At 55.7% G+C, this 128,960-nt stretch overlaps 4 protein-coding genes and 1 long non-coding RNA gene across 18 annotated transcripts; 2 read left to right on the top strand and 3 right to left on the bottom strand.

Annotated features, from left to right (window-relative positions):
• Window positions 1-19,852: 19,852 nt before the first annotated feature.
• On the top strand, window positions 19,853-64,321 carry TMEM120B (transmembrane protein 120B). 3 transcript variants are annotated; one of them, XM_058281343.1, is made up of 13 exons: window positions 20,535-20,709; window positions 36,882-37,000; window positions 40,100-40,216; window positions 44,677-44,736; window positions 45,351-45,446; window positions 49,419-49,508; window positions 57,074-57,139; window positions 57,577-57,638; window positions 58,797-58,889; window positions 59,943-59,967; window positions 60,114-60,178; window positions 60,299-60,367; window positions 60,920-64,321. In XM_058281343.1, exons 1-12 carry the CDS (start codon window positions 20,641-20,643, stop codon window positions 60,331-60,333), a joined length of 897 nt encoding a protein of 298 aa, XP_058137326.1. In that variant the 5' UTR covers window positions 20,535-20,640; the 3' UTR covers window positions 60,334-60,367; window positions 60,920-64,321. The 3 variants fall into 3 exon arrangements, with proteins under 3 accessions (XP_058137325.1, XP_058137326.1, XP_058137324.1); XM_058281342.1 differs by lacking the exons at window positions 20,535-20,709; window positions 59,943-59,967 and adding an exon at window positions 19,853-19,949; XM_058281341.1 differs by lacking the exon at window positions 59,943-59,967.
• On the bottom strand, window positions 63,444-76,799 carry RHOF (ras homolog family member F, filopodia associated). The gene is made up of 5 exons (XM_058281344.2): window positions 75,905-76,799; window positions 75,501-75,588; window positions 65,073-65,182; window positions 64,864-64,998; window positions 63,444-63,976 (listed from the first exon to the last, which is right to left on the bottom strand). Exons 1-5 carry the CDS (start codon window positions 76,040-76,042, stop codon window positions 63,812-63,814), a joined length of 636 nt encoding a protein of 211 aa, XP_058137327.1. The 5' UTR covers window positions 76,043-76,799; the 3' UTR covers window positions 63,444-63,811.
• A 791-nt stretch (window positions 76,800-77,590) lies between these two features.
• On the bottom strand, window positions 77,591-85,239 carry LOC105745480 (uncharacterized). Of its 11 annotated transcripts, none has more exons than XR_009181810.2 (4): window positions 85,115-85,239; window positions 83,027-83,872; window positions 81,634-81,739; window positions 77,591-80,692 (listed from the first exon to the last, which is right to left on the bottom strand). It is a non-coding gene; the product is annotated as an uncharacterized lncRNA (long non-coding RNA). The 11 variants fall into 11 exon arrangements; XR_011646491.1 differs by having other exon boundaries at window positions 85,096-85,230; XR_011646489.1 differs by lacking the exon at window positions 85,115-85,239 and having other exon boundaries at window positions 77,591-78,412; window positions 78,755-80,692; window positions 83,027-85,089.
• Window positions 85,240-85,926: 687 nt separating this feature from the next.
• SETD1B (SET domain containing 1B, histone lysine methyltransferase) lies at window positions 85,927-107,936 on the top strand. Of its 2 annotated transcripts, none has more exons than XM_058281340.2 (17): window positions 85,927-85,994; window positions 86,719-86,906; window positions 87,132-87,230; window positions 87,873-88,143; window positions 90,274-90,386; window positions 91,207-92,451; window positions 95,197-96,018; window positions 97,240-97,501; window positions 97,587-97,924; window positions 98,058-98,163; window positions 98,668-99,123; window positions 100,212-101,459; window positions 102,124-102,290; window positions 103,852-103,983; window positions 104,068-104,187; window positions 104,258-104,395; window positions 105,433-107,936. In XM_058281340.2, the coding sequence occupies exons 2-17, from the start codon at window positions 86,733-86,735 to the stop codon at window positions 105,604-105,606; spliced, it is 5,865 nt and encodes a 1,954-aa protein (XP_058137323.1). In that variant the 5' UTR covers window positions 85,927-85,994; window positions 86,719-86,732; the 3' UTR covers window positions 105,607-107,936. The 2 variants fall into 2 exon arrangements, with proteins under 2 accessions (XP_058137323.1, XP_058137322.1); XM_058281339.2 differs by lacking the exon at window positions 85,927-85,994 and adding an exon at window positions 86,005-86,262.
• Window positions 107,937-111,167: 3,231 nt separating this feature from the next.
• HPD (4-hydroxyphenylpyruvate dioxygenase) lies at window positions 111,168-120,036 on the bottom strand. Its single transcript, XM_004451322.4, has 14 exons — window positions 119,912-120,036; window positions 119,786-119,812; window positions 119,295-119,357; window positions 118,834-118,938; window positions 118,371-118,413; window positions 118,149-118,231; window positions 117,271-117,360; window positions 115,827-115,930; window positions 115,319-115,396; window positions 114,608-114,770; window positions 114,404-114,475; window positions 112,857-112,979; window positions 111,555-111,671; window positions 111,168-111,468 (listed from the first exon to the last, which is right to left on the bottom strand). The coding sequence occupies exons 1-14, from the start codon at window positions 119,912-119,914 to the stop codon at window positions 111,358-111,360; spliced, it is 1,182 nt and encodes a 393-aa protein (XP_004451379.2). The 5' UTR covers window positions 119,915-120,036; the 3' UTR covers window positions 111,168-111,357.
• Between the last annotated feature and the right edge of the window lie 8,924 nt (window positions 120,037-128,960).

The raw sequence follows: 128,960 nt of genomic DNA, 5'->3' as shown, positions 1-128,960 counted from the left end.
CTTTCTTTCATGCTGGGCGGCTCTCCTTACGGGGCGCACTCCTTACGCGTGGGGCTCCCCTACGCAGGGACACTCCTGTGTGGCACAGCACTCCTTGAGTGCATCAGCACTGTGCGTGGGCCAGCTCCACACGGGTCAAGGAGGCCCGGGGTTTGAACCGCGGACCTCCCATGTGGTAGACGGACACCCTAACCACTGGGCCAAGTCCACTTCCCTGAGCATAATGTTTTTGAGGTGCACATTGTAATGTGTCAGAGTTTCATTCCTTCTTATGGCTGAATAACATTCCACTGAATTCACATTTTTTTGTGTATCCATTCATCACCTGGTAGACATTGGATTGTTTCCGCTTTTTGGCTATGATGAATAATGCTGCTGTGAACATTCATGCCTGAGTTGTTGGGTATATACCTAGGAGTGGAACTGCTGGATCAGATGGTAACTCTACGTTTAACCTTTCCAGGAACTACCAACTGTTTTCCAAGGTGGTTGCACCAAATACTTCCCCACTAGTAAGATATCTCACACATCCCTGTGAACATTTGTTATAGTCTCTTTAAAAAACAAATCAAATTTATTGGTACATATTAATAAAGCATACAATTCATCCAAAGTATACAGTCAGTGGTATTTTGTATAATCACACAGTTGGGCATTCATCACTTCAATTCAGCTTTTTTTTTAGGATTTATTTTATTTATTTCTCCCTACCCCCTCAGTGTTTGCACTTGCTGTGTCTGCTTATCTTCCTTGTTTCTTTAGGAGGCACCAGAAGCCAAACCCTGGACCTCTGATGTGGGAGGAAGGTGCCCAATAGCTTGAGCCACCTCTGCTCCCAGCTTTGTTGCGTCTCTCATTATGTTTTTCCTACTGCGTCTCTTGTTGCATCAGCTTGTTGTGTCAGCTCACCTTGCCTGCCTGTCGTGTCATATCTGCTTGCTGTCTTCTTTAGGAGGCACCAGGAACCTCTGTTCCCTGCTTTGTTGTCTCTCATTATGTTTTTTCATCTTGTGTCTCTTATGTCAGCTTGCAGAGCCTACCCATTGAGCCAGCTCGTTGTCTTCTTTAGGAGGCACCAGAATCTGACCCAGTGACCTCCCATGTGGTAGGTGGGAGCCCAGTCACCTGAGCCACATCCGCTTTCCTATTAGAGCATTTTTATTGTTTCAGTAATAAGAATGATATACAAAAAACAGACAAATAAGCAAGGAATTCTTCCCCTTTCAATCTGATTCCTTTTCTGTATGTCTGTCTTTTAAATTTTAACCATCCTAGTGGGTATGAAGTGGTATATATATATATATATATATATTTTTTTTTTTTAGGTACTGGGGACAGGAAGGATCGAACCCGGGACCTTGTATATGGGAAGTCGGTACTCAACCACTGAGCCACATCAACTCTCCTGAGTTGGTTTTTTCATTTGTTTGCTCGTTGCTTGCCATTTTGTTCTTAGGAGGCACTGGGAACCAAACCTGGGACCTCCCATGTGGGAAGCAGGTGCTCAACTGCTTAAGCCACATCCACTCCCTGGTAGCATTTTTTTCTCTCTCCCCTTCCCCCCATTGTCTGCTCTCTGTGTCCATTTGCTGTGTGTTCTTCTGCATCCACTTGCATTATCAGGTCGCACTGGGAATCTGCATCTCTTTTTTGTTGTGTCATCTTGCTGCATCAGCTCTCCATGTGTGCGATGCCACTTCCCAGGTGGGCTGTGCTTTTCTCATGTGGGGCGGCTCTCCTTGCAGGGCACACACCTTGTGGTGGCACCCCTACCACAAGGTAGTGCCCTTGTGGGGCACCCCTACATGGGGCATGGCACACCTTGCACCGGCAGCACTGTGCGTGGGCCAGCTCACCACTCAGGTCAGGAGGCCCTGGGGATCGAACCCTGGACCCTCCAAATAGTAGGCGGACGCTCTATCAGTTGAGCCATGTCCGCTCCCCTCCCTTGTAGTTTTGATTTACATTTTTCTAATAACTAATGATGTTGAATTTAATATATATTTGTTAAATGTATGAATAACTATGTAAGTTTTCAGATTAGCTACACCAAATTTACACATTATTAATTTTTAAAGTTAATACTTTAATTGTTTTTATTACGAAAGTAATACATGCTTAAATTGTTTTCATAAAGTCAGGGTGATGGTTACCTTAGAGAGTAGGGAAAAGGTTCTGATCAGGGAAGAGGCACATGGGGTCTTCTGGGGTCATGACAGTGTCTTATTCTTGACCTCAGTCATAATTAAACAGATTCCTTTTGTAATTATTATGTAAACTATATGTATACATTTATATGCTTTTCTGTATTCCTGTTACATACCACAATAAAAAGGCAATATATTTTCATTTTTGAAATTTTGGAAAGCAAATTTTTATCTTAAAGATGAAGAAAGTTGAAAAATTGCCACCATCAAGTATATTGGAGGGTTTTTCTGTGAATGGTACTGACCCACATGGAAAAAAAAAGAGTATTTGTTAATAAATCTTTGTTGTGCAAAACTTTTTCCCTTTTGTTGGAAGAAATAGAAGTTTCAAGAAATTGCCAGCAGATGGCGCGATGACGCAATTTAATCTTGCTCTTCAATTTACTTGTTAGATAATGGTCATTTAAGGTTGGGAGAAATTGTCATAATTGAAACTACAGGAGATATCCTTTTAATGTAAACATCAAGTCATAAAATGGGTCAGCCATTCTCATCATGCCTTTCATTAAGATATTTGTTCGGGGGAAAATGTATGTGGCTCAACCAATTGGGCTCCCGTCTACCGTATAGGAGGTCCAGGGTTTGATGCCCAGGGCCTCCTGGTGAGGGCAAGCTGGCCCACATGGCAAGCTGGCCCATGCAGAGTGCTGGCCCATGCGGGAATGTGGCCCTGTGCAGGAGTGCCACCCTGCTTAGGAATGCCACCCCACATGGGAAAGCCACCCCACATAGGCGTGCCAGCTGACACAGAGAGCTGGCGCAGCAAGAGGACACAACAAGAGACACAGAGGGAGAAAATAAGAAGCTGTAGAAGAACAGGGGAGCTGAGGTGGCGCAAGAGAGTAATCACTTCTCTCCCACGATTGGTCCCATAATCAGTTCCCAAAGCCACCTGATAAGAATACAAGCAGACACAGAAGAACACACAGCAAATGGACACAGAGAACAGACAACAGGGGGAATGGGGGGTGAGGAGAAGTAAATAAAATAAATCTTTAAAAAAAGAAAAAGATATTTGTTTGGGAGGGATTGTGGGGAGATGGCAGAGTAGGAAGCTCCAGAAATCAGTCCCTCCACTAAAACAATTATTAAACTGGCAGGAACTATCTGAATCAACTATTTTGATCTCTGGAGTCCAGAGGAACATTGTGCAGTGTCCAGGGAAGAAATGGAGAATTGTGGTAAATTGGTAAATTGTGGTAAGTACCAGTGAATTTCACACCTTATGCAGTGGCTACCATCCTTCATTCCCCAAAATGTATCAGGCAGCAGTGGGGATGGCAGATCAAGCTCCTGGTGTAGCTTGCTGGTGCCAAGGTGGGCTATTAGGACTTAGTCCTCCAAAATCAAGGTATGTATGTTTAGTATGGTCACTGACAACTAATTTTGATCAGTTACTTCATATCACCAGGGGCTTGCTCTGAGGGCAGTCATAGTTCCATTGTTTGAACAAAAGAATGAGATAGAAATTATAAAAAGGAACCATATAGAAATTTTGGAGTTGCAAAGTAGAGTAATCAAAATAAAAAACTCATTAGATGAATTCAACAGCAGATTTAAAGAGACAGAAGAAAAAAATCAGCGAACTTGAAGGCAAGACAATTGAAATTATTCAGTGTGAGGAGCAGAACAAAAAAATAATGAAAATTAAACAGAGCTAAGGGACCCACGGGATGGGACACCATCAAGCATACCAACACACACCTCACTGGAGTCCCCAAAGAACAAGATACAGAGAAAGAGGCAGAAAGAGTATTTGAAGAAATAATGGCCTGAAACTTCTCAAATCTGATGCAAGACGTGAACATATTGAGGAAACTCAACAAACTTCAAGTAGGATAGACTCTAAGAGATCCCACTAAGACATACTATAGAGAAATTGTCAAAATTCAACGCCAAAGAGGATTTTGAAAGCAGCAAGAGAGAAGCCACTTGTCACATACAAGGGATCCCCAATTAGATTAACAGTGAATTTCTCATCAGAAACCAGGGGGGCCGGAAGACAGTGGGATGGCATATTTAAATCCTTTAAAAAAACTGTTAGTCAAGAAGTCTATATCAGGCAAAACTATCTTTCAAAAATGAAGAAGAGGGAAGTGGACTTGGCCCAATGGATAAAGCGTCCGCCTACCACATGGGTGGTCCCTGGTTCAAACCCCGGGCCTCCTTGACCCGTGTAAAGCTGGCCCATGCGCAGTGCTGATGCGCGCAAGGAGTGCCGTGCCACGCAGGGTTGTCCCCGTGTAGGGGAGCCCCACGTGCAAGGAGTGTGCCCCATAAGGAGAGCTGCCCAGCATGAAAGAATGTTCAACCTGCCCAGGAGTGGTAGCTGCACACACGGAAAGTTGGCACAGCAAAATGACACAGTAAAAAGAGACACGGTTTCCCAGTGCTGCTGACAAGAATACAAGCAGACACAGAAGAACACACAGTGAATGGACATATAGAGCAGGCAACTGGGCAGGGGGGGAAGGAGAGAGAAATAAATAAAAATAAATCTTTAAAATAAGCAAACTCATAAGAGTCAAAATCTAGAATATAAATTCTCAGGGCATGGGGTTGGGTAGGGAATGGGAAGTTGATACTTAAATTGCACAGAGTTTCTATTTGGGTCGATTGTAAAGTTTGGGGAGTATATGGAGGTGATGATAGCACAACACTGTGAACATATGTAACATAATTATATATTTGAATGTGGTTAAAGGGGAAAATTTAGGTTATACATATGTTACTAAATTTTACAACAACAACATAGGACTATACAAACCAAACTGTGAACCTGATTGTAAACGCTGGACTGTAGTTAATAGGACAATTTATAAAATTGCTCTTTTGTGAATTGTAACAAATGTATCACACTGACGCAAGGTGCTTATAATGGGTGTTATATGGGAATTTCATGTTTTATGTATGGTTTTTCTGTACACCTACAACTTCTTTAATTAAAAAAGTGACAAAAATTCATTTGTATTCTACTTGGCACTTTATAAATATGAGATTGTTAAATAAATTACACGCCATACACATAAACATATAGCATTTATGTATGCATACATACACACGTGCATGCATATACATACACACACATAGATATAAATATATGTAAAACAACCCACAGAACGGGGGAAAATATTTGCAAGTCATATATATGATGAGGGACTTGTATTCAGAATATATATATAGATATTTCTCCGGAGATGTACAAATGAGCAATAAGCACATGAAAAGACATTCAACATCCTTAGTCATTAGGAAAATGCCAACCAAACCACAAGGAGAACTGCGCCTCTGGGCTCTATGAATCCATCTCTTCAACACTGCTCAGGACAGACTTGGGGACGATTCCCCTCTTCAAACACCCTCCAACCTCCCCTCCGGTCACCCTCTCCAGGACCATCTTCTCTGCCATCTCCTGCCCCTGGGACCCACTAACACCCTTTTTTTGTTAGTTCTTCATTGTCGACCACCTATGAGCTCACAGACCCTCAAAATTCTTCCCCTGGAGTGCAGGCCTCTGACGACCGCCTGGTCAACCTGCATCTGCGGCCACCCACGCCCACGTCTGCCTGGGCTTCCGCTTTGCCCACGACGATGCGGCCCTGAAGGACGCGGACCCCTTCTGAGAGTTGATGAGGGAGTGGCGGGGGGGTGCGGGCACCTCTTGACGATGCACAGCCCGCGTGGCAGCCTCTCCCAGGCCGTGCAGGAGGCGTCTCGAGATGAGCGGGGTGAGAGCCTGGGCGCCCGGGAGCCGCCGCGGCCCTGGAGGCGCCCCCGGACCAGGCCCTTTTGCCTCTGTGTGCCCGGGGTTCTGCCACGGACCCTCACCTCTGACTGCCTGGGGAGCCGGTCCCTAGAGGAGAGGGTGCAGCTCATCGAGGGGGGCCCTCCTGAATGCCTCCACAGGCTGGGCGAGCCCCTCTTCCAAAGGCTCAGCCTCGAGCAGGGCTGGGAGCCTCCAGGGCCTGGAGGGCTGTCAGCGCGGCGGGCATTTCCCTGGCATCTGGGCTCCAGCTAGAGGACATCTTTCTTAACTTTTTTAAACTTATTTATATATATATATATGTTTTTTTTATTAGAGCAATTGTAGGTTTACAGAAAAATCATGCAGAAAGTATAGAGTTCCATATACCCCCTACCCCCCCACACACACAGAATTTACCCTATATTAACATTTTGCACGTGTGTGGCAACTTTTTTACAATTGATAAAACAATATTTTTTCTTTTTTAAAAATGATCTATTATTTATTTATTTATTTATTTATTTATCTAACCCCCTTGTTTTGTGCTTGCTTTCTGTTCTCTGTGTCCATTGGTTGTGCATTTTGCCTGCTTATCTTCTTCTTTTTTTCTTCAAAGATTTAATTATTTATCCCACTCGGCCACTTGTACTTGTTCTCTCTGCTCTCTGTGTCCATTCACTGTGCGTTCTTCTGGGTCTGCTTGTCTTCTCTTTTCGTCTTTGCTTTAGGAGGAACTGGGAACCAATCCTGGGACCTTCTGAAGTAGGAGAGAGGCACTCAATCTCTTGAGCCACCTCAGCTACCTGGTTTGTTGTGTCACGCACTGTCTCTCTTGAGTGTTTCTTTTTTGTTGCATCATCTTGTTGCCAGCTCTCCGTGCAGGCCAGCTCTCTGCGTGGGCCAGCTCACTTTCACCAGGAGACTCCAGGAACTGAACCTAGGACCCTCCATATGGTAGACGGGAGCCCAATCACTTGAGCCACATCTGCTTCCCTTGTCTTCTCTTTAGGAGACACTGGGAACTGAACCTGGGACCTCCCATGGGGGAGAGAGGCACTCAATCACTTGAGGTACCTCAGGTCCCTGGTTTGTTGTCTCTTGTCGTCTTTTCTTCTTAGTGTCTCTTCCTTGCGTCAGCTCGCCATGCCTACCCATCATGCCAGCTTGCTGTCCTGTTCATCTTTTCCAGGAGACACATTGTGGGGGTGCAATCACTCGAGCCACATCTACTTTCCTGATGAAACAATATTATTAAACTTATAATATTAACTATAGTCCATAGTTTACATTAGGGTTACTGTGTTGTAGAGTCCTATGTTGTTGTTTTTTAAATTCTGGTAACATATATACAACCTAAAATTTCCCATTGTATCCACTATCAATTATTCAATTCAGTGGTGACAATTTCATTTATAGTGTTGTGCTACCATTACCACCATCCATTACCAAAACCTTTCTATCACCCCAAACAGAAGTTGTATACCAGCTAAGTATTAACTCCCTATTCCCTACCTCCAGCCCAGGTGCTCATAACCAGTGTTCTACTTTCTGGTTTTATGTATTTGTTTATTCTACTTATTTCAAATCAGTGGGATCATATCATATTTGTCCTTTTGTGACTGGCTTATTTCACTCAACATGATGTCTTCAAGGCTCAACCATGTCACATGTATTAGAACTTCATTCCTTTTTACTGCCAAATAATGTTCCACAGTATGGATATACCACCTTTTTATCCACTCATCTGTTGATGGACACTTGGGTTGCTCCTGCCGTATTGCTACTGTGAATAATGCCGCTGTGAACATTGGTGTGCAAAGGAGGTATATTTTTAACCAACCACCTTGCAGCCCTCTAATAAGTTGTGGACCGAGTGTCAACAATAAAGTACCTTTTATAGCAAAAATAAAAAAGAAACAAAAAAAGAAAGGAAAACATAATGACACTCACAAGGATGTCTAAAACTAAAAAAAACCCCACACAAGAGCAAGTATTGGCAAGGACGTGGATAAGTTAGTATACTCGTACATTGCTGGCAAGAATGTAAAATGGTAAGCCATTCTGGAAAACAGTTTGGCAGTTCCTCGAAATGTTAAACAGAGTTACTCTCTGACCGGGCAATTCAGCTTCTAGGTATAAACCCAAGAGAACTGAAAACATGTATCTACTTAAACATTTGTACGTGAATTTTCCTATCCCCATTATTCATAATAGCCAAAAAGTGGAAACAACCCAACGTTCACCAACTAGTGGATAGATAAAATGTGGTATATACATACATTGGGATATCAAGTCATAAAAAGGAATAAAGTTTTTTAAAATTTATTGAAGTATATCACTCATACATAAACATACATAAACAAAAAGTGTATAGTAATAGTTGTGAACTTACAAAACAAACATATATAACATCATACAGGGCTCTCATACCTCCCCCTACCACCCATACCTTGCATTGTTGTTAAACATTTTTAACTAATGATTATAGAACCTCCTCAAAATATTACTACTAACTGAAGGATTTTCCTCCAACTCACCCTATTATTATTATATCATTTATATATTAACATACATAAACAATAAGCGTATAGTAAAAGTCGTGAACTCACAAAGCAAACATGCATAACATCATACTGGGGTCCCATACATCACCCCGCCACCAACACCCTGCAGAACAAAGTTTTGACACGTGCTACAATGTGGGTGAACCTTGAAAATACTATTCTAAGTGACAGAAGCCAGGCAATTTTCAGAATAGACATAGAGACAATGCAGATTAGTGATTGCGAGTACTAGGGTAAGGGAAAACCAGGAGTGATGCTAATGGGTATGTGGTTTTGGTGGGTGCTTAAAATGTTCTAAAATTAGAAAGTGGTGATGGTTGTCCAACCTTGTGAATATATTAAAAACCACTGAATTGTACACTTTGAAAAAGGTGAATATTATAGTATTTAAATCATCTATTTAAAGCTGTATCATATCTATGTATCTATATATATACACACATACACATAAATATGCTTCAAAACTGTTGAGGTCATGAAAAACAAGGAAAGACAGAGGTACTATGAAGAAATTAAAGGAGACAATGCCTAAATGAGATGTGGGACCTAGTTTGAATCCTGGAATAAAAAAATGACATTGGGAAGTAGATATGGCTCCAGGGATTGAGCTCCCACCTACCACATGTGAGGTCCCAGGTTTGGTTTCTGGTGCCTCCTAAAGAGGATGAGCAAGATAAAGAGCTGATGAGATGGGCAGGCATGGTGAGCTGACACAACAAGATGATGCAACAAGAGACATGGAAAAGATAATGAGAGACACAACAAAGCAGGGAGTGGAGGTGGTGCAGTGATTAGGTACCTCCCTCCCACATCGAGAGTGTTGGGTTTGGTTTCTGGTGCCTCCTAAAAAGACTAGCACACAACAAACAGACACAGCAGATGCAAACAAAGAAGGGGTGGGGAGAAATATATAAAATAAATCTTAAAAAAAAAAAGGTCATTAATGGAAATAGTGATAAACTCTGAATAAAGTCTGGAGTTTAGTTTACAGTAATATATCAATGTTAATTTCCTGATATTTTTCAAAATTTATTTATTTTTATTGTGGAAACACATATTGATATATTTGTGTATTTGTATATAACATACTAACTTCTTAGTCTTGATAAATGTACCATAGGTATGTAAACTTAGGGGAAACTGGGTAAAAGGTATATGCAAACCCTCTGTTTTACCTTCATGACTTTTTTTTATTTTAATTTTTTCTTTATCTGGCTTTTATTTAAAAAAATTTTTTTATTTCCTTTTTTTATAGATTAAAAAAATTTTAAAGAATACATAGATCATACAAAATATTACATAAAAAAATATAAGAGGGAAGCAGACTTGGCTCAAGGGATAGAGTGTCTGCCTACCACATGGGAGGTCCGCAGTTCAAATCCCAGGACCCCTTGACCCATGTGGAGCTGGCCCACATGCAGTGCTGATGCACACAAGGAGTGCCCTGACACGCAGGGGTGTCCCCCGCGTAGGGGAGCCCCACACGCGAGGAGCACGCCCCATAAGGAGAGCTGGCCCGCCTGAAAAAAGTGCAGCCTGCCCAGGAGTGGGGCTGCACACATGGAGAGCTGTTGCAGCAAGATGATGCAACAAAAAAACAAAAAAAAGAGAGATTCCTAGGCTGCTGACAAGAATGCAAGTGGACACAGAAGAACACACACGAGAATGGATACAGAGAGCAGACAACTGGGGGGTGGAAGGGGAGAGAAATAAATAAAAAATAAATAAATCTTAAAAAAAAAAAATATATATATATATATATATATATATATATAAGAGGATCCCATATATCCCCATCCCCCCACTCCTCCCAGTCACCAAATTCTTTCATCAGTGTGGCACATCCATGGCATTTGATGAGTACATTTTGGAGCACAGCTGCCCAGCATGGATTATAGTTTACATTGTGGTTTATACTCTCCCCCAGTCCATTTAGTGGGTTATGGTAGGATATATGGTGTCCTGCATCTGTCACTGAAGTATCATTCAGGACAACTCCAAGTCCTGAAAATGCCCCCTTGATGACTTTTTTGTCCATCTAAAAGTACTCCATAATAAAATGCTTTATTCAGAATATATATATAAAGCCAGTGTTTCCTGGTGCTTACATCTTGTCAGGCACTCTACCTACATCATTGCATTTAATACTCACAACCATCCTGGGCAGGGAATCCCCATTTTACAGACAGAGAAGGTAAGTAAGATGCTCAGGCCAAACACCCAGCAGGCGGCAGGGCTGGGACATGAACTCAGGTGTGTCTGACTGGGTCACCCAAATCACACAGCCTGCCGCGAGCCTGGATTTTACAGACCCAGGTAGGTTCAGTAACTCAAATAACTCCATGAAGGGCATTGTGGAACCTGAAGAGTAAATATTAAACAAGCGAAATATAAGATAATACTTGCTATTTACATCACAAGCTGGTGAATGGCAAGATATGGGTTTAAAGTTTTCATTAAATACCCGAACAACTTTTCAGGAAAAAAAAATTCCACCTATTTAAGATGGATTATTTCTGTTATACTAAATTCATTCAGTCTTTATCAGGGCACATGCATTATGGTACATCTTTAATCAGTATGTACACAATATTTTGGGTTCTACTTTTTTACTTAACACAATTTAATCTACCTGTTTACAGGTATCCATTTTTTTTTAAAGATTTATTTATTTCTCTCCCCTTCCCCCCCGTTGTCTGCTCTCTGTGTCCATTCGCTGTGTGTTCTTCTGTGTCCACTTGCATTCTTGTCGTGCGGCACTTGGAGACTGTGTCGCTTTTTTTGTTGCATTATTTTGCTGCGTCAGCTCTCTGTGTGTGCGGTGCCACTCCTGGGAGGGCTGTGCTTTTTTTCTCATGGGGCGGCTCTCCTTGCGGGGCACACTCCTTGTGCATGGGGCATCCCTACGGGGGATACACCCTTGTGTGGCACGGCACTCCTTGTGAGCAGCAGCACTGCACGTGGGACAGCTCACCACATGGGTCAGGAGGTCCTGGGTATCGAACCCTGGACCCTCCATATGGTAGGTGGACGCTTTATCAGTTGACGTTTTATCAGTTGAACCACTTCCCTACAGTTATCCATTTAGTTACTATAATTATCACTTTAACAGACAGAGTATTACATGAAAGAGACAGACTGTAGCTTACTTAACCATTTCCCAATTGTAGGGCATTTGGGATATTTCCAGTTTGTAGCTGATATGAATAGTACTGCTACAAATGCCTTTGTTCAAAATGCTTTTGGGAAACGGACTTTGGCCCAGTGGTTGGGGCGTCCGTCTACCGTGTGGGAGGTCGGCGGTTCGGACCCCGGCCTCCTTGACCCGTGTGGAGCTGGCCATGCGCAGTGCTGATGCGCGCAGGGAGTGCCCTGCCACGCAGGGGTGTCCCCCGCGTGGGGGAGCCCCACGCGCAAGGAGTGCGCCCGTGGGGAGAGCCGCCCAGCGCGAAAAGAGAGAGCAGCCTGCCCAGGAATGGCGCCGCCCACACTTCCCGTGCCGCTGACGACAGCAGAGGCGGACAAAGAAACAAGACGCAGCAAACAGACACCAAGGGCAGACAAACGGGGGGGGGGGGGGGGGGGGGGGGAGGAATTAAATAAATAAATAAATCTTAAAAAAAAAATAAAAGTATGCATATTAAAATTAAAAAAAAAAACAAAATGCTTTTTACAAACCTTTGGACTATTTTGAGCAAGGGCGTTTGTGGGAAGTAGATGCAGGAAAAGTCCTTGAAATCTTAATTTCTCCTTGAACAGGTTTTTTTTTTTTTTTTTTTTTTAAGAATTGGCTCTGATGTCCTGCAAAGTATAAGAAACATCGCTACTAATAGCTGCATGCTCTTGGGGAAGTTATTTCACTTTTCTATGCCTTACAGCCTGGCTATTTAGTGTGGTCCTTGGACCACATCACCCTGGAGCTTGTAGAATTACAGAAATCTCTGTCTCTCCTAGAATTTACTGAATCAGAATCTGCCTTTTGACAAAAGCCCCAGGAGATGATTAAGTGAATCACTGAAAGTTGGAGAAACCATGCCTTAGAGTACTTATCTCTGAAATGGGGCTAAGAGTGCTAGCTGTTTGCCATTTTTATTACTCTTCCCAGGTGGTTGAGTACCTGCTCAGGCCAGCAAGGCTCTAACTAGAGTGCCTTAAAAGAGAACAAACAGGGAAGTGGATTTGGCTCAAAGGATAGAGCATCTACCTACCACATGGGAGGTCCAGAGTTCAAACCCAGGGCTTTCTGACCTGTGTAATGAGCTGGGCCACGTGCAGTGCTGAGGCACGCAAGGAGTATCATGCCACGCAGAGGTGTCCCCTGCGTAGGGGAGCCCCACGCACAAGGAGCACGCCCCATAAGGAAAGCTGCCCAGCATGAAAAAAGTGCAGCCTGCCCAGGAGTGGTGCCGCACACACGGAGAGCTGACACAGCAAGATGACATAACGAAAAGAGACACAGATTTCTGGTGCCACTGACAAGAATACAAGCAGACACAGAAGAACATGCAGTGAAAGGACACAGAGAGCAGACAACTGCGGGGGGGGGCGGGGGGAAGGGGAGAGAAATAAATTTTAAAAAAATAAATCTTTTAAAAATAAATAAAATAAAAGAGAACAAACAGGGAAGCGGCTTTGGTTCAACCAATAGAGCATCCACCTACCACATAGGAGGTCGAAGGTTCAGTCCCAGGACCTCCTGACCTCACTGGCCCACGTTCAGTGCTGATGTGTGCAAGGTGTGCTGTGCCATGCAGGAATGTCCCCCACGTAGGGGAGCCCCACACCCAAGGAGTGCGCCCCGCAACGAAAGCCGCTCAGCGCGAAAAAAGTGAAGCCTGCCCATGAGTGGCGCCGTACACACAGAGAGCTGACGCAGCAAGATGACGCAACAAAAAGAAACACAGATTCCCGGTGCTGCTGACAAGAATACAAGCGGACACAGAACACAGAAGAACACACAGCGAAAGGACACAGAGAGCAGACAACGGAGTGGCGGGGGGGGGGGGCGAGGGAGAGAAATTAAAATTAAATAAATAAATAAATCTTAAAAAAAAAAGAGAGAATGGGAGATTTCTCCATTGTGTGTGGCGAGGATCATCTCACAGCACATTTTCTGTCCAGCGTAGTGCCAAGTCCCTAAGAAGAGCCAGGTATAACCCCAGGGAACTGACAAGGGAATATGAAAGCACTTTGAGCAGGAACCAAGATAGGGCAATAATAGCCAGATAAGAACTGATGCTTTTGGCACCTGAGCAGCTAGTCTGACGTGGGCACCCAGCCTGTGCCATTTATAGGGCAGCTCATGAATCATGCACACGGAGTCCTAACCCCACGAGAGAACAGTCCCTCAGATTTGCAACCTGACTGGCTGGCCAGCCTGCAGGTAAGGCAGCACCTGCACAGATCTTCCTGGGGGGCAGGGCCAGCCTCTTCTGTCCAGGACCTCCTCAGGGCCAAAAGACCTGCTTGGACTGAGCAGCTGCAAGCAGAGTTGAAGGGGCATTTTCTTCCCAAATCCTCTGCCTGGTGACATTTTTTTCATCAAGTCCCCGTGTTTTCTTCTTGATTCTACTAACTCCAATTAAATAAATCATTTTCTGTTTTTCCACCTTTGATTTTGCCTGCTTTGACACAGACAAATTTGAGTTTGTCTCAAACTCAAGTATCTCCCAGGGCCAGCAAATAACATAGACACATGAAGTGGGCTAGGGGCAGTACAGCTGAGAATGGTGGGGACTGTGACACCTGGCAGGTTCTCTGTAAAGGGGACATCTGTTGCTTTGTTCCAGACAATTACCATGCAAGAACGCAAGCCCATTATGACTAGAGCTTTCAATTTTTCAAGAGAAAGTGAAAATCTGTTTATGTAAAATCTTTTTTCAAATTTAAAAAACTTTCATGTAAATGTTCTTAATGGCTTAATTCATAATTGACCAAAACTGGAAAGAGTGCAAATGTCCCTATGATACATCCATACAATGGAATATTACTCAAAAAAACAAAAAAATGGGAAACGGACTTGGCCCAGTGGTTAGGGCGTCCGTCTACCACATGGGAGGTCCGCGGTTCAAACCCCGGGCCTCCTTGACCCGTGTGGAGCTGGCCCATGCGCAGTGCTGATGCGCGCAAGGAGTGCCCTGCCACGCAGGGGTGTCCCCTGCGTAGGGGAGCCCCACGCGCAAGGAGTGCACCCGTAAGGAGAGCCGCCCAGCACGAAAGAAAGTACAGCCTGCCCAGGAATGGCGCCGCCCACACTTCCTTTGCCGCTGACTGACAACAGAAGCGGACAAAGAAACAAGATGCAGCAAATAGACACAGAGAACAGACAACCGGGGGAGGGAGGGAATTAAATAAATAAAATAAATCTTAAAAAATAATAATAATAATAATAAAAGGAAAAAAAACGAACCACTGATACATGCAAACGACACGGATGAATTGGAAATGCTGACTTCTGCTTCTGGCCAAGATTGGTAAGATTGATTAGAAGGGACCTGATTTACCTTTTCACCTAAAACAACCCCCCAAAATGGCACAAAATAGATATGGAACAATGCTTTTCAAGTCACTGGATATAAGGCAACAAAGGACAGTGACACCTATGAGACAGAAACACATGCGGTAAGCCCTGTGATTGCCCCAGTTTCCAAGCCATGGTGTAGAGAGGGGAACTCAGGTAGAACCTGACAGTCTCCCTGAGCTGAGACAGACCTGAGAGTCCAGGCAGAATAAGCTTGAGTTTACCGGACATTACCAGAGAGGATAGAGTTGCACAGAGAGAACTCCATAGGCCTGTAGGACTTTTCCTTTGAGTAGCCAAGTGTGACTGAGAACAACTACCTGAGGCTAGAAAGAGAATCATCAGAAATGATTAGAAGTAAGAGTGGCACTCACATTGGCCAGGAAGAGTACCTAATCCCACCAGCCATACTGGAAAACCTTATACTATGGAACAAGACTGAGGTCTTTCCTCAGTAGTGGGGAGAAATAACTCTAGATTGAACACTGCTTTGGTCCACCTAACAAAATTTGAAAGCAGAACTCAAAAAGATCAAACTGTTTCCAAGTAACCGAACTATATCCAGCATAAATTTCAAGAATGGTTTTAGGAATATAAGAATACAAAAAAGAAAAAGAAAAAGAAAAAAAAAGCAGCATCCAGCAAGGTAAAATTCACATCTTACAGCCGATAAGAAATTACAAAGAAGCAGGACAAAATGATCAATACTGAGTAAACTCAGTGAACTGAAACCAAAGACTGACATGGTTGCTAGAATTAGCAGATAAGAACATTAAAATAGTTATAAACTACTCATATGTTTAAAAGGTTAAGCAGAGACATGGAAGATATAAAAAAAAAGACCCAAATAAAACTTCTGGCAATGAAGTGAGATGAGAAATATACTGGATGGGATTATCCATTTCTGGTGATGTTTTTGTAAATAAAACAGGAATTGAATAATAATAATAATAGGGAAGCAAACGTGGCTGAACTGATAGAGCTTCTGTCTACCATATGGAAGGTCCAGGGTTTGATTGCCAGGGCCTCCTGACCCATGTGGTGAGCTGGCCCATGTGCAGTGCTGCTACATGCAAGGAGTGCTGTGACACATAGGGGTGTCACCGCATAGGGGTCCCCTCTGCACAAGGTGTGTGCCCTGCAAGGAGAGGCACCCACGTGAAAAAGGTGCAGCCTGACCAGGAGTGGTACTGCACACACAGAGAGCTGACACAGCAAGATGACACAACAAAAAAGAGATGCAGTTTCCCACTGCTGCTGGATAATGCAAGAGGATGCAGAAGAACACACACACAGCAAATGAACACAGAGAGCAGACAATGGGGGGAAAGGGGAGAGAAATAAATAAATCTTTTAAAAAAAAATAATAAAAGAACAGTTTATACATCACAGAAGAAAAAATAAGGGACCTTGAAGATTTGGCATTAGGAACCTTCCAAAATAAAATATACAGGGGGAAAAAAAAAGAGAAGAGAGCTTCAATCAGGTGTGGGACAACCCTATGTAACCTAATATGCATATAATTATAGCTATTGAAGGAGTGGAGAAAAAATATTTGAAGAAACAGCCAAAATTTTTTTCCCCAAAATTTGATGAAAACCATAAGCTCACAGACCTAGGATGCTCAGTGAACCAAAAGCACAAGAAACATGAAAAGACTACATGGCTCAACATAAGCAGATTACTCAAAACAAGTGATAAAGAGAACGTCTTAAAAGCAGTCAGATAAAAAAGAAACGTTAAGTACAGAAAAACAAAGATGATGATAACAGATTTCTCATTAGAAACAATGCAAGGGAGAAGACAGTAGGGCAACATCTATTAAGTACTGAAAGAAAACTGTCAATTTATAATTGTATTTTTCAGAAACAAAGACAAAATGAAGACTTTTTCAACACCAGCCAACCCATACTACAAGAAATGTTTAAGAAAGTATTTTAGGCAGAAGGAAAATGGTATCAGATAGAAACTTGCATCTCTACCAAGGAATGGAGAACCCTGGAAATGGTAACTACCTGGGTAGTAAAAGTATAAGTTCTTTTCATGTTATTCAGATGTCTTTATTTTATTTTATTTTTTTTTTTAATTTTTTTAAAAAATTTATTTAATTCCCCTCCCCTCCCCCGGTTGTCTGTCTTCTGTGTCTTTTTGCTGCGTCTTGTTTCTTTGTCCGCTTCTGTTGTCGTCAGCGGCTCGGGAGGTGTGGGCGGCGCCATTCCTCGGCAGGCTGCTCCCTCCTTCGAGCTGGGCGGCTCTCCTTATGGGTGCACTCCTTGCGCGTGGGGCTCCCCTACGCGGGGGACACCCCTGTGTGGCACGGCACTCCTTGCGCGCATCAGCGCTGCGCATGGGCCAGCTCCACACGGGTCAAGGAGGCCCGGGGTTTGAACCGCGGACCTCCCATGTGGTAGACGGACGCCCTAACCACTGGGCCAAAGTCCGTTTCCCCAGATGTCTTTAAAAGATGCTTTATAGCTCAAGGAAAAAGGCTTACAATGTAATGTAAGGTTTATAACATGTAACAGTGAAATGTGTGACAAAAATAATACAAAGTAGGAAAGAATACTTTAACAGGTTCTCATACTCTATGTGACATGGTTTAGTATTATTATTATTATTTTCTAAAGATTTATTTTATTTCTCTCCCTCCCCCCCACCCCACCCCAGTTGTCTGTTCTCTGTTTCTATTTGCTGCGTGTTCTTCTCTGTCCGCTTCTGTTGTTGTCTGCGGCGTGGAAATCTGTGTTTCTTTTTGTTGTGTCAGCTCTCCGTGTGTGCGGCACCATTCCTGGGCAGGCTGCACTTTCTTTAGCGCTGGGCGGCTCTCCTTGCGGGGTGCACTCCTTTAGTGTGGGGCTCCCCTATGCGGGGGACACCCCTGCGTGGCCTGGCACTCCTTGCGCGCATCAGCACTGTGCGTGGGCCAGCTGCACACGGGTCAAGGAGGCCCGGGGTTTGAACTGCACACCTCCCATGTGGTAGACGGACACCCTAACCACTGGGCCAAGTCTGCTTCCCGGTTTAGTATTATTTAAAGGCAGATTTTGGTAAGTTAAATCCTAAAGCAACCACTAAAAGAACCAAAGAGTTATAGATAATAAGCCAATAAAGGAGATAAAAAAGAAACAAAAACATTCCATCAGTTCAAATGCATCATGCTGAGTGAAAGAAGTCAGACTTCAAGATATACATACTTTATGATTGCATTTATATGACATTCTGGAAAAGGCAAAACTATAGGGAAAGAAAACATATCACTGGTTGCTAGGGGCATAGGCTGGGCACGGCTTGACAACAGAGAGCACAAGGCAACTATTGGGGATGATAGAACTGTTCTCTAGCTTGAGTGTCATGGCTGTTGCATGACTCTTTATTTAAAATTTTTAAAAATTTCTCTCCCCTTCCCCCAGTTGTCTGCTCTCTGTGTCCATTCGCTTGTGTGTTCCTCTGTGTCTGTCTGCATTCTTGTCAGTGGCACTCAGAATCTGCATCTCTTTGTTGCATCATCTTGCTGCGTCACCTCTGTGTGTGTGCAGTGGCACTCCTGGGCAGGCTGCACTCTTTTTCGCACTGGGCGGCTCTCCTTATGGGGTACAATCCCTGTGTGTGGGACTCCCCTATGTGGGGGACACCCCTGTATGGCACGGCACTCCTCGCGCGCATCAGCACTGTGCGTGGGCCAGCTCACCACATGTGTCAGGAGGCCCTGAGCCTGAACCCCGGACCTCCCACATGGTAGGCAGAGGCCCCATCTGTTGGGCCAAATCTGCTTCCCATGACTGTTTATTAAAACCCACAAAACTGTACACTAAAAACAATGAATTTTACTATTTGTAAATAATTCCCCAATAAACCTGACAGAAAGAAAGAAAAAAATCCTTTGGAATATGATATCTTGGCTTTACTTCAAAATAATACAATCAGCAGGGAAAATTGGTGGCACAAGATTGCTCATGATTTGATAAATTTGTTGAAACTGGGTGTTAGGTATACTGTCCTCCCTACTTATGAATATATTTTAACATTTTCCATAATTAAGAGTAAAAAAAAAATAGCATAGAGGGATTTATAAACCCAAGAGAATATAAGCTCCATGAGGGCAGGAGATTTTGTCTTGCTCTACTGATGTATCTCCACAGTGCTTAGAACAGGGCTTGACACATAGTAGATGCTCAATAAAATTTTTAAAAAATGGGTGAATGAATATTTTGGTCCTTATCAGTTTGCATATACAGCATTAGACCCTGGAAACAACATTCCTGAGAAGAGAATCAGCAACCCTCACAAATCTGTATTCCTTATGCCCAGGGCCAGGCCCTTAGCGGAAAGGCAGCAACCCATCTCTGGATTTGGTTGCTCCACAGTCCATCACTGCGGGTTGGAAACCCTGACTTATTAAGAGAACACCCGTTTAGGAGTCCGACGATAAATGTCATTCAAGGCCTCCCATGAACAATCTGGGAATCTTGGGTAAGTGACACCCTTCCTTCCGCCTCAGTTAAGATGGGGAAATAATTCTTTAGTGCTTATGTGCATTTTCCCTGTTCGGATTTCTCTGAAGGGTACATGAACCCCCAAAATCGAGAACCTCTGTAGATGATCTTTAAAGTTCCTGATTTCCATTAATTCAACCAACGCTTATTGAGGGCCTGCTATGCTCCAAGCTCTCAGACTCCAAGGAGGAGTTCGACAGAGACAAGGTTCCTGAGCTCTGAGAAGATCATATACCAGGGAAGGGAAATATGCTCTAAATACGGAAGCAAACAATGTCAGGAAAGGGTAGCTGCTCTGAAGGAAATTAAACTTGAGGAATGTCAGTGACTGGGAGGGGGCATTCAGAGAAGGCTTTCAGAGGTGTCCCTGGACCTGAGGCCTGAGTGATGAGAACAAGGCAGCCCTATGGAGACCGAGGGGTAAGAAAGAAAACCTAGTTAAGGATTACCGACCCAGGGGGATGGGGCAGCAGATGTGACAGAATGCTAGGCGGGGTCAGATCTCGTACTCTGCTTTGAGGCGACTGTCCCATCTGAGCGACAGGAACAGCCGTCAACAGTCACGCAGGGCCTTGGATGGCAGGCATCTAGCCCGTCCTCGTGGCAGTAAATGACCACGACAATGCGCGACGCCCGGGCCCCTGCGCCCTTCCCCGTCCTGCCCGGCGACCTTGCTGGACGGCCAGGGTCAGTCCCGGCGTTCCAGAGCTCCGGCCTCGGCCCCGGCCCGGCAGTGCCAGGCGGGCGGGCGAGCCTTCCCGGCGCGGCGAGATTCTGGGGGCGCAGAGGCGCTCCCGGGGCGGGCGGCGAGAGACCGCGCGCGGCCCCGCGGAGACCCAGACCGCGCGGGGACCCGCGGAGACCCGCCGCTCCCGGGCCGGGCGCGCGCCGCGCGGGGGCGGAGCCGGGCGGGCGCGTGCGCATGCGCGGGCCGGCCTGGCGGGCCAGGGGGCGGGGCGGGGGCCGTGACGTCAGGTGCGCGCGTGGCTCCGGCTGCGCAGGAACAGCTGGTGCCTCCGAGGGCGGCGGGCGCGGGCGCGGGCGCGGGGGAGCTCGTGGCCGGTGGGGCCACGCCGCGGGAGCCGCCGCCGCCGCCGCGCGTCGCTGCGCCATGTCCGGGCAGCTGGAGCGTTGCGAGCGCGAGTGGCACGAGCTGGAGGGAGAATTTCAAGAACTCCAGGTAGGGCCGGACCACCTGGCCTCGCGCCTCTGCTACCTGCGGTGCGGTGCTGGCTTCCCCTTCCTCTCCCAGCCCGCAGGGTGGGGGCGGCCAGGGCCCAGGGGCTGCCCCTGACTGGGCCCTGCGAGCTGGGGGTGCGCGGGGGGCCAGCCCCCTCCCATCTCCCCGCCTTCAGTTCTTCAGCCCCCCCCCCCCGGGCCACCCGGTGGAAGCCCCCCTTTCCCTGCCTTCGCCCGGGTTCTTTGCCCCGCGCACCTCCTTCGCTGCAGAAAGTTGGTCTGTGGCCTCTGGGGACGCCTGAGGGGGCAGGTAAGGCGCTGGGGTTCAGAGAGACCCTCCCTTCACCCTGCAGGGGTCCCGCCATCCCCACCCCCGGGGTCCGCTTTTAGCCAACTCCTCTCCGGCCCAGCGGGGCAGCGCGCTTTCTGCAGCTCCGTTTTGGGAGGCGTGCTGGGGAGACGTTCACCTTGAACTGGGCTCTGCTTGGGATCGAAGGACTCCTCTTCCCCGTCTTTGGGGGCCCTGGTACGCGTGCCCACCTCTCTGGCACTCCTGCAGGCTCAGTTTGGCGTTGGGGATGGCATCTGTCAGTTCTGACAGCAGGGTTGCCTCGCCCAGTGCTAGCGGCTGCTCCCAGCCCTCACCCTTCTGGCCCAGAGCCTTCCACGGGGCGGGGTGTGGCAGGGTGCTGGAGAGAGGGCCCTTGAGAGACGGGCATTGCAGCCCAGGGGCCTGCAGTGGTTGTTCCTGACAGGAGGCTCGGAGAGGCCTCTGGTGACAAGTGATGCCTCAGAGACCCTGGGGTGGCCCAGGAAGGGACCCTGGCACCATTTCTGGAGATGGGGCTGTTCCCTTACCAGCCAGGGGGACTGTATTTGCTTTCTCAGGGGGCAGGCTCTATTTGCCTGGAAGCACAGGGGACACCCCCACCCCCTCCTCTCGTCTTAGCTGGGGCCACGGCATTTCCCTGATGTGTAGCTCTTGTCTGTAGCTGCGTTGGCCGCGGACAGTGTCCAGAGGATGGAGGGGAGGTTGCCGGGGGTACCTGTGATGGGTCTTTCTGCACATGACGTGGTGTGTCCCAAAGAATAGGGAAAGGGATGCTGGAGAGACCAAGCAGAAGGTAAGGTCCCCAGAAGCATCATCCCTTTCCCGGGCCCCCAGCATGTGTGGCTTGGGTGCCCTCTCAGGCTGGCCTGGACTCCAGTGCCCTTCACGCCCCTTCCACCTCCATCTCAGGAGTCCCTTCTGGCTTCAGTCCCAACGCAGAGTTCAGCCGCTTCTTCACGCTCTGTCCCACCGGGCGCTGAGGCCGTGGAGGGAGTATTAGGGTGGAGAGTGGGAGAAGCAAAGAGGTGGGCTGCGTGGAACCTCTGTGATTCGTAGTTCCTTTCCCTGGTCCTTCCTTGGAATAGGAGGAGGAGGAGTCTTAACACTTCAGAGATGTGCAATTAATACAATTAACAGCAATTAGATAGCAGGTCTTGGCAGGCAGCGGCTCCAAAGGAGTCGTTTTATCTTGTTGTTATGTTCTTACTTGAAGTCTCTGATGCGCAGGTGTGTTCGGGGTACAGAGGAATTAGGGATTAAATCTGGATTTCATCCTCCAGTGCTCAAGGAATAGCCTAGAAGGGCTGCCTGAGAGGCCACGCTGATGTCCCCAGTTCAGGTCTCTAGAAATGGGGATCCTGCTCGCCTCGGGATCTGGGGCTCAGCTGCTTGGTCAGTGGCCAGTGGTGGGTGGAAAGCCACAGTGTTCTTGAGGGCCAAGGGGTAGATGGAGCAAAATGCCACGCACGTCTTCAGTTCTTAGATGAGAAAACTGAGGCTTGGACATGCAAATGGACGGAACTGGGACCACAAAGCTACTTAGTGGAAAAGTTGGAGCTAGAGCTTCGTGCTCTAAGTGTTTCGTCCAGAGGTCTACGGCTGTGGTGGGTGGCCCCTCGCCGTCTCCCTCCCCTTCCCTCTCCAAGTATATTGATATGTGGGACTCTGAACTCTTGAGATGAAATGCTCTGGAAATGTGCATATAATAAGTAGGGTTTACATGCGTATGTCGGGCAGAGTTACAGCTGTGAGGCGCTTGTTGGGGAGCAATGAGGTAACAGGAACTAGAAAGGTTCAAGTGGGATGGAAGTTTTTCACTAGAAAATCGTCTATCTTTTTTCCCCCCTTCTATCTTAACTTTCGTTAATTTGCCTCTGAGTCCAGGGTTTATGGGTTTCACATCTGTGTTGCTCTGATTCCATCCTTCTGGGGATGATCTATAATGTCTCTGTTTTTTACTTCCCTTGTAAGTGAAGGAAGGACAGAGGAAACCTTCTTCTCAGACTCTGTTTTGTGGTTGGGGAAAGTAGATTTGAAAGATCTTTGGAATCCTCCCTGCTCCCCACCCAAAAAACTCTCCGGGACTTTCTAGAGGAAGTGATTGGTTTTCTTTTGACTGTGGTTTGCATCTCCCAGGGGCTTACTCAACTTCAGGGCGCAGTTTAAGTCTCTGGGGGCTTTGTTTTAGGCCGGTCGGGTTTTCAGTGGTGCCTGTGCATCGAGCGTCAGCCTAAAACCAGCGCGTGTCTGGCCCTGTGGCCTGTGGTCTGACCACAGAAGGTCACTTAAACAGACACGGTGGCAGGTGATTTCATGAGTGATTCCTGCCTTGCATCCCTGGAAACCTGACCCTGTCTCTAGTCCCTACCCAGGAAGCAGGAGGCCCCAAACCGCCTTTCCCTAAACTTGACCCCAGAAGGATGTCAATTTTGTACAACTGTTTAGCCATTTCACTGCCCTGCCCAGAGAAGGTGCCAGGCCCCTTAGAAAGCCCAGCGTGTCCAGGGTGGTCAGGGAGGGCTCCACTGTGGAGTGACAATTGAGCAGAGACTTGAAGGGGATGCCAGGGTGGGCACCGCGTGGATGGCTGGGGGAGATGTCAGGGCAGCAGGGGCAGCCAGCGCGGAGGCCCTGAGGCGGGAGCTGCCTGCTGGGCCTGGCGCGGAGCGGGCATGAGGCCGAGGGAATGGAGAGGTCAGCAGGCGCCAGGTCCTCCAAGGCTCTGTAGGCCAGAGGAAAAGACTTTAACTTTCGCTCCTAACGAAACTGCATTCCTCCGGCTGCTCTGCGTAGAATAGGCATCAGGGAAGTGGGCAGCTCAGTACTTCATTAATCCCTTATGAAACAGGTCCCCGGGCTCCTGATAGCCTCTTCTTACGGAGGGTAAGCCAGCTGCTCAGGGGCTCAGGGCTTACAAGGGCCGGAGCCAGGATTTGAACCCAGGCTGTCAAGCACCAGAGTCTGTGCTCTTAACCACGACGTAAGGAGAGCTGAGCCAGGGCAGAGCTGAGCCCTGGGTGCTGCCCCCTCAAGGGCGAGTAACGAGTAACGTGACTGACGGACCCCGAGATAACCCCCACGCCTGCAATGATCCCTGCCTCCTGGTATTCATTTTCTTGTATAATCCCCTCTCTGCGAGTGTGGGTGGGACCTGTAACTTGCTTCTAACCAATAGAATACAGCAAAGGTCATGTGATGTCACTCCCGTGATCATGTTACCTTATATTGCAAAGAAGATACTTCACTCCTGTGATTATGTTATGTTATGTAAGACTCTGTTTCGCTTAAAAAAAAAAAAAAGGGCTATGTGTGTGTGAAAGAGCACTAGATGGGGAGTCAGGATTTCTGGTTCAGGTCCTAGGTCTGCCACTAGCTACAAAACAAGGGCCACAACAGTAATAAGAACAGCTAATTGTATGGAACCTGGATTATCCCATTCAGTCAGCCCTGATTTACAAATGAGGGGACTGAGACTAGGAGGTGTTAAGTAATTTGGGAGTGGCGGAGTCAGAATTTGAACCCAGGTCTGCTGTCTTCCTCACATATTATCGTGTCTAACACAGTGGGCATCAGACGGATCCTGAGACCCTTAGCTCTAGAAGAAAAACTTTTGGATTGGCTGGGTCTCTTTTCCTTTGTAAGGCACTTCCATGATGTTGTCTTTTTGCTAAGCTGTATACCTTAACATTGGTGAATTGGTATGTAAATTTATACCTCAGTAAAGCTGATTAAAAACAAAACGGCACATGGCCTGTTACATATACCTCATCTCCTAGCCCTTTCATGACTGAGGAAACTGAGGCAGAGAGATTACATAACCTGATGAAGGCTTCCTTGGCTAGTAAGTGGCAGAGTCTGGATCTGAGTTCAGACAGTCTGACTGCAGAACCTAATCACTTAACCATTGTATTTTCTGCCTTCCAAATGCCTGACATGCTGACACCCCCACTTACTGCTTCTGTACCAGACATCACTAATCAATTCTGGCTCATGACCCAGAATCTTTCCCAATGTAGACTCCATACATTTTAAGTTGTCAACTTGCCATACTTGGTAGCATTTAAGTGGTGGTGAGTCCTAGTTAAGTATAATCAAGATTCCATACTCTTTATTTGAAGGAGATTCCTTAGAAAGAGAACTATATAAAGCTATAATCTCTTGAACCTACCATCAGAGAGAGGCCCAGCTATAAAGCTCTATAGCAGGTCGGGGCCCTGGCTGTATTGGGCTCTGCCAAGTTGCCTCCCACTTCCAGTGCTCTGGGACCAGAGCCCTGTCTGTAAATGCTCTGAGATTTCTTCTGCTTGGCAATTTTTGCAACACGTGTTGACTCAGGAGTTCTGACTCCCCAGTTCTGGATCTTATGACTCAGCCAAGTTGTGTTAAGGAGGCGTCTCCAGATGTTTCACAGCCGTGCTGGGACCTGGAATCACTCACCTTCTCTTCCCACTGGGGCAGAGCATTGGGCCTCAGGGGACGGGAGAGGTGGCAGAGAGCTCTGAATCCTCCAGCGGAAACGCACTTGTTTGTGTCTTTTATCTGTGTGGAGGATGGTAATGAGACCTTCTAGGAGGAAAGAAGTTATGGCGCCTCCCAGCTCACAGAGCTGACACCGCACTTCTCTCTCTAAAACTTAAAATGGGAGACATGTACAACAATTTGTTACAGCTAAAAACGGGAAACCTAAATGTCCATCAGAATGTATAATTATATCGAATGTCCACAGAGCAGCTATGAATAGCAGAATGAATAAAGTAGAGCTACATGTATCTACATCGATAAATCTTTTTTAAAAAGGCAACATTGTGCAAAAAGTTGCAGAGGGGTATGTGCAATATGCCATTTATAATCAAGTTAACACTGTATTGCTTATTGATACATATATATGTAGTAGAAGGATAAAGAGTGGCAAGGGGGTGGCAAAGACCAAATTCATTCCAGTGGAGACTCAGGCAGGGCCCTGGCGTGAAGCACCTAACGCTCTCTAAAGGATTTCCCTGAACGGAATTTAAAGGAGGGCTATTTGCCGAGGTGTGGGCAGGTTTAAAGGGCTCACGGGATGCTGAGGCATGCTGGAGCTGGCCACGGTAGCGAGCCAGTCCCTGTCCCACGCCTAAAGAGACCGAGGGAGCTCACTGCTGGGGTAACAGAAGAGGAGACAGTGATATGGAAGGACGCAGCCCTGGGCAGTGCGCAGCAAAGCAGGGAGGAAGCCTCTCCTTCACCCTTCGGGAGATTCCCACTGGCCAGTCCCGAGCAGGAGGCAGAAGGCAGGGGAGCCTGGGGACGCAGTCCGCGGGGGTCGACCTTCCAGGGCGCGTGGTCGGGGTGGGGTGTGGAAAGTGTCCGCCCCCTATCTGGGACGGGGACCTGGGGGCTTTCGACTCCATGTGCAGTGTTATTTCTTTAATCAAGGGTGACACATTGGATGTGAATTGTATGATTTTCTACCTTTTTTGCTTGTGTGTGCCTGAAACAGGAGAACACCAAAAAAAAGAAAAAAAAATCCCAACATTAACAAAAGGAAAATTGCTTTTTAGGCTCAATTTCAGTTGTTTATGTGATCATGTCCCTGCAAAAATCATTTCCTGCAGAATCAAGTAGTATACTATGATGGCATTTTCTCTCGGAAAGATAAATCTGTCTTGGCATTTGATTCTTTACTGTCTTCTGGCAGTTTTTTCCTTGTAATTATCTTCTTTCTTTCCCCTAAAGCTCTGCCTCATTAGGTATTCTATCAAGGGTGCTGCTGTTTCTTTTTTTTAACTTATTTTTATTTGCTTTTAATTGGTCTTGAACAAGAAAGAGAGTCGGGGCATCATGGAAAGAAGCAGGGGGTTGCCTTTTGCCGCAGGAGTGGAGTCCGTCTCCCCCGCCGCATGCCGCTCTGCCGAGGTGCCCCCAGCACTCTGGGTTATTTTTAGAGGTAGTGCCTTGATGTGGGAGTCAGTCACGTTTAAAAGCTGGTGCTCCCTGCTCTGTGTGCTGAGAGCTGACTCCCAGTGGTTGGTGAGTGTCTCCCGTGTTCCAATCTACTCTGCTAGGCTTAGAAAGAAAAAGAATAGCTTGGTAGTTTGGCATCTTCTTGAAAAGTTAAATGTAAATTTGCCATATGACCCAGGAACTCCATTCCTAGATACTTTCCCAAGAGAAATGAAAATATATGTCCACCCAAAGATTAGACCATGTATATTCATAGCAGCATTATTCATAATAGCCAAAAAAAGTGGAAGCTATCCAAATGTCCAACAACTGGTGAATCGGTAAATAAAATAAAGTCTATCTATACTACGTTTTATTTATTTCTTTTCTTTTTTTTTTTTTAAGATTTATTTATTTTTATTTAATTCCCCCCCTCCCCCGGTTGTCTGTTCTCTGTGTCTTTTTGCTGCGTCTTGTTTCTTTGTCCGCTTCTGTTGTCGTCAGCGGCATGGGAAGTGAGGGCGGCGCCATTCCTGGGCAGGCTGCTCTTTCTTTCATGCTGGGCGGCTCTCCTTACGGGGCACACTCCTTGCGCGTGGGGCTCCCCTATGTGGGGGACACCCCTGCATGGCACGGCACTTCTTGCGCGCATCAGCACTGCGCATGGGCCAGCTCCACACGGGTCAGGGAGGCCCGGGGTTTGAACCGTGGACCTCCCATGTGGTAGACGGACGCCCTAACCACTGGGCCAAGTCCGTTTCCCTATACTACTTTTTAAATTGCTGAATGACAGTTTAAAAAAAAATGCTGATACATGACAACATAGATGAACCTCAAAACATTATACTAAGTGAATGATGCCAGACTCCTAAGCCACATAATATATGATTCCATTTCATTAAAGTGTCCAGAATAGGCAAATCTATAGAGATAGAAAGCCCCAGTTGCCTGGGGCTGGGGTTTGCTCACAGGCACAAGGGATCTTATCAGAGTAATGGAATGTTCTAAGACTGGATTGTAGTGATGGTTACACAACTTGGTGAATGTACCAAAAATTAACTGAATTATACACTTGAAATGAGTGGATTTTATAGTATGCAAATTATTTCTCAATAAAATTGTTAAAAAACAATGGCTTAGGTTCTTAGTCTGGCAGAAAAAGCCCCAGTATGGGTGTCCAGAGATCTGCATTTTCTGTGTGTGCGCCTATTTAGTTACTGACTTGTTGAAGCAATCATTGAGCCTGACTCCAGGTCCTTGGTTTTGACAACCTTAAGGCGAAATCGCCCTGGGCAAGATCAGGGTAATAAGGAGCCCAAGGTTGGTGGCATCTCCTCTTACCCGCTGTGGTTGATTTTGCCCAGAAGGAAGGCTCGGTTCTTTGGCACATCTGTCTTGACTCTGACACTCGTATCTGAAATGAAGACACTCAACTCAAACTGACCAAGCAGACCAAGCCAAGAACAGCACGGTTCATCAGCTCAGAGCTGGGAAGCCCGAGGTGTCCTGCCTCCAGGTGTACGGCTCCAGGGCTCAGACAGAATTTTGGGGCTCAACCTCATCTGCCGCTCCTCAGTTGGGTTCATTCTCAGGCAGGGCCCCCCAAGACTTTGGCAAGACAGCTCTGGGCTCACACCTTGCTAGCTTCAGAGCTAGTGGAAAAAGACTTTCTCATTTTTAGCGGTTGTGATAAAAGCCCCACAGCTGAGTTTCGTTAGTCCTGAGCACCCATCCGTCAATCAGCCAGATGGGTCAAGAGGCTGCTGCTCTGATTGGCCAGGCCTGGGCCATTTGTCCTCCCCTCGTTGGCTGAATGTGGGGGAGGATGGGTGTCCAGAGAAAATATGGGGACATTTACCAGGAGGGGGCTGGCTGCCTGATTGGCAAAAACAACAGAAGGCCTCCATCTGGCCGACTGGCTCCATTTGAGGCTCAGGGCCAAGGTCGAGGAGCAGATGATGGGGAGGATTGGATCGCCTCTGTGGCTCAGCTCTGTTCCCAGGCAAAGCATCTCGAAGCACAGGTCCACCTGAGGGTCCGTTGGCGACTTCATCATGTTCGGAGGTCAGCCGGGGCCTCTGAGGGAAGGTTTCCTCCACCTCCCAGAGCTGCCCCTTGGACAGCACATCAAGAGTCGGCTGTCCAGAGAAAGTGAGGGTCCAGGAAATGAATTCATAGCCTTTCCTACTGCTTGTGGGACTGCCGTGGGTGAGGGTTGAATCAGCAGAGAGACTGGGCATGAGCAAGGCATGCCCTGTCATACAATAAGATCCTTGTTTCCAGTTCTCCCCACCCTGTGTTGTCCTCCTCATGGTGGCAAATCCTCAGCCTGGAGCCGAGGTCGGAAGTGGACCAGGTTTGTGGACTCCGGGATTTGGTCTCCCCTGGGAAGTGGCTCTGGCCAGTGGCAGAGCGAGAACTGGGGGGGGGGGAGCAGGGATGAGCCCATATGCCAGGGACAGAATTATGGGAAAGCCCATGGACTTCCCATCCCAACAGTCTGATACTTTAGGGTCAAGCAGAAAATATCACCAGTGAGACATAGAAAAGTGCCTGGAAAAAAATTAAATGTGTTAATTTTGGGGGGAGGGGGAGTTCTGTTTTTCTTTTCATTTTTACCATTTTTTAAATGTTAACATTGAGTGTGGTTGAGGTGTGGAAGGCTGTAGATGGGAGTGTTTAAATTGGTCTAGGCACTCTGCAGGACAGTCTGCCAAGGTCTCTTAGAAGTACAGGGGAGCAGATGTGGTTCAAGCCCTTGGGTGCCCGCCTACCAAATGGGAAGTCCCAGGTTCAGTTCTTAGTGCCTCCTAAAGAAGATGAGCAAGACAGGGAGCTGATGCGATGGGCTGGTGTGGTAAACTGATGCAACAAGGTAATGCAGCAAGATGATGCAGCGAGATGACGCAACAAAGAGACACGGCGAGGAAACACAATGAGAGACACCATAAGCAGGGAGTAGAGGTGGTTCAAGTGATTGGGTGCCTCCCTCCCACATGGAAGGTCCTGGGTTTGGTTCCTGGTGCCTCCTAAACAGAAGACGAGCATAGAGCAGAGAGCAAGCACAAACAAATGAGGATAGTGGGTGGGTGGGGGGGAGAGAAATAAATAAAATAAAAAATTTAAAAAAGACAAACTACAAACATGCCTGTATTCCCTGACCCAGCAATTCCACTTCTCTTCTCCAAAGTGGACCTTCTACAAAGAGACCCTTGCCCATGTTCACAGGGGGTCAGTGCAAGAATAGTATTCAGTGGTGCCTGGTTGGTTAGGGTCAGAGACTGGAAACAACCTAAATGTCCAGCAATAGGGGAGTGGCTAAGTAAACTGCCATACTAAGTATGAAATGTGGTACAACACTCCAAAGAATGAAGCACATCTATACGTCCTTACTGGGTAGCTCTTCAAGACATATTGTTGGGGGAGAAAAGCAAGTTGTATAATCAGATGTGTATTCTGATACTGTTAAAGTATTTGAAAAAAATAAAAAGTTTGTGTTTTAGGGTATAAATGATGCTGCTATAATAGACCCCAAAATAAAATGGCTCAAATGAGGTAGCTTCTCTCTCTCTGACATGATAGCCCAGAGGAAGGTTGTGGTGGAGGATGAGTGGTGTTCCAGTTATTTATTACTGCATTAAACAAGTTGGATTATGCTCGTGGAATTTAGATGGCACAGTGGGGATGGATTGAATATGCTCTAGGATGCCTGATGCCTTAGGTGAGAAGGCTTGAATGGCTGCAGGTAACTCACATGGCTGGGAACTGAAATTATCTAGACGTCTCTCTCCTCCCCTTCCCATGATGGGGAAAAAAATCAACTGAAAATATATTTAATGAAAATTCAAAAGATTGTTTAATTTAAGAGGTGTATTTTTTGTTCAGCTTAATCTAAAAAATATATTTTTTGTTCATTTCCTAAAATGTTTTGTATTGTGGCAACATATATAGAAACAAAATTTCTCATTTTAACCATTTGTAGGTATATATACTGGAGGTTTCTTTGCTTGCTCGCCTGGCACCCAGGTTGGACTGACATGAGGTTTGCCTCAGGGGGGACTGTGGACTGGCACGCTCACCCATGGTTTCTGCCCGGCCTTCGGGCTTCCTTACAGCGTGGTGCCCTCAGGGCAGCTGGACTTTGGCTCCAAGAGCAGGTGTTCCAGCAGTCAAGGCAGAAGCAGCATGCCTGTTGTGACTTTGTCCCACAAGTCACATAGTGTCTCTTCTGCCAGTCACGAACCTGGTTTAAGGGGAGGGAACAGGATTTCCAACTCTCTATGTGAAGAGCAAGAGGGAAGGGCAAGCAGCTCCTTACAAAACATGGTCCAGAACACGCACACGTCACTTCTGTTTGCATCCTGTTGGCTAACCCTTAGTCACACCGTGACCCTAGCTGCAGGGAAGACTGGGAAAGGTGTCCAGCTACAAGGCAGTGGGGTCTTCTTACCAAAGGAAGAAAAGGAGAATAAGTCTTAGGGACAATAGTTTTTTTTAACAGTATGTAGTTCATGTATATCTATATCTATATCTATATCTCTCTCTCTATATATATATATGTTGCTATGACCCATGGGCCAAATCCAGCTTGCTACCTGTTTTTATGGACAGTAAGCTAAGTATAGTTTTTATGTTTTTTTTTTAATAATTGAAAAAATCAGAAGAAGAGTAACATTTTGTGAGGTTTGAAAATTATATGAAATTCAAATTCCAGTGTCCATAAATAAAGCTTTGCTGGGACACACCCTTATCCATTCATTTATCTATTGCCTCTGGCTGCTTTTGCATATATATATATATGTAAATACACAGAAAGAGGCCTAGAAGATTAAATTGGTAGCAGTGGTTATTTCTGGGGAAGAGAAGGGGGAGAAGACAGGATAGGGGTGTGTTCAAAGCAGGCTTTAGCCATAACTGTACGTTTAAATTTTGAACAAGGATAATGTCTTCCCATTTTACTTGCAAAATTAAATATTGGTTAAAACTGAAGAGGGCCTGGTAGTCCTCTGGCTGCTGATTTTGCAGTCTGGTCTTATCTCTTTGTGGTGGGACCCAACCCCACAGAGTGCCCAGGAGGCAGCCTGGCCCCTTATCTCCCAGGAGCGGCAGCCCAAAGGCCTCTCTGCTCTCCCCGTCCTGCGTGGAGGGCTGTTTTGGCATTGAAGGGGAAGGTGATAAAAACGCAGCCCCTGTCCCCACAGGCTGCTTAGTAATTACCACTAGAAAGGTGGTGCGAGCGCCCAGAACAGCTCCTTCCCTGGCAGATCAGCACAGCGGCCGCCCTATGGGACATGCCGAGAAGGATGCGGCATCCGTCAGCTGTCTTCCTGCCCCAAATACATAACCGAAACCTTGTCACGAGGACACAGGGGGCCAGTCCTGGTCGAGGGACATTCTTGCAAACAGCTGGACTGGACTCTAGAAAAATGCCAGTGTCTTGAAAGACAAGAGAAGGGCCGAAGGCTCGAGTCAAGGCGACTGCAGAGCCAGGAGCAATTCTGCGGAGGTGCGAGACTGAATTGCACCCAGGACTGGGGGGAAAACAGCCCCAAAAGGACTTTTTTTTTTTAAGACTTATTTTGTTTTATTTTTTTAAGATTCATTTTTTATTTATGTCTCTCCCCTTCCTGTCCCGCATTGTCTGCTCTTTGTGTCCATTTGCTGTGTGTTCTTCTGTGTCTGCTTGCATTATCTGGTGGTACTGGGAAACTGCGTCTCTTTTTTGTTGAGTCATCTTGCTGCGTCAGATCTGTGTGTGTGTGGCGCCACTCCTGGGTAGGCTGTGCTTTTTTCATGCGGGTCGGCTTTCCTTGCGGGGTGCACTCCTTGCACATGGGGCTCCCCTATGTGGGAACGCCCCTGCATGGCATGGCACTCCTGCGCACGGCAGCTTTGTGCATGGGCCAGCTCACCGCATGGGCCAGGAGGCCCTGGGGATCGAACCCTGGACCCTCCATATGGTAGGCGGATGCGCTATCAGTTGAGCCACATCCATTTCCCCCAAAAGGACATGATTGGTACCCCTGGCAAAATTTGAATTTGCCTGTTATATGAGATCACAGCGTTGTGTTGTGTCAAGGTTAGCTTTTCTGTGTTTGATAAAAGGCCAGACCGTGAATATTTTGGCCTTTTGGGCCAGACGGTCCTTGTCACAACTACTTTGCCATCGTGGTGCAAAAGCAGCCGCAGACGATGAGAAGATGAATGGGTGTGGCTGTGTGCCAGTGGAATTTGAATTTCATATAATTTTCCCATGTGATGAAATCGTTGTCTTTGACTTTTTTACAGCCATTTAAGAATGCAAAAAACCTTTCTAGCCTACTGGCTGTATTGGGTTGTATGAGTGTCCCCCCCAGATCTCCTGTTCCCCCAGAACCTCAGAATGTGACTTTATTTGGAAATAGGGTCTTTGCAGGTGGAATGAGTTAAGGTGAGGTTGTCCTGAAATGGGCGGGGGGCCCCAAGTCCACTCTGACTGGTGCCTTTAGAAGCCGGGGAGAGTTGGACAGAGACGCAGAGAGAGATGACCACGTGGAGTTGGAGTGGAGAGGGAGGTGATGCTGCCACAGGTCAGGGGACACCTGGGAAGGGGAAGAGGCAAGACAGGTCCCTCCCCTAGAACCTCCAGAGGGAGAGTGGTCCCTGCCGGCCTTGATTTCGGATTTCTGGCCTCCAGAACTGTGGGAGAATAAATGCTCTTTTTTTTTTTTTTAATTGACTTTGTAATAATATTACATTAAAAATATATATGTCAACTACCAACTGATGATGCAACTGGAAAATGACCTTATACGGAAGGTTCAATGCGGATCAGCAGAATATCCACGTCTACATAAAATACCATGACTTTAAAATGCTGTTTGACCTAAAGTAAGGGGGAAATGAAAAGGAGAAATGAGTTTATATGGCTACGAGTTTCTAAAAAAGAGTCTGGAGGCTGGCAGAAGGATTGCCCTCATGCACAACTGAGCAGAGTCAGAGAGACAGATAAAGCAGATACAACCCCCAGATATTGGTTCCTTTGAGGGCTAAAGAGACCCATGGGAGTTATGGTCATGGCCGATGGGGTTAACTACCAGGGCAGATGGCCCCTCTTTGGAAATGGTGTTTATGTGTGATGAATCTGGACTCAGATGGGATCTCCCTTCATAAGACTTTCATGCTAATGTGCTGGAGGTGCAGTTAATGTTGGGGTTTAAGATATATTTAGGGGATTTGAATCTCTGGACTGACAATGTGATAGCCAGGTCCTGAGCCTCAACAGACTCCAGCACCTACAATCTGATCTATTGGACTTACCACACTCAGCTAAGATGGAGTTGAAGAAGGACAACCACCACACCATGGAGCCTAGAGTGATTACAACTGAAAATGGGAGGATTGCATCCAGCATCCATGTGGAATCTGAGCCTCCTCTTGACATAGAGGTGCAATGGACACAACCAATCCAGTGTCCACATAGAAGAGGTGGCATTGGATTGGGAAAAGTGGACATGGTGGACGATGGGTATGGGGAAAGGCAGGAAGAGATGAGAGGTGGAGGCGTCTTTGGGACATGGAGCTGCCCTGGATGGTGCTTCAGAGGTAATCACCGGACATTGTAAATCCTCACAGGGCCCACTGGATGGAATGGAGGAGAGTATGGGCCATGATGTGAACCATTGTCTATGAGGTGCAGAGGTGCCCAAAGATGTACTTACCAAATCCAATGGATGTGTCATGATGATGGGAACGAGTGTTGTTGGGGGGGGGGAGAGGGGGGGTGGGGGGGTGGGGTTGAATGGGACCTCACATATATATTTTTAATGTAATATTATTACAAAGTCAATAAAAAAAAAATAAAAATATATATGTGAGGTCCCATTCAACCCCACCCCTCCACCCCCCCTCTCCCCCCCCCAACAACACTCGTTCCCATCATCATGACACATCCATTGGATTTGGTAAGTACATCTTTGGGTAAATGCTCTTTTAAGCCACCTGGTTTGGGATGCTTTGTTCTGGCAGCGCTGGGAAACTAAAAACTGCCCTGACAAAAACAGGCGTTGGGCCAGATTTGGCTGTGGGCCATAGTTTATTGACCCCCAGTTTAGAGAAAGAACAGACACACACCGGGTGTAAATAGGGTGCAGTGGGAGCAGGCGGGGAACCTGGGGAAAGGGTGTTCGTGAGTGCTCTTTGTACTGTTCTTGCAAGCGTGAAATTATTTCAAAATAAAAAGTTAAAAAGAGAGAGAGACGTGATTTGCTCCTCCGGGGGCCCCGCCAGTACAAAGGGACTGATCCGCGTGTCCCGCGAGGGGTGGGCACGCGTGGCCCCCGCGGCGTGCTGGAGTGGTGAGCCCGAGGGGTGTCCGCCTGCTTCGTGGCCTTCACTTCTTCCTTACGTTGCGTTGCGGCTTAGCCTTCGTCTGGAGGGACCGCTCTCCTCACGGCCTGCCCCGCTCCCTCTTCTCTCCCTCTGCGGAAGACATTTCTCCACCAGCTCCAAAAACAGCTGTTTTAAATACATCCCTCAGCTGGCTGTCTTGGATTTCATGGTCCCGTTTCCCTGTATGGGTTTCTTTGAATTGTGGGTGCTTGTCTTAGACGACCAGAGCTCTGGAAGGGGTTGCTTCCCTGCAGGTGGAGCTGTCTGTTGGGAGGCATGCCCCAGCGGCCTGCCGATGGGTTGCCGCTGTCCCTTTTCCAGGGCGGGCTGAGATCTCTAGCCTGACCCTCTGGTCCTGGAAAGGAGAGCTTGGGGGTAATTGGAGTGTGTGCCTGAGGTGGGAGGCTTAGCTCAAAGGGAGGAAGGAATATATGTGTTTCCTAGTGGACTTGCCAAAGACTCTTTTTTTAAAAGATTAAAAAAAAAATTTATTTCTCTCCCCTTCCCCCCCCCCTCAGTTGTTTGCTCTCTCTGTGTCCATTCGCTGTGTGTTCTTCTGTGACCGTTTCTATCCTTATCAGCGGCATGGGACTCTGTGTCTCTTTTTGTTGTGTCATCTTGTGTCAGTTCTCTGTGTGTGCAGTGCCGTTCCTGGGCAGGCTGCGCTTTCTTTCGCTCTGGGCGGCTCTCCTTACGGGGCACACTCATTGCGCGTGGGGCTCCCCTACGCGGGGGACACCCCTGCGTGGCACAGCACTCCTTGCGCTCATCAGCACTGCACATGGGCCAGCTCCACATGGGTCAAGGAGGCGGATGCCCTATCCATTGGGCCAAGTCCGCTTCCCTTGCCAAAGACTCTCGATTGCTAGGGTCAGAAGCCAACTCCAGTTGGTGGAAGGGAAAAGGAGTTTTTTAATCCAGATAACCAAGAGTGTTCATTCAGACTTGGCTAGATCCAGGGGCTGAAATACTACTTTCAGAATTGGCTCTCTTACCATTGCTCAATCTGTTTTCCTCTATTGGCTTCTTTCTCAGGCATGTTCTCCCCATTCAGCGGCCCCAGGTTTACCTTCTGCCGCATTTACAAACCCGGGAGAAAGAGCATCTCTAACCCAGTAGTTCCAGCCAGAGTCCCAGGGCAGCCTCTCAAGGCCCAGCCTGAGCCCTGTGTCCTCCTCAGAACCAATCATTTGCCAGGGGATTGGGGACTACTGATTGGCCAGGCCTGAGTCACATGACCACCCTTGGAGTGGGGACAGTCAACTCTACCCAAACAATCTGGATTAAGAATTGCCACAGGGTGGCCCCTGCTGTTACCTGAAGGGGAAACAGAAGCTGGGCAGGAAGGCACAGTAGCTACTTATTACACAAGTGCCGTGCCATGCTGCTTTCCCCAATTCCAAGCTGCGGCATCTGGACACATCCCTGATAGTTCTAGCTGTATCGTTTTAGTTGTCAAACTGTCACCGTGTAGTCACATCCCCTGACCACAAGCAAACCATAAAAAATGACCTGTTCTGAACCCCCGCCCCCCCGCCACTGTCCTTCAGGAAACTCACAAGATCTACAAGCAGAAGCTAGAGGAACTGACCGCACTCCAGACTTTGTGTAGTGGCTCCATTAATAAGCAGAAGAAGCGACTGAAGGACCTGAAGCACACGCTCCAGAGGTAAGCAGGCATGCAGCTCGAAGACTGATTGATTTATTAATTTCTCCACCCCCCTCATTGTTTGTGCTGGCTGTTTGCTCTCTGTGTCTGTCTGTTATGTGCACTCTGTGTCTGCTCATCTTCTTTTAGGAGATGCCAGGAACCAAACCTGGACCTCCCATGTGGGAGGGAGGTGCCCAATCACTTGAGCCACATCCGCACCCTGCTTGTTGTGTCTCTTGTTGTATCTCCTTGTTGCATCTCCTTGTTGCCTCATCTCATTGTGTCAGCTCACGGCGCCAGTTCTTTTCATCAGCTTGCTGTCTTGCTTGTCTTCTTTAGGAGGTACCAGGAACTGAACTCGGGCCCTCCCATGTGGGAGGTGGGCACCCAACAGCTTGAGCCACATCCGCTCTCCTCCCCTGATTTTAAGTGACAGAAACCCACTCAAAACTGGCTTAAGCAGAAAAATGGGGAAAAAAATCTTTTTTTTTTTTTTTAAAGATTTATTTATTTATTTAATTTCCCCCCCTCCCCTGGTTGTCTGTTCTTGGTGTCTATCCGCTGCGTCTTGTTTCTTTGTCCACTTCCGTTGTCGTCAGCGGCACGGGTAGTGTGGGCGGCGCCATTCCTGGGCAGGCTGTTCCCTCCTTTCACGCTGGGCGGCTTTCCTCACGGGCGCACTCCTTGCGTGTGGGGCTCCCCCACGGGGGGGACACCCCTGCGTGGCACGGCACTCCCTGCGCATCAGCACTGCGCATGGCCAGCTCCACACGGGCCAAGGAGGCCCGGGGCTTGAACCGCGGACCTCCCATGTGGTAGACGGACGCCCTAACCACTGGGCCAAAGTCCGCTTCCCGAAAAAAATCTTTTTAAAAGATTTTATTTCTCTCCCCCTTGTTGTTTGTGCTCACTGTTTGCTCTCTGTGTCTGTTCTTTGTGTGCTCATTTCTCTTTTTTTTAGGAGGCACTGAGTACCGAACTCAGGACCTCGTATGTGGGAGGGAAGCGCCCAATTACTTGAGCCACCTCTGGTCCTCGCTTGTTGTGTCTTCATTGTGTCTCTACGCTATGTCATCTCGTTGCATCAGCTCATCGTGCCAGCCTGTCTTGTCAGCTCACTGTCTTACTCATCTTCTTAGGAGACACTGAACCTGGGACCTCCAGTGTGGTAGGTGGACGCCCAACTGCTCAAGCCACATCTGCTTCCTAAAATGGAAAAATTTTAATGGAATAAAATCAAATAGCTTCAGTCATCACTGGATCCAAGATCAAAGGTTATGTTTAGGAATTTGGTCTTTCTCTTTAAATTCTGCCCTTCTCTGGTTTGGCTTCACTCCAGGATGGCTGACCCCTCGTGGTCTCTGAGATGGCCACCAGCAGGCCAGGCTCATCCTCCAGCTTCGCGTCCTACTTCTTGGCCACCCCAGCAGAATGAGTGCGTCTCTTTCCTGGTACTTCCAGCAGAAGTCCTGGGCATGATCCTCACTGGCTGGCATTGGTCAGGTTCCCATCCGGGACCCCATCACTGGGGATCTGGCTGGGCAAAGCAAGGTCATAAACCCACCTTGGATCTGGGGAGGGGGGTCCCACCTGAACCATGTGAGGGGAAGAGCGAGAGAGTGTTTCCGAAAGGAAAGTTGGGGTGCTGTTACAAGAAGCAGCCATGCCAAGTAGGTGAGCAGCGGATAGCCTTCCCGAGGGTACGGGGGGCTTTCTCCACCAGGGTCTTGGGCTGGGGGGTAATAGCTTGGCGTCTCTGGTGGGGACGAACTGGAGTTTGTGACTTAGTTCAGTTTCCTGAGGCCAGGGTAATACGCTCACTTCCTGGTCCTTTCTGTTTGGGGAAGAACTTTCTTCCCCAGTGGGTGAAGGGGTACAGGAGAGGCTGTGACATCCCTTAGGTGGGTGGAGAAACTGAGGCTCTCTTAGCTGCTCCTACAGTCCAGAGTTTGTGGCTCCTGGGCAGTTCCTCCCTTCCCTCGTGGACGATTTTTGGGAAGGGTACAGATTACTGCCCTCTCCTTGACTGACCATTTTGAAGTGGAGGCATAGGGTGACCCAGACTCGGGTGTGGACGTCACCACTCGGGGCATGGCACGTCTTGCTGGTGGCAGGGCTGGCCTCAGGAGCCTCCTGTCTGTCAATCTAGGTGCCCCCTCGGCACTCCCCACCTTTCGGGCTGGATTGCTGTCGTGGGGCCGTGCTGAGCGTTGTGGGTGTGGAGCGGCCTCCCCGGCCTCTCCTCACTAGATGCCAGGAGCCCCCCGCCCCAGGCGTGACAACGGAAGGCCTCCAGACACGGCCCGGTACCCTGGGGGGCGGAACGACCGGGTCGAGACCCCCTGCTCAGAAAGCTAACGGATGAGTGAGTTTCCTACACGTGAGGACCCCGACTGTTCCGACGGTGTGTCCGGACTTGCTTTTCTAGTCCTGGAGCTGGATTTTACTGAGGGATCCTAGACCTCGGTGGGTGGACGGTGTAGCCTCTGAAAACGCCTGCCCGTCTGTCCTGAGTCGGCTCCAGGCTTTCCTTTGCTGGAGCGAGGCGTTCACTGCCCATCGGGCTGCTTGACTGTGTTCCAAGTGTCCCCGTTCAGTCCTCGCAAAAGAACTGCCCTTGAGGTCGCCTGATAGTACCCCATTTCTCAGGTGTGGGAAATAAGGCACAATTGGGGGATAAATAAATAAATCTTTAAAAAAAGAGAGGTTCAAGGACCTTCCCAAGGTCACAGAGCTACCACTGAGGAAAGCAGGTATTGCTCAGGCATTGAGCACCTGCTTCCTACGCAGGAGGTCCCAGGTTCAGTCCCCAGTGCCTCTAAAAACAAAAAGCAAACAAGCGAAAAAATCAACCCAGGGGAGCCATTGTGGCTCAGTGGTTGGGTGCCAGCCTCCCATGTACAGGTCCAGGGTTTAATCCTTGGCCCTGGTACTTTAAAAAAAAAAAAAAGCCACCACTGAGCCAGAGGGCAAGCCCAGGGCGTCTAGGCGGGGAGTCAAGACTGAGAGGAGCGCTGGGCGGGGGAGGCGGTGGGAGGGCAGCGCTCAGGGCGTCCGGACTCGTTCCCCAGTCTGCTTCAGCCCCTGCTCCTCCTGTGCCCGCACCTCTGACCCCAGGTACAAGCGCCATGCCAGGCGGGAGGAGGCCGAGCTCGTCCAGCAGATGGACACCAATATCAAGGAGCGACAGAACGTCTTCTTCGACATGGAGGCCTACCTGCCCAAGAAGAACGGGTAGGCGCTGGGGACTCTCTCCCCCTGGGCTGCAGGCGGGCAGTCTGCACCACCCATCCCATGTCACTCCCACCTCCCCGTGGAGCTCGAGGTTGGGGGCAGAGGAGGCAAGCGAAGGGAAGGAAGGAAAAGGAGGCTTCCCCACGTGTTTGCCCGGAACCCAGGAGGGACCCTCAGCCTCCGCCGAGTGGCCGGTGGCCCTCCCAGCAGGGCTCTTGCAAGTATCCAGCCGGAGGGTCCGAGTCCAACCCTTGTCACGTGCCTGGTGCCACCTGGGGCCAGGAGGAAAGGTTGCTGACTCCCAAGAGCGCAAACATTAATTGAGCGCCAACTGCACACTGGGCACTGTGCTGGGAGCTCGCTTGACCTCAGTTCTTTTTTATCCTCAACAACCTAGTGAGTCAGGTCAAGGTGTCTCTCTCCAAGGGGGCCCCGCCCATGTGTGGTGGAGCCAGGCTGCGATCCCTGGGCCTTCCGAGTCCAGAGCCTGTGTTCTTTCCCTCGTGCCCCTTGCGGGAAGGCGCCATCCCCTCCCTCAGACCACCGCTACACCTTGTTCTCGGGAGGGGTCCTTACAGTGTTGGCGTCTCGTGCGCTGTTGTGGGCCTCCCGGCACGTCCCGTCACGTCACCCTGAACCTTCTCAGTCCCACCGGGCACTGAGCCAGCGTCTCCCACCAGGAGGAGGGCATCGCTTTTAGGCCGGAAGCGCAACGGCAGGTGACCTGCTAGCCGTTTAAGCCATTTCTCTTGACTTCACCTTTTTTGCTGTGTGAGTAAAACCTTCCCGTGTCATCTACGGAATGAACCAGTAGCCCGACACTCTTGACCCTTCTTTGCTGGGTGGCTCAGATCCTCCTTCCAACTTCCTTTCTTCCCAGTCCCTCCCTGCATCTTGTCAGGAAGCTTCGGATTACAGGTGACAGTAAAGCCAATTCACAGGTGCTTAGTTAAAAATTGGGGATTTCTTGGCTCATATAGAAAAGGCCAGGTGTAACTCCAGGTATGGCTGGATCCTGCTGCTCAAATAATACTATTAGGATCTGTCTCCTTGTTCTCTTTTTGCTCTTTTGCAGCATGTGGGTTTCATTCTTAGGCAGACTTTCTCTACAAGCTAGCCCTAGCAGCACTGGGCTTGCGTCCTACCCCTTAGAAATTCTAGGAGAGGAAACCTTTTCCTCAGTAGTTCTGGCAAAAGTCCCAGGGCTGATTCTCTCATTGGCCTTGATAATAGCCGAGGGCCATCCTTGGCTCAATCAGGAGGGTTCGCTGTTCTGATCGGCCAAGCCTGGGTCACGTGCTTTTCCGTAGGGTCTAGGGGGAAAAGTGATTCTCCAAAGGGGACTTCCATTGCTCTTTCAGGAGGAAGGGACTGAATGCCAGGCGAGGAAAACAAATGCCCCCCTTTTTTTTTTTTTACTTTATTTTATACATTTAATAATTTAAAATATAAACAAAAACTAAAAAGAAAACACAGTTGAATAAAAACATAACATATGCCCCCTTTATGCCTCTGCTCCAGTTACACCAAACTGCAAATGCCCCTAGAATCCACTGATCACTAGAAAAAGGGTTTTTCTCTTCTTTTCTTTCCTATCGAAGTGTTACTCATCCTTCAAAGCCCAGTTCAAATGTTGCTGCCTCCGTGAAGCCTTTCCAGACACTCTCCCTCTGTGGAATTAACCCTTCTCCCCCAAGCTCTCATAACCCTTTTTTAATCCCTTCATTAGTGTATTAGGGTATCAGCTATTACAGCAGAGGCCCAAAGAAACAATAGAGAGAGACACCTGACAGTCCAGAGGTGAGTGGGCAGAAGTCCTTCCAGCTTCTGCTCACTGTGTAACCCTCCCAGCAGAAATGAGTGCTTACGTCCTCAGAAGACACACACAAGAATGTACATGCCACAACAGACTTCATATGTTTGACTCCATTTATATTAAATGTCCAGAGGCAAATGCATTGTGGATTGCCAGGGGCTGCGGGGAGGGAGGGATGAGGAGTGACTGCTGATGGGTATGGGCTTTCTTTTTTGGGTGTTGAAAATGTTCTGGAATTAGATAGTGGTGATGGTTACACAATATTGTGAGTATATTAAAAACCATTAGATCATACTCTTGAAAATGGTGAATGCTATGGTATGTGAATTGTATTTTGATTTAAAAAAAGAACATCACAGCATTTTTATTTGTAATAACCGAACACTGAAAATAAGCCAAATGGTCATCAAGAATAGAATGAATAGGTGGCAGACTTGGCCCAGTGGTTAAGGCGTCCGCCTACCACATGGGAGGTCCGCGGTTCAAACCCCGGGGCCTCCTTGACCCATGTGGAACTGGCCCACGCGCAGTGCTGATGCGCGCAAGGAGTGCCCTGCCACGCAGGGGTGTCCCCCGCGTAGGGGAGCCCCACGCACAAGGAGTGCTCCCCGTAAGGAGAGCCGTCTAGCGTGAAAGAAAGTGCAGCCTGCCCAGGAATGGTGCCACACACACGGAGAGCTGACACAGCAAGATGACGCAACAAAAAGAAACACAGATTCCCGTGCCACTGACAACAGAAGTGGACAAAGAAGAACACACAGCAAATAGACACAGAGAACAAACAACTGGGGCGGGGCGGGAGGAGGGGAGAGAAATAAATAACTCTTTAAAAAAAAAAAGAATAGAATGAATAAATGTTATGGTCTGTCCATTCAATGGAATACTCAGGTGGTGAGAAAAGAAAGATGCACTGATACTCTTGCAACACGGATGAATTTCACAGACATAGTATTGAGGGAAAGTAGCCAGACATAAAGTAGAACATGGCACACGTTTTTGTGACGTTCATAACTAACCCATAGGGGATAGAAAACACAGTAGTGGCTTCCGTTGGGGAGAGGTTCTGAATGGGAGGGGTACCAGGGAGTCTTCTGGGGCTGAAAAGCCTTGATAAGAGTGTGCAAGTGTGTTAGTCAGCCAAAGGGGTGCTGATGCAAAATACCAGAAATCTGTTGGCTTTTACAAAGGGTATTTATTTGGGGTAGGAGCTTACAGTTACCAGGCCATGAAGCGTAAGTTACTTCACTCACCAAAGTCAGTTGCCACATGTTGGAGCAAGAGGGCTGCCGATGTCTGCCAGGGTTCAGGCTGCCTTTTCCTTTTAAGGCTCCGTGGCCCCAGCTTCTTCCAATATCAGCTGTAGGCTGGGATACGTCTCATCTCTCTCCCAGGGCTCTTTTCTCTCCACAGGCCAGCTGTCGACTATCAGGCTCTCTCTGTTCCTGGGGCCTCTGCCATGTCTACGGCGCCGTCTCTATTCCTCTGTGTTCTTTTCCTGTTGTTTACTTCCCAGGGCTCCGGCATAAAAACTCCAGCTAACTCCTCTGCCTGGTAGTTTTCTCTAAGGGGGCGGGGACTCCACATCCTACTGACGTGGCCCGATCAAAGCCTTAGTCATAATTTAATCAAGTAAACGTGACACCTCTGAACTTAATACAATCTACTATGCCCAGAGGAACAGACCAGTTTACAAACATAACCCAATATCTACTTTTGGGATTCATAAACAATCAAACTGCTACAGTGGGTAAATAAAACTCATTATGTGCATGTGAGATGTGTGCACTAAGTGAAATACACCTTAATTTTAAAGAGTCCTTTTTAAATTGACCCAGAGATTGTGCATATCTACCCCTTCACCTCATTGGCTGGAATGTAGTCACATGCTCACATCTAGCTGCAAAGGAGGCTGGGAAACAGGATTTTTTTTTTTATAATAAGGTGAGGGATTGGTCTTTTTTTTTTTTTTTTTTAAGATTTATTTATTTCTCTCCCTTTCCTCCCTCTGCCCCAGTTTCTGTTCTCTGTGTCTCTTTGCTGTGTGTTCTTCTTTGTCCGCTTCTGTTGTTGTCAGCAGCACAGGAATCTGTGTTTCTTTTTGTTGCGTCATTTTGTTGTGTCAGCTCTCCATGAAGGCAGTGCCATTCTTGGGCACGCTGCACTTTTTTTCACGCTGGGCGGCTCTCCTTATGGGGTGCACTCCTTGCGCATGGGGCTCCCCTACACGGGGGACACCCCTGCGTAGCAGGGCACTCCTTGTGCGCATCAGCACTGCGCGTGGGCCAGCTCCACACGGGTCAAGGAGGCCCGGGGTTTGAACTGCAGACCTCCCATGTGGTAGACAGACGCCCTAACCACTGGGCCAAGTCCGCTTCCTGGAAATAGGATTTTTAAGCCAACTAAAATGTGGGCGTGTCTGTGACAAGAGCAAAAATGGGGTGGGGGAGTGTGGATTAGCCTGATCGTCACATCCGTCCCAGTTGTCATGCGTCTCTCTTGCCAGGGGGCCCTTTGGCCACGGAGCTGAGCACCCTGCCTGTGCGTGGCTGCTCGGTGTGCTTGTTGAGGTCGCTTGAATCATGCCGGTCGGGGCCTGCTCCCAGGGCTGTGGGGGAACGAGGTCCTCACAGGTCTTTCCTTCTAGGCTCTACCTAAACCTGGTCCTGGGCAATGTGAACGTGACCCTTCTCAGCAACCAGGCCAAGTGAGTGTGCCCAGGCCCCCACCCGGCTCTGTCGGATTCGGGCATTTTGCTCTTTTAACTCAGGAAAGACAAGCCCAGCCTAGAATTTTTGCATAAATAAAAAAATGTCACTTCGGGGCTCTGGCTTTTGACTCCTTCTGATACTTTCCTCCTCAGCAGGGAGATCGTTTGGGGGTGGTTTTCCTTCCTTTCACAGAGTTGGCATGTTGGGGGGATGAGACCACCCATTTCTCATGAGAAATGTGTGTGAGAAGGCGTGGGATAGGGATGGGGCCGTTTCTCATGGGCAGTGGGCTATCTCGTCCACCCTAAATCTCTCACTTTCCAAGGGAAGTTGATCCTTGGTGTTTCCGAGGGAAGAGACCCTGGCTCTCCTCCCCTGGCCGTTCCCCATGAGCCCAGAGCCCTAGAGCAGGAGCCCAGTGAGTTGGGGGTGCTTTTGTGCAGTTGACCTTTTCCCCCTAAATTGAGCATCACCATTCAAGGCCAGGTTTCCCCTTGAAAGGGATCAGAAGGTCCTTGGGGGGTGTGGGACTAGGGGTAGGTCCAGGGTCTGATGGGGCTGAGGGTGGAACTCTAGTGACATGACTTTCTGTGGGGGTCTGTCGTGGCAGGTTTGCCTACAAGGACGAGTATGAGAAGTTCAAGCTCTACCTGACGATCATCCTCTTGCTCGGTGCTGTGGCCTGTCGATTTGTCCTTCACTACAGGTAACGGGGTGTGGCGGGGTGGGCATGGGCACGCAGGCGGTGAGGAGAGGGCCTGCGGGGAGGGGGGGCTGGGGTGGCAGTGCAGGGTCTCTGCTGCCTCTGCAGCATCTGGTGTGATAAGACGTGGGCTAGAGAAGGGGCCCTTTCTCATGGGAAATGAGTCCTGTCCACTCTGCAGCCAGCCAGTAAATATTTACCAAATGTATTGAATGGCTGCTGGAAAGGCCTTGTAATGTGCAGTTAAGAAAGAGCCCAAGTGTGGTCTAGCCATGCGGTGGAATATTATTCAACCCTTAAAAAGGAAGGAAGTACTGATTCAGGCTGTGATGTGGCTGAGCCTTGAAAACGTGATGCTGAGCGAAAGCAGCTAGTCACACGGCCACATACGTAGCGTTCCATTTCTATGAAGTGCCCAGAACAGGCAGAGCCTGAGGGACAGAGCTGGGGGAGGGGGCTGGAGGACTGACTGCCAATTTGTAGGGGGGTTTCTTTATGCGGTGAAGAAAATGTTCTGGAATTAGTGGTAATGGTTGCACAACCCTGACCTATACTAAAAACAAATGAATTGTGCACCTGAAAATGGTGAATGTTGTGGTATGTGAATTACATCTCAGGGAAAACAAAACAAGAAAGAACGCAGACTGTGTAGGTTTGAATCTTCATGCCTAGCAGGCTGTTACCACAGGCAGGTATCCTCTGGGAACCTCAGTCTCCTCATCTTTAAATCGAGACTGAAAGCAGTACCTACTTGCCAGGGTTATTGTGACAAATGTGTGTGCGGGGCTTAGAACAGTGGCTGGCACAGAGCGGTGCCTGCTGAGAGTCTTAGCTGCTATTGTTGAAGTAGGACGAGGCCATGCTCCTCTCGGGGGATGAGGCCAGTGGGGGATCCTGCATTGGCCCAGAGCCTTTCGTTTCTCCCTCGGGCCCTGGAATTTCTGCCCTGGGAGAGGCAGCCAAGTACAGCTTGGGCAGTTGGCCCATGTGTTAAGGGCTTACTTCCTGGCAGGCGCCTGGCTGGGAGTTGAGCTGCTGGCCTGGCCACTTGACTGCTCAAACAAAGGCTCTTTTAGGTGCTGGCCTGAGGCTGCCTGCTGCCTCAGACCTGACCCGTTGCCCTGGAGGGAAAAGGCTGCCCACGTGCCCCTGTGTGTGTGTGTGTATGTGTGCTGGGTCTCGATGTGCACCTGGGCTTCCTCGTGTGGAACCCCCAGGGACCTCAAAGAGGAAACCAGGCTAAGGAACTAAAAGGGGAGCCAGTGTAGCTCAGTGGTTGCACCCCGGCTTCCCATGCACGAGGGCCTGGGTTCAATCCCCAGTCCTGGTACCTCCAAAGAAAAGAAAAAGAAGAGCAAGCCCGGGTGTGTTGCCAAGCTCTGGGGCTTATCCGAGGGCCTGGGTGTCTCCCTTTCTCCCACCCTCTCTATCTTAGCTCCCTAAGGGTGGCTGAAAGCACTGGACATTCAGGGCCTTACAGTTCTGGGGCCAGACGTCTGGAATCAAGGTAGCAGCAGGCCCTGCTGCCTCGGAAGTTTCTCCAGGAGAACCTTCCTGGCCTCATTGGGCCCGGCGGCCCCAGACGCGCCTTGGCTTGTGGCTGTGTCACTGCAGACTCGCCGGTCTTCTCGTGGCGTCTTCTCCCTATGGGCCCCCTCCCCTGTCTGTTCTTCCTTTAAGGAAACCAGACCTGGCCTTTAGGGCGCCGCGAACCAGGGTGCTCTCCTCCTAACTACTTACATCTGCCACGACCCTATTTCCAAATGAGACCATAGTTGAAGGCTTTGGGGGGATGTGGATTTGGGGAGGGAACGCTCTTCAACACTGTTCACCTCGCATGGGTTAAAATGGGGCTGGGGGGTCTGACCATGTGCCCCGAGGGCCTTGCCTTGCCGTTTAACCTTGGGCAGATTTAAAGAGGAGGATACTCTCTCCCTGCCTCAGTTTCTTCACACTTACAGTGAGGACTACGGAGCTTGCGTGGCAGGACGGGTGTGAGGACGGATAAGCTCTTACTGGACGGCGCTTGGAGTAGTGCCTGGCTCATGCGTGCCGCCCGGGCCTTAGTGGCTGTTACTTGTACAGTTGTTCTGGCCACGACTGGGCACGCATGGAAAAGAGCACGGCTTAGCACGCCTGTGTCCGAGTGGCGGCTTCTCTTTCCTCACTCCTGCCCCTGGGCATCGTTTCCTTGCTGGGTGCTCCACCCAGAGGCCCCTCCGTGGCACTTCTGAGCCTGTGCTGGGTGTGGCTGACATCCTTCAGAGCCGTGGGGGCAGGTCCAGCTCTACCACTCAGGCTGTGTGACCCGGGGTAGAGCCCTTGACCTCTCTGCGCCTGCTTCTTCATCTTTCCCTGGAACCCAGGATGCCTGCTCTGCCGGTGTCAGCTGGTCTTTGGGAGGCTGCGGTGAGGCAGCTGGAAAGTGGGAAGCCCCTTCCTCCTCCTGCAGGTCCAGAGGCTCTGCCTGGATGGGACTGTGGGGTTTGGCCCTGGTGGGAGTTAAGCTTCAGGCCCAGATGGGCTTGGCTTTGGATCCCACTCCAGCACCCACCGGCTCTGTGATCCCAGACAACTCCCTCCCTTCTCTGGGCCTCAGTTTCCACTTCTGTAAAATGAAAAGCAGTCGTGTCTCAGCCGGGGTTCCCCCAGAAGAGACCCCAAGGCAAGCATGTGATTCTAAGAGGCTTGTTTGGGAGGCGATCCTAGGGAACGCTGGGAGGGGAAGGGGAGGTGAGCAAGGAAAGGTTAGCCGGGGCCGCGAGCGCCGGGCGAGGGCGCCAACTGCTGCCAGGCACCTCTGCCCCTCGCCCCAGCAGAGTGGGCCCTGGGGGCCTGAGGAAGCCTCCAGGTGCGCTAGGCATTGCAGGTTCTGGCAGGTGGGAGTCGGGCAGGAGAGCGTGGGTGTGGCAGGTGCCCCTGCTCCAAGGACCAGCCCCGGGGAGTTGTATTCACAGAGCTCGTCCCTGTGAAATGCCTGCTGTGTTGCAAGTCCCCAGTGATGAGCGCTGGCCTTGCCCCCAAAGATGCCCCCATCCTAATCCCCAGACCCTGCCAATCTATTAGGTGACATGGCAAAATGGACTCGGCCAGCCCGAGGAAGTCAGGATCTTGAGGCAGGGAGAAGCTCTGGTTAACCAGGACGGTGAGCCAGGGTGTGGCCCCCAGGGGCCTTGGGAGGGGGAGGCAGGGGTCAGCGTTGGAGAAGGAGCGGGCGCAGCAGTAGAAAGGTGGGAGGAACACGGAGCCAACACAGGCAGGAAAGGCAAGGAGAGGCCCTCCCCGGCACCTCCTGGAGGAACGCAGCCCCGCCCCGCCATTTGGCCCCCCCTGACTCAAGAACAAGAGGACTCGGGCACTGCCCACAGCCTCAGTGCTGCGGTTATTTGTTACAGCAGCCGCAGAGGCTGATACACCTCGGCGGAGCAGACAGAGGCCGGCATCGTACATCCCTGAAGCACTGCAGCCCCAACGCCTTGGTCTTGCTCTTCTTGTCACTGATGAGACAAAGAAGGGACCAGGAGAAAACATCCTGGTGACCAGGACTCACTGCCAGGCCTGCCTGTAGACGGGAGGCACGCCCGACAGCTGCCAGCTCCTGTGACCCCCTGGACTGGGAGACGGGAGACACCGAGTGGCAGACACTTTAAAAGGGAATTTTAGGTTTCCTGGCAAAGTCCTTTGGTCGCCATGCTTCCAGAAGTTTCACATCAGACGATAAGAACTTAGAGGTTGCCGTGGGCCGAGGGCTCGGGAGGAGGGGAAACCTCAGGATGGAAGGGCAGGTGGGTTTCAGGTAGGCAGATGAGGCCAAACTCCCCGCTGCCCTCCTGCGGTCTGACGTGGTGATTTCCAGAGGCAGCTCCTGCCTCGTGCAGGCTTTGGTCCTGGGTTGCGCGTTCGGCTCGGCGCTGGAGGGGGACGGTGTCCCGGGGTCTCATGCCTGCTCCCCTCGGGGCTCTTTCTCCACGACAGGGTGACAGATGAAGTCTTCAACTTCCTGCTGGTGTGGTATTACTGCACCCTGACCATTCGGGAGAGCATTCTTATCAGCAATGGCTCAAGGTAAGGGGGGGCCTGGTTTGGTGGGGAGTCGAGGGAGGGGTCAGCGGGAAGTCCGCCACAGAGGGCAGTCAGGTGGAGGGCCGTCACCCCCGCCTGCACTCCCTTCTTCCTTGAGGAGGTCAGGGGCTGTGCACCCCCAGGGAGGAGGAAAACCGTGTCCTGTGCAGTGTTGCAGCCTCACTCGCTCGTGGTCAGTCTCTTGACTGCAAGTAACATAAACCCTAACTCATACTTACTTAACATGATAGGAGACTTTACTTTTTTTCCTGAGAGGAACAGGTCCACTGAGACTGGCTTCAGGTAAGGCTTGACCCAGGTGCTTGGACAGGTTGTCAGGACCCGGCTTTTCTCTCTCTCTCACCTCCGCTTTCTACTGTGTTGTCTTCTCAGGCTCCAGGTAGTGGCACCCAGCAGCTCCAGGCTCCTGTCATTATCCCTAGCATTCTCAGAGAAATGGGCACGCTCTTCTCGTCCAGAAGTCTCAGTGGGTCCCATTGGTGCTACCCAGATCACATGCTCATCCCTGAACCAATCACTGTGGCCAGAGAAAGCACTGCTGTGATTGGCTGGGCTTGAGCCACGTGCCCACCCTTCTAGCTATCATTGGAGGTAGCTCTTCCCAAAACCACAGAAACTGCCCATTTGGGGAGGGGAGTGGCTCCCCAAAGCAGAGGCAAAGTGCGGTACTGCTGCTAGGAGAAGCATGAATGGATTCTGGGTGGTAAGAGTGGATGGGTCTCCACCGAGAGATGGGGAGGGAGGAGGGTGGACAGGGGTGAGGGGCGGGACCAAACCTGCCTTGTCAACGAACTGGTGCCAGGGAGGAAGGGGGCCAGGCTGGGAGGGGGCTCCTGGGTCCTAGCCCAGTGCTGTTGCTCACCAGCTGTGTGGCCCTGGGCATGCTTTGTTGTGCCTCTCATTATGTTTTTCTTCTTGTGTCTCTTGTTGTGTCATCATTGTGTCAGCTCGCTGTCTTGCGTGTCTTCTTTAGGAGGCACCAGGAACCAAACCTGGGACCTCCCAGTGGTAGGCGGGAGCTCAGTCGCTTGAGCCATATCTGCTTCTCCCCCTCCTGAGTCTTTTAAAGACCCAGAGGGCTTTTTAAAAAGACCCTTTCGTGGCAGGCACAGCTTGGGTGTTGTAGTAGAACTGTTCACAGGCCTATCTCCAAACACTGGCTTTGGGGGGCAGTCTGGGATGGGCTGAGAGAGCCCAAACAAGTGCCTTATCTTGGGATGACTGCAGGAGCTGATGCCAGTTTGTAGGGGAGGGGAAAAGGCAGGCAGGCTGAATCTGGGTAACTGAAATGTGACTCATCTTCAGCGTCCACAGGAGCTTTGGCCTGTGCTCTTCCCAGCTTCTCCTCAGAGCGGATTTCTTCTAGGCGTGGGCAAGGGAGATCAGTTTGAGGTTTCCCCTCCTGCTTGGCCCCTTACCAAGCAATAGCTAAGAAAGCAGCCCCAGTGAGCACCTGAAGAGAAGAGAAAGGTCCAGCTTGGGAGGGACGCCACCCTTCTCATCTCGCATGAAGCATCCCGGCCAGCTCAGGGCTGGTCTCCAGGAAGCATCACACAGTCTTTAATGCAACGAACTGAACCAAAGCATTGGAAGGATGGAAGGTTCTTGGGCCATACCAGGATTCTGGAGACAGTGGAGCTGAAAGGTAGAGCTTCCTGGGTGTTTGCTGCCCTGCTTTGGTCCGACTGAGCCTTGTCTGGTCCAGGTTGCATCTGAGGCCCCAGTTGGCACATGGGGTGTGGTCAGAGAAGCAGGCCTAAGGCAGGGTGGGCTGGAGCCACCCTTCCTTTGTAGTTGATGCCTCCAGTGTGAGACGTAGCTCAGTGCATTTAGCAAGACAGCTTCCCTTGCAAATTTTGCGAATGCCAAAACCCCGCCCTATGGGGTCTAATCAAGAAGGGGGATGGATGGCACACAAAGCCGCGATGTTTCACATTGGTGAAAAAGCGCTGGAAAAGCATTAAGCCCCCTCCTCCCTGCTCTGTCGTCTCTTGCTTTGGCCCCCAGCTCTTACCACAGCAGCAAAGACCCAGCCAGCTGGAATCTTCAGGCAGACTTCTGATTGGCTGGGCTCAGGGCACGTGCTCATCCCTGAGCCAATCACTGTGGCTGGAGGGATGCCAAGCTCTGATTGGCCAGGTCTGGTCGTGTGCCCAGGTATAGCCTTCAGTCCTACCCCGAACATCTAGATGGAGCGTGGGGTATGGGGATCTGGGGAGGGGGGTGGTGGTTTCCCCAAAAGAAAACTGAGGCCCAGAAGAGCAGAACAGCAGATGTCCACCGTAGTTAGTTCTGGGCCAGAACGAATCAGTCAGTGATCCTGCTGGCTTCCCCAGCCTGCCGGCTCACGGGTTCCTGGCTCTAGCAGGCTCTCACAGGGGCCTTAGGTACAGGGGTGCAGGGGGGCTGGCCTCAGAGGGCTTCGCCGAGGTCAGCCACTCCCCCAACTGTCCAGATAACCCCAAACACAAAGCCAGAAACGGCCGAGGTTGAGTAGTGGCCAGTGCACAGGTTCACCCACATACCTATGTGGCACGCTCCCCAGATGCCAACGCATGCTGTCCCCGAATTCTGGCCACTCGTGGACCCGCTTCTCCTGGGGCATCTGCTATCTGCTCATACAGCAAAACACACAAGTTCCTGCAAGCTTCATTTTTGTGGCAAAAGAGGCCCAGGGAGTGACAGCCAGTCGGTACAAGCTTCTTTTTGGGGTTCTAAAGTTCTAAAGTTGATTGTGGCAGTGGTTGTGCAACTCTAAATACACTGAAAACCACTGACTGGATGAGTTTTGTGACATCTGAATAAGATCACAATAAATAGTTATAGAGACACGTGCACAAAACCAGCCCAGCCCGCTGGGGTTGCAGATGGACAGTAGTGCTCGCGTGTGCTTTGCTGGGCAAGCAGCGATTTCCATCCTCCCCTGATGCCACTCAGCTCTGGTTATCGGTGACATCTGTCAGCACTGGGCCCTGGGCACAGTACTGGAGCTGTGGAATTAAAAGCTGCTGCTCAGTTGAGCTGGTTGCCCAGCATCTGTGTGTGGCTTCGGCCACTCCCAGAGAGGGAGTGGCCCTTTCTCAGGGGGGCTCTGGGGAGCAGGACAGAGGAGACGGGTTTGCCAGGGCCCGCGGGCTCACAGGTGGCTTTGCAGCGACCTGAGGGGGCTCCAGGGAGATCTCCTGCTTGCTCATCAAGCTGAGAGTCAGGATCGCGGCCAACGGCCTCTCCTGTCAGAAAACTGGAGCCAAGGGGTCCTCTTGGACGATGACAGGCAAGAGAGGGATGGGGGAGGGGCAGGGAGGCTGAGGGACAAAGCCGATGGGCGTCTTAGTCTGTGCCCGTGAGCTCACGTGGCACCTGCAAAGATCTCCCATCAGCTCTGTGCTGTGGCGTCCAGGCCAGCTGCTGCTTTCACCAGCTGTACCTCCTGGATGCCACTTCATTCATTTCAGCATTCATTGAGAGCCTATTGTTTACCTGTTGCTGTTAGTGTTAGGAATTCAGAGCTACATAAAACCTTGCCCCTCACTATAATCCTAAAGCTCAAGCTTGCACACATACTTTATGCCCAGAACTCTTGTTTGGGCCAGAGGGACAAGAGATGGGTATAATCCAGTCCCTGCTCATAGGACGTTTGTCTTTTGGTCAGAAGATTTTAAGACTGATCAAACCCACTTAACCTTAGGGAAATGCAAACTAATACCTCAGCATTGCACCATTTCTCACCTAGTAAGATTGGCGGAAATTGGAAAATTTGTCATCTGGTGTTGGGGAGGGTTTGGGAAACCAGATATATTCTCATACCTTGCTGGTGGGGTATGAGTGATTTATCTATTTTTATTTATTTTTAAAAGATTTATTTTATTTTTATTTCTCTCCCCCCGCCCTCAGTTGTCTGCTCTGTGTCCATTCACTGTGTGCTCTTCTGTGTCCCCTTCTATTCTTGTCAGTGGCCCAGGAATCTGTGTCTCTTTTTTTATTGCATCATCTTGCTGCATCAGCTCTTTCTGTGTGTGGCACCATTCCTGAGCAGACTGCACTTTTATTGCGCTGGGCAGCTCTCCCTATGGGGCACACTACTTGTGCGTGGGGCTCCCCAATGCTGGGGACACCCCTGCGTGGCATGGCACTCTGCGTGCATCAGCACTGTGCATGGGCCAGCTCCACAAGGGTCAAGGAGGTCCTGGGTTTGAACCGAAGACCTGCCATGTGGTAGGCAGACGCCCTATCTGTTGAGCCAAGTTCGCTTCCCTGATGTATCTATTTTAGAGGTGATTTGCACACACCCTCTGACCCAGCCATTACTTCTTGGGCATCACCTTGAGAAACAGTGTCATTGTACCAGGGGACTCCCACGAGGATGTCACAGCAGCATTGGAAGTGGTAGAGACAGTGGAGGAACAGCCAACAAGACAATGGCAGGGCCACAACCTGAATGTCATGTGGCATTTAAGAAGCCAAGACAGACCCATGGGCGCTGCCCTGGGAGATGAGACCAAAAGCAAGTTACAAAGAAAGCCTGATCTGGTGTCCCCTCTCCCAGACCAGCATGTCCTCCCAGTTCCTCCTCTGTGAGTGGCAGCTCTGGACCACATTGCCCCACCCCGGTCCTCTGCCAAGAGAGAATTCTGGAGGGAGGAAGGTTGGTTCTACTCCCAGGTGTGTCCCTCCAGCATCTGCAGCCCTGCTTCCCTGTGAGGAAGGAGCAGGTCTGCTTGCAGGGTGTGTTCGGCAAGCAGATTACTGCACATGGTGTTCAGATAACTGAGCTCCCAGGGGGGAGCTGGGGAGGCCATGAGGGGCCAAAGGCAGTCCCTGGGGCTTTGGGGGGCAGAGGCTTGAGGATCCAACTCCTCTCCTGGGCTGCCCCTGGCACGGAGGAGGGCCAAGAACCAGGCTCTCCTCTGCTGTGGGGTGAGAGCCCCGAGTGCGAGTGTCGAGTTCTGAGAACAGCATCCCCGCGGGTTCTGGACAGGGTCAGTGAAACCCGGGGTGAGGGCCTGCTGTCAACGATGGGAGCAGGCCAGCTGGAGGGCGCGTGGCTCCCAGGAGAAGCGGCCAGTGCGGGTCTGTCCAATCTCCATGTGGATGAGCATTTGTAGCCCCAGCCTTGTGTAGCGGGGGGTGTGCATGTGCGTTTATTCAACACGTTTGTTGAGCACCCGTTCTGTGCATCAAAGAACAAGACAGTCAAGAGCCCTACACTTGTGGAGTTTGCGTGTGCATGGGGAAGGGGCTCAGATAAATGAGGAAAAAGATAAGTCGTTTCAGATTAGAGCTAATGGGAAGCGGATTTGGCCCAATGGATGGGGCGTCCGCCTACCACATGGGAGGTCCGGGGTTTGGGCCTGGGGCCTCCTGACCCGTGTGGAGCTGGCCTATGCGCAGTGCTGATGCGTGCAAGGAGTGCCCTGCCACGCAGGGGTGTCCCCTGTGTAGGGGAGCCCCACGCACAAGGAGTACGCCCTGTGGGGAGAGCTGGCCAGCACAAAAAGCACACGTGGAGAGCTGATGCAGCGGGATGATGCGGCAGGGCGAGACACAGATTCCGGGTGCTCCTGACAGGAATACAAGCAGACACAAGAACACACAGCAGGTGGACATAGAGCAGACAACTGGGTGTGGGGTGGGGAAGGGGAGTGAAATTAATTTGAAAAAAAGAACTTAAAAAAAAAAAGATTAGGGAAGTGGACTTGGCCCAATGGATAGGGCATCCACCTACCATATGGGAGGTCCGTGGTTCAAACCCCGGGCCTCCTTGACCCGTGTGGAGCTGGCCCATGCGCAGTGCTGATGCGCGCAAGGAGTGCCGTGCCACGCAGGGGTGTCCCCCGTGTAGGGGAGCCCCTATGCACAAAGAGTGCGCCCCATAAGGAGAGCCGCCCAGCGCAAAAGAAAGTGCAGCCTGCCTAGGAATGGCGCCGCACACACGGAGCTGACATAACAAGATGACGCAACAAAAAGAAACACAGATTCCCGGTTCTGCTGATAAGGATAGAAGTGGTCACAGAAGAACACACAGCGAATGGACACAGAGAGCAGACAACTGGGGGGTGGGGGAAGGGAAGAGAAATAAATAGAAAATAAATCTTAAAAAAAAGACTAGACAGAGAGACAGATAAAGCAGATACAACCCCCAGATATTGGTTCCTTTGAGGGCTAAAGAGACCCATGGGAGTTATGGTCATGGCCGATGGGGTTAACTACCAGGGCAGATGGCCCCTCTTTGGAAATGGTGTTTATGTGTGATGAATCTGGACTCAGATGGGATCTCCCTTCATAAGACTTTCATGCTAATGTGCTGGAGGTGCAGTTAATGTTGGGGTTTAAGATATATTTAGGGGATTTGAATCTCTGGACTGACAATGTGATAGCCAGATCCTGAGCCTCAACAGACTCCAGCACCTACAATCTGATTTATTGGACTTACCACACTCAGCTAAGATGGAGGTGAAGAAGGACAACCACCACACCATGGAGCCTAGAGTGATTACAACTGAAAATGGGAGGATTGCATCCAGCATCCAGGTGGAATCTGAGCCTCCTCTTGACATAAAGGTGCAATGGACACAACCAATCCAGTGTCCACATAGAAGAGGTGGCATTGGATTGGGAAAAGTGGACATAATGGACAAAGGGTAGGGGGAAAGGCAGGAAGAGATGAGAGGTGGAGGCGTCTTCGGGACATGGAGCTGCCCTGGATGGTGCTTCAGAGGTAATCACCGGACATTGTAAATCCTCACAGGGCCTACATGATGGAATAGAGGAGAGTATGGGCCATGATGTGAACCAATGTATATGAGGTGCAGAGGTGCCCAAAGATGTACTTACCAAATCCAATGGATGTGTCATGATGATGGGAACGAGTGTTGTTGGGGGGGGGGAGAGGGGGGGTGGGGGGGTGGGGTTGAATGGGACCTCACATATATATTTTTAATGTAATATTATTACAAAGTCAATAAAAAATAAAAAAATTAATAAAAAAAAAAAAAAAAAAAAAAGACTAGAGCTAAGCATTGGGAAGAAAACAAAACCAGGTGATGCGGTGCAAAGGAGCAGTTGGGAAGGCCCCTTTGAGGAGGTGACATTTTGTCAGCAGCTAGAATTTCGACCAGGAGTCAGTCAGGCAAAGATGTTGGAGTGGAGAGGACAGCAAGTGCAAAGGCCCTGAGGTGGCAGCGGGTTCAAGGAATGCAAAATCCTCGAGCCTGCAAGTTTTAGGGTGCCTGGAGCCTTAGCAACGGGGTGAGGGTCTGGGAGGCCGTGGGGCCCCGAGACTGGGACGGAGTTAGGGCTGTGTTCCTGGGGCAGGAAGCCATTCCCAAGCTGGACGCCGTCCGGGTTCAACTGCAGGGCTTGTGCGTGACTGAGTGTCCACACAGGCCAGCGAGGAGGGCAAGGCCCTCGCCTGGGCCCATTTCTTGCTCTCAGACGCTGTTCCTTGGCTGTCCTCTGAGCAGCGCCTGAACGCACCGGCTGGGTGCCAGGGAGCCTCCTGCCTTCTCCCACCCTGAGCTCCCTTTCCTTCTCTCTCTCTTTCCTAGAATTAAAGGCTGGTGGGTGTCTCACCACTATGTGTCCACGTTCCTGTCGGGCGTGATGCTGACCTGGTGAGTGCGCCCTCCCCGGGGCCTGGGAGCAGCACAGGCTGTGGATGGGCTGGGCGCGGAGGCCATATTCCCGGGGGGGGGCTTCCCGGGCGGGGGCCTGAGCTGAGGCTTTTGGTAGGGAGGGAAGATGTGAATTTGCAGGGCCCCTGTCATGCGGGACAGAGGCTGGAGAAGCAGCAGGAGGGGACGTGGGCTGGGGACTCTGACTTCTAGATTCCCCCCCCCACTCCCCGGTTCTAGAAAGGACAGAAAGCAGTGATAGAAACAACCTGCTTCTCTGTGGGGACACTGGTGATAAAGAAGGGTAGAAACCAGGGACCTCTGTTTAAGTTTTAAATCTTCCCTCTTGGTTGGGATAGAGATGGGGCAGGGATACATTTCTAAATTTCCAATTTTGCAGCTGCATCACACTTTGTTTTTTTCCCTTCTCCCTCCAGGCCTAATGGACTAATTTATCAGAAGTTTCGTGATCAGTTTTTAGCATTTTCAATTTTTCAGAGTGAGTGTCTCTTGGCCGGGTTTGGGGAAGGGGAGGTTTCCCTTTAGCTTTCACGGAGGGGGCCTCCGTGGCCCCTGGGGTCGTGTCCCCAGGTGACATCAGGATATGTCTGTGTGAAGAGGAGACGAGGCTGGCTGAGGGCCAGCCTGGCTGGGCAGGGTCCGGGGAAGTCTGAGAAGAGTTCTTTTCTCCACCGCCCCGTCCCCTACTCACACCGCCCGCTGGGAGCTCCAGTCGCTGCCTTTTCCTTCCGCAGTCCCAGGAATGAACGGCCCAGCTGTGGCCTTCGGGAGCTGAGAGTGTTGGGGTCCTAGCCTTGTTTTCCAGTTTTACGTAAATCCTCAAAATGGAAATAGAAGTTATTTTTCTCATTTAAGAATAGCTCTGGATTTATAGCCAGTCAGCTGACCCCGTGCTTGTCTCTGGGGAGGGAGATGTGGAGAGTTGGGGACAGGGAGAGATTTACTTTCCACCAAGGTACCCTTTTGTTCCTTCTGAATTGTATTCTGTGCACATATTACCTGTTCAAAATGTACAATTTAATTTGTAGATGAAACCCTGCTTACAAACAAGGATAAACATACAGAGCTGAGAATGGACCTTGTTTGTGTGCCACGCTTAGGGGTGGTGGCCGTTAATAGAGCTGTGCCCTTCAGATGTTTTTATTCACAGACAGACATATAGACATGTGCTGTGTTATGTGCTTGTTACAGTGTGGGATTCTGTGCATGTAGCTTTGTTAAGAAGTTGTTTCCTGTTAATTGATCCTGGATATGTTTCCACGTCAATGCAGAGAATACTACCTCCTCACTTTGAGCAGCTGTGAAGTATTCCGTTGTATGGACGATCTCTTGCCATGTTTTGGCATAACATGGGCACATCATGAATTCCAGCAAGCATCTCTTGATCACCTACTGCATGCCTAGGAAAGCTCCAGAAGTTTCTGATCTTGTTGGGGCTCAGATGGGTCCTCAGATAGCTGAGCTCTCTGTGTATCCCAGTCAAGGGATAAAGCACGTTCAGCCCCGAGTGTGCGCGCGCACGTCGGGGGAATGGGAGAGGGTTCTAACCAGAGCCGCCTCCCTGCCTCCTGCGGGGGAAGGCCCACCCGCCTGTGGTTGGCTCCCGACCTGACGCGGCGCCGCGCTCCCCCTGCAGGCTGTGTGCAGTTCCTGCAGTACTACTACCAGCGGGGCTGCCTCTACCGGCTGCGGGCGCTGGGGGAGAGGAACCACCTGGACCTCACCGTGGGTGCGTAGCCGGGCCTGGGGGCGCGGCGGGGGACTCGCACCCTCCCAGCCCCCACAGCCTTCAGCCCCCACTCCCCACAGTAGCACTTTCTAGTAAGACCTACCATGCCCGCAAAGCCGGGCCTGCCATCCTTGCAGTTGTTTCTCATAATTCACCATGGATTCCCTTTCAGCTGACAAGTGCAAGGGCACGCGGGGGCCAGCCGCGGGCCAGGCCTCTGTGCTGGGCCTCGAGCGCGTCCTCTTTTTTTAGTTAAAAAAATTTTTTTTTAATTTAAAATTTTTTATTATTATTTTTAATTTAGGAGGTACTGGGGACTGAACCCAGGACCTCATTCATGGGAAGCAGGCACTCAACATTTGAGCTACGTCTGCTCCCCAAGCTCATTCCTTTTTAAATGTCAATTTTTTGCCTTTTATGATATTCAAAATGGTAACCTATTTTGCATATAATGTATGTGTATGTCTACATATAAATATGTATAAATATATAATTGGGGATGCATGCTTAACTTTTTAACCAATAGGGACGCCCAGTCAGAAAAGTTTGGAGACCTCTTGTCTAAACTTTCAGGGAAAACTTTTTTTTAACCAAACTGCTACCTTTAGAGATGGTCATTTCCATCAGATTATTGTGCGAAGTAGGCCTGACTTTGTCAAGACTTGATGGAAATGGAGGATGCAAAAGTCCATTATAAAATGCAAAGTCCTGTGCAAATTAAAATTATTAAAAATATAGGAGAGCGGATGTAGCTCAAGTGGTTGAGCATCTGTTCCCATGTATGAGGTCCCTGGTTCAATCCTGAGTACCTCCTAAAAAGAACAAGCAAACAAAAAAACCCAACTCTCACTGGGGAGCAGATGTGGCTCAGTGGTTGAGCACCTGCTTCCCCTTACTAGGTCCTGGGTTCAATCCCTGGTACCTCCTAAAAATAGGCATAAGTAGAGCGCCTGCACGGGTGTGCCGCGGGCCCCTTAGCTTTTGGTGATGTGATGGGGCTGAGCCGCCGGCCTGGCCACAGGGCTTTGCATGCTCTCCTGTTTGTTTTCACAGTGAGAACACTCACCTACCTGAAAAGGTGAGGGTGGCCCCCCAGGTGTGCGTGTACTCGCCCGGCTGGTCCTCGGGCGGGCTGGCATGGCTGGGCAGGGGGTGCCCGCTGGGGCCCTGGGGGCAGCTGGGTCCCTCACAAGGCGCCCTCGGCCCCCTCCCTGCCCTCCACAGAAGGATTCCAGTCCTGGATGTGGCGAGGCCTCACCTTCCTCTTGCCTTTCCTGTTCTGTGGCCACGTGAGTCCCCCTGGAACTTGTCCACCCCCATCCCTGGGCTGGGCCCCCTGGGAGCCAGGGGTTTCCTTTGGGTGGCTGCCAGTGCCTCCCTGGCCAGCAGTTGCTGTCGCCCCTCTCCAGTTTTGGCAGCTCTACAATGCCGTCACGCTGTTTGAGCTTTCCAGCCATGAGGAGTGCAAAGAATGGCAGGTAGGGGGTGCAAGGGGGCTCCCGTCCCCGCCTTTCCCGCCCCCTCCAAGGGCCCTTGCTACAGGGCTCTCTGCTGCAGGGGGGCCTTGCTGCCAGGGCTCTCTGCTGCAGGGGCGCCTTGCTGCCACGGCTCTCTGCTGCAGGGGCGCCTTGCTGCCAGGGCTCTCTGCTGCAGGGGCGCCTTGCTGCCACGGCTCTCTGCTGCAGGGGGGCCTTGCTCCCACGGCTCTCTGCTGCAGGGGGGCCTTGCTACAGGGCTCTCTGCTGCAGGGGCCTGGGAGGTGGTGGGAGGACGGGGGAGGCTGTAAATCACAAGGAGGTCCCCACAACCAAATGCGGGGTGTGGGGGGCAGAGGGAGGGACCTGCCTGGCCCTGAGAACCCCCAGCTGTCCCCCTGCTGCCAGCAGTACCTTGCATTGTGCGGGCAGGCTCCGGGTGGGGTGGGGTGGGGTGGGGGCTCCGAGGCCTCCAGCGTGGGCCTCCGGCCAGGGGAAGCTGCCGCATCTGCTCACGCTCGCTCCGCGCCCCTCCCCGCTGTGCCCCCGCCCCAGGTGTTTGTCCTGGCCCTCACCTTCCTGGTCCTCTTCCTGGGCAATTTCCTGACCACACTCAAAGTCGTGCACGCCAAGCTCCAGAAGAACAGGAACAAGATCAAGTAGCACGACCGCGGGATTCCTGCGCCCTCGGGCCCCCGGACTTGGAGGCTGGGGTGGGGGGACCCCGCTGCCCGTCTCCCGCCCCGCGGCAGCGGGCTGTGAGCCCGAGCCCGGCCTGGCCGCCGCTTCCGCCTGTTCCTATTTATGAGCCTGTTCCACGCCGGGCCCTCCCCGCGCCCTCGGCGCCGCCGAGACCAGGCCAGTCTTCCTGGGGGGGCCCGGAGCCTCAGGGAGCCCCTCGACCTGCCGCCCGCTCGGCCCGGCGCGGGGTGCGGGGTGCGGGGTGCGGGGCGCGGGGTGCCCGCCGGGTCGGGCCTGTGCTCACCTGCGGCGGCAGCCCCGGCGTGGGGCGGGGCCAGCCCCTCGGCCGCGGGGAGCCCCCTGCCGGGCCGCGCGCTTCCGCCGGGAGTCCCCGCGGGTGGCCCGCGCGCCCTCCGCCTGGGGGCGGGAGGGGTATTTAAGTTGTCAGAACCACCCGCCCTCGCTGCCTCGTGTGTTTTGTGTCCCCGCCGGCTGGTGGCTTGGAGAGGGGCCCTGCCTGCCGGAGGCGTGCGCGGGAGGGGCCGTTTCCGAGGGTCGCCGCTAGGGGGCGCGGCCGCCCCCGGGTCGGGGTGACAGGGCGGTTCTGACGGGCCTGGGGGAGTGCTCGCGACGGGCTCCTCAGCCCGCCTCCCCAATCCCCGCGCTGAGCACCCGACCCTCCCCCGGCAGGGACTGCGGCCTCCTGGAGGGCACCTGCCCGCCACCGCTCCTCGCCTCGGGGGCTCTGGCATGCGGGGGGCCGGGGGCCGCTCCAGGCAGGCTCACCCCCAGAGCGCGGCCCGGGCAGAGCTGGTCACCCGGCCCGGGGGGCCCGCATTTGTGGAGCAGCAGCCCCCCTCCCCACACAGCCTCACCGCCGAGCTTCCCCCACAAATCCCCTGATCCCCGAGTTCGCGGCTGGCGTCCACAGGCGTGTGCTGTTTGGCCCTCAGGCTTGGTGCTTCATTAGCGTCATTTTTGAAGTATGAGCGCCCCCTGCCCCAGTGCAGTTCCACACGAGAACCCAGGTTTCTGCTTTCCCTGGAAAGATGGAGAGACCTGGCAGCATTCCCAGGGGGCAGCACTTGTCTGGGGCCGAGCCTGGTTTCTGGGATGGATGTTTGCTTTCTAGTAGCACACCCCTACTCCCTTCTCCACCTCCTGCTTCACTCTGGCTCTCCCAGCCGGCCCTCCAGGTGTGCGCTAGGCCAGGATAAGCCAACTTTCCTGTGAGGGGCCAGGTGGTAAACGTTCAGCCTCCGTGAGCCATAGGAGGGTCTCTGTCCCAGTTAGTCAGTTCTGCCGTCTTAGGTGCAGGCAGCCAGAGCACACAACGTGAATGGGCATGGCTGCGTGCCAGTGAAACTTTATTGACAGAAACAGGCAGCGGTCAGATTTGGCCCACAGGCCATAATTGCTGACCACTGCCCTTGACCGTCGTTTGTCCACAAGTCCTTGGATTCTGCTATTAATAGAATAAGAGGTCTCTGGTCTGAACCAGGGTTCGGGGAACCGGGGTGGGGTGGGCTGGCTTTCCGAAGTCTCCTTCCCTGTCCACCTGGCTTCGGAGAGGCTCGGGCTGAGCGGGCAAGGCGGGGCTGGTGGCAGCAGAGGCCTCGGAAGGCAGAAGCAACCTGCAGGCAGTACTGCTTCCTGGTAGCCAGAGTCGTGACCCTCACCTGAGAACCAAGCGTTAGAATCCCTGGGACGCTGGTTTAGAAAGCCATGAACACCCCCACCCCCGAACTTCCAGAAGGTGGTCCGGGCCCCGGGAATAAGTGCCCTCCTGCTGCTGCCGGCAAAGACGGTTCAAGCTCCGAGAAACTCACATGAGGGTGGGGGGCCCCTCACGGCTTCTCACAGGAGGCCAGGGTGGGTGGGTGTGGGCTCCTGAACTGACCTTGTGGTAGAAGTGGAGGCTGTCGGGCCAGAGGGCAGCCATCAGGCCGCTTCCCTGGGCCCATCCTGTCCTCGGCAGTCCACAGGAAGAAACGCCCGGCCCCGGTCACACGGAGCTGCCCGGGCTTGCGTCCTGGGTTTCCGACTGTGGGGTTTAGGGGTGAGGAGACTGGGCAGGGGCCAGATGGGCGCTCTGGGGGCGCTTGTTTCGCCTTTTTAAAAGCCAGTTCCTCTCCCCCTTGTGCACGCAGTCCTGGGGGCCATGCTGAAGGCTCAGCTTGAGGTCGCCCATGGGGGCGGGAGGGGAGGGTGGGCAGGGTGGGCGCTGGCCCCGTGCCCGGGGCTGTGGTCTGTGATGCCCGATAGGCCCCAGCCCCCTGTGGCCCCCGGGTTCCTGGGGGAAGGAAGGGAGAAGCTGGAGGATGTGTCCGAGCCTATCTCGGGGGCCCAGGGAGGCAGGATGCTGGGGCCGGCGCGCGCGAACACCGCCAAGTCCACATTTCCCCACGAGAACGACAGTTTTTAATTTCAAACATACATTGGATGTGCAAAATGGAGAGGCCACCGTGTGGCACTCGAGTGCCCACGCCCTGCAGGACGTGCTGTGTCCTGGGCACCGAGGGATGCGAGCCCAGCAGCACCTCGTTCGGCACCGGGGCCGCGGCTCCAGTGTGCGCCTGGCGGTCAGTTCATGGTCAGGAGTCCCGGCCAGGAGAGGAGAGAGTTCCAGAACCATCTAAGGAGTCCAGCCACGGGCCCGACACCGGGCACCGAGACGCCAGGCTCCAGTGGCTGGGGAGCTGGGGAGGAGGCTCCCGGAGCCCGGGCGCTTGGGTCCCGCGGTGAGGGCCGCCTGCGCCCGGGGGGTCACAGCAGCAAGCAGAGCCGGCGCTGCTTCTGCCGCTGGGACTTCTTCAGCGCCCTGAGGGCGACCCTGGCGGCCTCCCGGAAGACCTCCTCCACGTTCTCCCGGAACTTGGCCGAGCACTCCAGGTAGAGGGCCGCGCGGATCTGTTCGCAGGCCATCTGGCCCTGCGGGAGGCGGGGGCGAGCGTTAGATGAGGGGCCTGCGGACGCCTCTCGCAGAGGGCTGGCTTTGGGGGTCTCGGTTCAGGGCCCCTCTATGACCCACCCCCAGGCCAGCCCTCACCAGGCGGACGGGCAGAGGTGCGGCCCCATCGGGGCTGCTCAGGGCCCACCCCATACCCCCACCCCTCCTGGGACCGGGGAGGGGTGTCAGGCCTGAGGCCTGTGGCAAGGGGCGAAGCCTCGAGACCAGAAAGGCCCCTTCCCACGCCTCTCCCTTTACTGTTCTGAAACCACAATTTAGGCCACTGAACTTGCTTTTTGAGTACAATAAAATCTTTATTTTTTAAATGAGTGTATCTTTATTAGCGCTCATGTCCTTCTTATTAAAATTCCCTTATTACTATCCCTTTATGTTCCTTTTTTCCCATTTATTCTCCAGTGCCCCACCCCAAAAACTGCAGGATTTGGTTATGCCCGGGACTGTCGCAGGTATGGGCACCCTGCTTAGTCCCTGAGGTAGATGGGAGGATGGTGGCAGGAGCACAGGCTCAGAGCCTGGAGCCAGATCCAGGTTCCACTAGCAAGAGAGCTGTGTGGCCCTGGGCAAGCTGCTTGACCTCTCTGGGCCACAATTTCCTTTCTGCAAAATGGGGCTAGTAACAGTATCAGCCTCAGGGTTGTGGGGATTAAAGAGGTAAGTACGGCAAAGCACTCAGGTCAGTGGGTGATCTGTATTAATATTTAAAATGATGATGTGAGAACCCTGCTTGTCCCCTCCAGCCACTAAGGCACCCTGGTGCAGAGGCCCAAGGCCTGGGAGGCTGCTGGGTGGCTGTGCCCACCGGCCTGGGGGTGGGGGCCTGGGGGACGGGCCTCCTGGGGGTCCCAACCTGCGTGTAGGTGATGGGCTCCTGCTGGGCGGCCCGGAGCTTCCGCAGCTGCTCCTTGTCCTTGCGCAGGTCTGTCTTGCAGCCGATGAGCACCATGGGGGTCCCGCGGCAGAAGTGGGTGACCTCAGGGAACCACTGCGGGGGGGGCATGGTGTTAGGGCAGGGGCGGGGCCGGGGTCCCACCGCGGGGGGCTGTCGGGCGGCCTCACCTTGATCAGCACGTTGTCGTAGCTGGTGGGGTTCATGACGTCGTAGCAGATGAGCACGAGCTGGGTGTTCTGGTAGGACAGGGGCCGCAGCCGGTCGTAGTCTTCCTGCCCTGAAGCCAAAGGGCAGGTGGGGTCAGGGGCGCCCGCCCCTGCATAACTCAAGCCCCCTCTCTGGGCTCAGGTGGGCCGGGGGGTTGTCCCTGCGCAAGTGCCTCAGTGCTTCTAGGACCCCGCTTCCCCATCTATAAAAGAGGGGCGTCAAAGATTACACGCGGGAACCCTGTGCAGGCTGGGGCTGGTTACAGGGCACGCGCTGGAAACACTGCGAGCAATTACGCTGATTCCAGCAGGCCCCGGGGCACAGGGTGAAAGTGCAGACTCGGGAGCCTCTGCGCCCCAGGTTCAAATCCTTCCCCTGCCTCACAGTCAGACTTTGAGGCGATGGAGGAGGCAAAGGACACTGAAAGTAACCACATGCCATGTTATTCCAAGGTATGAGGTTTTATGGCCCCCGGCTTTGCTTGGGTAAATAACAGGAAGCGACCTCCCAGCCCAGATTCCCCTGCCCCAGCTCTCCCTCCTGCCCCGGCTCTCCCGCCTGCCCCAGCTCTCCCGCCTGCCCCAGCTCTCCCACCTGCCCCAGCTCTCCCACCTGCCTGGCTCTGCACCTGCCCCGGCTCTCCCACCTGCCCCGGCTCTCCCACCTGCCCTGGCTCCCCACCTGCCCTGGCTCTCCACCTGCCCTGGCTCTCCCACCTGTCGGCTCTGCACCTGCCCTGGCTCTCTCACCTGCCCTGGCTCTCTCACCTGCCTGGCTCTGCACCTGCCCCGGCTCTCCCACCTGCCTGGCTCCACACCTGCCCCGGCTCTCCCACCTGCCCCGGCTCTCCCACCTGCCCCGGCTCTCCCACCTGCCCTGGCTCCCCACCTGCCTTGGCTCTCCCACCTGCCCCGGCTCTGCATCTGCCCCGGCTCTCCCACCTGCCCGGCTCTGCACTTGCCCCGGCTCTCCCACCTGCCCTGGCTCTGCACCTGCCCCGGCTCTCCCACCTGCCGGGTCTGCATCTGCCCCGGCTCTCCCACCTGCCCGGCTCTGCACTTGCCCCGGCTCTCCCACCTGCCCTGGCTCTGCACCTGCCCCGGCTCTCCCACCTGCCGGGTCTGCATCTGCCCCGGCTCTCCCACCTGCCCGGCTCTGCACTTGCCCCGGCTCTCCCACCTGCCTGGCTCTGCACCTGCCCTGGCTCTGCACCTGCCCCGGCTCTCCCACCTGCCCGGCTCTGCATCTGCCCTGGCTCTGCACCTGCCCTGGCTCTCCCACCTGCCGGCTCTGCACCTGCCCCGGCTCTCCCACCTGCCCCGGCTCTCCCACCTGCCCGGCTCTGCACCTGCCCCGGCTCTCCCACCTGCCTGGCTGTGCACCTGCCCGGCTCTCCCACCTGCCTGGCTCTGTGCCCTGGCTGCACACTTGACAGCATCACCTGGGGATATTTAAAGTATCCTCATGGATGCCTTTCCCCAACATCAACTGAATCAACCTGGAGACTGGCTACAGCTTGGGGTTTTGACTGGGAATTTTCTGGCAACTGTTACACTGACAATTTCAAACTTCACAGAAAAATTGCAGGAAGAGTACAGAGCACTCCCCTGCTGGGACTCACCAGGCGTTCAGGGCTGCCTGCTCGCTTTATCTACAGGTAAACACTTGGTCTCTGACTCATAGTTTAGGGCACATTTCCTCAGAACCAAGAGGGGAGAACTCAGGAAACCAGCGGAGGCACTGCTCTGACCCAGTGCCTAGGCCATCTTCGGATTCCGCCCATTTCCCCAATAATGTCCTTTAATGATTTCCTTCCTGGTCCAGGAGCTGGTCCAGGCTCATACCTTGGCAGCAGGCCCTGGTATTTTTCAAAACTCGCACAAAAAGAACTGGGTACCATTGAGGCCCAAGGCAGCCCCCGCCACCTCTGCAGAAAGGCCCAGCAACTGTTCCTTCCAGGCGAGTGACAGGAGCTGGAGGCCCAGGGCCCTGTCGCAGCCCCCGCGCCTCCCCCAGCGCTCTGGGTGCTGGGCGGCATCAGTGCCCTCTGCTCCCCTTTCCCTCCCGGTCAAAGACTGCTCAGGACAAGTGGCCGCTCCACCACTGCCAGGCTGCGGCCGCTCTGGGCCCCACCCGGCGACAGGGCACAGCCGCTTCCTCCCTTCACACCAGCTTCCTTTCACCTCTGGGGACCCCCCGTGGCCTGCAGCCAGCCCCCCCAACACACAGCACCTGCTTAAGGTCACGGGTTCGAATCCCAGCTCCGCAGCTTACAGCTGTGTCTGTGCCTAAGACACGACTCTGGGAGTCTCAGGCTCCTCGCCGGGAAGCTACCACGCGGGGCCCCCGGAGCCAGTGCACCCCATGCATCAGGACGTGAGCGCGCGCGAGGAACGGAGCCACAACTACGCCTCGGGCCCAGCAGGTCGGTCCAGGTCGCCGTCAGTCCCGGGTCCCACCTCCACGCTGCAGGAGCGGCGAGGGGTGTTGAGACCCAGAGCCAGCGGGCTAGACCTCCAGCCCCCTAAGCTGGGAGCCCCTCACAAGGCGCGGGAAACGGGCCCAACAGGCTTCTCCAGCATGTCCCGCCCTACTTGATTCGGCCATCCTTACCTGCCCTGGCAATTCTGTCTCCCACTTCTCCTTTTCAGAAGTGTCCCACCTCCCCACCTTTGTCCATGCCTTTCTAGACCTGCGTGGTCCAACAGGGTAGCCACTAGCCACCCGTGGCTATTTATTTTCATTTTTAAAAAACTGATTGAAGTATACATAAACATCAACAAGTATGTAGTAATAGTTGTGAACTTATAAAACAAACATACATGACATCATACAGGGTTCTCACACCTCGCCGCACCCTACCGCCAATACCTTGCATTGTTGTGAAACATTTTAAACTAATGATTAAAGAGCATCCTCAAAATATTAGTACTGGGAAGCAACGTGGCTCGATTGATAGTGTCCGCCTACCATATGGGGGGTTCAGGGTTCGATCCCCAGGGCCTCCTGACCCGTGTGGAGCCGGCCCATGCGCAGTGCTGATGCACGCAAGGAGTGCTGTGCCACGCAGGGGTGTCCCCCACGCAGGGGAGCCCCACGCACAAGGAGTGCACCCCACAAAGATAGCCGCCCCGTGTGAAAAAAGTGCAACCCACCCAGGAGTGGTGCCGCACACACAGAGAGCTGACGCAGCACGATGATGCAACAAAAAAGACGCAGTTTCCTAGCACCGCCGGATAATCAAGTGGATGCAGAAGAACACACAGCGAATGGACATAGAGAGCAAACAAATGGCGGGGCGGGGGGAAGGGGAGAAAGTAAATAAATAATACATCTTAAAAAAAAAAGTATCCTACATTTGGTGTATTTTTCCCTAACACAGCCTATTATTATTATTATTATTATTATTATTACTATTATATCATTTATGCATGAACAAACAATAAGAGTACAGTAAAAGTTGTGAACTTACAAAGCAAACATGCATAACATCATACAGGGGTCCCATATATCAGTCCTCTACCAACACCTCATGTTGTGAGGTATTTGTTACAATTATGAAATATTATCAAAATCTTACTACTAACTATAGTCTTTATCTTATGCTTGGTATATTTTCCCCCAGCCCACCCTGTTGTTATTTTTAAAATATATTTTTATGACAGAAGTTGTAAACTTACACAACAATCATGCACATGTGCAGGATTCCCATAAAACACCATCTACGCACTACACTGTGGTAAAACATTTGTTAGATTGTGAGATAATATGACCAGACTATTACCAGGTCCATAGCATACATTTGGCACACTTTTTTCACACTCCCCCATTATCAACACAGTCCATCTTTGGCATAGATGCATGACTGTGACATTATCACTGTTAAACCACAGTCCATAGGTCACTCCAGTTGTATTTTTCTCATGCTTCTGCATATTCCCACCACCCTGCAATAGTGATGTACATCTGCTCTAGCTCACAAAGGACACTCTAGCATCTGTACCATCAACCACAATTCTCATCCACCTCTAGGTTTACTGTGTAGTCAGTTCCTAGATTATTCTCTAGCTTTCTTTCTGTTGGCATTTACATCCCCAGACTACTACTCTTTTTGGCCACATGCCCATTTATAAGCCAGCTGTTACTCACTATAATGTATTACCATCAACTCTATAACATCTGTGGTTATTGAAATTGAAATCAACTTTAAACATTCAGATCCTCAGTTGCACCAGCAATATTTCAAGTGCTTAACTGTCCCACGTGGCTAGTAGTTACCACAATGGCCAGTACAAAGAGAGCATTTCCGTCATTGCAGAAAGTTCTGTTGGACAGCGGGGCTTTGCCTACTTCCCACCATCTCGGTTGGCACCATTGGTCTCTCATGCCCTTCCTCCCTGGTCCCCTGCTGCCCCTCAACAAATCCACTCTCCACTCAGCAGCAAGAGGCCTCTTAAAGCACAAATTGGATCCTGCCCCTCGCCCCCAGCTCAAACACCTTCAGTGGCTCCATAGTGCCCTTCGTATAAAATCCAAACCTCTCTCTGTAGTCACATGTCCTTGTGCCCACTCACCTCTTCTATGCCCCCTTGCTCACTGCACGTCAGCCCTGCAGCCTCCTTGCTGTTTCTCCAACCCACCAACCCCTCTGGGGCCTCAGAACTCTTGTACTTGCTGTTTCTCCACCTGGAATGCTCCCCCATTTCTTGCCTGGCTGACTTCTCATGGGGCTAAACGACACCTTCTCAGAGACGCCTCCCCTTCCCGCTCTCGAAGGCCATCCCCACCCTGGCTGTCTCTGAAACCACACCACACGGTTTCCGTTGTAATACCTGCCACAACTGTACTTGTATCTCTACTTGTTTACCGTCTGTCCCCTCCCCATTCGGTAAATGCTGGCTGAACGCTGCTTAGAAGTTGTTCAGCTCTTGTCAAACGCAGCAGACGGGCTGAGATGTGCCCATCAGATTTGGCAATCACGGCCCGCGATGCTGTGCATTGAACGATTTCAGCCGAGTTGGCTGAGTTGGTTGAGGGCAGCAGTCAGGCTGCGTGGGTTGAAGGAGGAAGTCAGACCATGGAGGCTAGGAGCAAACCCACCAGCCTGCCCCCACCCGCCCTGGCTGCTCCCTTTTCTAGAACCTTCTCCCCAGCTAGCTGCCGGCTCCCTTCAGATCTCCGCAGCCAGGTTGCCTCTCCTGACGGCTGTGAAACATCAGCCTCCTGCACAGTCTGCCCCACGACCGCAGTTTAATCTTCCTTCGTGGCGCACGCACTACCTGACATGACACCGTTTTTCTGTCTTCTTGTTTTTTCTGTCTCCCCATGAGCATGTCAGCGCCCCAGCCAGGTGCTGGGTCTGAAGCGCTCAGTGCCATAGCCCCTGCCTCTAGCACAGGGCTTGGACTGCAGCGAGCTCAAAAATGGCTGGTGGAGACACGAAAGGCCAAACACTGGATGACTGCATTAGTATGAAACAAATCTGCGTAACATAGTGTACGATTCAAAAATAAAATTTGTAGGTATTTAATTGAGATATGTATGTTTTTATTCAACTATGTTTTCTTTTTAGTTTTTGTTTATATTTTCAGTGATTAAATGTACAAAATAAAGTTAAAAAAAAACCTGGTAGATGAGTAGGTGAATCAAGAGTGAGAATAGCCTCTGGTGGCTCCAGTGCTGTGACTTGCACTTGGAAGACCATTTTGCTGACCTGTGTCAATGCAGGCAGCCACCCCAGGGGTAAGCAGGGCAGGAAAACTTCTTTCCGCCAGGAGCCCAAGAAAGTAGAGGCTGACGGAGGTCTCTGCCAGGGTCACGGTCAGAGCCAGGCACCCCATCAGCCCCCAACTCCAGGGTCGGCTGCCTGCCAGGGTGCCCTGGTGCCGATTCTCCATGGAGCCTGCCGCAGCCTTCCCAACTAGTAATTGACCTCTGGGCCCCAGTTTCCTCATCTGTGAAATGGGGATGGGAAATGCGGGGAAGTCTCGATGGCAATAAAAATGGTAAAAAAAGGTTAAGATGACAATATTTATTGATGAGTGCTCACTCCTTTGCTCTTTGCCAGGCCCTGTTCGAAGGCCTTTACCTGCATTAGTTAATTCCTCACCACGACACTGCAAGGAAGGCGCTATTATTATTCCCATTTTACAGATGTAGAGATGGAAGCACAGAGAGGCAAAGCGACTCACCCAAGGTCACACAGTAAGGAAAGCTTTGTAGATGACAGAGGTTGCTGGTAGGAGGAGACTGGGGTTGGTAGCTGTCCTCCCCCACAGTGGCTGCCAACAGCTCTACATACAGGAAGAGAGCGACCCTGGGAGGGCACGGTCAGCCAGCTGGGACCCCAGCTCCTCTTCGGGGATGCCTTTCCCACTTGACCTTGCCTGGCTCAGCGTTCCCAAGGTTCGGCGAGGGCCTGCGGACGCCGCCCTTCCCTGTGCGGTGACCCCCACGGCTCCTCGGGAGGGGTTGAGTGTGCAGTACGCCCACTTCCGGAGGAGTCGGGAGAGCCAGGTGACCTTGGCGCCTTCCCTCTGGGCCTCAGTTTCCTTATCTGAGAAAGCGGGTGATAACCCTGCCCCAGATATTGGAGGCGAAAGGGCAGGGTAGGCTGAGAAACGCCGGGCAAAGGTGACCGACAGCCGCTGGGGTTCTACCAAAGTCGACACTTCCCAGGGGCCAGGGGATCGGGGGGGAGGGTCCCCACCTGGGGATCTCTGGCCCCACAAACATTAGGGGGGTCTCTCCATTTTACCCACAAGGATGCCAAGGCTTAACGGGGCCAAGTCCTCTGGCCCCCGACACACGGGGGCCTGAGCCTGGCTTCTGCAGATGAGCTCCCCAAGGTCAAAAAAGCCCTGGGATGGGAGTGGATGTGGCTCAAGCAGTTGGGCACCTGCCCCCCACAAGGGAGGTCTGGGGTTCGGTTCCCAGTGCCTCCTAGAAAAAAACAGAAACCACCAACGAGCAAAACCAAAAAAAACCAGCTCAGGGAGGCCAATGTGGCTCAGGGGTTGAGTGCCGGCTTCCCGCAAACAAGGTCCCAGGTTCAACCCGTGGCCCCCAGTACCTCCAAAAGAAAAAAAAAAAAAAAAAGGACGTGTGCAGAAACATGTACTTGTTTCTGGAGAAGTCTCTGGGCCAAGGCTCCCCTGGAAGCTGCAGTCGGGGTGGGGCGGAAGTGAGGCGCTCTCCCCGCAGGGGGGCATTTCCTCTGTGGGGTGGGGCTCTCCTGCGGCAGCCGCCTTTCTGGGGGCAGGGGTCTCTCAGGCCTGGAGCTGGGCGGAGGAGAGAGAGGCTGTGGTCGGGCCGGAGTCGCCCCAGATCTGCTGGAGGGCGCGCAGAGCGGGCGAACGGTTCCCCGCTCCGGCTGGGGTGCTGCTCAGGAGAGAGGGGCAGGTAGTGTGAGAAGGGGAAGCTTCCAGAAGAGGAACCCACTTTTACCAGCTCTGCTGGGTGCCACCCACCTGCGTTTCCTCCCCAGAGACGGCAGGAGTGGCAGCAGGGGCCGGGCGGGTGGAGCTGAGGCTCCCCCACGCCGCCAGCGCCCGCCACTGCTGTGGCTCCCGACAGCCCTTGTCTTGCCTTGGCAGCTCTTCTGCCCCTTCCTTTTCTCTCCGCCACAGCTCCTCACCTCCGTGGGGCAACCCCCAGGGAAGCCCGGCCCTGCACCCCTGGACCCCGCCCACCCCAGGGCCCAGATGCGGTCAGCCTCTAGTGGGTGCTTCGTGCCCCACCTCGCCCCCCGCCTCCTCTCTGCCTGGGAAACTTCAGACTTCACCACAGCTTCCTGCCGGAGGGTTTCAGGGCCCAGCGTGAGGCCGCCAGGCCGCGCCCGCCCCTTTCCCCTGAGCCCTGCCTGCCCCTCCACCCCCCCCCTCCACTGCGTCCCGTAGCTGCTTCCACAGAACGGAGACCAGGGGCCAGACTGGCTCCCCTGTGGGCCCCCGTGGGTGAAGCCCTGACTCCACTCAGGGCAGTTACTTGGTCCTGAGGAGGGACAAATTTAGTCTCCCAGACCCTATGCCACAGCTCTGGTCACTGCTGGGTGGGAAGGTGGCCCCTGTGGGTGCAACCCATCAAGTTCTAGAACCTTCTGCAACAGCCTCTTCTGGCCACATCTCTAGCTCGGCCACTCCCTCACCCCCTAAAGCTCTGCCTTTGTCTAGCTGGTCACCTGCCACAGTCTCCTCCTAATCTCTGTCCACCCCAAAGAGGTCATCCTTATCGCCTTCAGATTTCTTATTCGCTCCTTCGGCAACCATTCCTGGAGCCTCTCTCCAGGACAAGCACAGAGGAACCACCCCGTTCCTCCCTCGCGTTGCTCGCTGGCCAGCCGGGGCTTCCACTGCACGGAGGACCGTGAGGGGCACTTCACTCCCCCCTCCCCCAGCGCCCCCCGCCCCGCTCCGCAGCACTGGCCCATGGAGCTCTGCTCTGCCGCTTGGGAGAGTCCTTTCTCAGCTGGGTGTCGGCACCCAGCTCTGCAGAACGCGATTCAAAATAAGGGGCTCCAGCTAGGGCCGGTTCTGAACTGCCCGGGGGTGGGGGTGAAAGAGCCCAAGGATAGACAACACTCACCCAGCCCTTCCCAAGATCCCACCCCTGTGCGCAGCACATGAATCCTATTCAATCCTCACCGTTTTAGCCCCGATTTCAGATGAGGAACCCGGGGCCGGACGTCCCCTACGATACACAGCTGGCGGGGGCGGCATTCAAGCCTCCCTCTGACTCCAAATCAGGGGGCTAACGCCGGCAGGGGTCCCTGCAGCAGGGTCATCGTTCCACCCCCTTCTGGCTACGAGCTCCCTCTCAGCACAAACTCTCCCTTAAGGAAGCGCAAGGTTCCAGAACCTCGGCTCACTGGTCCACGCTGACACGTCCTTGGAGCATCTCCCTCTGAGCGGGGCCACGAAGACCAGCAGTGGTCCCTACTCTCAGTCTGACGGCAGCGGCTGAACCTTAAACCACGGGATCTGATGGGGGAAGCCCTGAGTGCAAGGGAGAGAGAACGCCCTCCTGACTCTGCCAGGGCCCTTGGGGAGAGCTGTGCCACCTCTTGGACCTCCAAGCACTGCACCCGCTCTGGCTGCTGGGAAGGGCACAAGTGAAAGGAAAAGCGTCCCAGGCACATCCTGACTTTTACTGCCCTCCTGGCCACAACCTGGGGAATTCCGGGAGCGCTTTCCTAGCACCCCTCCCCGCTTTTCCCGGCTGGGGGCATGGCTCTGCTCTGGGGGCAACCCTGCAGGGAGGGTCCTCAGGGGCTAATGTAGGGAAGGGGCACCACGTAGCCAAGTGTGCCAAAGTTAGGGGTGGAAGGAACATGCTCCCCGCCATCCACCAGGGTTAGGGGGTCCTGGGTGTTTGCTCATCCCAGTGCTAGCTGGAGACATCACTTCCCACATGCAGGGGAAGGGACACCTGCACCCACGCCACTGAACACTGAGTCACGGAGGCTGGAGGAGGCCCCACCTGGCAGCCTGACCTTTGCTCCCCAAGGTTGACTCAGCCCAGAGGGGAGCCAGGCAGGAGGGGGGGATCCCGGGGGGCAGGGTCCAGGTGGGTGAATCAAGTTCTCCCAAGGCTGTGCTCTGCACCCCCCATCACCCCCTCCAAAAAAGCACCCCCCCACCACTCTCCGACGGCGAGCAGAAACCTGCACGTGTCAGGAGCTGCAGGTGGCACGCTGATCCTTCCTTCTGACCCACGTCCCTCGAGCTCCATTCCCTCCTCAGTTCATCTTCTAAAGTTGCCTGGTTTCTTCCCAGTGAACAGGGAGAACACAGAATGGGGGCTATAGGACCCCAGAAGCAGACTCCAAACTGTAACTGCAGAATCCCAGAACCATGAACTGATACCATAGAACCTCAGAAGCATGGAACTCGGACTAGTGACCACAGGACCTTGGCATCTCTGAACACAGAAACATAGGCCCCCAGCAGCCGGGACCCCCCCAGAAGCCGATCTGTAGGTGTCAGCGTATCCTACAACCAGAGGCCCTGGAAGTGCAGCCCACGGAATCCCAGAACCACAGGCATCAAATCTGCAGCCCACAGGATCTGAAGCTGCCACAGCATGTGGCACACACAGCGCAGGAGCCCGGGGAAACCAGCGCAGCCCACCGTTTTCTAGAACCACAGGACAGCAACGTCAGCCCTGGGAGGGGGGGCCCTGGAGCTCCCCTCCTCCCAACACCCTCCTTTTACAGAGTGGGAGACTGAAGACCAGGCCTCCCAGCAGTGCCCAGCTCGGCCTCCAGGAGCGATGAAGCTGTGCAGGGCCCCACAGAGGCCGGTGGCTGGGGACGCCCAGGCAGGGAAAATCCCTGCGGCCCCACACTCCCGGCCCCCCCGCCTGGTCCCCCGGCGCACAGGCTCACTCACCCGCTGTGTCGTAGAGGTTCAGGGTCACCTCCTTGCTGCCCACGGTCACGCTGGCCGTGTACTTCTCAAACACTGATGGGGCATAGTGCTGTGGGACAAGGGGTCGGCAGGTCACCAAATGGAGGGGGGGCGGGGCAAGGGGGGGCGGCTAGGTGCCGGCTGTACACGCCCCCCCCCAACTACCTTCATTCCACCAGGGGCTCAGCCCCCCTCACCCCTCCGGGCTCTGAAATTCCCGAGGGGGTGACCGGGGTGGGGGCCACTTCTCCATGCTCAATGCACCGGGCCCCTGAATCCAGGCTCGGGGGCGGGCCGGGCCGGGGCTGTCGGGCGTCCCTTGCCCCCCGAGGCTCCAGCTGGCCCACCTCCAGCCCCCTCCCCTCCGGTCCAGCCCCGGGCCTCACCTCCGGGAAGGCGCCCTGGCTGTACACCATGAGCAGAGAGGTCTTGCCGCAGCCGCCGTCGCCCACGATCACGATCTTCAGCTCCCTTCTGCCCGGGCCCGCGGCGGGGGCCGGGCCCGGGGCCCGGGGGGCGTCCATCGCCCGCGGCCGGCAGCCCTGGTCGCTGCGCTCACAGCCGCGGCTGCCCCGGGCGCGATCGGGGTGGGGCGGGGCCGGCCCGGGAAGCTCCGCCCCTTTGGAGCCGGCACCGCCGCCGCCAGGCAGCCACCCCGGCCGGCCTCCGGGCCTCAGTTTCTTTCCTACTAGGGTCTAGCCCCGAGGGGCTCAGCCCTCAGCCCCGCGGAGAGGGAGGCAGCTGAGAAGTGGGGTGCTCGGCGCTGCCAGCGCAGCCCTCACCCCTGCACGTCACAGCGCGCCCCCCTCCGGCGGGACCCGACTGTTTCCGCCGCCGCACGCGCACGCGGGGAGCCCCTGATTGGCAGGCGCCTCCTTCTGGCAGGGACTCTGATTGGTCAGCTCGGCCTCCCCCATCGAACAGGGACCCACTGATTGGCCGACTGTGCCTCCACTATCGGGTCCGAGGAGCCCCGGTCTCAAGCCCGGCTGGAAGCCCCCCAGCTTTGCTTCGCCCGGCGTGTGGCGTGGGGCCAGCCTGCCTCGGCCGCGCTTTCCCCGCAGCGGGGGGGCGGCGGTGGTGACGAGGAAGATGCTGGCGGGGGTTCGTATCTGCCCACCGGGTCTGGCTTTCGGGGGCGCCGGGCGCGCTGGGGTGGGGGTGGGGACCAGGGCTTCCCCTTACCTGGGTCCTCCCTCCCCAGGGGTGGGCTTCTGGCGCCCTCTGCCGGGCGCCTGCCTTGGCGCAGGCTGCTTAGGGCGCAGGTGGACGGCTCAGAACACGCGGTGTTCCGGGTTGGCCCCAAGCCACGCGTGTGACCCGCACCAACAGCGTCGCGGAGGGCAGGTAGTTCTGGTAGGGATCAGCTGGGCCCCGCCTCCGTGTACTTTGGAGAGACTGATCCCCCGCCAAGCGGGCAAAGTTCTCTCTCCCAGGAGCCACGTGGCCTTCGTCCCAGAAATTCTCCCCAATTATCCCACTCTGCTCAAAACGGCCCATATTTGAGCACTTCCAACAGCGTGCAAGTACCATCAGGGTGGCTAAGATGACCCCTGCGGCCCTGGGCCGTCTCCTACACAAGCCGCGTCGGTGCCCAGAGCTAGTCAGAGGGGCCCTGGAGCGGGTCGGAGGCAGGTGGGCACCGGGCATGGCCAGAAGAGCGTGGGATCCAACCATTCCTAACTCACTCCTACCAGCAGCACGGCTGGGGGTAACCTCACAGTTTCACCAGAGGGGAGGGCCTGGCCCCGCCAAACCCAGGAGCCCAGTTTTCAAATTCTCAGCAAAGATCGGGTTTTAACCGTACTCCGCGGAGGAAACTGCCAGCCTGGCAGTTCCATAAATGCCAGGTCAAGGCTTTCAGCGGGTGCGAGGCGAGGCTTAACCACCAGAGGGCAGCAGCGGCCGCCCATGGAAGGCCCAAAGAAAAAGGCCGGCGCTGGAAAGGGGCGGTCAGACCAGGCCCCGCCCCACACTGCGGGGTGGGAGCCGCGCCTGTGCTCTGGGTCACCCGACCAGAGGGACATCTGGTGAGTCAACCAAACCCTGACAAAATCACAGCAGCTCATCCATTCCTTTTCTGCAACACATATTTATTGAGAAGCAATTGTGTTCCTGCCCTCGAGGAGCTCACAGTCTCTCAGTCCAAGGGAGTTGGGAAGTAGAGCCCATACGGGGCTCCAGGAAGGCTGGGAGATGGCAGCACATGAACTAGGTGAACTAAACTTGGCAATGCTGGGGAGGGCAGGCAAGTGGAAGGACAGGCACACTGCCTGGGCAAGTGCATGGAGGCCAAGTTCAGCAGTGGCTGGGGAGGGAGGAGGAAGGCCAGACCCAGTTGTCAAGGTAACCAGGGTGATCCTGGAGGATACAGTCTGCCAGGCAGCTCCCGAAAGAGAGGAGCCCAGCCAAAGCCACGGCCAGGGCCAGGCTGCAGGGGCAGAGCTGAGCCAGCTTTCCACGGAGGCAGGCTGAGTGGGCAGGAGGGTAGGGGACAAGCTCACAGACAGGTCAAAAGTGAGGCCCCAAGGACCTGGTGAATGACCACAGGGCTTTCAGAGGGGGGAGACGTCAGAGGCCAAGCCCGGACACAGTGACAATCACTCAGGGGAGGCCCTGGGGATGAGTGAGGACCATTTGCCTTTGCAGCCAGCTCCAGGATCAGGGACCCTGAAGCTGTAGGGGGGTGGGGGCAGGCGTTGTTAAGAGAGGGCGGGAGCCTGCACCACCTGGCAGGGGCCACCCACTCTACACAGAGAGTGTCACCCAAAACCAGGCTGACCACAAGAGCCTGTGGGGGTGTCCTGCCTTTCCTCAAAACCTCAGATCTCAGGTCTCCCCTTTCTCCATCTGAGAAGACAAGGCTCCAATCTCTGCTGCCAACAGAACAAAGGCTTGGACCAAACCAAGGGGAGGCAATGAGAAAGAGGGAGCCTTCCCAGGCCTGCCTGCACTCAGGCAGGACAGCTGACATGGGCCATTGCCTGTCCACCCCTGCCTGGCCAGGCGGCTGGCAGAGCCCCAGCCCTCACCCCACCCAGAGTGTTTTTGACTTCGACCCAGCTCTCATGGTGGGGAGGGAGCTGAAGCTATAAATACCCAGGAGCCAGGCCAGCTGCCCAGAGTCTCCGAGGAGGCCGGGCGAGGGCAGCTGAGAGCCACGCGTGTCCGCCCAGCAGCCCCACTCCCAACCTGCCAGATGCTCCCACCACCCACATGATTCTCCTTCTACTCACCAGGACTTCCTGCAGAGGTTTGGGAGGGCAAGCAGGATATTTAAGCCGGTTCTTGTCGCAAGATCTGTGGGGACCCAGAAGTCTAGGGACAGCGTCCGGCAGCGTTTGTGGGACGAGGTCGTTTGTGTTCACCTGGAGGCGTGGGAGCAGCCTGGGCAGTGGTGCGGCCAATAGGTAGCAGGAGAGGAGCAGGAGAGGAGCAGGCAGAGGAGCAGGCAGAGGAGCAGGCAGAGGAGCAGGCGGCCGCTCCACCGCTGGTTGGGTCAAGGCCAGCAGCCAGGCTGGGCCTCCTTCACAACACCCTGAGGGGTCACACCACTCACCCCACGTGACCCGACAGAAAGACCTGAGCCACAATTCAGTAACGCCACTCCAAGGTCCCAGAGATAGGCGTGTGCCGAGGACAGCCTGGGGGGCACCCAGGCGTGGTGTCTGCTGGGGCCTAGATGCTTCCATCACAAAGCCAGACTGGGACAATCAGCTCAGAAGGTTATCTTCCAAATTCCTCCTCCTGGTCCACGTGGAAGCCTGAGCTCAGAGGGGGGCAGGGACCTGCCCTGAGGCCAGAGACAGCACCTGGCTCAGGCGCCCAGCGAGCCAGTCCCTGCAAAGGCTCCGGGCAGGGTCCAAAGGGTCACATTCCAGCCAGCTCTTGGTGGCAGGCCGGAGGAGGCGGGCCTGGTGCCTGCTGCTGGCGTGGGTGGCCTCCCCGCAGCCGGCCCCACGGGCAGGGCAGCCCCACCCCCACCCGCTGGGCCCAGGAGGAGGTGCCACAAAGAGAAAGAGGGACAGACGCAAAAGGGAGGGAAAGTGGGGAGAAGGGTGGTCCTCCAGGTCCCATCCCATCCATCCCGTCCCAGAACTCACACCCAGACCACAGCTGAGCACCCAACTGCTCCCCGGGCAAGGGGGGAGGAACTGGCTAAAAGCCTCCGGGTGCTGCTGGAAGGGGAGGGTTTAAATCCATCATTTTCCCATCAAACACCTGTGGGTGCTTCTGGAGCCCCAAGGGCTCTGGCAAGGATCCAGAAGGTGGAAGGAGTCGTGGAGGAGTTCGGGGCGGAGACCAAGGCGAGCCTCAGGTGGGGGGAGTGTGGGAGGCGAGAAAGGAGGCTCAAGGCAGGTAACATGTTTCACCTCAGCAGCCCCTCGGTAGGCCTTTCACCCTCTCACCTTCAAGGGGAGGGGGCGGGGGTCTGGAGGGGGAATGGCGGGAGGAGCGGGGCCCACTGCTCTCTTGTAGCCAGAGGGCTTGCTGGGACTCCCAGGCAGTGCTGTCCGCAGACAGCTGGCACAGGGTGGGAGCCCAAAATAACCCAGACAGCTGGGGTGAGGGGGTGCCAGGGGCACAGGCCCTGGGCTGCAAGTCAAGACACCTGGAAGCCTGTCCTGGCTCTGCCAGGGGTGGCCCTGTGACCTTGGGCAAGTCACTTCTCTCTGGACATTGGGTTCATGTCCCCAAGTCACACCCAAACACACACACACACACACACACACACCGGCCACATAACAGCCCATGAAGCTGATTCCACTTCCTAAGGAAAGTCACCTTCCTCTTTGCCCGCAGGCTTCCCACGTGCTGCTGGGAGACGCACAGGGCAGGGGAGCCCTGGTCCCCCGCCGCACTTCATCTCCCACCCCCCTCCCTTTCCAGCCTGTATCAAGACCACTTCACGCAAGAGAGACTCGCCCAAGGTCAGCTGGCCCTGGAAATTTGGATCTGTGGTGCCTCCCAACAAACGTCCAGCCCCCCAAACCTCAGTCTAACCCTCACACCTGGGGAGGGTCAGTCCCGGAAGCCGAGGCCTGATTAGGGGAGGCAGCGTGATCGGTCGCTCCGGAACCCAAATGGCTCATCAAAGCAGTGACAAACCAGAGGTCCTGCGGGGGCGGGGCAGCTCCGGGGCCAGGTCTCCAGCTGTGGAGCTTCCTGGAGCCCTAGAGGAAGAGGAACCGTCCCAGCTCCTCCGTGAAGAGGACGCCGGGAACTGCCTAATTAAGCCAATTACTATGAGCCGAGTGCCGCGCTCAGGGCTTCAGGTCGGTGAGTTTCCAGCTATCTCACCTTCACCCCAGGTGCTCAAAAGCCCAGTGCTCCAACTGTGTCCTGACCCACACCGCATCACCAGAGAGCTTGTCAGAAAGTAAATTCTCAGGCCCCACCTACTCAATCAGAAACCCAGGATGGGGCCCCGGGGTCGGTCAGAAGGAGCCCCCTACGTGACCCTGATGCCTGCTCCAGTTTGAGAACCGCTGACCTAACCCCATATTTGCAGCTGGGGAAAAGGGGGCTTGAAGATGATGCAGCTTGGGCAAAGTCACAAGTGGTAAATGGCTAGCCAGGCTTCAACTCCAAGTTTGTCTGATTCTAGAAGTGGGGTTACACACTCCTCGCTTTGGGGCTGGAGAGGAGTCAGGGAAACCTTTCTTAAAAGTAGGCCCAGATCTCAGGTCCTTCTGCTTTGCACGTCCTTAGCAGCCAGATGTGGCCGGCTTACGCTGTCACCCCACAACCCCCACGGGGACTGGAAGGCAACCGCCTGGCATGAGAACGTTCGGAGGGCGCCTTTCACAAGCAGCAGGGACCAGAACCCTCCCCCAACCACACCACACACAAATGGGAAACACTTTGCAAAGTGCAGCTTCTAGTATGGTGCTAAAGACAGCAAAGAATTTGCACGCCCCAAACTCCTGACAACAGAAGCTGACAGGCAAGGATGGATGGCCCAGCGGGCGGCCCATCGCACACTCACACGCAAGGGGGGGAGGGGCTGCAGAACCGGCCCGGCAGGTTTGGGGTTCCCGCCCTCCCGGGCTCCAGGCCAGTGCCACCCCCAACCCCAAAGTCCCTCCAAGACTGAGAAGGGGCTCACACCTACCTTGGCGGGAGGACTGTCACAGTCAAACTAGGCCTGCTCCTGCTGTCCAAAGAGGGAGGTCTGCTCTGGGGGTACCGTACACGTCGCCCCTTCTGCAGTCAAGGGCCTGGGGGCGGGAGTAAAAGTCGGAGGACGCATTAGGGCGGCACCCGGCTTGTGGGTCTGGCCAGATGCAAACGCGGCCGGGGTCTCTTTGAGGGCAGGGGAACCTTACAAACAGACATGGCCCCCCACCCCACCTTCCCAGCTGCCAAGGCGGTCCTCACTCGGGAATGGATGGGAGGGGGGTGGCTGAGTCACCAAGGTTCAGCCCGGGCGACACGCAGCAGGCGGCGACTCATCTGCATTTCCAAAGGCCCGCCCCGTTCGCATCCCCTCCCCCAGGAAGGGCCGGAGATCTAAGGGTTTACCCCAGAGCCGTGGCCCGGGGGGGATCCCGGGGAAGGCCCGCTCTGTGTTCCCAGGCCCCAGCCCCCACCTCGAAAGCTAGAGGGCCGGGACGGAGGGCTGGGCCCCGGGCGGCTAAATCGGGGCTGCCACCGCAAGGGCCTCACGCTCCAAGTGGGGACAAAGGGGGAGACCTGCCCCACCGGCCCGGCTCTCCAAGGCGCCTGGGCGCCGAGGCCCGGCTGGGCCGCGGGGGAAGGCGTGGGGCCAGGGCCGGGCCGCGGGGGAGGCTCCCGCTGCCTCCGGAGGAGCCGGTTGGGGTCAGGGGGCGGCCGCGAGGCCCCGACCGGCCCCGTGGCCCTTTGCTACTGGCTCCCGCGCCGGGGCGGGGAGGAGAAAAGCCGCCGCGGCCTAGCCCGGGAGGGAAGCCTCCTCGTGCCCGCGTGGGCCTCGGAAGCCGGGTGGGGGCCGGCCAGGCAGCCGGGGGCCGCGTGGTCGAGGCCGGTCCCCCCCTCGGCCCGGACGCGGGGCTCTGCGGGCTCCCCCCGGCCCGGGGCGTCCCCGCAGGCGGCCGCGCGCCCGGCCTCCCCTCCCCCCCGCGGCCGCCGCCGCCTCCCCCCGCCTGGCGCGCAGCGGCCGCCACCGCCCGAGCCGCGGGCGGCGCGCGAAATGGCGCCCGCCTGGCCGCCTCGCCCGCAGAGGCGAGCGCCAGAGCCGCCCCGCGACGCCCCCGAGGCCCGCGACCCGCCGACGCGGCCTCCGCGGCGCTGCCCGGCCCGGGGGACACCGGGCTCTGCGGGCTCTCGGCACCCGGCCGGGCTCAGGCCGCCCCTCCGGTCCCGGGGCTCCCCATGCCAAGCGGGGAAGGGGAGAGGAAGGAAGAGGGGAGGCGGCCGCCATGAGCCGCCCGCAGCCGGCCGGGCCCGCCCGCCCGCCGGCCCCGGCCCCGGCCCCGCCCGCCCGCCGGCCCCGGCCCCGGCCCCGGCCCCGCGGCTCTGCTCGAAACCTGAAAATAAAACTGGGGTTGGGGAGGGAGGAGCGAGCGCGGCCGGGAGAGCAGGCAGCGCCCGGGCTGCAGGCGGGAGAGATGCTGCGTCATGGTGCCAACATGGACGCCGGCCTTTTGTCCTTCGCTGATGAGGAAGCGCAGGCGCGCCCCGGAGCCCCGAACAGCCGGCTGCGGAGTGCGAGACGCCCTCAACGATAAGGAAGAGGCCGCTAGGCCGGGCGGGGAAGCTGCCTCGACTTTTCAGTCCCCCCCATCTCAAAGAACTTGGATTTCTTTCCCCCCACCATGGCTCAAATCTGGAAAAGCGAGGTGGACGGGCGCAGGAGGATCCGGGGGTGCCCGAGCGTCGCTGGGGAGCCCCTCTCCTCGCCTCCGGGGCAAAAGGGGAAAAGGGGTCTGAAGAGCCCCCCTCACAACACTTCCCTCCCCCCACACATACCCCGGCTGCCAAACTTAAAGCTTCAAAAACCTCCTTCTCCCCTCAGCTTCCAAACACTGGCAGCCCGTGGCCTGTTCGAAAAAGGATTTCCTCGAAGGGGCAAAAGGCACTTTTTTTTTCCTTTTTTTTTTTTTTTTACTTACCCGCTCAGCCCGGTGCCATGGAGTCTAGAAGATCAAGCTGGGCGGTGGTTTTGGAGGTGTTATTGTAAAAAAAATACATATCTGGTTGTTGTTTTTTTCTGGATTGTTTAGTTGGGAAAATTGGGGGGGGGATGGTGGTGTCTTTTTTGTTGTTACCTTTTTGTAAGTTACACTCTCATGCATTTTCTGCTTCGTCCACTTCTGCAAACTTTCCAGGGTTAGGTTGGTAAAAGGCGGCTTCGCTGAGGACTGTTTACTGCTCTGGATATAGCAATGGTGTGATCGTCATTAAGAGACAAAAGGCGAAAATACACAGTCAAATAAAACAAAAGGCAAAAAGACACACCAGCCATCCCAACCACCATAGAAAATACCCCGAGTTAACGTTGGTGTTTGGCTCGAACCAGCTAGGACTTGTTTTCCAGTTTTAATCTAGTTTCCTGTGACGGCTTTAGTCTCTCCACACAAAGAAAAGGTCTTCCTTTCCCTCACCACCACCCCCTCCCCCAAAGACGAGAAAAGCAGATGTTTTTCTTCAAATAGATCGATTTTCAAAGAAAGTGTACATGTTAATGGGAAGAAAGCTGACTAGCATTTATTGTTGTAAACATTTTCAAAAGCTTAAAGCTAAAACCTTAGCTTCATAAAAGCAAAATCGTCTAAAAGCATTTCAACTGGCTTATATTAGACAAGAGACAAAGACAAACATGCAGATGAAGTTTCCGAAATTCAGGACATCTCAGCAACATTAACATGAAAACTGCACTGCGTAAGGACAGAATGGACTGGGTACTTACAATGTAAAAGGTTTTTAAAAACTTACAAAGATTAACAACTGCTCACAATTTTTTGTTGCTGCCATTTCGCTAATCCTACAGCTATACATTTAAAACATTACCTTGTTAAAAAAAAAAGAGTTAATAAGATGGCCAGTTTTAAGTGTTTAATAGAGGAAACTACGTATTTAAAAATTTATTGTTCAGTCAAGAGAATACAGATTAAGACAGTTCCGAGCTCCCCCCGCCCAAGAAAAAAAAAAAGGAAAAAAATTAAATATGTCGTTTACTCAGGTTTTTTGGAATTCAAAATTGTTAACTGCTGACAGTAATGGTGTGCTATGACCTAGTTATACAAGACAAAGATGGATTCCAAGTCATAAGGAAAAATCCAGATCTTTTAAAAGAGTCTTCTTCATTCTTCCAACTGTGAGTCCTTTAGCTTGTTGACAAATGTTAAACACCACATTGAGGCGTCCTGAACTGGATGGTGGAGTCAAAGGAAAAGCATTCCCCACTCGCAACAAAGGAAAAACCCACTTGGCCATTTAATTCCATTGCAGAAAAATGGCTCCCTCATCTTGTTGGCCTCTCCTTGGTGTCTGATGAAGGATGTTTTGAGATCAGCGTCTAATAACTCAAGCCCTATAGAAGCCGCGCGCTGATTGGCTGCCGCGCCCTGCCGCCCTGCTCCAGCCAATTACCTACCCACGGCCAAATTACAAACCCCGAAAAGAGCCCCAATATGAAAGACACCACGGCGGAGCCCCGGCGAGGCGGCTCCTTCCCCTCGGCCGCCCGAGAGGAGCGGCCGAGGGGGCCCGCCGGCGCGTCCTCGCCCAGCCCGGGGAGCCTTGGAGTTGAACTCACAAAATGGAAGCCGCGCGCTGATTGGCCGCCGCCTCTCCGGGCCCTTTAATAAAGAAAGGGGAAGGAAACGCGAAATGCAGAAAAGGGGGACTCTCCTCCGCTGCGGGCCGGCGGCAGCGGGGGGGGGCCGAGCACGCGTTCGGGGACAATCGCGGGGCGCCACCCTCCCCAAATAAGACCCGGAGCGCTGCGGGCGCCCGGGCCCGGCGGAGGCGGGCCCCTGCGCGGGATGTGAACTCGGGTCGGCCGCGCCGGCCCGCTCTCCCCGCTCGGCGCGGCGGAGGGGGCGCGGGCCCGCCAGGCCGCCGGCGCGGGGATCCTCGATGGCAAGTCGCCTCGGGTCGCCGCCCGCCTCCCCCCCCACCCCCCGCGGCCCCGGGCGCGCACACTCTCGCCCTCGGCCGGCCCCGCGCCCGCGCGCCCCCCGTCGGCCCCGGCAGTTTGGAAGCGGCGCCCGAGGCCCCGGGGCGCACGCCGGGCTCCGAGGGGCGCGCCGGGCCCGGGGGGACCCCCCACCCCCCCCGCCCGCCGAGCCCCCCACCCAAGTCCCAGCAGAATAAATAAATTAAAAAGGCCTTTCCCCCCGGGGAGGGGGCGGCAGGGTGGGAGCGCGGGCGCGGGGCGGGGGGCCGCCGGGCCCGGGGCTGTGGCGGCGCAGCTGCCGCCGCCGGGAGAGTGCCTGGGGAAGCGGCGCGGCGGGCGCGGGGAGGAGGAGGAGGAGGAGGAAGAGGAGGAGGGTGAGCGCCGGGCCGGGCTCCTCGGCGGTGTATTGTGGGATGCGCGGCTGCTGGGAGCCGAGCCTCCGCCGCCAGCCGCCTCCCGGGCAGCAGCAGCAGCGGCGGCAGCGGCAGCGGCAGCGGCGGCGGCGGCAGCTCCGGCCCCGGCAGCCGCGGCGGCGGCGCCCCCCCCCCTCCCGGCCCCGCGTCCGGCCGCCCCGGCCTCGGCTCCCGCGGGGGACACCATGTACTGGCTGGCGGCGCAGGGAGGCCGGCGCCCGGCGGGGATGTAAGCGCGGCCCGGGCACGGGGAGGCCGCGGCCGGCAGCCCGGCGGCCCGAGCCCCCCAGCCCCGGGCCGGGCCGGGCGGGCGGCGGCGCCGAGGCCTGCGGCCAGCCCCGCGCCGGAGCCGGGCCCGGGCGGCGGGCGAGCGCCACGCCGGGCGGCCGGCCGGGCACCGCGGGCCGGAGCCCGCGTCCTCCGGGCCGCGCCGGCCCCGCACGGGGGGCCCCCGGGACCCCCGCGCTGCCGCCCCGAACCGGGGGCCGAGCGGGCGGGCGCGGAATGCTCCCGGAAGGCTGATTTCTGGCTCTTCTTTTCTGATTTTTGGGGGGCGCAAGCGAGACAGCCCCTTTTGGGGCGCGCGGGGACGGCGGGAGGGGGTGGGGGCTCGGTGGGAGTCTTCGGCGTGTGTGCGGAGAGGCGGCCGCCACGGCGGAGACGACAACAACTTGCTGGTTTTCAGGTTGGGTTAACGGCATGGAGAACAGCCACCCCCCCCACCACCACCACCAGCAGCCCCCGCCGCAGCCCGGCCCTTCGGGCGAGAGAAGGAACCACCATTGGAGAAGTTACAAGTTGATGATCGACCCGGCTCTCAAGAAGGGCCACCACAAACTGTACCGCTACGATGGGCAGCATTTCAGCCTGGCGGTGAGTGGCCGCCGCGCCTCCCCGGTCCCCGCGCCCCCCAGCCCGCAGCCCGGCCCGGGGAGCCCCCCTCCCGCCCACGGGGCCAACTGTCAGCCGGCCCCCCCCCCCCCCCGGGGCCCGGAGTCTGACAAGTGCCCGGAGAAGGGGACCTGCCCCCCCTCGGCCCCCGGGGAGGAGGGTACCAGCCCTCCCATCGCCCCCCCCCCCCCGCCGCCCTCCCCGCAGATGTCCAGCAACCGCCCGGTGGAAATTGTTGAAGATCCCCGGGTCGTCGGGATCTGGACCAAAAACAAGGAGCTGGAGTTGTCGGTGCCCAAATTCAAGGTAGGACCCCTCCCCCTGGCCCCCACCGCCCCTCTTCCCCCCCCCCCCCCCATCCCCCGAGTTCGAAAATAACGCCAGTCCTGCCCCAGCCCGGCCGGATTCCGAGTTCCCGCCGGCCGGGGACCGGGGGGTGTGGGCGGGGAAGGGGAGATGGCTGCCGCCAGGGGGGTCCCCTCCGGGCCGCTGTAAACAGAATAACACTCGGGGAAACTGTAGCCAGGGCGCTGCTACAGTGTCCCGGCCGCCGGCTGGGGGGCTCTGGGTGCCCCCCCAGCTCCCGCCCGCGCGGGGACTCGGCCCCGGGACCCGCCCCCTTCCCCGGCGCCCAGACCTTCGGAGGTCCACTTCCTAGCCCAGGGGGGCGCCCTGACCCCAAGAGGGGCGATGAGGCCAGAATGTGGGTTGGAGGAGAGAGAAACTGTTTCTTTTTCCCCTTTCCTTCCGAACCCGGAGGACTTCCACGTTCCAAACGATTTAATCCTCCGCTTCCCGGGCCCGCCCGCGTGCGTTTTTTTTTTTTGGGGGGGGGGGAGAATAATTTTTTACCTTCATTGTTTGCAGCGGGCGGGCCAGTGGGGAATGTGGTGTTTTCCCTTCGGTTTCACTGTTCTCCAAACTCCCCTCCCCCTCGTCCCCTGCCAGATCGATGAGTTCTATGTGGGCCCGGTGCCTCCGAAGCAGGTGACATTTGCCAAGCTGAACGATAACATCCGCGAAAACTTCCTGAGGGACATGTGCAAGAAGTATGGGGAGGTGGAGGAGGTGGAGATTTTGTACAACCCCAAGACCAAGAAGCACTTGGGCATTGCCAAGGTGGTCTTTGCCACGGTCAGGGGCGCCAAGGAGGCCGTCCAGCACCTGCACAGCACTTCTGTCATGGGCAACATCATCCACGTGGAGCTGGACACGAAGGGTGAGCCGGGCCAGCCGGGCCTGCCCACGGGGAGGAGCCACGGGGAGGCCTGTCCACGGGCTCCGGTCCCCCTGCCTGCGGTGTCCCCCCACCGGAGCCTCATTTATTTTTTGTCCCCCCCCCCCCTTGAGGGTAGAGTCACGTGGACCTAAATGTGTTTTCTGTTGCTAGGAGACGGGCTATAATTTACCAAATGTGCCGGTCCTTGGCCGCTGGGCCCCCAGGGGCCATCTGAAGGCTTCCCCACTGCTGACACCCCGGCGGGCCCCTCTTGGAGCCCTGGTGGCCTCGGTTTAGACAGTCCCCAGTGTTGCCGCCCGCGTTAGGGGAGGAGGCAGAGTTTGTTTATTTGTGGCGGAACCAAAGGGGGCCACTCGGATGCCTTTGGAGGAACAGAAGAGCCCTCAGCTAACGAGGGAGTCCTCGGAGGAGCCAGGGTGCCCCTCCCCCCAGCCCAGGCTGCCCCTTCCCCCGGCAGTGGGAGCCAATCTGGGCCCGGAGTGTCTTTTCATTGATAATGTTCCCGACTGCGCTGGGCGGGCTGCTCCGGGTGCTCAGTGGCTGACACTGTGTCTTGCCTCCTCTCTCTTAAAGAGACAGCAGCACCTCCCCTGCTCCGGAATCCCGCTCTGCTCTCCTTCCTGGCCGGGGCCAGCCGCCTGGAAAGCCAGGCTGGGGAGGCCACACCTCCCACCCCCAGGGGCCTTGCAGGCTTTTCCTGGGTGCCAGCGGCGGGGGGGGGGGGGGCTTGCAGGACTCCAGAGCATCCCCTAAAGTTTTGCCTGTGGGTCCTCCAGGGAAGGTCCTGGAGATGGAGATTAGAGAGACTTCCAGCTGGAACCTGCCAGGGGGCGGGCTGCCTTGAGCAGCAGACGGGACACACTTGGGTCCCCAGTCCCTTGGGACGCCCTGCGAAGCCCTGCTGGGAGGGTTTAGGTGCGTTGCTTCCAGGAGCTTCAAGCACCTGGCTGTAGGGGAAACCCAGGCACACCAAACTCAAGAAGGAAAACCGAAAGCTCCCTTTATTCTTTTCCATAATGAAGGCAGACTGACTGGGTCTTCCAGGCCAGGCCAGTTGTTGCCAAGGTCTCCTAAACAGTTGCTGAGCCTGTGCCTAGATCTCAGTCTCCTCAGGACATGCCCACGGTCCCCAAGTACCCACAGCTCTCCCGCCTCCTTTGCTAGCTTCTCAGTCCCGGGGAGGGGGTACTGACCGTTTGAACCCTCTGCACCCCCCAGTAGCTGCAGTCTGCTTTGTCCCTGAGAATCAAATGTGGAGGCCCTGCCTCCACGACATCCCCACATCTTAAAGAGCAACCAGCTCTTATCAAAATTTCATTTCTGCAAAAAAAAAAAAAAAAAGGAAGAAGTTAAAAAAGGTTCTCAGAGATTGCCAACAAAGTTTGTATTTCAAGAAAGAGCCCAGTAAAGTGTAACTCCAGGAATGCATCTCCTTTGCATATGTAAACAGCTGCTTCTGAGGGCTCTATAAATATCAATAATCTGGGGCCCCTGGTCTATAAAGGCCTCTCCCAGCTGGGGGAGGGCGGGGAGGGGGGTTACAGCTCAGGGCTGTGCGTGACAATGCCCCAGGCAGGGGCTGTGACGGAGGCCTGTGGGATACACTCCTGGATGGGACTGGAGTGAGCTTTGCAAACTCTGCTGGGCATCTGGCCCCAGATAGGTTGGCAGATAGTCACCTCACCTCTGGGTCCCCGCGTTCCCCCTCCTCCTGCTCGAGGGGAGCCTCTCCCTGTTGGGTGGAAAGGCGAAAGGGTGGGGGAGGCCTGCCTCTCTCCTTAGGCGCCCTGGCCCGGGCCACAAGGAGGGGGCCACGTGTGGCTTAGCACTTGGCTTTGGGGGTGGCATTTCCAGGCTGGAGGGCGTCACAGCCCCCCCGGGCATTAACCTGAATCTCGGGATGGGGAGAACTCTGCAGCTGAGTAGCTTTGTGAGCCGGGCAGGAAGACTGAGGGGCAGGAGGGGTGGGATGTACCCAAGGCCACGCCACTTCCCCGGCCTGGGGTCCCTGGCCTGAGGGACCCACAAGGATGCTCGACACTGGGTTCCTGTGGGTGCTGGGCCAGCCCAGAGCCTCTGAGTCCGCTTTCCTGCGCCCCCATCCCGCAGGGGAAACGCGCATGAGGTTCTACGAGCTGCTGGTCACAGGCCGCTACACACCCCAGACCCTCCCCGTGGGCGAACTGGACGCCGTGTCTCCCCTCGGGGGTGAGGCCCTGCAGGTGGGTGCTGCGGTGGCCGTGCTCGCTTGGCTCTGGCTGGGAGGGGGTGTCTCAAAGCCCCACTTTCCCAAATCCCCTGCAGCGCGGCTCCGGCTGGAACTGGCCCTGTCCCCCAGCCTTCCAGCGCAGGCCCCCTCCCTCCAGCCACCATCCCCTCCCACGGCTGGGTTCTCCTGTGGTGCTGCCAAAATGCTGCTGTACCCAGGGTCCCGGAGCCTGCCGTCCTGTGCTTTCTGGGCCCCTGCCTTCAGAAAGCAGAGTTCAGGCCCCCACCCTTCCAGAACAAAACTGATGCCTTCCTGACTTCCTGCCTTCCGGGGCACACACCTGCGTCAGCCAGTCAGCCTCGGGAGCAGTCCTTCCACAGTGAAGCCCTGGCTTGCTTGTGGGTCGTGCGTTAGACGCTTTTACCTTGCAGCTCTATCTAAATCCTAAAACATTACGCGGTGCCGTTAGAAATCCTCCTCGACAAGTAGGGAAACCAAGACTGTCCCCTCTCTCCCAGAATGATAGTTCTTTCCGCTTGGAAAGTTCGGACAGCATGAGACCAGGAGGAAATCCCAGCTCAAACCAAGAAGCCAGGGTCTTCTCTTTTCTTGGTCTCTGGAATCATGAAAAAAAGATTCCTTGAGGATAATCAGCTATCCCCAAGATTAGAGAAAGGTCAGGACCATCCCAGTACCCCTTGTCCTCTTCCCGTGCTGCGGGTCTAGAGCAGCCAGCTGGGCTCTGAGCTCCCCAGCAGCTGCGGTGAGGAGGGACAGCGGCCCCGTTCCGCCGCCCGTTCCCCCAGGCCTCTCACATGCCTCTCTGCCTCTAGCTGTCAGATGCCCTGAAACGGCTCAAGGATGGCAGCCTGTCTGCGGGCTGTGGTTCCGGCTCATCGTCTGTCACCCCCAATAGCGGCGGGACACCCTTCTCCCAGGACACGGCTTACTCCAGCTGCCGTCTGGACACACCCAACTCCTACGGGCAGGGCACGCCCCTCACGCCCCGCCTGGGCACCCCCTTCTCACAGGATTCCAGCTACTCCAGCCGCCAGCCCACGCCCTCCTACCTCTTCAGCCAAGACCCCACCGCGACGTTCAAGGCCCGGCGCCACGAGAGCAAGTTCACGGACGCCTACAACCGCCGCCACGAGCACCACTATGTCCACAACTCCTCCAGCATCCCGGCCGCACCCGGGGCCGCGGCTGCCTTCCGGGGCTCCTCGGACCTGCCGTTCGGGACCGTCGGCGGCAGCGGGGGCAGCGGTGGCCCTCCCTACAAGGGCCAGCCCCCGGAGCCGGCCGCCTTCGCCCACACCCCACCGCCCGCCCAGGCAACACCCGCTCCCGCCCCAGGAGTCACGTTCAAGTCAGCGTTCTCTCCGTACCAGACCCCTGCGCCCCCCTTCCCCCCGCCCCCCGAAGAGCCCGCCGCCACTGCGGCCTTTGGGGCCCGTGACAGCGGGGAGTTCCGGAGGGCACCTGTGCCCCCGCCCCTGCCGCCCACCGAGCCTCTGGCCAAGGAGAAGCCGGGCACCCCGCCGGGCCCGCCACCCCCCGACACCAACAGCATGGAGCTGGGGGGCCGGGCCACCTTCGGCTGGAGCCCGGAGCCCTGCGACAGCCCCGGCACGCCCACGCTGGAGTCGTCGCCGGCAGGGCCCGAGAAGCCCCACGACAGCCTGGACTCGCGCATCGAGATGCTGCTGAAGGAGCAGCGCACCAAGCTGCCCTTCCTGCGGGAGCAGGACTCGGACCCCGAGCTGCAGCTGGAGGGCAGCCCCATCTCCTCCTCCTCCTCCCAGCTCTCCCCGCTGGCCGCCTTCGGCACCGGCTCCCAGCTGAGCTTCCGGGGTGCCACGCCGCCCTCCTCGCGCCCCTCCAGCACTGGCCTGGAGGACATCAGCCCCACACCGCTGCCCGACTCAGACGAGGACGACGAGCTCGACCTGGGCCTGGGGCCCCGGCCGCCTCCTGAGCCAGGCCCCCCAGATCCTTCCGGTCTTCTGGGCCCGTCAGCCAGTGTGGCCTTGGAGCTGGCTGGAGACAGGACCCCGACCTCGGAGAAGATGGATGAGGTACCACCGTGTCTGTCTGTCTGTCTCTGTCTGGGAGTGATTTTGTCTGTCTTGGGCTCTTTCCTTCTCTCTTGAAACATTTAGGTTAACTAGCTAAGGTACAGAGGCAAGAGGGCTAGAAAAGCCCAAAGAACGGATTGACTATAGGGAATAAAAGAGGATGTTAACAACGCCAGGGACAGTGATTGAACAGCTGGTGGGACACTGAGCTCCCTGGCAGCCATGGAGAGAAGAGCAACATGGGCTAGTTCTGTTGCTCTCCTTGTTAGGTAAGGAGAATCACTGTGTTTCCTAGGGAAAGCTGTGACTTGAGCTTCTTTGGTAGGAGTTTGCTGAGACCAACGAGAGTTATGGGCTGTGGGGATGGCTCTGGGCCCGCTTCTCTGCTGGGTGGCTTGGTGGCGATCAGGCCTGATTCTGCCACACAGGCTGATTAGGAGTTGGCTTGGCCAGTGCACTGTGCTGCTTTAGACCACGTGGAGCCCTCGAGCCCGGTGGCAGGGAAGGACCTTCAAGGCCCCTTCTCCCTCTCCCACTGGCTCCAAGGGCTGAAGGCCGGCTCCCTGAAGCAGGGGGGCTACACCCTCATCTGGGGGCTCATTAGCCCAAACCTCCAGCTCAGGAAGTCCGAACCAAGGGTTGGGGGGTGCCTTATCCACACACCCTTGGGGTGCCCTAGGTCCCCCCTGGCCGGGCCCTCGCTGGAGGACCGGGGTTGGGGCCCACCTGGGCCCGGCGGGCACGCGCAGCCAGGGGCTGGGACAGAGCCCTGAGCCCTGTGGGTGGCAGCGAGGAGGGTGCCCCTTTCCCGAGCCTTTGATTAGCCCGGCTTGGCTGCCTCAGGGAGGAACAGAGAGGAACTTGGCCTGCCGCAGGGGCCGCAGGTGGCCAGGGCGCCGGGGGCCTCCGGGCGGTCCTGGGGGAGCGCGTTCTGGTGTGCAGGGGCCCAGCAGCGGGAGGGTGCAGGTGTTCCTGGGTAGCCCTCCCTCTGCCCTCCCCTCCCCGGGGTGGGGGTGGAATGGCATTTTCCGCCAATGACCAGCCGGTGCAGGGCTGGGAGCCAGAGTAACTGGAGGGGATGGGCTCCCACCAGTCTGCGGGCAAAGGGAGACTGAGGCCCAGACAGCTAGTCTGGGAAGCCCCAAGACACGAGTACCTAGCGTCTCCAGGCTGGCCTGCGGGAGCCCCCTGCTGGCGGCCGGGAGAGCAGCACCTGCACTCCCGAAGAAGCCCAGGCCTGGGGGAGCCCCGCGAGTGGGAGGGGGAGGGGGGGGGGAGGGGGGGGCCTGAAACGTCTTGGGAGCAGGCACTTTCCCTCTCTGTGTCTCAGTTTCATAACCTGTCAAATGGGACAGTGAGAGCAACTGCCTGGCACTGCTGGCTCAGCCCAAGAGCAGCTGCTCCAGTGGCCCAGCATGCCGGCGGGCTAGTGGCAGCCAGTGGGCTAGTGGGTGACAGCAGGCAGGCTAGTGGCGAGCAAGAGGGCTAGTGGCGAGCAAGAGGGCTAGTGGCGGCAGGCGACCTAGTGGCAGCAGGCGACCTAGTGGCAGCCGGTGGGCTAGTGGCAGCCGGTGGGCTGGTGGCAGCAGGCGGGCTAGTGGCAGCCAGTGGGCTAGTGGTGAGCAGGAGGGCTAGTGGCAGCCGGTGGGCTAGTGGTGAGCAGGAGGGCTAGTGGCAGCCGGTGGGCTAGTGGTGAGCAGGAGGGCTGGTGGCAGCAGGCGGGCTAGTGGCAGCCGGTGGGCTAGTGGGTGGCAGTAGGTGGGCTAGTGGCAGTAGGCAGGGTAGTGGCAGCCGGTGGGCTAGTGGGTGGCAGCAGGTGGGCTAATGGGCCGGGAGCACTGGGAGCACTGGGCCCAGTTCTCACCAGTGGGGGCGGGGAGGGGCCCCGGGCTCCTGGGATTGGCTGGCTCTGGGCGGCTGGGCTTAACCCTTTGTGTTCTGTGTGCTCTCGGGGCTCCTGGAGTTCTCTCTGGGATGTGTCTTCTCAGCCTTGCCTGGGACAGGGTTGGGGGGAAGAGAGAATGTGTGTGTGTGTGTGTAAGGACCTGGCCAGAGCTCAGGTGGCTTGTTGCGGTGGACTGGCACCCCCTCCTCTTCCCCCACTTCCCTCTGGAGCCGCCTCCTCCTGTAGGCCTGCCCTCTGCCCTCGCTGCCCGCTCAAGCCCTGCCGCCTCAGCCCTCCCAGGCCCCTCCTGTCTCAGCTGAGGGCGCAGCCTCTAGTCAGGGGGCATCCTGGCTCCATCTCTTTTTGTCTGTGTGGCCTTGGACAAGTCACTTAGGCTCCCTGGTTCCCTGTCCTCGCCTGTAAATGCGGAGACCCTCGCAGAGGAACCCGGTTACGCCCCGGAAGTGCCTGGAGCATTGCCTGGGACTGCCGGGGGCTGGCCTGCTGTCCCTGCAGCACTTCCCGCCCACCCCACCCCACCCGGTCCCCGCCCGTGCACCCTGTGTAGACTGCACGTTCACTCCGCTCACCCTCTGCGTCCTGCCTCTGGGGTCACAGGTGTTCCATGGGGACAGTGTTTTTGCCTGTCTTGGGCGCTGTGCCTGGCACCCAGCAGGTGGCAGGTTGAGTGAATGAATCCTCAGGATAACTCCACAAGGCAGGGACAAGGCAAATGGGGAAACAGGCTTAGAGAGGGTAAGCGGCAATGGAACCAGGATCCGAACTGCAGAGTCCACGTGGCTCATCCCTGCTGGCAGCGGCCCCCCAGCCTCCGCTCATCCCCTCTCCTCTCCCCACAGAGCCAGCAGTCCTCAGGAGAGGACATGGAGATCTCAGACGATGAGATGCCCTCGGCTCCCATCACCAGCGCCGACTGCCCCAAGCCCATGGTGGTGACGCCCGGGGCGGCGGCTGTGGCGGCCCCCTCCGTCCTGGCCCCGACCCTGCCGCTGCCCCCGCCACCCGGCTTCCCACCACTGCCCCCACCCCCACCGCCACCCCCACCACAGCCCGGCTTCCCCATGCCCCCACCTCTTCCACCACCGCCCCCACCACCCCCAGCCCACCCGGCCGTGACGGTGCCCCCCCCACCCTTGCCCGCACCACCCGGCGTCCCGCCCCCGCCCATCCTGCCACCACTGCCCCCCTTCCCGCCAGGGCTGTTCCCCGTGATGCAAGTGGACATGAGCCACGTGCTGGGCGGCCAGTGGGGCGGCATGCCCATGTCCTTCCAGATGCAAACTCAGATGCTGAGCCGGCTGATGACGGGCCAGGGCGCTTGCCCCTATCCCCCCTTTGTGGCCGCCGCGGCCGCGGCCGCCACCGCAGGGCTGCAGTTCGTCAACCTGCCGCCCTACCGGGGTCCCTTCTCCCTGAGTGGCACCGGCCCCAGCCGCGGCCAACCCTGGCCACCCCTGCCCAAGTTCGACCCTTCGGTGCCACCCCCAGGCTACGTGCCGCGTCAGGAGGACCCGCACAAGGCCACTGTGGACGGCGTGCTGCTGGTCGTGCTCAAGGAGCTCAAGGCCATCATGAAGCGCGACTTAAACCGCAAGATGGTGGAGGTGGTGGCCTTCCGGGCCTTCGACGAGTGGTGGGACAAGAAGGAGCGCATGGCCAAGGTGAGTGGGCAGCCGGCGGCGGGAGCTGCCCCTGCACCGCCGAGGGCTCTGGTGACTGCTCGCTCGGTAGTCACCAGCCACACGGCACCAGTGAAATCTAAGTTGAAACGGGATGGAATGAAAAATCCGGTGCCTTGGGCACAGTAGCCACATCTCAAGTGCTCCGTTGCCCCGCGTGGCTGGTGGCACCCGGACCGGGCAGTGCAGAGAGGGTGTTTCCGTCGCTGTGGAAGGTTCTCTCGGGCGGCACCGTGACGCTCCACACTCAGACACCCCTTGACCTTGGTTTGGCTCAGAATCTCTCGTACCTTCTTTTTCACACAGAGTCCTGTGTTAACAGGCCTGTCTTTCAAACTATCTCTTTTACTCTTTCCTTTTCCTAATCTTATAAATAACGTAAAGCCGCCTATCACAGTTTGTTCTGTGTATAAAAGAAAGCCTTTCCTGTAATATTCTGGAACACTCTCAGTTTCCACCCTCACTCCCAGTCACTTCTGCTCCCCTGCCTACTAAAAGTGGCCAGTTGGCAGTTTGTGCACCCCGTTACCTGCCTGGGGAGATGCTTGGAGGTGTCTGACAGCTGTCTGCCTTCGGGGGGGGGCAGCGCCCGGGCACCCCGGCTTCCCAGCTGTGTGGCAGGGTAGGCACCGTTCTGCAAAGCCAGTGATGACCCAACCGAGTTGTGCTGACCCCTCCGTTGGCAACAGTCACGGTTATTCTGCTAACGGTGCCCTTCATGACGTAACTAAGCCCCGGCTGCTTGAGGCTCAGAGCACGTGGCAGGGGCAACTCCTGCGTGCCTAGTGAGATAAACTTAGTAGGTCTCGTTTCTCTAACGCATTCAAACCAAGTAAGGTAGGCATAGAAGAGTCAAGCAGCGATGTTTTGTGGCTCTTTTGTTTCAATGACGTAGCCGTGTGTTTGCAGTGTATTGTTTTTTTGGATTCCAATCTGCAAGGCGTGAAAGCAGCTGTTCTCAGGAAGGTAGCTGGAGTAGCCCCATTTTGCAGGTGGGGAAGCTGAGGGTCAGGGAGACGAAGTAGGGTGCTGGGGGCAGACGGAGTAACAGGCATGCAGCGCTGCCGGGCGCGTGGAACGCAAGCCCTGCTCCTCGCTGCGGCTCTTCCCCTTGAGAGGGAGGCCGGTTGCTCAGGGAGGGCCTCCCGAAGGGGCCGGCGGCCGCTCCAGGAACCGTGGTGACTGTCCCTTCCCGCACCCCAGGCCTCGCTGACCCCCGTGAAGTCGGGCGAGCACAAGGACGAAGACAGGCCGAAGCCCAAGGACCGCATCGCCTCGTGCCTGCTGGAGTCGTGGGGCAAGGGCGAGGGCCTGGGCTACGAGGGCCTGGGCCTGGGCATCGGGCTGCGCGGGGCCATTCGCTTGCCCTCCTTCAAGGTCAAGAGGAAGGAGCCTCCCGACACGACCTCGTCTGGCGACCAGAAGCGGCTGCGGCCCTCCACCTCGGTGGACGAGGAGGACGAAGGTCCGCGCCCCCGCGCCTGCCCGCCCGCCCCTCGCTGAGCACGAGACCCCGGCCACCCCGGCCCTGACGCCCTTCCTCCCCGCAGAGTCCGAGCGGGAGCGGGAGCGCGACGTGGCGGAGGCCCCCTGCGAGACGGCCAAGCGGGACGCCAAGGGCGTGGGCGTGCGGCGGCGGCCGGCGCGGCCCCTGGAGCTGGACAGCGGCGGTGAGGAGGACGAGAAGGAGTCCTCGTCGGTGTCCTCGTCCTCGTCGGCGTCGTCGAGCTCCGGCTCCTCCACAACCTCACCCTCGTCCTCGGCCTCTGGCAAGGAGGAGGAGCAGGAGAGCACGGAGGAGGAGGGCGAGGAGGAGGAGGACGACGAGGCTGAGGAGGAGGGGCCCCGGAGCCAGGTCTCCTCCTCCACCTCCTCGGCCTCGGATAAGGTGTGGTAGGCTCAGGGAGGCCGGGGGCGGGCGGAGGCCCGGGAGGCAGGGGCCTGGGGGCACACGGGCTGGGGGGCAGGGGCCAGGCGGCCAGGGCCCCAGGCCAACCCGTCCCACCGTCCCCACCGCGCAGGACGATGACGGCCAAGACAGCGACGACCGGGAGGGGTCCGAGAATGACGACGAGGACACAGCCCGGTCGGAGGCGAGTGAGAAGGAAGAGCTGGACTCGGATGGAGGTGAGTGGGCGCCTGGCGGAAGCGCAGAGGGGCCGGGCGCCGCCGGGAATGCCGTTCTGTGGGAAGTATTTTGACTTTGAAATGTTAGTTCACAAAAACACAAATGGTGCGTCGTGGGATTCCTCTGATAGGAAATGTCCAAAGCCGGCAAATCCGTAGGGACGCAGAGCAGCCGGGGGGCTGGCAGGGCTGGTGGGGGGCTGCTGACTGGTACAGTGTCCTTCTGGGGTGATGAGAATGTTCTGGAACCAGGCAGAGCTGGTGCATGCACAATGTGTTGAATGTCCTAAATGTCGCTGAATTGCTGACTCTAAAAGAGCTAACTGGATGTAATGTGACTTTTCCTTCAATTAAAAACATAGCCAGTGAACACACACACGTGTGCACACACCTCGGAAGGCCACCTGGGACCTGGGGTAAAGTGCCCGGCAGGGCCTGGGGAGCAGGAGGCACGAGACGACCCCTCTCCCGTGCGTGTGTGCATGTGCGTGTGTCCCCGTGCAGAGGACACGGCCAGCGTCGCCACCTCCAAGGCTGAGATGGAGTCCTCCAGCGAGAGCGCGGAGTCGTCTGGGTTCGAGTCGAGCTCCGAGTCCTCGTCCGAGTCCTCGGAGGACGAAGAGGAGGCCACCGCGGGCAAGGAGGAGGAGGAGGAGGAGGCGGAGGGCGAGGAGGCCGCGGCCCCTGCCGCCCCAGGGGACTTCGAGGAGGACCTGGAAGCCGCGCCGGCCACCAAGGGGCCGCCTGCAGGGACGTCCATGGGCACGGAAGAGGAGGTGGATGTCGAGGTGGAGGACGAAGCCCCCGAGGAGCACCCCCCTGCGCGGGAGGAGCCCCCCTTGCCTGTGGGCACCAAGGAGCCCCCCGAGGAGCGGGGCCTGAGCCAGGAAGGGGCCACGTTGCTATCTCCAGAGCCCCCCGCCCAGGAGCTGGAGCCGCGGCCCCCCGAGCACACTCCAGGTAACCCCTCCGGCCGCTGGGGGGCTGCGGGGACCAGACGTCCTCTCCATCGCAAGCCTAGGCTCCCCTGGGTGACCCTGCTAACCATCCGGGGCCCCGGTTTCCTGATCTTTAAGATGGGACCCCTGCACAGCGCCCCCTGGTGGCGCCGGGACGCGGCCCCTGTGCCGCCTGAGCACAGCGGTGGGGCCACATTGGCACCCGTCCCCAGGGCCCCGGTGCTGGGGTGCCCCAGGGGTGGGGTGGTCACAGCCACACTGTCTGGGTGGAGCAGAGCAGGGGCCCTAGCAGTGCCGTCCAGTAGAACTTGCCCCGGCGATGGACGGGCCACAGGCCTGGGCCGTCCAGTGCAGGGGCTGCCGGCCACGTGTGGCTGCTGAGCACCGAGACGTGGCCGTGCCCCCAGGGACCGAGCGAGCAGTGTAGCGTGATCTGAATGAACCTGGTTGGTTGGTGTTTAGCCACACGGGGCTGGTGTGTACTTCTGATAAGTCCTTCAGGAAAGCGCCCCTTGTATTTTGCTTAATTCTATGTTAATTGGCTGTGGAACCGCAGGACATTGAATATTAAGCCCATTTCATGTAGTTGCCAGAAAAACACCAGAGGACCAAACGGGCAAACGTGTCTGCACTCACTGGACTTGTGTCCTGGGGCAGCATGAGGGTAATAAATAAATTAGAAGACCCACGAAGGTGCCGGCAAGTGCTAGAAGAGAAACTTTAAGCCTGGCAGGTCCCACAGAAAAGAGACTTAGGGGATTTTACTTGCCTACAAAACCCATTTTTCTTGGACCACCTCTCCCTGCCCCTAGGAATGGGCTTTGAGGAGCACAGTTTCCAAGGCTGGCACATCTGTCCCCTTCGGCTTTGATTTATCCACCGTCATCTATCAGGCTCCGCTGCGTCCCTGACACCCGCTGGCCGCCGAGCGGTCCCTGAGTAGTTTAGCCTGAGAGGGCTGGTCCCCTGCAGCCAGGGAAGCGCAGGGACCTCTGAGGGCCAGGGGTCCTTCGGTGCAGGCTCGACGTCGGGCAGAGCCAGATGCTCGACTGAGAGAAGCCCCAGTCCGCCTTTCTCCCATCTCTGCAGAGGGTGCCCTGGCAGCGGAGCCCGAGCCCCCTGCCGTGCCGTCCTTGCCTGCGCAGCCGCCTTTGCCGCCTCCCCGGCCGCCCAGCCCACCCCCGGAGCCCGCCCCCCCGGAGCCCCCGCATCCTGCCGTCCCTGCGGAGCCCCCCTCCGAGGAGCAGCCCCCGCGCACTCCCAGCCTCGGTGGCAGCCTGGCCAAGTCGCAGAGCACAGAGACGGTGCCGGCCACGCCGAGCGGGGAGCCCCTGCTGTCCGGGGGCGGTGGTGGCCTGTCCCTGAGCCCCTCCCACGTGCCCAGCAGCCCCTTCTCCTACCCCTCCCAGTCCCCCAGCCTGAGCAGCGGGGGCCTCCCGCGGACGCCTGGCCGGGACTTCAGCTTCACGCCCACCTTCCCCGAGCCCGGCGGGCCCCTGCTCCTGCCCGTGTGCCCCCTCGCGGCCGGGCGGCGTGACGAGCGCGCCGGCCCCCTGGCCTCCCCAGTGCTCCTGGAGGCGGGCCTGCCGCTCCCCCTGCCCCTGCCCCTGCCCCTGCCCCTGGCACTGCCCGTCCCCGTCCTGCGGGCCCAGGCACGGGCCCCCGCCCAGCTGCCGCCCCTGCTGCCAGCCCCTCTGGCCCCCTGCCCACCCCCCATTAAGAGGAAGCCGGGCCGGCCCCGGCGGTCCCCACCGGCCGTGCTCTCCCTGGACGGGCCGTTGGGCCGGCCGCCAGGCGCTGCCCTGGGCAGAGACTCTCTCCTCCTCCTGCCAGGCCAGCCGCAGACCCCCATCTTCCCCAGCACCCACGACCCTCGGGCCGTGACCCTGGACTTCCGGAACACGGGGCTCCCGGCCCCCCCACCACCCCTGCCCCCCCAGCCGCCCCCGCCCCCACCCCCACCCCCTGTCGAGCCCACCAAGCTGCCATTCAAGGAGCTAGAGAACCAGTGGCCCTCTGAGGCCATCCCGCCAGGCTCCCGTGGGCGTGACGAGGCCACCGAGGAGGACATGGAGCTGGCCAAGGTGCGGGGGCCGTGGCGCCGGCCGCCCAAGAAGCGCCACGAGGACCTGGTGGCGGCCTCGCCTGAGCGCTCCCCCCCGCCGCCCCTCTTCCGGCCGCGCTCAGAGTTTGAGGAGATGACCATCCTGTACGACATCTGGAACGGCGGCATCGACGAGGAGGACATCCGCTTCCTGTGTGTCACCTACGAGCGGCTGCTGCAGCAGGACAACGGCATGGACTGGCTCAACGACACGCTCTGGGTCTACCATCCCTATATCCTGCCAGGCGGGTGCGGCGGGGGGCGGAGGCCGCTAGCTTGCACCCCCGGGGCCTCCCCCGAGCCACAGGCCTGGCGCCGGCACCCCTCGGGCGCTTCTGTGGGCCAGGTCTTGCCTCCGGATGCTCGCGCTCTGCGGCCCAGTGCGAGGGCAGGGTCGTTCGTGTAGCCGCTGCGCTTCCCGTTTCACACACGTGAACGCTGAGGCCCGGCAAGGTGGTGGGGCTTGTCTAAGCCACACAGCTCCCAAGTGGCAGAACCGGGGTTTGAACCGGGGCAGACCTGGCCCTGGAACCGGGGCTCTTAACCACGGCGCCCTCCTGACGCTCGGTGGTCACCACAGCCCTGTGGTTGAAGTACCGTCATCCCCACTTCACCAAACCGATGGAGCACTCGCTCGGTGCCCGGAGCCCTGCTCAGCACCCCAAGCATAGTTAGTCATTCAGGTGGGGGTCACGAGCACCCCCAGTTTACAAACAGGGGAACCGAGGCAAGAAGTGGGTAAGAAATGTAGAAAGTCCTATCCGCTCCGATGGCGGGGGACGTGGGCCCCGCAGCCAGGCATCCTTGGCCCCCTAGGATGGCGGGGAGGGAGGGGCGGGGCTGCCGAGGGCCCTGGAGGGACTCCATGTGTCCGTGTGGCCCTTGACTGACACCCACCCACCAGCCTCTCTTCAGCCAAGAAGAAGAAGCGGGAGGACGGGATCCGCGAGCACGTGACAGGCTGTGCGCGCAGCGAGGGCTTCTACATCATCGACAAGAAAGACAAGCTCAGATACCTCAACAGCAGCCGGGCCAGCACCGACGAGCCCCCCGCCGACACCCAGGTACCGGCCATGGGCGCCGCAGGCACTCGGAGGGGGCAGCAGGTAGCACGAGGGGTCAGGACATGGCGGGCGCGACTTGTCTGGGTGCCCCGGGCTGAGGGGGAGGTGAGCCGGGCCCCCGAGAGCAGCGCGGAGCCACGAGCCACGGGAGGGCTTAAGCTGGGGACGTGAGCAGAGCTGCATTTCCAGAAGGCCCAGTCGTTCCCTTTTTAAGTTCAGCAAGTATTTGCTGGGCACCCGGTGTGTTCCAGGCACTGTTCCAGAGCAGCGGACAAGAGGAAACCCTTGTCCTCCTGGAGCTTACGTTGTAGTGGAGAATAGGAAAGAATCCAGTGGACAGTTGGGCATGATTCCCAGGGAGGGCAATGCTATGGGGAGAGACACAAAAACCAAGCAGGAGAGAAGGCGAGAGGTGGAGTCAGACGCGCCAGGGCGTTCTGCGCAGCAGGGGCCCAGGGAGGTCACATTGAGCCAGGCCGGAAGAAAGGTGCAGCGAGCCCCATGCGTGGCTGCGGGGGTCCCCAAGCCCAGGAGGGCCCACGGAGAGGGAGCACGGGCAGGGGCCCCGGGGCACGGAGAGGAGCCCAAGCGGGCAGGCCGGGTGTGGGGGCCGGGGGGGGCGGGCAGCGGCGAAGGGGTCGGGTGCCCTCTGCCTCGGGCGGCCAGCCCTGGGAGGTTTTGCCTGAGGGTGGGGTGAGTCACGCAGTTGAGGCTGTGGTTTTCGAGCTCGCTCCTATGGCTGCACACTTGACTGCAGGGGTCCAGAGGGGAGACTGAGGCAGTGGCCACTGTTGGGGCCAGATGTGGGGCGGGTTGGACTAGGAACGGGCAGAAGTCAGGGCAAGGACTGGTGTGGCGCTCCTGGCTTCTGGCTTGGGGACCCAGTGGCAGGCCGCCTTGGGGGGGGGAGGTGGTGCGCTCCCTTGGGGACAGCATGAGTTTCGGGGTTTGTGAGCATCAGAGCTGGCAGCGAGGTACGTAGGTCCACAGTGTGGGGTGGAGGCCTGGCCTGGGGACCCCAGTGTAAGCATCACCCGGGAGGAGGTGGTCACTGAAGGCCATGGTCAGGGACAGCGTGTCGGGCAAGGAGAAAAGCCGACCTGGAGCGCCGATGTTTGATGGGGGAGGGGATGCCGGTGGCGAGGGAGAGCAGGAGGAGGCAGGGGCGCGAGGGGCGCGAGGCAGGACCCAAAGCCGAGTGCCGTGGGGGCCGGGCCAGGTGGACACGCCTCCTCCCGGCCGAGAAGTGGAGGCTTCTGTGACTTGTAGCCGAGGAGGGGAAAAGACAGGACTAGTCAGGGGAGAGCGGAGCTGTTCTCGGTGGTCCGGGGGGAGCTTCCGAGCCTGCTGAGACCTGCTGGCCGGCAGCGGGCAGGGAAGGGGGGGTGACGCCGGAGGACAGGGCGGCTTCAGAGCACTGAGGCCAGGGAGTGGGAAGCAGGGGTGACGGACCCAGAGCTTGGGGTGGGGCGGGTTGCCCGGGGTGCGATGGGGCCCAGGTCTCCCAGGAGCCCCGGGCCGGGGGGCCGGCCCTCCCTGAGCAGCCGCGCCTGCCCCGCAGGGCATGAGCATCCCGGCCCAGCCGCACGCCTCCACGCGGGCAGGCTCCGAGCGGCGTTCCGAGCAGCGCCGCCTCTTGTCCTCCTTCACCGGCAGCTGTGACAGCGACCTGCTCAAGTTCAACCAGCTCAAGGTGAGGCCGGGCTCCCTGGGGGGCCGGGCCTGGGGGGCGGGGACCGGGCTGGGGCTTACCCCTCCCCCCCCCCGCCTCCCCCAGTTCCGGAAGAAGAAGCTCAAGTTCTGCAAGAGCCACATCCACGACTGGGGCCTGTTCGCCATGGAGCCCATCGCGGCCGACGAGATGGTCATCGAGTACGTGGGCCAGAACATCCGCCAGGTAGGCGCGGGTGTGCGAGGGCCGGCGGGGCAGCGCCCACCCGCCGAGGCTGACGCCCGCTCCCCGCCAGGTGATCGCGGACATGCGGGAGAAGCGCTACGAGGACGAGGGCATCGGCAGCAGCTACATGTTCCGGGTGGACCACGACACCATCATCGACGCCACCAAGTGCGGCAACTTCGCGCGCTTCATCAACCACAGCTGCAACGTGAGTGCCGCGGCCCGCGGGCCCTGTGCCGCGGGCGCGTGAGGCTTCTGTGGCCGAGTCCAGGGCCGAAGGCGCCCAAGAAGGGTTTCCTTCCTGGAGCTGGTGCTTAGGGTGTTCCTTGCCCATTGCGGGCTCAGCCCTCGGGGCGCTTACAGGCCAGGGCAGCGCAGTCCAGTGGAACTTTCCAGAGCGACGGAAACGCTCCAGTCTGCCGTCGGTAGACGTAGCCGCCAGTCCTGTGAGGCTGTGAGGTCTCCAGACCATGGAATTTTAATGAAGCTCCAGCAGCCCCACGTGGGTGCAGGTCTAGGGGTGGGCGTGGCTCACAGGGACGATGGGGCTCACACAGCGCGCGGTGGACGGCGAGCAGGCTGGTTCCTGGGCCGATATGGCAGCTCTGGGTTTGAGTCTTGGTGTTGATTTAGAGAATGACCGTAGGTGTGTTCTCTAATGTCCCTGTGCCTCGGTTTCCTCATCTGCAGAGTGGATGAAGACAGGCCCACCTTGTGTTTGTGTGCGGGCCCCGGGAGCATGCTGACAGGTAGCACAGGTCAGGGACGCGAGGACCGCGTTGGTGGGCGGGGGCTGGCTGCTTACCTTTAGGGCCCACCAAGGAGCTGGAAGGCTGCACGGGTGGCTTGCCTCGGAAGGTTTTGAGCTAGGGCACGACAGAATTGACGGTCCTCTGGGAGAGATTTTCCTGCCACTGGTTCGGGAGTCGGTTTTTATCGGGCAAGAGTTGGCTGCCCCTCGGTGTGGAGTCCAGAAGCAGAGCCTGGGCTGCAGGTAGCAACTTCGGGGTCCTCTGCTAGAAATGGAAGCCCTGGGAGAAGCTTATCATTGTCGTCACTGCCGTCGGTTGTTAATAATCAGGATCCTTGTCCTGCAGATGGGGAAACTGAGGCCTGAGCCAGTGACCAGTGGGCTTGGGGGCCACTTGGCAAGTAGGCCAGGCCTCAGGCACCCCCAGGAGGGTTTGAGGGTGGCAGGGGCCCGGGGTCCTCGGCTCACCCGTCCTCCACCCACTCTGCCCGCAGCCCAACTGCTACGCCAAGGTGATCACGGTGGAGTCGCAGAAGAAGATCGTCATCTACTCGAAGCAGCACATCAGCGTCAATGAGGAGATCACCTACGACTACAAGTTCCCCATCGAGGACGTCAAGATCCCCTGCCTCTGTGGCTCTGAGAACTGCCGGGGGACCCTCAACTAGGCTCCGGCCCGCGGTGCCAAACGCGAGGACATGAGCCGCCGCCCGGAACCCCAGGGGACCCCCGGGCCCGGCCCCTCCTGCCCCCGTTCAGGTGCTGTCCCCCCTCCCAGCAGCCGCGCCGGGCCTGGCGCCCCAACACTACCCCAGCACCCACGCCGCTCCTGCCCCCCAGCGGGAAAGGGCTTTTCTGTCTTTCCGTCCACATCTCTCTCTCTTTAAAGAGTTCCTTCCGGGTTTCTGTTCAACGCCAACACGAACTCCTCTGCCTGGTGGCGCTCTCTGTCTGTCTGTCTGTCTCTTCTTGGGCCTGTCTTTCTCTGTCCTCTTGGTGTCTCTCTCTCTGTTTCTTCCCGTCTCTTATCCTCAGCCTCTTCCCACGAATGCTGCTACACTGTCTGGTCTTCTCCTTCATCATAAGAAAAGACATTTTAACCGTTGAAATGTGAAGGCAGAATCACCGAGAGGGGACCCCGTGGGGGCGTGCCGAGGCCTCGGTCTGACCAAGTGTTGCCTGCTTGCCGGAACCCCCCAGGCTGGGAGCCGGGGGCGGGGAGGGCTCGAGCTGGTGGCCTGGACCTCCGAACACTGCGTGCCTGGAAGGCCCCGTCTGCCCTGGGAGCTGGGAGGGGGCACCCCTCACCTCCTGGAGCCCCCTCTGAGCAGGAATTTCCTTTCTGGGCTCTCCCCGCCTCCCCCAAAATCTTGGGTTCAATGTTTACTTTCTCATTCGGATGCCAGCAATGAGGGAGCCTCCCGGAGGCCCTGGCAGGGGTGGGGGGCACGGGGAAGGGCTGCCCTCGCCCTCTCCTGCCCTAACCTTCACCTTGCGTTTCCCGAGAGGCTTCCGGGGCCGCCGGTCCCCAGCCCCGCCACTACGGGTTGTCTGACCTTGTGCGTGCGGCATGTCTCCTGTTTTATAAGCCTCACCCGCTCCCGCCAGCCCACACCCCGTCTCACCCTCCTGGCAGCCCCCACACCCCAAGAGGGCCAGAGGATATTTATTTTCGGAGTGAGCAGGTTATTTCTCCCAGAGAAAGGAAAATCTGGAAAAGATTTAAAAACTCAGATCTAAGTCTTCGATGGTTTTCTTTTTCTTTTATATTTTATCCTACCCCTCATCCTCTTTGGACTTTCTTTCCATGGATTTTTTTTTCTTGTGTGTGTATAAAATCAAAAAGAAGGGAAAAAAAAATAGGTTTTTGAAGTTCAGAACCAACTTCTGTATATAGGCTGCCGCAAAGGACTTTTTCTCGGGAACATTGTTTCTTGTAGAAACATGTGGGAAAACTTTTTGCTTATTTCTTTGTACTTCCAAAACCACACACACGCGCGCGCGCACACACACACACAAGGCCCCCGCACCCCCAAAAGCAGAGCAGGCGTGTACATAATTTATGGAAGTAGTGACCGGAGTTGCCCTCCCCAAGACGAGAGCTCCCCTGGGAGCCGCCCCTGCCCTGGCAGCAGCGGCCCAGCTCTGGTATCTCAGCTTGTGTCAAGCTTGTTATCATGTAAATTCTGTACAAAGAATTGTTATTTTTCTCTTTTTTGTCGGTAGTTTTGGTGTGTGTGTGCGCGCGCGCGCGTGTTTTGATTTCTTCACCCCACACCCTCTGTTTTGAGGTGGTGCCCGCCAGTTTCAAAGTTGGTGAAATTGGTGGCATTGGGACACAGAGCAGGTACCTGGGCACAGCGGCGACCTTCTCTTCCGTTTGAGGTTTTCTGCCTAATTGTGCAACAGAGGAAATAATTTATTTTTCACACGTGGAAATGTGTAGTTTGTGGAGACGGCTGATTTACGTTGCCGGAGCAGCCCCCAGGGGGCTGTCGCCTTCTCTCCCCACCACCCCCGGCCCCCACAGAAAGAATCGGTGGTTAGGGTGTGGGGAGACCGGGGCCCCCCTGCCGCGCTCGGCCCTGGCCTCGCCTCCTTGCCCAACCTTCCGGCTCTCTGGGGACCTTAGCCGGACTTGACTGAAGGTCAGGAACTCCCCCCCGCCCCGAAATGGTTTGCAATAATTCAGAATTGCGTTCGCTCATTTTTCTTTCAATTCTTTCGTTCTCATTGGACACTCTGCTTTGGAAGAGTTGGGGTTTCTGCATTTGTTTTCTCCCCCTGTCCCCGCAAAGAAGAGAAACGAGAAGTTCCAGGGATGTTTGTGCATAGAGACTGTCATCCGTCTGTAACTTGTTTTGAGGAGAAGTGTTTCCGTTTGTGGGTGTGTCTTGCTGTAAATATTTGTTCATATTTTTGTGAATTCAATACTATGTACCATTGTATTATAGTAACTTTTATAAAGCAAACCATAAATATACTGACTTTTCTTACAGAGACGCCGTCTCTCTTGCTCTCCTCCCCTGCCCTCTCTTTCGTCCTGCGGGGGGAGCCCCCTGTCCCCAGGAGGGAGGGGTGGCCCGGCCCCAGGAGGCCCCCTCGGACCAGTCTGTGGGCTGACTGTGGGAATTGGGGCCCAGTCACGCCCAGTTAGACCTTCCACAGCTCCCATCTTCCTTCCAGCATCTTAAAGCTGCAGGTATCTAAGAACCTTACTCTTGGTCTGCAGTTAAGAAAACGAGGTGAAGTATCCGGAAGAACTTGGAAAGGTGGTTTTTCCATAGTGTTTAATAATAATCAGAGACAACCCTCTTGTCTGCGTTTAAGGAGGGAGCGGGGCTGGGAAAATAACCACAAAATGAGAAGAATGAGGTATACTCAGAGTTTGTGACATCCGAGAGGTGGTGTGTGCCCGGGTGTCAACTCTGGCCTGGTGGGGGGGAGGCGAGGGGCCCTGGGGGGCTTCACTGGGCAGTGTCCACGTTAGCCCTGAGAAGGACAGACGAAACCCCGCAAAGAGCAGCAGCCCTTCCCGCTAAAGAGGCGCCCGGCGCGGTGGAGGACAGCAGCGCCAGTGAGCCCGGCGGGCGGCGGGGCCGGGGTGCTGCTCGGGCCGTGAGCGGGCGTGAGACTGCGCAGCCGGCTGGGAGGAAGCAGGCATCGCCAACCAGGCCTTTAAAAGCACGGGGACTCTCGCTCCACGCGCCCCACCGTGGGAACCTGGAGGACAACGGAATGTGCAGGGGTGTCCTCGGCAGCCCGCGGCGGGAGGTGAAGGCGGTGGCGCTCTGATAGCGACAGGCTGGCTTCAGGCGTCCATCCCGGCAGCTAATCGCCTCTGTGGTCTGGTTGTGAGAAAAAAAGAATCGAGATCGAGACTGTGCTGGGGGTTGGGGGGGAGCTCCGGCTACTCCTTCCGTCGTCCTCTCTTCCCTAATGTCCTGGGTGCCAGGCAGCCCCCGAGGCCCCGGGGAGCCCGATGAAGGAAGCACTGCTTGTCCTCATGGAGCTTAGGTGCTGGCGAGCGAGTCAGACAATAACCACAGGAATAAATGCCATAGGAAGGAGGAAGACAGCGAAGAGAAGGGGGCAGGGGTGGCGGTCGGTGGCTGCGAAGACGTCGCCGAGTGGACACTGGAGCAGAGCCCCGAGGAGGTAAGAGGTCAGCCGGGTGGCTTTCAGGGGGAAGGGTACCCGGGCAGAAGGAACGGTGAGTGCAAATTCCCTCCTCGCTGGTGTGGCTGCAGCTGAGCAAGCATGGTGGGGGGAGGAAGTGAGGTCCGAGAGGGGGCAGGGAGGGGGGAGGGCAGGTGACGGGGTCCAGTCCAAGGCGCGCAGAGGAAACCCCCAGGTGCGCCCTCTGGAAGCTGCTCCTCCGGCCCTCGCTTCCAGCTCCGTCAAGGGCACCTGTGCGCCCACCGCCTGCACGGGCTTCTCCCTCGCCTCACCTCCACTCCTGCCGAGGGCGGGGGCCCAGCTTCCTCAGATCCATCCGCCCCTCCCCCGGCCGCACAGGGCAGGTCCCTTATCAGTTCTGCTGTGGGGGTCAAAAGAGGAGGCCCCAGTCGAGACACCTGCGTGTAGGGGCAGACGGGGGTGCCAGGCCCGGAGCGGAGGTGGCCAAGAGCCCGCAGCAGACCCCTCTGAGACAGGGGCACACGTTCGGGCAGCACTGTCTCCGAGCCAGTAGTGTCCCCAATGGCCAAGAGGCAGGGCCCCCGATCCGTCAGAGGAGGAAACCGAGGTACTGGGAGACCAGGCACCGGCCCGTGGCCCCCAGTGGCCCGCGCAGGTCCAGGGTGGGAACCAGGCGGTCTGGCTCCGCCCAGGCCTCAGCCCAGCTGATGGTCGCCGGCCCAGAGTGGCCAGGTGGTTCCAAGAAAAACCAGAATCCGAGAATTTGCATGTGAGATATCCCACTTTTCAGAAACGTTGACTCAAATTTGTTTAAACCAAGCAGACAAAATGAAATATGTCTGTCAGCCAGGTTCGGCCTGGGGGTGGGCAGTCTGTAGTCTCTGGGATTCCGGAACTTCCCTAGAGAGAGGGTGGGTGGGGCCTGCTCTCACCGCTCAGCTACCTCGGATGCTCTTTTCCTTCCTGAAATCCCAGCACACCAGAAGCCCTGACTCCTAGAAGCTGAACAATTTCCCCAATCACCCCGTTCCAACCCAGATCTTTTCCTTCCTCAGAGGTCTGCCTGCTCCTAGTTCTGCGTTGACACACAAGCATCAGCAGCCACACCTCCTCTTCCCTGGTTTTAAAGAATAGTTTTCTTTCTAAAGTTTGAGGACCTTCCCTCCCAACTGTTTCATTCTTTTCTTTGTTTGTTTTTAGGTACCGGGGGCTGGGGATTGAACCTGGGACCTCATATGTGGGAAGCCGGTGCTCAACCACTGAGCCACATTGGTTTCCCTGAATTGGTTTTTTCATTTGTTTTGCTCGTTGTTCATTTTTGTTTTTTTCAGGCGGCACCGGGAACCAAACCGGGACCTCCCATGTGAGAGGCGGGAGCTCACTGTTTGAGCCACATCCGTTCCCCTGCTTTATTCTTTTGCAAGAGTCACTCACACTAGAGTATGAAATAGTCCCTTTCCAAAAGGAGTCTTCACTGGAAGGGGAGGTAGCTGCAGCTTCGCTGGGATGGGGCATTAGTGACTGACTAGCGCAGAGGGCGCGCAGAAGCTGAGCGGCTCCCACCCCCCGACCTGCTCTCAGTCTCTCTCAGACCAGGAACCAGCTGAAGGGTTCCAGGGGTCCCATGAAGCAAGGCTGTTGCACCCAAAGTCCCTTGGCTAACGCTCCTCTCATTGTCCAAAGGTTGAGGATCTGTGTAGCAAAGCTGGGGACAGCTCATCTTTAGAGCTCATTCTGCTTTCAGACAGGTGGGTACCACCCAGGGCCTTCAGCTCTTCCTGGAATGTTCTCCCCAGTTTTCCCATGACTGGCTCTCCAATGCCACCTCTCCGGAGGGGCCACACCTCTGGACACACCATCATCTCATCACCCTGCTGTATTTCCTTAATGGCATTTGCCACCTGTCTTCTAGAACAGAAGCCCTCCGTGCCCCCTGGTTCCAGAGCGCCCCCTACCGGTGCGGTCCCACCTGGCAGGGCGATCCCTGCCGCTCGCCCCGCTGCCTTCCGGACCCCGCAGGTCGGGGCGGCCCTGACTGCCCCCTAGTGGCGAAAGGGCGTCACTGCTCCACGGAGGCACAAACACCAGGCACTGGGACCCCGCGGCTTTATTAGACGGGGGACAGGGCGCTGGCCGCCGTGGGGGCGGGGCTAGCGGGAGCAGCTGGTCCGGGGTCTGTCGCTGGGGCTTGGGTGGAGGGCGTGTTCCGAGACCCCGGGCGCCGTCCGGCAGCGGCAGGTGGGCGCGGCCCGGGTGGGTCCGCTGGGGGGGGCCCTGGCCTACATGCCCGGCAGGACACCGTTGGCCCCCAGGTCGGTGAGGTTTCCTCGCAGCTTCTGTTCCTCCTCAAAGGCCTTGAACAGCGAGTTGAAGTTGCCGGCCCCGAAACCCTGGACGGGGGAGAAGAGGTGAGCTGTGCGCCCAGAGAGCCCGCCGCGCCGCCCACACGCCCAGCACCCTGCGGGGCAGGTGGGACCTGGTGGTTGTGGCGCTGGATGACTTCCAGGAAGAGCGTGGGCCGGTCCTGGACGGGCTTGGTGAAGATCTGCAGGAGGTAGCCTTTCTCGTCGAAGTCCACCAGGATCTTCAGCTCCTGGGGGAGGCGGGGGGCAGGGGGCTCATCTAGAGGCTGGCGGGCCGGGCCGACCTGACCGGTGGGCTCCGCGGCAGATCCACAGGGGTCCCCCTGCACCCCAAAGCCTAGGAAACATCCCCTTTCTCCAGCAGCTCCAGACACCTCCATTATATCCCCGGTTCGCCCCGCTGCCGCCCCTGCCACCTTGCCTGTCTGTATTGGGTTGAACTGTGTCTCCCAAAAGTCAGGTTCAAGTCCTAACCCCCATCCTGTGAATGGGGCTTATCTGGAAGGAGAGTCTTTGAAGCTGTGATGAGTTAAGATGGGACCCAGCTGGAGGAGGGTGAGCCCTGATCCCACGTGACGGTGTCCTTAGAAGAAGGGAGAACTGGACAGACAGGCGGGGGAGAAGGCCACGTGACCTGAGCCTGGGCGAAGCTACCCCAGGCCAAGGTGTGCCAGGGCTGCCAGGGTTGCCAGCAACTCTGGAAGCGAGGAATTGACAAGGACCGATTCCCATTGCAGGTTTCAAAGGAAGTGTGACCCTGCCAGCCTGGTTTCAGGCTTCTGGTCTCCAGAACTGTGAGGCACTAAGTCCCGGCTGTTTGAGCCACTTTGTCACAGCCATCCCTGGAGTGCCACAGTGCTTCCTCACGGGCCTCCCTGCTTTCCCCCTCGCCTCCCTGCACTCCACCCTCCCCACAGAAGGCAGAGGGAGAGTTCAAAATCAGATCACATCATGCCCCTGTTTAAAACCGAACTCCTGTATGTCGCCGGTGGAACCTAAAACGGCGCAGCCTCTCTGGAAAAGTCTGGCAATTCCTTAAAATGTTAAACACGGAGTCAGCAGAGGACCCAGCAGTGCCACTCCTGGGTGGAGTCCCAAGAGAAATGAAAACAGGTCCACAAAAATGTGGACACGGACGTCCGGCCAGGTCCACGCTTCCCCAGACCATCCCGTGGCCAGCTCCTTTTCATCATCAGAGAACACCACCCCCCCGGGACGTGCCCCCCCCCCGCGGTGGTCTTGTTGTTTACTTGTTGGTCTTCACGTGCGAGTCCCAGGGCAGAAGGGGCCTTGCCTACTTCTCCTGCTGTGTCCCCAGGTTTGAGGCGGGGTAGGGGCAAGGACGGTCTTTGCTAGGCGAGCTGGAACTCAAGGCTCGTGCCCCCACCTGGGCGCTCCCCGGGGCTGGGCCTCACCTCTAGGATGTCGATGCTCTCCTTCACCTTGATCTTGGCCGTCTTGAGCTTCTCGCGCAGTTGTCTGTAGTACGTGGATGGCACAGCCAGGAACTCCAAGCCTCTCTCTTTCAAGTGGCGAATCTGTCCCAGAGCAGGGTGAAGGTGAGCCTCACCCCGCCTCCATGCTCACCACCTCCAGCCCCCCGGCCGAGCCGGGAGCGGCAGGGAGCCAGCCCCGTTCCCCACAACCACCCCGCAGCGGGATGTCCCCGGCTCTGGTACCCCATTAGGAGGACAGGAATCAGGGCCATTTATGGAACGCTCGCCACGTGCCTGCTTCAAGCCCTTTCTAGGTTTCACCTCGTTATGTCCACACAGGAGTGTGCTGAGGCATCGAGACTATTAGTATCTCCATTTTATGCTGGAAAACTGAGGCATGCTGAGATGAAGGATTCATTCCCAACACAGCAACCAGAGCGACTTGTGAAAATATAAGTCAGATCTTTTCCCTCCTCTGCTTACCCCGCAGTGGTTTCACATCTCAGAGTAAACTTCACAGTTCTCACGCCCACCCTCACCATCTGCCCGGCCCCCGCCTCCAGACTTCTCTCTAGCTCATTCTGTTCCAGGTTCTGATCACCTTGCTGTTCCCTGAGCACATACTCGTCCCAGGGCCTTGAAGCTGTCTGTTCCTGCTGGCTTCCTCAGATTTCCACATGCTTCTCTCCTTCCCCTTCCTCAGCCATAAAAGACCGCCCTTCACTCTCTCCAAGATCCCTTTCTCATGGAGGCCGTCCTGACACCCTGTTTAAACTTGCAGTGCCTTTCGCACTTGCTATCCTACCTACCTCCCAGCTCTGTTTGCCTTTGGGGCAGTCACTGCCACCTAATGTATGGCACATCCTACTCGTTTGGCTTTTCATTTCTGTAAGGACAGAAACACCTGTCTTGTCTGCTGATGTATCCCAAGTGCCTAAAAAAACAGTGTCTGGCGCCTAGTAGGTGCTCAAAGAACATCTATTGAATGAATGAATGAAGTCGCCTAGGTCATGCGGTGAATTCTGGGTAAAGCCAACATTTTAATAATAAGCCCAGGTTGTTGTCCACCTGCCACCCTGGTGTGTAGGGGATAGATGGGACCTGGCCTCCCCGAAGGCTGGGGCCACAGACGCGGGACATTTGATTTGGCTGAAAGGACCACATAGATCTTATGGTCTAATATCCTCATTTTCAAGGGGGGCAACTGAAGTCCAGAGAGGGGGCGTGAATCCTCTCCAAGATACACAGCAAGTCACTGGCAGAACTGGGTCAGGAATCCAGGTTTCTGCATTTCCTGGCACCTGCTTCCTCACAAGCAAAGAGTGTTCTGCAGAGGGACTGAGCCTCCCAGGCGGGGAAGGGTGGACTGTGCCTGAGTTTCAGGGGCTCATAAGGGAGCCTTTTCAACCTTCTGGGTCAGAGAGAGGGGCCCCCGAGTGCCCCTGCCCTCGTCCCCCTCCCTCTCCCTTTTGCAAAGCCTTTCCTCAGAGCTGAATGAGGCTTAGGACCAGGAGAGGGGTTCTAACCGCAGTGATGATGTCCTGGGTCTTGAGAGCGATGTGCTGCACCCCAGCGCCCCCATTATAGTCCACATACTCCTGGGGGAGGGAAACAAGGAAACCACTGTTTGCCCTCAGCACCCACGCCCCTGCCCCTGCAAGAAGCCCCCAGACCGCTTCCCTGCTTTCTGGTTGTCCAACCAGGTCCCCAGGGCCCAGGGCAGGCCCCACCTGGATCTGGGACTTCTTCTTGCCCTGTGCTGGCTCGTTAATGGGCATCTTGATGGTCTCCTCGTAATTGGCCACCACGATGGAACGCAGAGAGCTGTACTCGGTGTGCACCTGTGTGTCGTCCACAGACCAGAAACGGTGGAACTGGAGGTTCTTCACGTACCTGAAGGGTGACCAGAAGGATGCATCTGCTCTGAGCGCCAGCCCGGGCCTGTCTCCTCACCCCTCTTTCCGTCCTCCAGAATCCACCCCTGAGCAGCTTCCAAAAAGGAAACGCTGTGCACATCGCCCATATCACAGATTTGTACCTTTAGTATGACGATTTCCATCAAGTGAAGTAAAGCGTCTCGTTATAACCAAATGTGTTACATGGAAATTCTCCAACAGATGCAAGTAAAGTGCCTCGAGAAAAGGGCACTTGTTTCTAATTTGCACAAGGTGTGGTCTGGGTTGTGACAGTCTTCCTCCAAGCCCCCGTGGACTGGGACACCCTGCTGTCCCGTTTGCCCAGGTTCCCCTGAGAGAGGACCAAGTGATCGCTTTGGGCCTTACAGCCTCTGGTCTTCGTGGTGACGTTTTGAAATGAATAGAATAGTCAGTGACCTCAGGCTAGCCCCTATACCATCCTGTCCTCTATTTTCCACTTTGGCGTGGCCCGGTCCCCAGCGAGGGCCTGACCCTTTGGGGAGGAGAGGGTGGGCCAGGGCTCACCATTCGGAGGCAGACACCATCTCTTGGTCAGGCTGGTTGCCCACGATGTGATCGATAATCTCGAGACGGCAGCTGGGACTGGGGCAGGGGGGAAGGGTTGGAGGTGTGAGAAGTCTCCTCCCAGCATCCATGATTATTGTCACTAATAATCAAACAGCCCACCTACGCAGCGCTTCCAATGGACTCACTTAATCCTCACCACAGTCTTAGGAGGGATGGACTACATTACCCCCATTCTACGGAGGCAGAAGCAGAGGCAGAGAGAAATGGGCTCCTTGCCCCGAGGTTAATGGCTGAGCAGTGACCCTGCTGGATGGGAATCCCAGGCAGCCTGGTTCCAGGGTCCGTGCCCTTAGCCTCTTGTGCCACCTCTCCCAGCCACACTCGGGACTCTCCAGGGGTCCCCAGATGCCCCATCAGACTAGCCCAGCCGGCTTCAGGGACAGGGGGCGTTGCTCTCCATCCCATCAGGGCCAGCACCCCCAGCCCTGCCCTGAGCGTCACTCACAGCTTGGCAAGTAGAGGGTCTGTGATCGCCGGAGCCTCAAATCCAGGCAGGAAGCGGCCCGTGTAGTTCATCTTCTCCACCAGCGTGTGTGTGGTGTCCCCGTACTGTGGTGGGAACAGAGCCCGGCTCGGCCCCTGGGCCCCCATCCACCGAGGCCAGGCCCCGTGTCCCCGAAGCCAACCCGGTCTGGCCCTCCTCGGGGGGTGATCATGGCCTGGCCATCTGTCATTTGTGGGGGGTTCCTTTGACAATCCACCCCCTCAAACCAGACCAGCAGCTCCTGGAGGGCCGGGCTCCCCCTTGTCCTGGCTCCCCTGGCACCTGGCACGGAGCAGGTGCTCAGTAAAGTGCCTGGACTACATGAAGAATAAGCGAGGGCCCCGGCTGCAATTATATAGCACAGCTCTTTCAACCGTTCCAATGAACTTGACACGGTACTTGCTCTTCAGGACCTGCTTTTGTCTCTATGACGGTAATACGGCTACTGAAAAGAATCAGCGTTTGCTGAGCATCTGCAGCAGCATCAGGTGCAACACTTGTTCCAAGTAGGGTCCATGGCTTTCCTCGTCTACCCCTTACGACCCCCGTGAGGGGTGATGAAGAAACCGAGGCACAGAAAGGTGAAGCAGCAAGTCCCAGCTCACACAGGCAGGAGACCTTGCTTATTAAAACGGAGTCATAGGGAAGTGGATTTGGCTAAACAGATAGAGCATATACCTACCACATGGGAGGTCCAGGGTTCAAACCCCGGGCCTCTTGACCCGTGTGGAGCTGCCCATGCGCAGTGCTGATGCACGCAAGGAGTGCTGTGCCACGCAGGGGTGCCCCCTGTGTAGGGAAGCCCCATGCACAAGTAGTGCGCCCCCGTAAGGAGAGCCGCCCAGTGCCGAAAGAAAGTGCAGCTGCCCAGGAATGGCGCTGCACACATGGAGAGCTGACACAAGATGACGCAACAAAAAGAGACAGATTCCCAGTGCTGCTGATAAGGGTAGAAGCAGTCACAGAAGAACACACAGTGAATGGACGCAGAGAGCAGACAACTGGGGGTGGGGGTGGGAGGGAGGGAAGGAGGGGAGAGAAATAAAAAATAAATCTTTAAAAAAATAACATAAAATACAATGGAGTCACAGAGAGGTGAAGTGATTTCTCCCAAGCCACACAGCTGTGAGGGCTGTGGTTTCCCCAGACCCCATCCGTCTGCATGATCTTTTTTCAAAGCCCCTGCCCAAAGCCTACACCCCATGCTAATACCCCCCCACGCACCTGGGGAGGAATGGCAGGCCAGGACGGGCCACTGGCAAAGCATTACGGGGGCAGCTTTGGGAGAATGCCCCTGTGTTGAGGCGCAGGGGTGGGATCAAGCACTGGAGTGGATCAGGGGAGGGGCGGCCCTGACACCTCAGGGGGTGCTGACAGCAGGAGTGGGGGCCCGAAGTCAACTCACCGTCTGCAGCACAGCAAACTTCACCTTCCCAAACTTATCTTCCTCCACCCAGGGCTCCCGCACGATTTTTGCACCCCGCTCCCGGGCTTTCTGCAGAGGAGATGGAACCAGGGGCGGCGGTGTGGGCTGGACCCTCCCAGGCAGCCCCTGGTTTTCCCAGCCCCAGCAGCTTTAGCTCTTACCTCCCGACACCCATGCCTTGTGCCCATTTGACAGATAGGGAGACTGAGGCCCAAGCTCAGAGCTGGGGCTGGGGGAGACAAACCAGGCAGGCTACATGGGTGTGTCTAGTCTGTCTCTGCTAACTCACTCTGTGGCTCTTCCCTCTTTCCAGTCCTCAGTTTCCCCATCTGTGAAAAGGGCGTTTGGATACTAACAATACAAGCTGACAGTTACTGTGTGTCAGACCCTTTGCTAAGTGCTCTCCATGTATCATTTAGGTATTTATTTTGTAAAACCTTACTTCCTCCCTGAGAGACACTCTCCAGGATGCCAACCTCTTTAATCCTCCGCGACCTTGTGTGGAAGGCAGTATTATCACCATTTTATAGACGTGGACATTGAGGCACAGAGTGGAGCCACTCCTCCCAAGTCACACGGCTGAGAAGATTCTGGTCTGCGCACCTGGCTCGGGATTTCAGGCCCTGAACTTCCATTCCCAGGTACGGCGCTTGGTTCTCAGCTGGGCCCAATCATCTCCCTTTATAACAACTTGGTGAGATGGGTGTTGTGGTTACACCCATTTTACGGATGTGGAAACTGAGGCCCAGAGAAAGAACCCACCGCTGGCGAGTGCCACAGAAGCGCCCCCGGAGCCCTGACTGCCACTTTGCCCCCAAACAGAGGGCCCTGCCTGCTCCCCCTCCCAAGGGGCCCACCTGCACGATGGAGGCGCAATCTTCCACCTCGAACGCGATGTCCTTCACGCCGTCCCCGTGCTTCACCAGGTGGTCACCCATCTCTGTGGCCGGCAAGGGGGGGCAGGCACTGGACCCCAGGCCCCGCGCCCGCACCCCTAGCCCTCCGGGTGCTGCCTCGACCCCCATCCCTGGGGCCCCCCACCCTACCATGATACCACCTCCCCCCACCCACCCACTCACCTTTGTTCCCGGGGTTGAGGGCTGAAGAGAGGACGAACACAATCTAGGTCACAGGGGAGAAGGCAGGGGTAGCAGGTGGCTCGGGGGAGCGTGGGGCGCCCCAGCCCCTCCTCCCTGCCCACTGCTGGGCACCCCTGGTGGGGCCCAAGGGCCAGACCGCTGCTCCGGGCCACGTGTAGGCTCCTTGATCCTGGATTCTAGGTCCTTCTCTGCCACTGGGCCCGAGCGGTGGGGGCTTCCTCCCACCCCAGAGCCCCCGCTGGGTCCTGATCCGAGCTGCTGGGTCGGGCCGCCCGTGGGGGAGAACTCCGGGGCTCCTGGGGCTCGGGCGCCCCCCAGACATCCTGTTCTAACACCCCCGGCCTCTGCCAGCCTCTGTGGGGCTGAGCCCGCGGGGAGCTCACTGCCTGGGGTGGGGGGCGCCTGGCCTCCCGGCATTGGGGTGTCCCGGGGCGGGGCTCACCTTGTCCTGCTTGACCACGTGGCTGACGACCTCCCGGGAGCCCGTCTCCAGGCCCCTGTAGGCCAGCGGCTCGAAGCCCATCTTGTTGCAGTAGAAGGAGGCGGCCTGAGGCACAGAGTTGCGGCAGCTTCATGAGGGTGGAGGGGCTGGCGGCCCCCCGGGGGGGAAGCTCCCAGCCCGCTTCCGCCTGGCTGTCCCATCAGTTATCGCAGGGGGCAGAGACCCCCCTGGGAGGGAGGGTGCTGGCTGGCGCCGACCTCAGGCCAGTCTCCCGCCCGGCCCGGGGCCCTGGTTGTGCAATCAGTACCTAACGTGCCCCGCGCTCCTGGGACAGTCCCGGGACCGGCCCTGCGCCTCCCCTCCCAGGGGCCAATCAACAGGCCTGGCCGGACATCTGCCCTCGTCCAGGGCTCCTCTTGCCTGCCCTCTGCCCGCCCCGGCCCCCCAGCCCCGGCGTCTACCTGCTTGGCATTGCCAACCCAGAACGTCACGGAGTGGAAGTGGAGGAAGCGGCCTCTCTCAGGCTGCAGAAGCAGAGAAGGGGTGAGGCTGAATTCCCCAGGGAAGTGGATGGAGAAGAGGACGGGTGGGGAGGGATACCCCACGCCCCTCCCTTGCCCCAGCCCCAACCCCAGAACCGGGCGGAAACTGTCCCCGACTCCTGGGGTTGGGCTCAGGAAGGACCCCTCCCTGCCAGGAGGTCTGCCCAGGTTCCACAGAGGGAAACAGCCTAACACTGCAGCAAAAGGGATTTAAGTTAGACCTCAGAAAGGACTTCCAGACAGGTATTTAAGAAGAGGTAAATGGTGTTTAGGAGGCAAGGCTGGGCCCAGCTTGGTCCGAGTGTGCATGCACAGGCATCAGCCCCCCTTGGAGTTCTGCCACTCCTGCTCTTTGCCCTGAACCCTGACCCCCTCCGGCCCCAGCCCCCGCGTTTCCCCTTCTGCTTTACCTTCACTCCTTTGTCGCTGTAAGTTGTCTAAGGAGAAGGAAAAAGACAGTGAGTCTTGGCTTCTGGAAGTTTCCCAGCAGATGGGGCCACCCAGGGGAGCCTGCCATGGCTCCAGGTAAGACTTACCATGACTGGTCTTAGCCAAGGGTCCTGCTGGGAAGACGGAGACAAGAGGCCTGGGGGGTGCTGGGGAAACGCATTTAATACGGAGCTGGCCCCGCCCCTGGAGCCTGGCCTTCCTGGTGGTGGAGAGCTGATCCCATTCCTGGAAGATCCCAGCCCGCGGAGTGTGTGATCCAGCTGCCGCCCTGGATCGGGGTGGGGGGGTGGGGGGAGGCCCGGAGGGGTTGGGCGACTTGCGCCGATCACTGGCGAGTGGGGGGCAGGGCCGGGGCAGGAGGCCGAGAGCAGGTTCTTTCCGGATGCCCAAGCTGGGACCTGGTCTCTGACCTCCAGAAGCTGGAGTGCAGGGGTGGCTGCAGAAGTTCTTCCTGCGGGGGAGATGGCGGGGATCGGGGATGTTATTGCAGCCCTGCTGGCTTAGCAGGCGTGTGGTTCATGTTGAGGGTGAAAGGGTGCAGTACTGTAGGGGGTGAAGCCTTCCTGAGGCCTGGGGGCTCGTGTCCTGACCTGCTATGGACCGTGTGATCGGGGAAAGTCGCCTCAGCTTCCTTAATCTGTAAAATGGGGGCACTAGCAGTGCCGTAAAAGGAGGGCTAATGGAGATGGCGTGCGGTCCTGGACTAGGCTCGGTTTTCCTCGCCAAACCGTCCCAGGCCTCCTATGTCTCTCTCAAGGTTTCCTCTCCTCCAGGAAGCCCTCTCAGAACTCCCCAGAGCCCAGGTCTGAGCTTCAGCTAAGCCCTGCCCGTGGGTCAGCTTTAGCCAGCAACCCCGGATTGGGGGGCTGGGGGGAGGAGGGTTGGGGGGGGGGTACGGGCAGGCCGTGCGGCGGGCAAGTGGCAGAATAGAGCAAGTGGCAGAATAGAACGGGGCGATACTAACTCCGGAGCCCCCCCTCCTAACGGCCGGGGGCCCGCTCTACAAATGGCACGTGCTGATCTTCCCACCAGCAAGATGGGCCAGCAGGGGCCCAGAGCGGGGGACGCGTGTCCCAGAGGCCACAGAGCAGCAAAGTCCAGCTGGCCTCTGTGAGTCCCAAGTTAGATCTCGTCCCACCAGACGTCTTCCCTGCTTTTTTTCCATTTTCTGAGCAGCTCTGGAGAGAGGCGAGGTGGTCCCACCTGTTATTCTGCCCCTCTTGGGACTGCTCTCCAGCCTGCCCCAGCGTCCACCTCAGCCCACGGGTCTGAATTTCCAACTGAGAAACTGGAGCGGAGGTAACCCAGAGTGGAGCTCACTAGCCCAGAAAGTTCCGGAAGGGCTCAGCGCTGCCCTTCCAGCCCCCCTGGCCAACAGGAACATCTTGTCTCCTTGCTTGCAATGGCCATGCAGACCCCCACCTCTGAGCCTGGCCTGGCTTGAGAGTCCTGAGCGCAGAGTTCATGTTTACTGAGCCGAGGGAGTGTGTTGCCAGTAGCCTGAGGGTGCCAAGGGCTGGAGGGCAGGTGCCCAGCTCAGCTGAGCCACGGTGGTGGCTTGGTCCTGCCTACCCTCTGGACTTTGTTTCCAGAACGCTCTGTGGCTCTCAGTCATGTTCTGGTGCCACTCTGCTCTGTGGGCAGAGCTGGGGAGGCCCCGTCTCGGGAGCCCCCTGTGCCCCCTTCCAGGTTCCTCCCACTCAGGCCAGACTCAGTCGGGTAACAGGTCAGCACTGGCTGGGGTGGCCATCCCTGCACCCCCTGTTCTTCCTTCCTGAGTTGTCCAACCCGTGCCAGGAGCTGGGGTTCAGAGGCCTTGCTCACCGAGCTCCCCGCTCAGGCAGGCCCGTAAGACTGGGCCCTGGTTGTGGACGAGCCTTAGCAGAGCGGCCTGAGGCTGCTCTCCGTAGAAAAGCCAGCCTGCCACGTGGGCCCTAGGATTTCAGGAAGGTTCCTGCCATTCTTGGGAAGGAGAAGAGGGCCTCTCAGAGCTAAAGTGGCTCAATGAACAATGCAGTTCATGCTGAACACCTGCTTTGAAATTTCCGCAAGTGCCAGGCAGGAAAACTGTGACCGTATTTCAGTGAACGACCTTGGGCTTCTTTCCCTGGTCCGCAGCGTCTCCCCAGTGGTTCTGCAGGAGCTCAGCGCCTTCTTTGTGCCTCCACTGGGAGGGGACTCTGGAAGCTTCCATCTGGTTTCCCCCCGGCCTTCGCCCCACACACCTCCTCCCTTTGCTGATTTTGCTGTGTGCCCTTTCGCTGATAGCTAAGTCGGCGCCGAGGCCACGCCTGCCTGCTGAGGCCTGTGAGTCCTCCCTGTAGAGCCACTGAGACTGGTGGTGGGCGTGGGGTCCCCTGACGCAGTGGTGGCAGCGGTGGGATCCACTAGGTCAACCCTGACACTGGAATGTGGCAAGAGCCTCGTTTGGGGAAGGGCAGGATGAAGGGGGTGGCGGGAATGCCGGCCCTTCAGCCCCTGGGGGCCTGGCTGAGCTGCCACGTGGTATGAGATGTAAGAGTCGCCTCTGAGCTGAGAGCGGCGGCTCCCACCCCAGCAGAACTGGCTCGCTGGATCCCCTGGCGAACGCGGCTGTGCCGGCTAAAGTTGGGGGGAAATCTCACAGAGTTGGTGATGCCTTGGTTTTTGTTTTCTCCCCCAGGTGGGAGGAGAAAGGTATCAACATTTCCAAAGGTGAGCTTTGGGTGGGCCAAAATTGAGCAAATATTGCTCTCTCCTCTAAGTGGGAGAGAAAAAGTTAAATTCAATCCAAGGGCTACAGCAAAGCTTTAGATAAAATGGGCAGGGGTGGTGGGAAACACTCTCGGTGTTTGCACTCGCCATCTGCTCTCTGTTCGTCTTTCTTTTTTAGGAGGGACTGGGAACTGAACCCAGGACCTTCCATGTGGGAGGAAGACACCCAATTACTTGAGCCACCTCTGCTCCCTGCTTGTTGTCTTTCATTGTATTTCCTTGCTGTGTCTCTTTGTTGCGTCATCTTGCTGCATCATCTTGTTGCATCAGGTCGCCATACCAGCCCGTTGCGTCTGCTTGTTGTCTTGCTCATCTTCTTTAGGAGGCACTGGGAACTGAACCCAGGACCTCCCATGTGGAAGGGAGGCACCTAATCACTTGAGCCATCTCTGCTTCCTGCTCATTGTGTGTCTCATTGTGTCTCCTTGTTGCGTCATCTTTTTGCACCAGCTTGCTATGCCAGCCGGTCGCATAAGCTCACTGTCTTGCTCATCTTCTTTAGGAGGCACTGGGAACTGAACCAGGGACCTCCCATGTGGTGGGCAGGCACCCAGTTGCTTGCATCACATCTGCTTTTCCCTGAGTTGGTTTTTTCTACTGTTTGCTTGTTTTTTGTTTTAGGAGGCACCAGGAACCGTAAACCTGCAATTAGAAAAAAAGAAGGGGAGCTTTTAAAAAAAAATTTCTTTGTATTTTATGACTATTGAATCTGGAATCTGAATGAATGATAAAAATTATCACACTACACAAATAAAGTGTTACACACTGGTAACTTCAGAATTGCTAGAGGGATCGCCTCTATTAAGAAAAGTTGTAAAAAAAACTCCAAGTGTTAGTGGGACACAACTTTTTTGTGTTTTGCCTTGGTGGGCAGCTTGGAATTTAAATTCTTTGAGTATGGGAAAACAGACCAAGTCTCCATAATTGATTAATTTTCCCATGGTTTTTGCTTCTTGGAGCCTCTGAGAAAAGAGAGACAACATGGAAAAGAAGAGCAATCTCTAAATGGAAACACACTTTTGAGGTTTTAAAAAGCAGCTTTTTGTTACTAATGAGCTCTTTTGAAATCAGCCCCTGTTCTGCAGGGGTGGATGATTTTCTGGCTGATGTGCTTATTCTTTTCTTTTTTTTAAAGATTTATTTAGTTAGTTAGTTTCCCCACTTCCCTTCCCCTCCCCCCTGCCCTGCTGTTTTTGCTACCTGTTTCCATTCTCTGTAAGATCTTCTGTATCTGTTTCTCTTTTGGTCTTCCATTTTTTCTCCCCTAGGATTCTTCAGGATTCAATCCTGGCAACCTCTGATGAGGAGAGAGGTTCCCTGTCAATTGTGCCACCTCAGTTCCTGGTTTCTTCTGCTCTTCACCTTGACTCTCCCCTTCATCTCTCTTTTGTTGCATCATCATGCTGCTGTGTGACTCACTTGCGCGGGCACTGGCTCACCATGCAGCAGCACGCTTTTTTTCTTTTTCAGCAGGAGGCCCCAGGGATCGAACCTGGGTCCTCCCATATGGTAGGGGGAAGCCCTATCCCTTGAGCCACATCCACGTCCCTGATGCGCTTATTCTTGCGTGGGTCCCCTGAGGCTCTTAAGCCCGACGAAACAGAAAGGGCCTTGGGAAGCCTTGCCTGTCGCTGGCACTTGGAACGTGCTGCCGGGTCCTGCAGCCTCTGGGCTTCGCTGCTGCCGAAGACAAGCCCTGGGCTCTTCTGGCATCCTGAACCCCAGATCCTTCCTGCCAGGACCTGAGTCTAAGCTGAACCCCGATCCGTGAGCTCCTTCAGCCCCTCGACAGCTCGGGGCCTGGGGTGCTGCGGTTAGGACACAGCCTGGCCGTGCTGTGCCCAGGGAGAACCAGCGTCAGGGATGATGAGCCAAGGCCCCTGATGGCACCATCTGAAATAGAGATGCTGATCCGCTCTGTCTGTGCAGAGACCCACTGCCTTCCTAAAAGCCGCAGGTGAGGGCCCTTGACAGGTGGGACTCTCCGCCCTCTGTTGCTTCCTGTTGAACTTTCCCAATTAGTTGCAATTGATGGGCTAATGGCCTGACTCACCTGCCCTCTTCTCTCTCCTTAGTAAGCTGCTTTGTTACCCACAGTTGATCCCTAAAAGAGATGGCTCTCTTCTAGATTGCGCACTAGCTTAGTGATGGGGATTGAAGAGCTGGGAGTTATGTTAACCCGTTTTGAAAATTTTAGAAACGTCAGGGTTTCACCCTGACCAATTCCAGAACCTGACGTGTCTCCCTGGTTTAGTTGCCTGAAAGGTCTTCTATGGAAATGCTTTCGTCCTCCTGCGTACAGCCCTTGCAGACCAAAGGTCTGGGGGAGAATTGGGGATGGGGGGGAAACGTCAAGTTTGAATTGCTGAAAGGGCAGTGTAACCAATCAAAAATCAAAAGCCCCGCAGCTGGGGAGTTTTCCTGGAGGAGAGCTGCCGTGAGAGCCTTGAGCGCGGACCGCCGCCTCCCCCACCCCCGGGAGTACGACGTGCACGTCCCGAAGGCCGGGCACCTCCGGATGGAACGCCTCCGCCCCCACCTGGGCAGATGACCCGGTGTCACCCACAGGCCAAGCCCTCCGGAACCGATTGCTTGTCAGCCCCTCTGACACCAAGGACTCAACTGGGGTTTTCAGACCAGGTGGGGGAGCCCACCATGGGGGGCCACGAGTGCCCTCAGGGATTGGGCCCTGACTAGCATGACCCTGCCCCGGCCCTGGAAGGTGGTCAGCTCAGCTTGGACTTACCGGCCAGAGCTGTGCGGGGCCTGGGTGATGCCTTGGGCAGGTAAAAGCGATTCCTACAGGAACTTAAGAAGGAAACCATGTGCTTTCTGAGAGCCGCCTTCCTGGCTAATGGGATTTGTTTTAACTGGCTGGGCCAGGACCTCTAAAGGGTATAACCGAGAGCCATGCTACAGGTGGGCCTCACCCTCCTGATAATAATTTTGCTATAGACACCTTGGCCAAGGGCAAAGGGGTGGCCAGGAGAGTTCACACAAGTGAACCAGACTGCACGCAGCCTTGAGTCTGATTTCCTTCTTTCAGCGCAGTGTGTTTGAAATTCACTTGTGTAGGCGCGTGCACCCAGACTCCATTACTTTTTTATTGTTGAGCAGTGTTTCCCTGAAAGGGCATACCGCAGTTTGTTAACACCACTTATTAACTTTTTATAATCAACCGATTGACAAGTCAGGGAAGTTGGAGTCTTGGTATTAAGACAAAACATAGCAGTAGAGGGTTAGAGAGCAGAAGTCGGGAGACACATTTCATCTTACAAAGAGGAGAATTATGTTGTGCTCTCTAAAGATGATGCCCCAAGAAGCAGAAGTGTTGAAATTTTATTAAAAGCAATAAAGAAAAGCAATCAAAAGACAACTGAGGGGGCAAGCAGACTTGGCCCAGTAGTTAGGGCGTCCGTCTACCACATGGGAGGTCCGCGGTTCAAACCCCGGGCCTCCTTGACCCGTGTGGAGCTGGCCATGCGCAGTGCCGATGCGCACAAGGAGTGCGGGGCCACACGGGGGTGTCCCCGCGCAGGGGAGCCCCACGCGCAAGGAGTGCGCCCCATAAGGAGAGCTGCCCAGCGCGAAAGAAAGTGCAGCCTGCCCAGGAATGGCGCCGCACACACGGAGAGCTAACACAACAATATGACGCAACAAAAAGGAACACAGATTCCTGTGCCGCTGACAACAACAGAAGCGGACAAAGATGAACACGCAGCAAAAATGGACACAGAGAACAGACAACTAGGAGGGGGGAAAAGGGGAGAGAAATAAATAAAATCTTTAAAAAAAAATACAATGGAGGGAGTTGATGTGGCTCGGGCCGTTGGACACTCACCTCCCACAGAGGAGGTCCCGGGTTCGGTTCCCTGTGCCTCAATGAACAGACAGAAGAAAGAACCATCTGGAGTAGGGGGGGAATTTTTTAAAAAGTAAATAAATAAATCTTTGGAAAAAAATCACTAAAATATGGGAGCAGATGTGGCTCGAGCTGTTGAGTGCCTCTTTCCCATATGGGAGGTCCTGGGTTCGGTTCCCTGGTGGCTCCTAAAAACAAAAATACAATGAACAAACAAAGGAAAAAACCAACTCAGGGGAGCCCACGTGGTGTGGCCCAGTGGTTGAGTGCCAAATTCCACGTAGGAGGTCCTGGGTTCAATCCCCAGCCCTGGTACATTAAAAAAAAAAAAAAAAGCAACAACAACAACAACAAAACAGAACTAAAATCTGCTGAGTAGAAAGGGGCAAGGGTGGTCGGAAAAAGCCCTCGTCCTTCACAGCAGTTCTTCAGCGAATTGTTAAGTCCAGAAAACAAAGCTGGAAAATCCCAAGTGGGAACCACTTCCGAGAAGAGGAGGGAGGCGAGTGTGAGCAGGACGGCCAAGTGCTGGCCTGGGACTTGAACCCGGCCCGGCCCTCTCCAGCTCTGTGCTCAGCTCATTCCCCCCATGCTGCCGTTGCTCAGACGCTGTGGAAAAAGCTTTGGGAATGACCCTCCCATCCTGTTTTCAAGCAGCAGGAGGAAATCAACTCCTGGCTTTAGGCTAGGACACTGGTTCCTCCGCCGGGCCTGTGGCTGGGAGAAGCCAGCTTGGCAGGGGCATCAGGCAGGGCCCAGAGGGTGGGAGGAACCCAGCAGGTCTCAGGAGACCCCATAGACCCTCTAGAGAGACCTTCTAAAGAAGCTGATGGTGCCTCCAGCACTTACTGAGACACCCTGGGCAAGACACTTCACCGCTCCCAGCCTCAGGTCACTCATCCATATAATGGGTAGTTCAGAAGCCCCCTCACGGAGTTGTTATGTTGTCCATCTGAGCTCGTGTAGGTAGTGTGCTTTGCTCGATGCCTGATACATGGTAAGGGCTCAATTCTCTTTATTACGATAAGGAAGGTAGGAGGAGCTCAGATGTCAGGTTCGGGGGTTGGGCTTCATCTTTGAGGCAGTGGGGAGCTAGTGAAGGTTTTATAGCAAAGTTGCAACACCATCAGGACTTTATTTTTTCTTTTTTTACACTTTTTAAAAAATTAAAGTTAATAGATCACAAAGCACATTACATTAAGAAACATAAGCGTTACCCATATAACCCACTCCCCACCCCCATCATTTTTGTAAATTGTATTTTTTTAAAGATACATACATCACAAAAAAGGTTACATTATAAAAAACATAAGAGGTTCCCGTATACCCCCCACCTCCCCACCCCACTCCTCCCACACCAACAACCTCCTCCATCATCGTGGCACATTCATTGCATTTGGTGAATACACTGCTGCACCACGTGGATAATAGTTTACCCTGTAGTGCACACTCTCCCCCGGTACATTCAGTGGGTTATGGCAGGTTATATGAAGTCCAGCATCTGTCCCTGCAATATCATTTAGGACAACTCCAAGTCCCAAAAATGCCCCCACATCACATCTCTTCTTCCCTCTGCCTGCCCTCAGCAATTACTGCGGCCACGTTGTCCACCTCAGTGCTACAATTTCTTCTATTACTAGTCACGATAGTTCTATAGTAGAATATCAGTAAGTCCCCATCAGGACTTTAAAGGCCTCTTGCTTAAAGTTCAAGGTCAGTATAGGGAAGAGAGCTGAGCAAAGACCCAGCCATCCATAGCTGCTGTGTTGGATCCACCACATGCCCAGTGGCCTGTTCGTGTTTCCCAATTATGTTTGGGGACCATCAAGACACCAAGAGGCTTTAGTTATATTCTAAAATTGGACGTGAAAACAGCCACACCATCCTGTACCCTGCTTCCTAGAATCTACAGCTGCGTGAGACAAAACGAACGAGGATTCTGGGCCATAAGACTCCCCGTCACCCCCAGGCCCGTGGCCTGGACAGCAGTGGCTGGGGGCCTCCTGGCCAGCGTGCCGAGCTGGCGCTGCTATCGGGGCTAGGGCAGCGGGGCGGGGCCGGTGGGGTGGGGCTGCCCTTTATCTCTTGAGGCACAGAGGCTGCAGGCCCGAGCTTTGGGATGACAGGTGGCCGTGCCCCCAGGCATCACCGATGACCTGCAGGGACCCCAGGACCCTGGTGGCTGTGACATCCCAGCCCATCTCTGAGCCTCAGAGCCCCAAACTGTGCAATCAGGGGTACATGGGGTCTGCCTTGGCTTGCGGGACGTCCTCTGTGCTGGGCACACGGGACATCACAGCCACCTGGACGCGTGTCATTTGACCCTCCGGCATCCGTTCCTCCTCAATCTGACAGCAGCATCTCGCTTTTCCTGCGGCGGGAGGGGACAGCTGGGAGAGGACATTTTCAGGCTTTTAATAAAAACATCTCCTGATGAAGGTGCAGGAATGGTTTTAAGGATTTAAGGTGCTTCCTTTTTTAAAAAGACTATAGTATCAGCAGTCTGAACCCAAATTAAC

The sequence above is a fragment of the Dasypus novemcinctus genome, chromosome 19, assembly GCF_030445035.2.
Source record: "Dasypus novemcinctus isolate mDasNov1 chromosome 19, mDasNov1.1.hap2, whole genome shotgun sequence".
NCBI classification, from domain to species: domain Eukaryota; kingdom Metazoa; phylum Chordata; class Mammalia; order Cingulata; family Dasypodidae; genus Dasypus; species Dasypus novemcinctus.
Note: the sequence above shows the minus strand (reverse complement) of the source record. Positions and strands in the feature narration are given on the sequence as shown.

What these genes read in the sequence shown, in the direction of transcription:
- TMEM120B (XM_058281341.1), top strand. Translation starts at nt 20,641, where the DNA reads ATGTCCGGGCAGCTGGAGCGTTGCGAGCGCGAGTGGCACGAGCTGGAG. An exon ending in GAGAATTTCAAGAACTCCAG is followed by an intron (nt 20,710 to 36,881) that starts GTAGGGCCGGAC and finishes ACTGTCCTTCAG; the next exon opens with GAAACTCACAAGATCTACAA. An exon ending in CTGAAGCACACGCTCCAGAG is followed by an intron (nt 37,001 to 40,099) that starts GTAAGCAGGCAT and finishes CTCTGACCCCAG; the next exon opens with GTACAAGCGCCATGCCAGGC.
- RHOF (XM_058281344.2), bottom strand. Translation starts at nt 76,042, where the DNA reads ATGGACGCCCCCCGGGCCCCGGGCCCGGCCCCCGCCGCGGGCCCGGGC. An exon ending in GCCAGGGCGCCTTCCCGGAG is followed by an intron (nt 75,589 to 75,904) that starts GTGAGGCCCGGG and finishes CTTGTCCCACAG; the next exon opens with CACTATGCCCCATCAGTGTT. An exon ending in GAACCTCTACGACACAGCGG is followed by an intron (nt 65,183 to 75,500) that starts GTGAGTGAGCCT and finishes CTTTGGCTTCAG; the next exon opens with GGCAGGAAGACTACGACCGG.
- SETD1B (XM_058281339.2), top strand. Translation starts at nt 86,034, where the DNA reads ATGCGCGGCTGCTGGGAGCCGAGCCTCCGCCGCCAGCCGCCTCCCGGG. An exon ending in GGCCGGCGCCCGGCGGGGAT is followed by an intron (nt 86,263 to 86,718) that starts GTAAGCGCGGCC and finishes GCTGGTTTTCAG; the next exon opens with GTTGGGTTAACGGCATGGAG. An exon ending in CCTCGGAGAAGATGGATGAG is followed by an intron (nt 92,452 to 95,196) that starts GTACCACCGTGT and finishes CTCTCCCCACAG; the next exon opens with AGCCAGCAGTCCTCAGGAGA.
- HPD (XM_004451322.4), bottom strand. An exon ending in GGGTTGGCAATGCCAAGCAG is followed by an intron (nt 118,939 to 119,294) that starts GTAGACGCCGGG and finishes TCTGTGCCTCAG; the next exon opens with GCCGCCTCCTTCTACTGCAA. An exon ending in CCTCAACCCCGGGAACAAAG is followed by an intron (nt 118,232 to 118,370) that starts GTGAGTGGGTGG and finishes TGCCGGCCACAG; the next exon opens with AGATGGGTGACCACCTGGTG.